The sequence below is a fragment of the Nilaparvata lugens genome, chromosome 2 (assembly GCF_014356525.2).
Source record: "Nilaparvata lugens isolate BPH chromosome 2, ASM1435652v1, whole genome shotgun sequence".
NCBI classification, from domain to species: Eukaryota; Metazoa; Arthropoda; class Insecta; order Hemiptera; family Delphacidae; genus Nilaparvata; species Nilaparvata lugens.
Window position 1 is genome coordinate 45,125,357 of NC_052505.1, and position 144,179 is coordinate 45,269,535.

Genomic DNA, 144,179 nt, shown 5'->3' on the forward strand with positions numbered 1-144,179 from the left:
TTGCCTCGTTTGCATATGGTATCACGTGGTTGTTGATTCTGACTGGTATGTAATCATGCGGTCTATTTGCGAAGGTCTATTTTTTCATTTTTACTCTTACATGAGCTGTTTGTGAGCATTATTATATTGATTTGTTTTTCATGAGTCAAAGACACTGTGTACGGTACTGTCTAGGTACTTTCACAAAAATTATCATTCGCTACGTTGAAAGCTTTTTCTATTTTACTAATTGATTATCTCAAAACAATATCACATTGACAATTATAATGTGAACTTACAAACTGTAGGCTACCATGCCTATTATAAGGAACCCAATATAGGTGAGTTTTGAAGCTGAGCAGTAGCTTGGTTTACATTATTATCACTACCTAGTTTATAGGCTTACTTACAAATTCTCCTTGATATCATGAACTCTCTATAATGAATATTAATATTGTCTTCGAAAAATACCGATCCTAGTGTCTTAGAAGACTCACTATTGCAATACACTGGTAACAGCAAGTCTTCTAAGCTTGTGCAAGCCACAGTAGTAAAGCCTAGGCCTATATCTTTTTCTCATCCAAAATTGGACTGATATGAATAATTTACTGGCCTACTCTGGTATTGGTAATTTCCACATCTAATAATAATCCATGCAGTAGTGAGTAGACTATTAATTATGATTGATAGAAACTTTTTTCTGAAGACTGCACCTTTCCAAAACTAATAATGTTGAGGCACAGAGTTGAAGGACTAGTTTTGTATGGTACCGGGTTTTGTTTAATTTCATACAAATCATTCCATTTTGTTCTGAACAATACGTTCATTTTTTTAATGTATCCATCCTTGTCAGGAAAATATTCTTATCAATTTTATAAGCCACTTCAGTCCTTCAGTGATGTCAATATAAATTCTGTCCAAAACCATACAACATAGCATATACGGATATAATTTGAATTTGGCTCCTTCTTCTGTGACTCAAAATGGCGACTGCGCGTACCTGGTATTTATAGTTTCCTAAATTGTTGTTAGCTTGGTTGTGACGTCAAGGTGGGCGGATTTGGCAGTTTGATGTTGGCTTCAGAGGCTAGGCTTCCTAGCGTGTCTATTCTATAAATGGTCTAAGGTAATAATTATTATTGATGGTAGGTCCGGATCACTTTAATGATCCGGATCAATTAATCTCATTCACTGCCACGAGCCAATCAGAAGACCAGGATTGGAACTTCCCAAGGTTACTCGACGTGTTTAGTATTGGCGTCATGTAAAAAGCATTGGTTAGATAGGCGTTTGATTACAAGTTTCCATTCTGTACCAATTCTGTGCCTCTGTACTGTACCATAACCAAAGAAAATGTACACGACAACAAGAAGAATCATGTTGATTAAATTAGTGTCAATCTAATTTATCCAACTTACATTTTCAATTCAAGTTGAAAATGTTAGAGCTAGGATTGATTTAAAAATGAAGCTGTGTATGATAATAAACATAATAATTATAGACACGTAAAAATGTATTTTCCTGTAGGATGGTCCAAAGTGCTAAATGTACCTAATCTAAATGCTTGCTCAATTCGTCAAATCCTTTGTAATAGGGATAAAATATTATTTGCTATTTTGACTGATGACACCTTATCAGTTTATTTTGGAAAGGTAAGATTTTTTTTTGTACTTTTAATTACGTAGCTTAGCTATAGGCTATGTAAACCAAAGTTTGCTTACGGTAGGTTAGAAGCTCATAACATTATTGTCTCACAGAAACAAAGTCTAGATTTTGACTTTAATAAGCAGTGAAAAGTTAATAAAATTCATTCGACATATTCTGTAACTATTGTATCACGTGTTTTTGAAGCTTTTAGCTTATATTTTTCATGTTTTGATTTCATATTTTGACGTTACACTATTTGATACAATTAACTTTTTGTACAACAATGTGTAAATAAAGAATTTGATTGATTGCTTTGATTCTGTCTCTATTGATGCTATCAAATTCTTAGTGGAAGTAGATAAAAAGCATATGCAAATCTGTAAGCCTATCATATTCGTAACATTTTTCCATGATCTGCCTTATTACAAATATTTAGTCTACTTGGTGCTTCTTCCTTGCCTAAAACCACACTGATGATCTCCTATTTTTTCTTCTGCAATAGACCCCTAATCGGTTCAACAGCAGTGATGAAAAAATCTTTTATGATGTGCAGAGTAAAGTTATGCCTGTAGAAAGTTCTGTAGTTGCTACTTACCATTTTGTCACCTTTTTTATAGATGGGACATTATTATAGCCTACCTTCAGTCTAAAGTTCAGGCATTTTTCTTGCTTCCATATCCACAAAAGTAAGGTATATACAGCTCTTCCAATTTTCATTCCTACATACTTGAGCAACTCAGCTGGTATGGTGTCTCTGACAAACTGCTTTATTATTCTTAATCTTCTTTATTATTTATTCTACTTCTTTCAATGCTGTGGGAAGGATAAGGGGATCTGCACTTGCAAAAGTGATTATTTCTTCTCCATCATCATTCTGGTCCATGATCTTTTCCTCCTCACCTAGAACTCTTCCACTCATGTCTGCATGCAATCAAATTAGGCTGGAATCCTTTTCTCACTCTCTTGACTGCTTGATATAACTTTCTATTTTTGTATTTTTTTTTCATTCAATTCCTCTGTGAGCTTCTTCATGATTTCTCTCTTTTTTCTCCTACAAAGTTTATTGGCTACTTTCCGACTATTAGAATATTTAGCACTGATCCTCCTGGTATCACTGCATCATCAGCTTTATATCCTCATTTTTCTGTCTGATGGCCTTACACTCATCATCATACCATTCTTTATTTCTTTCCCTTCTCCTCTCCCCGAGGCTTCTTTGAACAGCGTCATTTATTGTGCTCTTTATATTATCCCACATTTCTTGCACCTAATTTAAGTTCATAAGTTAACCATTCAAAATTATTATTGATATTAATTATTTTTCAACTAATCCGCTATCACTTGGGTCTCTGTTGCATATTTTGAAAAGTTGAGCTTCCAACATTTATTTATTTATAAATTGGGTTATTTATTAAATTTGTTACAGTAGCTGAAACTGATTTAATTCTTGCATTTATTCTTATAGTATATTATAACTCAATATTAATAGTCTATACAGTCCTAAAAAATCTAGGTAACGATTCCTTATTATGAGTTCAATAAATATCTTTAGTATACTTATCAACTATCTGCAACAGATAATGTGTCAGTAATAATTTAATAAAAAATATATTCAACAACTTTTTGTCTATATATATTAATCATTGTAATAGCTCTGTTCCAGAAAGACCAGCAAAATCTATGAAAAACGACAGCTATCATGGATTACGCAGGGTCTAAAAGTATCTGGAGATAGGTTGAAAACAATGAACTGTCTTCTAAAGAATCCAATCATGAGAGATTCAATAATCCATATCATTACGGAAACTGGTATTCGATATTTAAACTTTTCATCCTATTATAAATTATATAAGAGTATATACAGGAAGATTTTAAAAGCAGCTAAAAAAATATCTGCTAGTATGTTTATAAATAGTTATAATAATCAAACAAAAGCCATATGTACATTAGTCAGAAATGAACTATCTAAGAGTAAGACTTCTGAATTGAGGACTATTATAGCTACTGATACTGGGATTGTCAAAACAGGAGAAGAAGCTGCTGAACTCTTGAATAAGTATTTCATAAATACCCCATTTGCTATCCAGAAAGAGATTACACAGAAGAATAATATTCACAACTTCTGCAATTTCCCCTCGCCAAAGTAGTGAATTAAAACTGGATTTTTTTCGATTCATTAACTTTTGAAGAACTCTAGAAAATAATAAAGTCTTTAAAAAACAAAAATCCTATGACTGTTATAATATATCAAATTACTTAGTTAAACAATCAGCCTTTTCAATTTTAAAGCCATTGGTATACATTTTCAATAGTTCAATGCAGACTGGGTATCTACCTTCTAAGCTAAAGCTCTCAAAAATTGTTCCTATTTATAAAAAAGGAGTTAAAGTCCTACTAGAAAATTACCGTTCTGTATCAAATCCCCCAGTATTTTCAAAAATATTCGAATATGTAGTATTGAGGCGATTGAGAAAGTGCTGCGGAAAATGCTGCTAGCATCTTCTGTGACCTGTCAAAAGCTTTTGATTGTGTGAATCAAGAGATTCTACTGAAAAAGTTAAGCTTTTATGGAATACATGGCACCGCTCTAAAATGGTTCAGCTCATACCTTTATAATAGGCAACAATGTGTGGGAGATAAATTCTCCGCTAAATCTTCTTCATATGCTATAGTCCCAAATGGAGTCCCTCAAGGATCCGTACTAGGACCTTTGCTTTTCCTAGTATATATTAATGATCTGACAAGTGCTGCACCTGATATAAGATTAATTATGTATGCAGATGACACAACTGCTCTGGCAACAAGCCTCGATCACATCACTCTTGCAAGTAAATTGAAAAGTGCACTGTCAGCAATGTCAAAGTGGTTTAAAGCAAACGGTATATCGTTAAACTATAATAAAAGCCATCTTATTCAATTTAGCTCTGCTCGTAATCTAACAGCAGTGAACAGAGTACATCTTCCAATAATTGAAGACAGTGTTAAAGTGTCCTCTTCAACAAAATTCTTGGGACTTATAATAGATCAGAGTTTCACTTGAAAGGAGCATATTCAGGTGCTTGCAAAAATACTAAATCAAGCTTATTTTGCAATTCTCACCCTCTCTCACTCACTAGACAAAAGAACCCTATTGGCCGTCTACTACGCATATGTCTACTCATATCTGAGCTATGGAACCATTTTCTGGGGAAATTCTGTTGATAGCGGTAAAGTTTATATAATCCAGAAAAAAATAGTAAGAGTCATTTGTGGATTGAGATCAAGAGATTCTTGCAAAGCATTCTTCAAAAACCTAAACATTGTAGCCTAACGCTGCCATCTATTTTTATCTATCAATTGTTGGTTTTTGTTAAACAGAATTTAGATAAATTTCAATTCTGCACAGATAATCACGGGTATAATACACGTAATAGTAGTCTCATTGCTTTCCCAGTACATAGGCACACAGCTCTAGAAAAAACTCCATTCTACTCTGGAATAAGTTATTTTAATAAATTTCCTGCAGCCATCAGAAATCTAGATTCAATAAACAAATTCAAACTAACAGTCAGAAAAATGCTAGTAGAGAAAGCCCTATACTCTGCTGCCGAATTTTAATTTGTGAAAAGGGGCTGTAGAGTGTAACTTAACTTTTTGTGACTTTCATTTCCATGTGAATTTGATGAGATACATCATAGAGTTATTCATTTATTTCACTTTCAAGAAGTTAGAACTAAGTCTTTTAAATATGATTTTGTTCTAGTATTGACATGTCACCAGTCAAATGAGTGTTACTCAAAAATTGATGTAATGTGACGATAAATAAATGAAATGAAATGAAAAGTATTTGAACGGGGTTGGTTTGCTGTCTTCCAAGCAATATGGATTCAGGCCAGGTTTTTCTATAAATGATGCAGTTTTTTCTTTAATGAATGAAGTCCTGACTTCTGTTGATAATAGATCAAAGGTTTGTGGTGTCATAGCAGATTTATCAAAGGCTTTCGACCTAGTAAATGAGGAAATTTTATTGGTGAAGCTTAGATTCTATGGTTTTCAGGGTTCGGTGCTCAAATGGTTAAGTCATATTTTGAAGATAGATATCAGAGGGTTGTTATTGATTCTCACCCAAGTATATTTAAATCTAAATGGTTGAAAACTAGAAGTGGAGTACCTCAGGGTACCGTGTTGGGTCCTTTACTTTTTTTATTATGTATAAATGATTTACCCTCGCACCTAGAGCCAGCTCACTGTGTTTTGTACGCAGATGACGTTAGTATTTTACTGAAAAATTACAGTCAATCTAATATGGATCTACAATGCCAAGGAGCACTTCAGAAATTGGATAACTGGTTAGCTGCAAATATGTTAAGATTAAATTATTGCAAGACTAAAGAAATCCCATTCAGAACGTCAAGAGAGGTCGAGTTAAGAATTGGAAACAGCAGCATTGAGTCTGTCAAAGACATAAAAGTACTGGGTATAGTCATCGATTCAGAGATTTCATGGAAGCCACATTTGTCATATTTGGGAGGAAGACTTAGTTCTGCGATTTGACATTATTTTGAAATTTCTGCTAAAGAAAGAAACGCTCAGCCAGGTATATTTTTCAATATTTAATTCCCTCTTGACATTTGGTATTGTTTTCTGGGGGAATTCGAGTGGTGTTATGGAGTTATTCAGACTGCAAAAATGGGCATTGAGAGTAATGACAGGAGAAACAAGAAGACCCAGTTGTCGGCCAATTTTTAAAGAACTGAAAATCCTTCCGTTGCCTAGTCTTTACATTTTCGAGACACTTTGTTTTATAAAGAAACACCAACATGAGTTCAATACAGAAGAGGTATTTCACAATTACGGAACTCGGTACAGGCAAAACTTGAGAGACGAGGTTCATCGAACAACTCTTTATCAGCGGGGAGTGAAAAGCGCTGGTATAAGATTGTTCAATGCTCTACCTGCGCATCTCAAGGAGATGAACGTTAAGGGTTTGAAAACAATAATAAAAATGAATGATTGAATGTCTCCGTATATCAAATTGTGGAATTTATGGCTCATTGCGAGCAAGTAAGACTGATAAGATAAATTCTAAGACTAAGATTTTAATCGTTTAGACTGATTGACGAATCTACATAAACCCTTTTAAAGGTGGTCAATAGATGATTTAATAATAATAATAATAATAATTTATAATTTCAATTTCAATTTATAAATTATAAATAATAATAATAATAAGATATATATGGCTTGCACATGGTAAAAATATTTCCAATTATTATAACTGTGGGTGGGCTGATACCAAAAACAACAGTGGAATGCTGCAAAATGATTGACGTTTCAGACAATCTAGTAGAAAAAATGCAAAAATCAGTTCTTCTAGATACGGCACGTATAGTACGTCAAACACTGCAATGTACCTGGTAGTTAAAATGTAGGCTGATGAGAACAATCTGAATAATAGAGAAGAATTGGAGGTTGCATGTAAATACCTCTCTTATTTGTATAATCCGCAAAAGCGTGAATAATAATAATAAGACGCCGACCCCCAAAAATTTATTTATTTTTTTATAATGATTTTGTTTAGATGTTGAGTATAACTTTACAAACAGAAAATGCGAGCAAATTCCTCTATCCATTAATGGGAAACCTATTCCATTTGCTAACGAGGCCAAATACCTAGGCATGTCTGGATGCTAGGTTGCGCTGGAAAGCAAAAGAGAGAAGAACTAGGAATAAAGTATGGAAAAATCTACTGGTTGATAGGACGAAATTCTGCTCTTTCAACCTACAAGAAGATCCTCATGTACAAGCAAACCCTGAAACCCATATGGATGTGTAGAATCCAACTCTGGGGCTGTGCCAGCAAGAGCAATGTCGATGTAATTCAACGGTTCCAGAACAAAGTATTGAGCATCGTCGATGCTCCAAGATTCAGCCGGAACGCCGACGTTCACAGAGACCTGGAGGTGGAGTTTGTTGCAACAAAGAGTGGGCGCTTTGCAAGCAAGCATGCAGACAAGATCCAACGGCATGAAAATGAAGAAATCGCTCAGATACTTTTCAAAAGACACATATGCTGCGCTGATTGAAGCGGACCAAACCCTTCGAGTTGTGTAGTGCAGTGGAGTGAAAGTGTCAAAAGCAGTGTTGATAATGTGAATACGTAACATGATAATTTATTTATAGGCATATTACTATTATTTATAGATGGAAATAAATAGAGAATGCATTTATTCAAATGCTAAATAATATATAATTATTAATTAACGAAAATCCTAAATAAATGCTGTAAATCACCCCGAAGACTTCTGCTACTGCAGACATTGAAAACAGGGTTAACAGCTAGATGGAAATTCGATGAGAACTACTATCCAAAAATTAGTTGCCAGCCCGGGAATCGAACCCGGTTCCTCCCAATTGCCAGTCAGGAATGCTTACCCTTACACCAAACTGACAATCTCTGGATAGCAGCGCTCATTTTATACGAAGCCATAGCGGCCAACCAGTTTACAGATGGAAATAAATAGAGAATACATTTATGCAAATGCTAATTTGCTAATGAGCAAAAAATTGCTCATTAGTCTTTTCAGACTAGATTTCAATAGAAATTAAAAAAAAAACTTGAGTATGATAACTTCAGTACTCACAATTTCCCTTTCCATACTTACACATAGTATGGTTAATCCAGGTTGATTCATAGTATGATTTGTTCAGGTCATATTACAATTGTGGACTTGCGAGTTGATCCCTAGTTTTTCGGTGCATGGCGGGTGGAGGTTGAATTCCTCTTTAAAAATCACATCTTGCTAGGAGACTCTAGTCGAATCAAGGAGCGCTTTCTTGTTGCAGTTCCGAATGACAAACAATAAAAGAAACGGGATAGCGGGTAGCGGGCAACTACTTAGCTAACATGTTTCTGGCAACTACTTAGCTAACATGTTTCTGGCAACTACTTAGCTAACATGTTTCTGGCAACTACTTAGCTAACATGTTTCTGGCAACTACTTAGCTAACATGTTTCTGGCAACTACTTAGCTAACATGTTTCTGGCAACTACTTAGCTAACATGTTTCTAACAAATTTAACTCATGTCATCTAAACTATCAATTAATGTTTATGATTAATTCATTTCAGAACTCGGTTATAAGAATTCTAGTTTTTTCCTTAAAAACAAGTTTTGGATTGAGATGAAGGATAAAAATCAATTTTGAAATATTTCGCAACGTTTTCTGGTGAAAGTCAACAGATAGTAGCCCGATGTTTTAACTAAAACCTGTTTTAGATTGGGTCCTAATTAGGCATACCAGCCGGAACATCACATTTAATGTCCAATACCAGGTTTTGATGTCCGGCTGGAGTCTCACTCAGGAAAACGCTGGGATATCATTGATCACTGGTGGTGAGCCTAAGTGTTGAAATAAGTTATTATTTATTGAACTTGGTGGTTAAAGGTCAAAAAGTTATGGAATGGAGGTTTTCTATCCGAGACGTCGTTCCCTCATGCGTTCACCATGCTTCCATAGAGTTCTTAAATTCATCGAGTCTTCATTGAAAGCTAAGATTGGTTGACTTTTTCTATTTATTTCTCGGCCTCACCTAAATGTGACAAGCTATGAAAACACTGATTAGTTAAATTCACAAACTCATAATAAGTAGAAATAGTTCCGTTCCACTCCATAATTAAATAATCGTTAAAGTATCGTTTAGCATGTTGAAATAGTTTTGAATTGTTAAAGCATGTCGCTCTGTCTTGTTAATCCGTTGGAACGAATCCATTATTTGTTTTGAGATATGCGCATTGGATCTACATGTTCCAAACTGATCTAGTTTCTCTATTAATTTGTTTACTCTTATTCATTAGATTGCTTTATTTTTATAAAGGAGACAATAAAATAAGTCAATAAGGTATATGGTATATTATCATCATACTTTATTATAAAATCATCTAGGGCTGGTTTCCGAGCTCGGAATTTAGCTAAGTTCTAGACTTTAAACAGTTTGAGTCAGAAAATTGGCTTTCAGAAACGGGGTGTAGTCGCAGTAAAACCACTAACAATTTTTAAATCAAATTTCGAAAAACTAGAAAATTTAACACAAAATAAAATAAAGATAAAATAGTGTAAAATTTCAGCTATTTTGAATTATTTAGGAATGTTTAATTTTGTCAAGGAAAAACGTTTCCAATTATAGAAATGAGAAAATAAAGATTAACATGAAAACTGAGACTACGCCCCGTTTCGGAAAGTCAATTTTCTGACTCCAGCTGTTCAAAGTCTAGAACTTAGCCAAAAAATGCCGAGCTCGGAAACCGGCCTTTAATCAGTTAATTAGTAATTGGAATTACAATTAGTCCAGGCAATGAATGCTAAAAAAGGGGTTTGAAGTAAACGTTTGGAAGACAATTTTTGACTCCGCAGTTCTGTTTATTGTAGTAAGGAGGTAATCATATGAAACGTATTTCTGCTTGTATCTGGTTTTTATGTGAAATTGGTGTTGTACAGTTGGAAGTTATATAAATAAATGAAAAAAAGACCCCACCCCTAACTCCTTTGCCAAGGGAGTGTGGGTGGTTCAAAGGTACCATGTTTTGGTTTCTCGCATATAACTCGAAAGTTATTTCTAGAATATGCATCTTACGGACATGGTTATTCTATTCAAAATTGAAGCTTACATAATGTCCTACAATATTGATCCAACAACTTTTCCTATATATTTTTATAGTTTTCGAGATATCTGCTTTTGAAAGTGTAAAATTTTTTTAAGAGACAAGTTTGCCTCCAATTTTTTGCCCTTATAATTTTTTAAAATCGATGAAAAAGATCGATGCTAATTATGACCTTTTAGAGTATTTAATTCTCTGCAATGTAATGTATAATTTTACAAGTTTATGCACTTTCCCACGACTGTTGCAGCAGCTTCAGTGTTGAATGTGAGATATTCAGTTTTGGAACAATAGACCAACTGACAAAGAAATTTGGAAGGAATGTTTTAAACTCAATTTTTGACTTAGCAACTTTGTAGGGACCAGTTAGGAGGTGAACATATCAAGAGTCCTCATTCCTACCCCTTGTCGAGAGATGAGGGTGATTTGTATTTTTCAATTTTTTGCTTACACGCTTATATCTTGGGAAAAATGATAAAGTTTTGTGTTATTTCCAACAATTTTCGAGATATTCGCTCTTGGAAGTATAAAGTTGTTAAAATAACAGGTGTTCATCCTTATTTGCTCTTTTAGGGCTCATAACTCTCCAACAATGCATTGTAAAACTGAATGCATATCGTACGTTTGTAGAGCATTTAATTCTCCTTAATCTGATGTATTATTTCACCATCTCGTGTTTTCCTTCCATTGTTATAGCAGCTTCAATGTGAGTTTCCCACTTTTGTTCTAGAGTTCTGGAGTTTTAAAAAGTTCTCGTTTTTTGTGAAACCTTGTATATAATTGATTCTATTTTACAGACGTCTGGTGGTTATCTCATCATCTACAAATTGCACGTTGGTAATGAACAAAAAGGCCTCTACCAACTGGTCGACTCGCCTCAACCAAATCTGCGAAGGGATAGCGCCGAGCTGTTCATCAAAGAAGTCATCCCTTCGTTGCAGCTGACATTGGTAATCAATCATGTAATTTTGTTTCGATCATTCTGAAATTCATATCTCCAACTTTGTTATTACAATGCACATCAGAACCCCTTTGATAGTTATATTTAAATTGCGATTCTGAACAATGTGTTCTCTTGTGATCGATCTATAACAAATCCTCAGTTGAAGAAATTGGTAGGCGGATGAGGGTTATTCGGCGCAAAAAGTTGTGGAGGGATTACCAGGTTAATAATTACTTCAGTATTTTTCTTATTTTAAACTCACATACTTCAATTTTTATATTTAATCTTCTCACTACCTATTGTTCTTCTCACTACCTACCATAATTGTTTAGCATTTCACATAATTCAATTTACCGTATCTAAGTGGAAGCGGTCGACTCTGTGGTCACGCTGATGAGCTTTCGAGATACAAGCGCTTGCTACTCCCGTTGTAAGAGTAACTACTTGAAAATTCAAGTGTTCTAAATGAGTTTGAAAATAGCTTTCTGGTGGCCCAGAAGCCACCTAAAGCTGTAGGCCAATTCATCTTAGTATTATTATGAAAAGACAAATATGTATCTCTACTGTATCTCAATTTTTTTGGAAAAGACAAACATTTTTCAATACCTTTGGTGTCATCTCGTGTGGCAACATACTGGTGTGACAACTGGTCACACTTCTTCTGACTTCTGACACAGTTTTTGGTCAGATGTAGTGATATTTATTCAAAATGCAAACAAAACAATAAAGCTAGCTATCACAAATTGATACTGGTGGTGTGACCACTGGTACCACATCTCACCAAACACTGTATCATTATTAGGCTAGCTTCACACGCATTCGGTTTCATTCGGTTCGGTTCGTTTTCGGTTCGGTTCGTTTCCGAAAACGAATGAGGCTTTCATACATGTCAGGTTTTAATTCGTACGGTTCTAATTAGGTATTTTCTTCTCAAACACAGCTGTGTTTGGATTTTCTCAGTTCATGCTGGTATATTTGAATATAACAAACAACTGGTGTTAAATTGTAAGATGTTATTTCTTGAACAAACAAAATTTTAAAGCCAATTAAAAATTGTGAATTATTTGAATAATTTCTTATTTATTATGTTAATTTTGGATGTTCAGAGAGATTATTTTTTTAAATTAAAAATTTGTTCCTTGTTTTGACACATGGTATATAAACTTCATCTCTTCTCTCCATTGATGAAATCATGTAATATTCGTGGAAAAAAATGAAAAAATAAAAATTCTCCCTGAGTTTTAATTTATATCTTTCATATTTTTTTAGCAAACTATTCATTGAGAAAAAAATGTTCCAGTGAACTAACAGAAATAAATTGACCATATGATTTTGACTTGGAAAATTTTGAAACAGATAATCAATATATCAGGTTAAAATAAAAACAAAAAAGGCAAGCGTGTGTAAAAGACTTTGCTTTTTCCTGTTTCCCTAGCAACGAATTCGAATATGATGAAACCTATTCGTGTCGAGGGGGCGTTCGGTGCTATGCGGTTTCTATTCGGTACCGAATTCAAACCGAATCATCGTTTCACACTTATCGGAATTTGCCGAAAACGAAACGAACCGAACCGAAAGTGTGTGAAAGTAGCCTCTCGCTAGCAAAGAATTGAAACCTGATGGAATTTATTAGAGTCAAGTGGGCGTTCGGTTCTATGCGGTTTCTATTCGGTACCGAATTACCGTTTCACACATCGGAATTTGCCGAAAACGAACCGAAAACGAAACGAACCGAATGAGTGTGAAACTAGCCTTATCCTCGCCATCAAAAATGCTCAAACATGAAGCACATTTTCTTTACATCACTATCAGCAGAAAAATGTTACTGTTGCATCAACCTTTTTCATTTGAAATAGCATTTTATATAAAGTCCTCAAATTAATCTCATGCTTAATACTAAGAAAGAAAGCAATTACTGTTTATATTGCTAGAAATCGTTTACACAACTTGTAAATGGCTTGAAAGCCGAAACTAGTTGTGTCTTATATAAAAACGTTTTGAAAAAGGGATACTATGAACTTATTTGTTATTAATTAATAATTCAAGTAGCCCTATTGAAATACTTTATTAGAATCTAGATAGTTGATATTATAATCCAGATGTTTTATTACTGTCAAGTATACCCATTTATATTAATATCAAGCTGCAGCATGAAGACATCTATATCAAACCAAATACTTATGTACTTTTCTTTCCTCTTTTATACTTATTGACTAGTTCAAATCACGAGGCTATCATTCTGTAGATTAAAAGCCCACATTCTGTCTCTCCAGATAATGTGTAACACCTTCTTTATTCGCGCTAATGAATGAATTATTAGTGCTACAATTGGGCCGATTGAATAAAAACTAGAATCTAGTGACTAGCAGCTGGTCATTGGCTCTAGTCAATGTACCTAGAATACATTGTATTCTAGGTACATTGGTTTTTGCTATACGAATAAGATTATACAGCTGACTCAAATCCTAGAATTTGCTTAAAAATTACTTGGAACTAGCAATTACTAGCTTTCATTCAATGGGTATGTGTACCATGTTGTATTTTGAACTTTCTCATTTATTTGTTTATTACAGATAGTACATTGCATTTTTGCAGTAAAGAACAATAGGAATTAGCTCAAAATTGTATTTTTTTCAATTTATACAACAATAAAGTCAAAATGTGTAAAGTGATTTGTGTCAGATTTCGATAATAATAATAATAATATAGATAATTTGAATTGGATATTTGAGGAAGATGAGGTGGCGGTTGGCGGTGGCATTCTGAGTATGGTGTGCATCAGGGACGAGCTGATGCTGGCTACGACACGGGGTCACGTCGTCCGCTATCGCTGGGATGGCACCGAGAACAGGGACTACTGCCTCGATCTCCGGCGAATACCGTTTTGCATCGATCAACAGGTTGCTAAGGGTAAGATCGCCAGTGTCATTAACTCAGCTAATAACTAGAAGTATTTCATTCACAAAAATAAGGCTCATTGATCCAATCGCAGCGGCGTGAGTGGTAGAGGAAAATGTGTTCCTCTCGCCATCTGTTTCAAACTAGCTGAGAGAGCAGTCAACCATACAAACATGTACATTTCACCAAAGTGGGATTTATAACTTGAACTTTTCTGTTTCCACTGCTTTCTGTATCAGGCAGGTGTGATTCAAGTTACCCCGGTGAATCTGATCTGATATTATAATTGTTGTTAATAATAACTAATTCTATCTCAAACATATTTTATTCGCCAAGAAAAAATATTTTTTCATGATTTAATAGTAAATTTTCATAATTAAGATTAAATATTATTTTGGTTGTAAATTTCGGTTTTTGGTAGTCTGAAAACGGGATTGGAAAAGGATAGAGCAATCTGATTTGCCAAATGATAGACAAATGCTCAAATCAGCAAATCAGATGATGACTTTATAACCTGAATCTCATAATAGCTAGCCATATTCTAGCGTCTGAACCATCTAAAGTAATATATCCTACTAGCCGTAAGGCTCGCTTCGCTCGCCATATCCGTCTAGCCAGGGGGCTCCGCCCCCTGGACCCCCGACTGGATCGTCCAAGAATGAGATCAGCAGGCTCGCTTCGCTCGCATGTATTTTTCTCAGCATTTTTATCATATGTTAGGACGATCCAGTCGGGGGTTCTGACTAAACGGATATGGCGAGCGAAGCGAGGAATAGCTCTGATTGAAGTAGCAGTGCCCAATAAATTTTTCCGCGATAAATGCATTTCAATCTTCAACTTGGTGCCAACCTAACAAAGGCAACTCAACTTAATGCCAGCCTGACAAAATTATTAATTCTGTTACCAGTTAACAACTGTTTCGAAGAGGTACTCTCTCTAGATTATAGTTCTATATTAACATATGGTATGGACATTTTTCAATTATAATTAAGAGAATAAGAAGAATATACATGCTAAAAGACGAACTTTAAACCCTTAAAAACCACCCTTAGAGTTGAAATATTGCCAAAAGATTTCTTAGTGCGCCTCTAAAGGGCCAACTGAACATACCTACCAAATTTGAACGTTTTTGGTCCGGTAGATTTTTAGTTCTGCGAGTGAGTGAGTGCCATTTCGCTTTTATATATATAGATTATATTATGCGAGCAATTTCTGTATGTATTTATTTATGTATGTCCAACGGATCTTGAAACGGGGCTCTAACGGTTTTGATTAAATTTGCAATATAGGAGGTTCTTGATATGAAAATTCGATTGCATTCCTAGGAAAACTCGCTGAAGGACATAAAAAGAATAATAGACCTAGCGAAGTGAGGTCTAAGATTCAAGTAGACGGTTTGGCATTTCTCTTAATGTTTACATGTTTAAATGTTTAAATGTTTTTATGTTGCGCATTTACGGCGAAACGCGGTAATAGATTTTCATGAAATTTGACAGGTATGTTCCTTTTTAAATTGCGCTTCGACGTATATACAAGGTTTTTGGAAATTTTGCATCTCAAGGATAATATAAAAGGAAAAAGGAGCCTCCTTCATACGCCAATATTAGAGTAAGAATCAGACTATAGAATTATTCATCATAAATCAGCTGATAAGTGATTACACAGATGTGTGGAGAAGCCAGTCTATTACTATATTTGTATAAGGTCTATAGTTTCAATCAAAGACCATAAAGAGGTATGCATCTTTAAGCTGGGTTTACACCAAAGTTATTACCAAAATGTTAATAACTTAATACTTATATCTATTAGATTGAACGGAAGTTGACAAACACACATCTTCATCATGTGTATGATAAGTTATGTTCAATCTAATATAATCTATAAGGATTGAGTTATTAACATTTTGTTAATAACTTTGGTTTAATCGTAGCTTTAAGGTTTTTGGTTTCAATATTTTGTTTTGCAGTCATGGTATTATTATGCGTGCCCATCAGTATCAATATTCTCACATTCGAAAAAAAACAATTTAATAGGTGATTAAACAAATGAACTAAATAATGCTGGAGAAATTATAATATTTTTGATAGTAAAAATTATTTTTCCTCCAGCTACTGTCTAAAGTACTCACTTTACTCCCTGAAACATAATACTAAAGTGTCACTTTTTCGCTCTCGGTAGTAAAAAACTGAAAAACTCCCTAGGGAGTAAAAGTGACTCCATTTAAATAACATAGGAAGCATCTCTAATTCAAAAACTCACATTGTAATAGGTTAGAAGGTCTAAGCTCAGATGAGAAAGTGTAATAGAGGTGTCTGTCATTGAGTCAACTGAATTCAATACCACAACAAGAAATTTGAACAACTCATGAAATATATGTTTGTATGATATTATATTCTTATTTTGTAGACGATAAAAATTTAAACAATTTTAAAAATATTTTATTCTATTCAAAATACCAGCCAAGAAATATTTTTGATCTGCAATTCAAATCTGAAACGCGTGATCTGGAGTCAGCCATTTTTGGTAGCCGCTCAGCTGATATAATTGTTACAACTTTTGCCGATAGATAGCGTAATCGGCAGTGCCAATCAGCCGACCGGTTTTTAGGTTTTAGATTTTAGGTTATGTTGTTAGGAAACATTGTCACCAATACGTAAGTTTTTAAAATGATTTTATTTGCATTTTCTATAAAAAAATGTAGATGGAGGAAAAATGTTGTGTACATCACGAGCGAAAAATACTTTTTCTCCCTCAGGAAATTTGTTACCCTCGGCTTCGCCTCGGGCTTCAAACTTTTTCCCACAGGGAGAAAAAGTCGTACTTTTCACTCTTGATATACAAATAACTATTTCATCAGATAGAAAGATTATCACGGAACTGGATGAATTATATCATATGGAATACAAATTTAAACGTGGACTGAGTTTAACATTTAAAACAAGAGTGACATCAGGTACTTGTGGATGAGAATACTGCGTGAGGTCTACTGTTCACAGAACTACTAGTATTTATTCATCCTTTGAAAAACAGCTGATAGTTTTGTCGTCTGTCGATAATGGAAGATGCGAGTGCCTGTGTGGGAATACAGTCCGTATATACGAGACTGTGGAAATGTTAACGTATCAAATTTTTTCGCATATATTCAAAGTTGCGTATCTTGTGAAACACTTCAGTTAAAAAATCGAAAAAGTAGTCGAGGTTGTAGAGAATTTACTCCTCTTTTCGCTCCCATGATTCGTTTTCCTGATTTCAGTACCGTTCAAAAGTTACAGCTGATTGAAAAAATTATAATTTTCATTATCTCATGTTTTCTTCAATATTTTACTGTTATTCAAGAGTCTCTAAAACGAGTAATGTACATGATAGAAACTTGCGATTAGTCTCAAATGAAAGAGAATTACATGTTCTATAAGCTACGTTGCCTTAAACCCATCTCGCATGACTGTTTATTATCGAAAAACTGTCGAGACTGTAAAAATGAGGAAAATATCGAAAATTTCTTGATTTTTTGAATCAAACATATCTTACCTCACGATTATATTTTCACAAAATTAATTTACCTCACATGAAAGAGGAAATTCTGTTCTTTAAATCAAGACCAAGTATCATTTTTTATCATTTCGGGTTACCGAGATACGCAGTTTTGAATATAGAAATTGACAATTTTTCTGTGTATTTAAATAGGGGCTAAAATACACTAAAAGTGGATTTTTTTTTCATCAAATTCCAATTATGATTTTGAATCGCCTTGATGAGCTGAGAAGAATGAGCTGTAGTACGAGGAGATCTGATTATTCTGTCAAAAGTTATTGATCTGTTATTATTCTGTCAATAAGTGTTCAAAGTTTTGATCATTGACGTATCCTTATGACGTACCCCCCACTAGGAAATACTGAAATTAAATGTTTCTAACGGGTTATTCTCATAGAAAATAACTCGCGAGAGATGATTTTAGCCGAAATATGTATTTTTTTGTTAGGAAGGCCTTGAAAAGGTATTATAATGAAAAATTTGTATTTTGTCTGTAGGACATGATTTTTTATTTTTGGGTATATCCCCCCTCCCCGCACTTCTAAATTTGAAAATTCCTAAGTAATCCTGTTCATAATGAATTGTTCTTTCACGTGATGTGTGGTTTTTTATCTATATTAGGTAAAAAATATCCATGTTGTTTAGGGTAGAAGTGGTAGGTTTGCATAATTTTGAAAACCCCTTAAGAAATACCCCTTTTTGAAAATGTGTAGCTCCGGAACCAAGAATGGTAGAATCCTGCGCGACCACTCAATTTATTGGGAATCTTATTCAGATTCGAATTTAGCGCCCCAAAATACATATCGAACCGTCGAAAAAAATTCTTTCGGGGCTGTTTCCTGAAAAACGACCTTTTGACTGGACTATAGATCAATTTCTATTTATATGTTGAAGCATTCAAATTGAATCTATTGAAGTATTGAACATTATTTCTTATGACTTGGCATTCACAGATTTAGTTGGGTGATGTTCTTTGAAAAATGTACCTGTTTCTCAATTTTATAATTATATCACTCTAGTTCATTGTTATTGTTGAAGGGTTGAAGTGAGTTAGTTCAAGTGAATTCTAGTACAAGTATTTTGTGGTTATAATGAACTCTTCTTTATTTTCTATCGATGTTTTGCTCCAGTAGAGAAAATTGAAAATGTTGGTTTTACATTCTTTAAGCTTCAAAGGGCTATAGGCCTATGAATTTGATAAGTCCAGCATTATTAAATTAATCGATATTGTTTTTCATTGTATCGCTTTGTATCTTACATGCACTGTTTGCAATTCATCACTATTGTCTCAAGAATTAACAATCAAGTTTGTTATAAATTTCAAATTTAAATTCTATATGGATGACGTTAAAATTCTATTGGTTTTTTTTACAATAATTGTTACATTGAAAAATCAAGCAATTTCATCCATTTGAAAGTAAAAGGAAATCACAGTGAAATTTGAACAGTGGATAGTAACTTTGAAATTCAGTTGCTCAATTCACTTCGGCTTGATACTATCATTTTTAATTTGAGTTGATCAGAAATATGCATTGTATACAATTTTTATATTTCAGTTTGTCTAATCTCTTATCACAGTCTCGCTTTCATTCATTAACATGATAATCCTAGATTAGTTGATTACCTTAAGGATGTAGCTTATCTTACGTCGAACAAATTACAATACAAACAATTCTCATTAAATTACTATTATGATGATCATTGGAATTTCTGCCTGTGATAGATAAAAAGTCATTTTGAGAGCCTTGAAATTCGTACCTAGAAAAAGTTGCATTATTACTAGAAATTGTGTTATTTGTAATATTTATTATAGGTACTGTACATTCATTTTTGTGATTACAGACATTAGCTACTTTATTCTAAATCACGATAAGGATAAATAGGGAAATTGTGAGATGGGGATAATCCATAGTTAAATTTTCATAGCATCATTTTGAATGCTCTGATTGTAAACGGAACTGCAATCCTGGCTTGGTATTGCACTCTTAATGTTCAGTGAGAATAGAAAGCTTCAGAATAATTTGTTCTCACTGTATGTGATAATATTGGTAATATTTGGTAACATTTGTTAATATTTTAACTGAATGAGCAACAAATTAATCTACTTTCAGCTTGAAAATTTTCAACTTATCAGGAGTACAGTGTTATCATATAGTATCACAGGTAGGCCTACCCTTTTATTTTCTTTGTTCACATGATCTCATGATATTCATTCCATTATCAAATATTTAAATTATAAAGAGTAATCAAACAAGAAAAAACACAAATAAGCTATGAAAAGGAATGTTGAAGCTTTATTTTCACAAAATAAAGATAAGATGAAGGAGTCGGACACATCATCAAACTTCATTGGAAACCATTAATATCTGAAACACGAGTTAACAAATTGTGATTCCTCTGACTCGTATTGAGAAGGCACACTTCAAATTAATATAATAAATTCTGTGATCAGACAACGAAATCCTGATTTCTATCATCAGCGTAGTTGAATCAAGAAAATTATAATATTTTTTTAGAGTATTGAAAAGTTAAAATATAGATTCAGCGCATGTCAAAAAATAGACAAAATTAATTGTTTCGAGCGCCATAGTGTAAATGAGATGCAATGTAGAAAGCAGTACTATTCTGTTTACTATGGTGAAGGGAGTCAGCCGCGTCGGCTGTTTCCCCTTCCACAGCATCAAATTGAATCGCAAATACATAACAATATACATCAATGGATTTGAAACGAAAGTAGCTACATTAATTATTTGACTAATTTTTCTTTAAAATTACTTGCTTTGAAATTAATCGGAGAAAACAGAAAAATCAAATCGAAGAACCCCTAAATTTTTAAATATATATTATTTTATCAAGAAAACAGTTCGTTTTATTGAAAAAATGAATATAACCAATATTGTAGTCCATAGTGTAAGGAATCGAGTGACATATAATAGAACTCTTCCCGATCAATGATTATTGAGATAATTGATTTCCCGTGATTATCTGCATTCTTTGCAGATGCAGAATGCATTCTGCATTATCTGCAGGTAAGCTTTTACAGAAGACGGTTCGCCTGACAGACGAATATGTCCGGTGAGACGTGACGTTAGCGGCTGTTCTAACAAAGTTTAGACAGCGCTTGAAGCTTGTTGAGAATAATATTCCATATTTTATATATTTCACATTTGAACATTGAGTTTATTATCTAAACTAGCCTTAATTAAAATATAATATGGATTGCACAATATCTTCGTTGGCAAGAAATATTGTAAGCCTAAGGCTCATTTCACACTTACGCGACTCTAGTCGAGAGCATGTGTTTCCAAATGGTGACACTCAGACCAGTCGATTCTAGTCTCCGCGACATCACCATTTGAAAACACACGCGCTCGACTAGAGTCGAGTCTCTTCTCGACCTGAGTCGCGTATGTGTGAGTTATAATGTTAAAAAAATTCCATTACCAATAAGTCTAATTGGTACGCCAACAACACCTGTATACCTATGGGGATTCTGTAAGTTACTCCCTGAAATGAAAATTTGGCAAAAATCAGAGTTAACCGGTTTCCAGCCGGTCTCAGCGCCGACTATATTATTCCTGATTTTGTTATAGATCCTTATAGATAAGCTTACTGTATTAGCATACAAAATATTTCTCCATGACATTGAGATTCACATTGTGGTGATTTTCATTTTGCAGCTGTGCCAATCGTAGAAAATAATACTTATATAATTGATATGGAATACTCACCTCTTATTGGAGGATTCGCAATTGTGCTCAATGATGGAAGGGCTGCTTTTCTGACGTCTTCCAATCTAATGTTCGACCCGAATGTGAGTACACAGTGGATTTTGATGCCTCTTATTACTATTTATCAATTTGCTAAGTTCTATTACTTACTATCATGTGATTAGGAGTAATTGCAACAAATTAGTTTAATTTGTTTCAAAATAATTTTGATGTATTGAACATCATCTCATTTCTAAATTTCAGTACTCGATGACTTATGTATGGTTATTCAATATTTTCAACTTATCAGGAGTACAGTGTTATCATATAGTATCACAGGTAGGCCTACCCTTTTATTTTCTTTGTTCACATGATCTCATGATATTCATTCCATTATCAAATATTTAAATTATAAAGAGTAATCAAACAAGAAAAAACACAAATAAGCTATGAAAAGGAATGTTGAAGCTTTATTTTCACAAAATAAAGATAAGATGAAGGAGTCGGACACATCATCAAACTTCATTGGAAACCATTAATATCTGAAACACGAGTTAACAAATTGTGATTCCTCTGACTCGTATTGAGAAGGCACACTTCAAATTAATATAATAAATTCTGTGATCAGACAACGAAATCCTGATTTCTATCATCAGCGTAGTTGAATCAAGAAAATTATAATATTTTTTTAGAGTATTGAAAAGTTAAAATATAGATTCAGCGCATGTCAAAAAAATAGACAAAATTAATTGTTTCGAGCGCCATAGTGTAAATGAGATGCAATGTAGAAAGCAGTACTATTCTGTTTACTATGGTGAAGGGAGTCAGCCGCGTCGGCTGTTTCCCCTTCCACAGCATCAAATTGAATCGCAAATACATAACAATATACATCAATGGATTTGAAACGAAAGTAGCTACATTAATTATTTGACTAATTTTTCTTTAAAATTACTTGCTTTGAAATTAATCGGAGAAAACAGAAAAATCAAATCGAAGAACCCCTAAATTTTTAAATATATATTATTTTATCAAGAAAACAGTTCGTTTTATTGAAAAAATGAATATAACCAATATTGTAGTCCATAGTGTAAGGAATCGAGTGACATATAATAGAACTCTTCCCGATCAATGATTATTGAGATAATTGATTTCCCGTGATTATCTGCATTCTTTGCAGATGCAGAATGCATTCTGCATTATCTGCAGGTAAGCTTTTACAGAAGACGGTTCGCCTGACAGACGAATATGTCCGGTGAGACGTGACGTTAGCGGCTGTTCTAACAAAGTTTAGACAGCGCTTGAAGCTTGTTGAGAATAATATTCCATATTTTATATATTTCACATTTGAACATTGAGTTTATTATCTAAACTAGCCTTAATTAAAATATAATATGGATTGCACAATATCTTCGTTGGCAAGAAATATTGTAAGCCTAAGGCTCATTTCACACTTACGCGACTCTAGTCGAGAGCATGTGTTTCCAAATGGTGACACTCAGACCAGTCGATTCTAGTCTCCGCGACATCACCATTTGAAAACACACGCGCTCGACTAGAGTCGAGTCTCTTCTCGACCTGAGTCGCGTATGTGTGAGTTATAATGTTAAAAAAATTCCATTACCAATAAGTCTAATTGGTACGCCAACAACACCTGTATACCTATGGGGATTCTGTAAGTTACTCCCTGAAATGAAAATTTGGCAAAAATCAGAGTTAACCGGTTTCCAGCCGGTCTCAGCGCCGACTATATTATTCCTGATTTTGTTATAGATCCTTATAGATAAGCTTACTGTATTAGCATACAAAATATTTCTCCATGACATTGAGATTCACATTGTGGTGATTTTCATTTTGCAGCTGTGCCAATCGTAGAAAATAATACTTATATAATTGATATGGAATACTCACCTCTTATTGGAGGATTCGCAATTGTGCTCAATGATGGAAGGGCTGCTTTTCTGACGTCTTCCAATCTAATGTTCGACCCGAATGTGAGTACACAGTGGATTTTGATGCCTCTTATTACTATTTATCAATTTGCTAAGTTCTATTAGTTTAATTTGTTTCAAAATAATTTTGATGTATTGAACATCATCTCATTTCTAAATTTCAGTACTCGATGACTTATGTATGGTTATTCAATATTTTCAATAGTTTCTTTTTCATCTCTTCTTAGATTTTTACATGCATTTTTATGTTTCGATTGGATTTGAATACTACATTTTAGGACTGTGTTTCTGGCTCTTCGATCAATATTCTCAAAATGTTTATATGGTCCTAATGTTTATATAAATTGAATTCAATTACTATTGGGGTCACTATTTTAACTGTTATAAGTGTATCATAATTGCATTAAAACTAATATTGCTGTCTTCTGTGAATCCTATAAATAGATTTCAAATCAGTCTGTATTAAAATTTGTATGTTAGGCTAGTTACACACACATCGATTTTTGCCGTTCTTATAAATTCTATTAGATTAAACAAATGATGTTGGTCAAGTTCCGTTTAATCTGATGCAATTCTCTTGGACGGCCAAAAATCGAACGTCCAAAAACCTCTGTGCGTGTAACTGACTTTATTGATATTTGATAGAAATATGTCCTGTGTGAATATTTTGAATCGTTTGATTGGTGAAGATATGAAATTTTCATTGCACAATTGATCATAATTTATAATTCTTCTAAACTAAATGATATTAGGATTTTTTTATTATACTTGCAAGTTACAACCTGCATGGCTATGATTTTGTATTATTTCTTCTAGCAAGTACAAGGCATATGGGCGCAGAACATTGATGATGCCACATGTTGTACTGTCAATCACAAATACAGGCTCATCACATTTGGTAGGAAAAAGTGAGTACTCTACTATTTTCAAAACACTTTCTAGTATGACAGAAATACGGGGATCATTCTTTTCAACCTCCGATTACATATGATTAGACACAGACAAGCGGTAGAGGTGTGATTTGCACAGAGCTGAACAGCTTGTTATCCTCAACAAAAGCCCTGCGATCATAGCGGCTAGATCGTCGATTGTTGTCAGACCTCGAAACGTGGGTAATGGGAAATGCGTAGGTGATTTGATGAGATGATAAAACGTACATGTCTATTCGATGGGATTAGGCGGAACTCTATTATGCTTTATATTTTGTTGTTTTCTTTCCGTTCATTTGTTGTTGTCACATATATCTATGTAATTGGTTTTTTGTATGTATTGGAGATAAAATTCAATTTGATGCGAACTCACGACAAATGCTTAGAGAATTAGCATTGAATGTCAGCATTATCAGACTGAAGTGTGCAACGCACTGGTCGTCTCGGCTATCCTGGCCGGCACCATTTCCATCACTAAGAATAATCAAATTCAAATTTATCATGTCAATCAAACAATTACAATCACAAAGAAATAGTAATTTTTATCGTTATTATAATCATTGTGTTTGAATGTGAATTTTGAAGAGAGTTGAAAGGTTTCGTTGCGTTGCACAGTTCGCAGGCGGCAGTATACGAGATAGACGAGGTGTCAGGAGGGCTGGAGCTGACGCACGAGATGGTAGTTTCGGCGCAGGTGTACCCAGGACAGGTGGGTGCCGTGGCCTGCCTCAGGTGGACGCCCGACGGGTGCGCGGTCGCCATGGCCTGGACCTCGGGTGGCTTCTCGCTCTGGTCCACCTTCGGGTCGCTGCTCGTCTGCAGCCTCGCCTGGGACTACGGCCTGCATGTCGAGCTCGCCTCACACAATCCTATCAATGTCACTGCCATGGTCAGTCATCAGCCCGCCAAGTTACTGTTATAGGAAACGAACAAGCACATGGTCCCTGGTTTCATGTGGCAGTCAGGTGCAACCTCGTCTTGCGCTACTTATATTCGAGCTTAAACATATTCGCTGTGTGAAAAGTTTATAGAAAGAGGTTAGGATACGATCCCATGATGAATTGCAGCTGTTATACAATATATTGCGGACACAATATATAGCCTATTGAGTCTTGTTGGGAGGTATGTTTACTTATTATTTTAGTATACTATAGTCTGTGCAAACCTTAGTTTGCAGCATTAGTCTTATGGAGTACAGCGCTGCCAGATTTCACAGAATTCAGAGAGCTTGTGAAATAATTATTGTAATTTTTTCTTTTTGATACAATCCTTAAAAAATGGCAACCGTGTGCTCGTATTGTTCAATTGAAATAACATTGGTGGCTATAAAGCTGTGTGCTGCAAACTAAGATATTCAAGATCTCTAGAGATAAGGTTGTTCGAACTAGATTGGATATGTGCCGACGATTTGAGACTCAATATGGCCGCTCCATTAGTAACATTGGTGTACTTTCTACATACCTTGTGATGTAAGAATCTACTCATTTGTTCTTTATCGTAGATAATCATCTGAACGAATGAGGAAATCAGGTAACAGTTTAACATGTTAATTCATAATTAATTTATTTATTCAAGATACATCACTATTCATTAAAATAATTGGGGAAGGACCAACAGACAACTGTTCCTCAATTTTCATTCATATACTTGTCCAGTCAGGGTGAAGTAGATGAAACGTTTATAATTATTACAAATTTTCGTATGGCTATTTTATTGTGTGCAGTGCTTGTAGGTAGCTTCAACTTCAGTATCATAAATTACAGTAAGATCATTTTTTAAAAAGCATTTCTGTAACTTGAGAGTTATATTTGATAATGATTTTTATTCTTAAATTAAGAGCTGAGATAAAAAGCCGAAATTTCATTAACAATCATATAAATAAATGCTATTATGAATATAATGTCATAATAATACTTAAATAATCTTTAGTATAATTATTATCATCACTATAAAATTGTTTGTTCGTTTAAATTGTATTTCGGTTCTAATTAATGAGACTTGGTCTGGTTTTTGTTTCAAGGAATGGTCATCTGAAGGATATCAATTGTGGATGGTGAAGAAAGGTGGCTGTGGAGACAATTATGTACATAATAGTAACGCTAATAATAATAATAATTGCAATAGTCAAAATAATAGCAATTCTAATATTAATAGAAACTTGAACGAGGACTCTCTAATTCAGCTTGGATTTGTCAAAAGTGCCTTAACTGTTAATCCTTGTATGGTAAGTTTATAATTTAAATCTTTTTATCTTTTTTACTTGATAATTTCAATTATAACTCTATTGTAATTCTGTTCTGTAAAATTCAATAACTAGCATTGATAATAATAGAAAAATCATTTGCTGAACTATGAAGTTACTCATCTAATGGTAACACTATTCCTACTTCCCTATTTGTTTAGTTTATAAAACAATTTGTCTACATTATATCCAAAGTAATATTGTAGTATTTGCAATGTAGTATTGACATGCTGTTAATATGTTAGCTTAATTTCAAATAAGTTAACGAAAAAGAACAAAGTTAACTAATAAGTTGAATAAGTTAGGGAACTCATGATTTGAAGTCTCTGATCTCTTTTATGGAAATGAAGCTGTAAACAGCTGTCCTGTAGAAAAACGCTTCCATTATACTGTATTTGACTTTGATAATACGTGGAGCTATACCATAATATTTTATCTATTTGGTGTGTGAAATTAGTTTTTCCTATAATCCAGGCTTTCTAATTCTCTATCAGTCAGGGATTGGATTGGAGCTTTAAAAGTATACATCTATTGTTGTTAATCTATATGTCGTTAATATTACCTTCCAATAAACGATAACATTACAATGAATTATTTTATTCTTGAAATTCTGTATAATCTACCCGCAGTTGCTAGCTCCTTCTCTTTCTCTTCCATCCTACTTCTTGACTTGAGAATCAATAATTATGTTCATATTTTTTCTATTCCAGAGCCATCAAGCCCACTTGTATCTACAGGGAGAAGATAGAATATACGTGAATTTAGGAGCTGGGCTAACCAAGGTCTATCAGATCAAAGACCCGACTGATTCACCCAGTCCACAGCCTGCTGTATCAACGTCTCTTGTTGAAAGCAAAGCATGGATTGTTATTTTAATTCCTTCGACCTATTCAGCTACAAATTGGCCTATCAAAGTAAGTGCTTAACTTGATATCGATTCACTGCTGTGCTCTAGTGAAAGGTTCATAGGCGTAGTTACATAAAAAACCATGTGAATTTATGTTAAATCAGTCAATTACTGTGTCAACAACCTAGCATTAGTGTAAGGCATTTGGAAAGAAGATGTAAATGCTACTTGGTAGACTTTGAGCTCGTATTTAGGTTGTCTATTTGTACTTGGTTGACTATTTTAAAATTCCGAATAATTTTAGATATTCAAAATAATATAAGGAACTTGGTAAAAGTGTTTTTTAAAGTTATTTTATCTAATACTCGCACATAATCCTCGATATCTTGAACATGTGTAGTTCGACTATTCCTTGAAAAATCCAATTATTGTTGTTTATCGTACATTCCTTGAAAAGAGAAATAATCCAATTGTTGTTCAAAGATTGTTGTTTTAAATACATGAATATCATCAATTCTTTCTAGATGACAGTTTAAAATGTACTCACTATAGCCGTTTTCCCATTTGTTACAATATTTGCTGTAGCAGAAGTATTCAGGGTTCTTGATAGCAATTAATTAGGACTTTGATATCTCGAAACATTCGGGAGAGAAACAGTTCTGGGTTTATCCTGCTGATTCTTTCTTGAACTTGTATCCCAATAAAATCAACTAACGGCAAAAATTTCAATAACTTTCAATAATAAAATTTGAGAAATAAGAAAAATGATGATAATCATGAAAACAAAGTATTTTTAAATTCAAATAATGTGTAACTTTTTACTATTTTTACTCTATGAACAGAGATATTGTGGAATTTCTCCATATTAAGGTGATATAAAAGCGATATTGTCAGTCCCACATCATTCATTTTAGACAAACAAATGTTTCAATGCACTTATAATCAGGGCATCATAATCAGTGGTCTTCTTTGGTTAGACTTGGATTAGACAGTGATGATGCCACGACCACTGATGATTCCTTAAGTGCATTCAAACTTAGGTTTGGCTCAGATAAATGATGTGGAAATGACATTATCGCTTTTATTTCACCTTAATGTGTAGCTTATTATTAATTATTCATTCAATCATTTTACATAACATTACCTCCAGAAAAATATCACAGGCTTAAGAATTGCAACATAGAGCCAAGATGTGTGAAGTGTTCTTGGAAGCACAGCACAATCAGCTGCACAAAACCGAAGGAGTCAGAGCCAAAATGCGTCCACTGTGGAGGAAAGCACCCAAACTACAGAGGATGTACTGTAGTTGTAGAGCTACAGAAAATAAAAAATCAGAAACAACGGAAAACCAATGTTCAGAAGATTGTTGAAGAAAAGAAATTCAACAAGAAGTCTGAAAAGGAGAAGCAGAAGGGATCAAACAACCAGATTGCAAACGGAGCATCCAAGAGCAGAACCTCCTCTATCACAATTCCAAATAAGAGCTACTCTGAAGCAGTGTCTTTAAAGAAGAAGGAAACACAACAAGGAAATATGAGTGGTATCCTAAACATCATCCTGGAAAAGCTTGTAAAACAGGAGTCAATGATGACTGTATTTGAGGAAAGACTAAATCCCGAGCTCGGGATTTAGCTAAGTTCTAGACTTTAAACTCTAACTTTAACTCTAACTCTAGACTTTAACCGGCTTTAAACTCTGGAGTCAGAAAATTGGCTTTCCGAGTCAGAGCGTTAACGTAGTCGAGGACTCAAATAGACCCTGGAGTTTAGAGATCACGTTAGACCCTGGAGTTTATAATTTCGCTTTCTGAGTGAAGGGCTTATAAGTCCAGGACTTGAATTAGATTCTCGCCTCTTTCCGAGTCGAGGATTTATCAAAAATCGTCAAGTCCAGAACTTAAACCAGCGTAATTTTAAACCCTCGACTGGGGTAGGGTATAAAATTTAAGTTCTAGACTTGACTGAGCAAACACAATTCAGTTATTGTTTTGGAGTAGATGAATGGACAAATAAATGTCATGGAATACCTAAATTATTTGAATTAGTCCATCTAAATTCATAATTTATAGTTTGCAAGTTTATTTTGGTATAAAGTTCTTCATAATATTATGCGTAAAAAACTAACCTTATTTTACGACTATGATATAACCTAGAAATGTTTAAGGAAAATAATACAAGGGTTGCCTTGGAATGGCCATCATCACATCTCCCAATGTGAATACTATTAATCAATGGCATATTCAACATAACAATAATAAATTATTATTCCAGTTTTTTTTTCAAAACATACTAAAATTTTTATTCCAAAATCAATGGCAAGGATCAATGATAAATAATAGCATAACATAAAATGTTATGCTTATTTTTTTATTCATATTTCAAAAGGTTAGGTTTTGCTGTGAATTTGTAGATCTACACAATACAAAGAAATCGAAACCTATTTTCACAAAACAGTTTGGAGAGCATTTGAATTATCCGCTGCAATCAGCTGTTTTGCTAATGACAACAATACAACAGCAAAATATTGAGAATTTCCCTCATATTTACTGCCTTAAAGTCCTGGACTCTTAATTCGAGAACTCAACCCCGGAGTTTAGATCATAAACCCGTGACTCAGAAAGTTGAAAGTTTAAACCCGAGAGCTTATTTCAGTCCTGGACTCTCTAAGTCCAGAACTTATAGATCCCGAGCTCGGCAACCGGCCCTAAGAGAAATAGAAAAAAACCAAAGTCATTCAATCTCTAAGAAGAAATGAACCAGCAATTGAGAATAATGACGTGGAATGCCAATGGTCTGCAACAGAGACAAGTAGAAATGTTAGCAGTACTTCAAATTAAGAAAATAGATGTATGTTTAAGCTTTGAGACTGACTTCACAGCCCTCTCATACCTGAGATTCAGAGGTTACAAATTGTATCATACTTCTCATCCTCAAAATACAGTTAGAGATGTAAGTGCAATAATAATCAGAGAAGGTCTAAACAATTATGAAAACTTACCTATTCAAACAGAAGAAATGCACGTGACAACAGTAACAGTGGAAACTAGAAGATTTCAATTTACGGTAGCAGCCATTTACAGCCCTCCAAGACACAAAATAACCAATGAAGTTAACAAGAATTTATTCGACCACCTAGGAAACAGATTCATCATAGGTGGGGACTTCGATGCAAAATATATAAGTTGGGGCTCAAGACAGCTATTACACGCTATAAATAATAGGCAATGCTCAGTAATGTCTTCAAATAGACCCACATATTTGTCAACTGATAGCAATAAATTTCCAGATTTAATAGATTTCTTTGTAATCAGGAATGTAACAATAAACTACACGGAAATTGAAGAGTGTGAAGACCTGAGCTCTGATCATACTGCATCGATTCTCAATGTTGGTGAAACCATGGTGATGACATAATGCGATTTGAAGCTAGTGAATAGGCAAACAGACTGGACAGAATTCCAAGAATTTCTGCAATTAAAATAAGATTTTGAGCTAGAAATTACTAGCTGTGATCAGTTGGATTCTGAGGTCGAAAAGTTCACAAGGGACATCCAAGAAGCAGCCTGGGACAGCACTCCACATTCAACACAGAGAACAAGGTCTTCTGGTTCACATCACATATTGGAACTTATGGGAAGAGGGAAGGGAGGAGAAAGTGGGAGCAAACAAAAGCACTAGTGGATAAAACTCATCTGAAATTTCTTGCTAAGAAACTGAAGGAATGCATCAGTAGCTACAAGAATGATATGATCAGTGAATATCTCAGAAACCTTGCTACAGATAAGAACTCTGATTATTCTCTCTGGAAAGCTACAAAGTACTTTGAAAAGACCTCAGTTTAAGAAACATCAATTAAAAGAATTGATGTTGAGTGGGCAAGGGATAACGAACAGAAAGCTAAACGGTTTGCAGAATACCTGGAGAGTGTACTTCAACCTCATCAATTTCAAAGTGGTGTAGAAGATGATAAGATGGGAATATCACAGGATATGAGAGAGATTACAGCCTTAATAACAAATGAACTCATAAGTATCATCAACACAACCAGCTGTAAGAAAGTTCCAGGATATGATTTCATTACTGGTGAGGTCTGAAAAAACTACCAGATAGAGCTTTGAAGAAACTCACAGTTCTCATAAATGCAGCTTTGAGGATGAAATATGTGCCACTGTCATGGAAGGTAGCTGAAGTCATCATTTGGCAGAATTGCCAAAAAGAAAGAATTGGATTTTAAATACTCAAAAATGTTTCTCTTCCAGAAACCTTGAAGAGACTACATAATCATCAGAACATCCAAGCTCCACACCTCATTGACAACTCTACTACAGTCAGGAGACTAAAAAGGAAGAAGCAAACATATCTCGTTTAAATGTAGCATAGTGTTAGTGAGTGGTACTGAAAGTAACATTGCATGGGTATTGCTCAATTAGACTGTGGAGGAGTGATATACCCCTTTAGTGTCAAACTTTAAGCTAGAATTGAACTGTTCATAACCAAAGTGTTAGATTGCAGTCAAATTACAAGAAGAAAAAACAGGCTTAAGCCCAAAACGGTTCCAATTCTAATTTATCCTACAGTCCATATGTCGTATCTTATGTCGTAGGTTATGTGTTACTTCCACATTTTTGAATTACTCACTGCTATTTACAATCCAGTACCAAAAAACAGCACAGATTATCACATTATTATAATTGTGTTTTATTAATAGATTTCAAAAAATAGTAATATACAAATACTATCAATTCTAATATTGATAATAATGTTTGTTACTATCGTATTTTAATATATACGTAATAATAACGTAATATATACGTATTTTTAGTTATATTAAAATACGATAGTAATAATAATAGTGTAAACAAGATGGATAACCAACAAAAAATGATGTTTGATTTACGTTGGGTAATTATCAATACTAAAATTGATTTACTCACTGAGTTACTCAGTTACTGTTAGGCTTGAAAAGGTGCATTACCAGCACGAAACGGTCGTCGCCACACCAAAGAATGTGAGTGTTTTTTCTCTTTAAAGTTATATTAAAATACGATAGTAATAATAATAGTGAAAACAAGAAGGATAACCAACAACAAATAATGTTTGATTTACTTTGGGTAATAATGACGAATGTGTATGTGGTTGCAGTACACGGCTATCGACAGGGAAGGGTGTCGAGTGGCGGTGGCGGGGCGATCGGGTCTGGCGCATTACTCGCTGCTGACGCGCAAATGGAAGCTGTTCGGCAACGAGACGCAGGAGAAGGACATGGTGGTGACGGGTGGCCTGCTCTGGTGGCACCACCACATTGTCGCCGGCTGCTACAACCTGCCCGACAACCAGGACGAGATACGCATCTATGCCAGCGACACCCGCCTCTCCAACCAGCACATGACATCCACTCAGGTTAATAGAATAGAATAGAATATCTTTATTAGCCTCAATAGTACATCACAATTTGACATATAGGCCAGTCAACACAATACAATGCAGTACTAAAAAATCTGGTGTGGTACACTCACACTACTTTCCTTGCTCATATTTGAAACTACGATCAGACTTCTGTATATTATGTGTATCTTTAATTTATTGTTTTCAGAGTACTTTTTCCTTTGTGTAAATTGTGAAATTCGATGGATTTTTTTTAAAGTCGTCAAAACAGCAGTTCTACAGATGAAATATCTCGACTATGTGTTCTTTTAATGAACTGCGCTACCTACCTACCTCATGCATGAGAAGGAGGTTACTAAGTCCATTTCTCAAGGAGGGGGTGGACCCCCCATTAGTTTCCCTGAAAGGAGACTCATGCCAGTTGATAGAGCTGATAAATAATTATACAGGGTATGAATTTGAAAAAATCGGTCAAGTTATTTCTGAGAAAATCGTGAAAAACATGGATTTTTAGTAATTATCCGCCATTTTTCTCAAGAATATTACGGAGCTCCTGCAATTTTCTGAGAAGTGAGACTCATGTCAGTTGATAGGGCTTATAAATAGCTATCCATGGTATAAATTTGAAGAAAATCGTTACAGCCGTTTTCGAGAAAACTGTGAATAACATGATTTTTTAGTGATTATCCGCCATTTTTCTCAAGAATATTACAGAGCTCCTGCAATTTTCCCAGAAATGAGAAAACCGTGAAAAACATGGATTTTCGAGAAAAATTTTTCGACAATTTTCGAGAAAACCGTGAAAAAACATGGTTTTTTAGTAATTATCCGCCATTTTGGATTCAATTTTATTGAGTTTCTTATTGTCGGATCCTCATGGTATAAAGACCTTAAGTTGAAAATTTGAAGTCAATCGGTTGATTAGGAATGGAGTTATCGTGTTCACAGACATACACACACACACACACACCACACACACACACACACCACACACACACACACACACACACACACACCACACACACACACACACACACACCACACACACACACACACACACACACACACACACACACCACACACACACCACACCACACACACACACACCACACACACACACACACACACACACACCACCACACACACACACACACCACACACACACACACACCACACACACACACACACACACACACACACACACAACACACACACACACAACACACACACACACACACACACACACACACACACACCACACACACCACACACACACACACCACACACCACACACACACACACACACACACATACACATGCACATGCACATGCACATGCACATACACATACACACACACACACACCACACACCACACACACACCACACACACACACCACACACACACACACACACAACACACACACACACACACCACACCACACACACACACACACACACACACACACACACACACACAACACACACACACACATACACATGCACATGCACATGCACATACACATACACACACACACACACAACACACACACACACACACACACACCACACACACACACACACCACCACACACACACACACACACACACCACCACACACACACACACACACACACACACACACACACACACACACACCACACACACACACACACATACACATGCACATGCACATGCACATGCACATACACATACACACACAGACCAACACCCAAAAATCATGTTTTTGGACTCAGGGGACCTTGAAACGTATAGAAAACTTGAAATTAGGGTACCTTAATTTTTTTGAAAAGAAATACTTTCCTTACCTATGGTAGTAGGGCAAGGAAAGTAAAAACGGTCAATAAAACACTGCAATAAACAGTCCCAGTTCATTGGACTCAACTTCAAATATACATTACATACAGTTCATAATATACAATAATACACATTATTTAAAGAATATAAATTATTTTAATTTATTTCAGGATCCCATATTTATAATGGATATAATTTTTCTCCATAATTATATGAGTACAACAATAATAATTTCTATACAATTAAACTGGGACTGGACATTTAGATTATGTTATACTCTCACCTAAGATAAGAACTCTATTTGTTTTTTTTTGCATCCTTCAAGTTATGAACTCAAATATCTTGGTTTTATTTGATAGTCTAATGATTATATATTCTAATATCTATAATCATCTTAATTTCTTCAACTATATGACATTTTTTATAACAAAATAGAAGTGAATCGTCCAGTTATAAGTATAACTGAGTATAAGTATTATATATAATCGGCTACACTATAAGTACATAATATAGAAAAGCTACTTTTGAATAAAGAGAGTTGTTTCTACTTAGTTGTTGCGACTCGTAGATTGGAGAAGATACGGAACTAGACGAGGTTTCTTTTTCCGAACTTGAATTTACTAAAATATACGATGTTATGATCTTATACGGGACCTTCAATTTCCCATTGTTCGTAATACTCAAACAATACTCACACTATTCTAGGTCATAGTAATTGCATTATTGTCGATACTCCTCTATACTATCATTAAGAAGTGTAGAGCCAGCTATCTATGGCAGACAGATACAATATTTATGTCAATCTCTCATGAATAGTTTCCCACGTTCCAACAGTAGAATTACTCAAAGTAATTCTGAACCTAGTAGGCAATTTAGCTTCAATAATACAAATATAGCATATACAGCTTATATGTATATCCATATGTAGCCTACAGTTGAACGCTCTCACACTGCTGTTATATAGTCGGTGACTTGAACTTGATTATAAAACGCTTAGTTAGGATGCAAATATCAGATCATTGTGTGAATGAATAAATAGCAATCTAAGCACTTATTGGTGCTACCCAGAGAGTAGCTCTCTCTTTCTATCTTCGCTGCTACCACAGCTCAATTAAGATTACTAAGCTTACTGTGTTTCACCAATATTTTAAGGTTCAAATTCCACAAATGGATGAATTAATAACCATGAATAATATCGTTAATGCCATTAGTCTCTGATATACTTATTTTTTTCTATGCCACACATATATAATACCAAACTTGTCTTAAACTTATGCATCGTAAATTTGTTTATCTCAACATAGGACATAGCTGAAATTATGTTTATGTTGTTATGAATAGGAAAACATAGTTGAACTTAGTCTCTGTTATGCAATGCATCTTGCATTGCACCTTGAAATTGCTTCCGAGTCAAGTTTGCAATCTGGGCTTGGTCTTTATTTTATCAGACCGCTGACCTATTCAAGCCTTCACTCTATTTTGTTCGACATAATTTTCTTTTCATCTATGGGTTATTGTCATCTAAAAGAAAAACATAAAAATAGTAGTAACGCTTTTTTCCTCTCCTTCTTTAACATGTAAAAGTAGTGAAACGAAATAGTTACATTTTTACTATAATAATTACTATAAATAACGGGTGACACGTTGGGATGCTGATCATAAGGCACTAGAAGGTGGATGATAAGAGAATCGTTTGATGAACTTGATGTATCTCTAATAAGATGCACAGAGTGTGCTGATATATTTGACTTTCATGGTAAATTTAGTATTATAGATTCTATGGGAAACGGCAGTGGCATGGGCTTCTCGGTCATTCATCAGAACATACGTAGTTATAGACGTAACTTTGACGAATTTTTAACAGTATTACAGGGGTATGGCATAAGTTTAACTGCATAATATCAACTGAGGCATGGCTTAACGACGACAGCCATCCCATTAACATTTCAGGTTACCATTCTTTTAGATCATTCAATAGTCTGAACCAGAGCGATGGGTTGGTGGTCTACATCGATGAACGATGAAGGACTTGCAGTCACTTGCAATGAACTGGTACTGGGCGGTCTGGCCACCTGTCTCTCCCTCACCTTTACCTGGGCGGGGGCGGCATGCGAAATTCTGGCTGTCTACCGCAGCCCCAGCACTAATCTAACTACATTCGTAAACGCGTTAAACGTATATTGCAATGAACAATCGCCAGGATTCGTCCGAATTCTGGCAGGTGATTTCAATTGCGACACGTTGAATGTTGCCCCTGGCTCTCTTGAGGAGCTTTATATCGATATTTTGAGTGACGCAGGATTTGTGCCCTGTATTGACAAAATTACACGGCCGTCCAGCGGCACCTGTATTGACCACTTTTTTGTCAAGCTTCCGCGTTTCTTCAATGCATCTTCTGTTATTCTGCAGTCCTCGGTTACCGATCACTATGCTATTTGCTTGAATATATTATCGACAAAAACTCATAAGCCGCCTAATACAGATAAAGTCATTATTAAAACAGACTGGAAAAAGGTGAGGAACACACTTTCTAGTAACAATTGGAATAGAGTCATTGAACAAAACAACGTTGACAATGCAACAGATATTTTCATTGAATCGGTACAAAACATAATTGCCGAAAAATCACATGAAGTAAAAGTTTCATCTAGAAATACTCAACTCAAACCATGGATAACTGCTGGACTGGTAAATTCTATTCGACATCATGATAAACTCAGAAAAAAACTCAATAGACAACCATTTAACTATCTCCTTAGGAATGAGTTTACTCAATATAGAAATATGCTACATTCAGCAATCAAGCGAGCCAAGTATAACTATTACAAAAACAAAGTTGAAGAAGCGACTAGTAACCCTAGAAAATTTTGGTCGATTATAAACGAAATCTCAGGTCGTATAGATAATAGTAAATCATTCCCCGTTAGTGCATTCTCCCGCCCTGGTGAAGTCATCGACTCTCAAAAAACTAAAGAAATTGCCAACCAATTTAATCAATATTTTTCCACAGTTGGGACAAACCTAGCAAATTCTATAATAACCCAGGATGCACCAGTAGTGAGAGATGATGAACATGCTGTAGACTCTGAATTTCAGCTGCAACCGGTCTCGAGGCAGGAATTGGAGGAGGTGGTCAAGAGTTTGAAAGGGCGATCAGCTCCAGGTTGTGATGGAATCCCTACTAGAGTGATTAAAAACAATATTGACATATTGTAATTTCTCGGGTAGTTTAGATAATAATGAACTGTTTTTACCAAAGGGTAGACGTGGTTAAAGAAAGCTAATTTTTTTTACTCTATGAACGTTTGTTATAATTAAACATTTTCTCTACCATTATTTACAACAATTTTGACTCTACTCTGGCTGCCTAGCCTAATACAAAACAAAAAACATTGAAAGAGATTTGGAATGGTACAAATAAACAAGAAAAAACCTATCGTTATGCAAATAAAGTTCGATCGCCCCTTGTCATTTGAGTAGGATTAATTTCGGGACTCACCCATAATGAAGACGCTGAAGAAATCCATTAAACGATGATTTTGGTGATCCACACTCCCGAAAAGAATTGATGTCTGAGCGCGCTGTGTTCGCTTCAACGGTTAAAACAAGAGTGCACGGAAAGAATGCAATTTTTGTCTCAGGTCCGACTCTTCCTAGGCCAACACGTGGTGGAAAACTAGACTACGGCAGGGGGGAAGAAGAGCCGGAAACTGTTGATGGGACGAGTGGATGGAAACTATCTTTCCCAGGTTGCGATGCAAGCTAGGCAGTTCCCAACCCTGAGAAAGATCCTCACCTCGTCCATCGGTTGAAAAAATGCAAGCTTTCCGTTGCCTATGCTAGGCAGCCAGCAAATAAAATATTACGTTCTAAATTTTCACTAATTTCAATAACACTACTTTCAATTGCTTCCATTACAATATTAATACATCCTATCCTACATATAGTCAATTTAAGCATTCTGGTTGGACACTTTCCTTGCGCTCTCAAAACAGCCAGAGTAATACCTTTTTATAAATCAGGCCCCAAAGGCATATTCTCCAATTACAGACCTATTTCTTTGTTGGCAACATTATCTAAAATAATCGAAAAGTGTATAAAAATACAACTGACTAAGTATTTAAACGAGTACAACCTCATCTCCAATTCACAGTATGGTTTTCAAAAGTCCAAAAATACATCTGATACTCTTTTCAATATGTCTAGGGCTATCTCAAGTAGTATTAAATCAAGAAAAAAAGTGCTGATAACCTTTTTGAACTTGGCAAAAGCCTTTGATACAGTTGACAGGAGAATTCTAATAAAAAACTTGAATCATTGGGGATAAAAAATATCTCTCTCCGATGGTTTAAGAGTTACTTTCACAATCGACAGCAATCAGTTTGCATAAATGGTGAAAATAGTGATAAAGAGAATGTTGAGTATGGGGTAGTCCAGGGAAGCACCCTTGGGCCACTGCTATTCCTAATCTATATCAACAATCTGTCAAAATTAGTAGTTGAAGGTGAGTTGTATCTGTTTGCTGATGACACAGCACTAGTGTCTACTGGGAGCACTTGGGAGGAGGCCTACATGAGTGAGTGCTTCAGTTGATTTGTCAAAAATAAAGAACTGGTTTGATCACAATAGCCTTACAGTAAATGTGGAAAAAACGAAGTTTATGCCAATAGTTACAAGAAATCAAGCTGATCCAGGCTCACTAACACTAACGATGCATTCTTGTGATAATCCCAGGTCTGCTGGATGTAATTGTAGTATGATTAAGCGCGTTGATCATTACAAATACCTGGGCGTTGTCTTGGATTCCAAGATGAGTTGGGTACAACATGTCCAGTGTGCTAAGAATAGGCTCAGAAAGCTGCTTCACGCATTTTCAGAGCTTAGTAATGTTCTGAGTGTGGATCAGTGCAAAGTAGTTTACTTTGCCTATGTCCAATCTATCTTCTGAGAATTTCTGGAATCCCTGCCACTGCGGTCTTCAATAAAATATTGTTTTTTCTTCTTTATTTATTCTATTAATCAATCAATGTATTAAGTATACTTATTCCTACATGCATATTCCTACATACTCATTCTTAAATATACATCAGCACAATGTAATATCTATTTTATAATCAGAATATCAATAATACATCCATAATATAAGTGTATTCTCTATTATTTACTTCTATGAGCAGATTAAGCTTATGTATAAAGTGGAACTCCCCCCCTACACACAGATGGATAGTCTAGTAGGGGGATTCCAAAATATGTTGTATATTGTATTTCTTATTCGTGTATTATGTTTTTTTGGAAATAAACTGAATTGAATTGAATTTAATTCTTTGACAGAGTAGAAGGGATTATCTACGAGAAATACTTCTAAACCTTTTGTAATTAAGTTGTCTTATTTCAATGGGCAGTCTATTCATAATTTTGATTGCGGAATTAGTGGAGCTTTGATCTGTTTTGTGGAGCCTGCTTCTTGTTACATTCAAAGATGGGTTGGGTGAGCTTTGAGTCGAACATCGTACTCAAGAATTTGTTGAAAACCAGAATACACCCACAGCAGTGGCGGCGCTTAACCTGAACAGTTGGGTGGGCCAGTGGTTGGAATTGTTGGGGGTGGGGCTAGGAAGTGGGGTTACTTTATGAAGCATATTCAACTTTACAATTTGTTACACAGGTAGTCTGACATTATCCTATAAACTAAATTAATAAAACAATATAATAATGTAACTCACCAAAATACTTTTCACAGTTGACACTAAAATTGGATTATTGGTCAACTAATTAATCTATGCAAATATTAGCATGAAAGTAGCTAAAATTATTAAATTATTACTTTATAAAATGATAAGACAACCTATTTGACAATTCGGATGCAATTCACACATGATGGGATGTAAACAAAGCTATACTAGCGCTCAGCAGTCCAAACGAGAATAGTGTGAATCAACGTCCAATGGGCCAGCTCAAACGGGCTCACTTGCTCCGTATACCGCTGCATTGCTCCCAGCCAGTCCAGCGCCGCCGACCTGCGTTGCCTTGCCAATACGTTCTTATGACAGCTAGAAGGGCCTGAATTGTGCTACGTAATGATTCGTTGAATTCGTACGTATTCTACGATGGCCATGGATGATTTGCATGGTATTTCAACGAGAGTTTTCTCCAGTTAGCAGTTCAAATTAACTTATATAGTATTTTATTGAATAATAATCAACCACATAACCTAAAGCATTTCAAAATGTACTTTACTGTTCCATTTGGGTGGGCCCGGCCCACTTGGCCCTTATGGAAGCGCGCCACTGTCCTGGTGAGAATCACCTATCTTATTAATAAATTAATATAAAATTAATTTATATTGTATTTTATTGAATTAATTAACCACATAACCTAAAGCATTTTTAAATTTGCTTTACTTTTTCATTTGGCCCACTTGACCCTTATGGAAGCGCCGCCACTGACCCACAGTATACCTACTTGTCGTAGGAGGCGACTAAAAGAGACCCCCTTCCCAAAGCCCTTCTTCCAAAACCCTTCTTCTCCTTCTTAATATGATTTGGAACTTTTATTTCTAGAATGGCACTTTTTCCATTGACTTTCTTTGTGCCATTCTTTATCTCTTTTTCTATCTGTCGGCCTTCCTTGGCCATATTCTTACTTCTTCTTAGGCCAACCCAAGGTGCTATGTGGACCGTGCTGATAGGTGGTACTTTTATATGGTGTCTCTAACGGCGCCTGCAGGATACCAAGCGCCCTCCTGTAGTATTTAGCCTTGCCTGCACATGCGGGGCTCTGTTTGGGTTCACTCCCCTTCCCTAGCTGTTCGTGGGAACCACATGAACAAACCAATTCCCACGGCAACTCCAGAAGTTGCCTTTCCTTCAAACCCACGGGATCTGGCTGGTTCCTTAATCTGAAATGGGTGCTTCAGGAACACAGGAGGTTCCATTGCACTCTTATGTAGAGGCTTCTACTGATCACGACATGTATGATGTGAGCTCAATCACATCATCCCAACTGAGAGGAAGTATGAGCTTCTCAGACCACAGCTCAAAGAAGGACAGTAATGCTATTCACGCAAAACTTCTTGGGAGAGATGAGGCTTTAGACCCTGAAAAGTTTCGGAGGGGCAAAAAGAAAAACCCAAGAGACCAGAGGCTGGTCAGGCACAAATTCACAGGCACTGCACAATTCACAACACAAACTCCAGGCACAAATTTGGGTCAAGAGGCTGAGTCAAGGGTAGCCAGGTGCCCTAGAGGCAACTTGGCGACCCCTTCCTTAGCCGAAGGACCTTCAAAGAAGGCCAGGAGTGGAACTCACTTAGGTCACGAGGACCAATCGTATCACACTGGATTGCGACAAGCAACCAGGTGATGAACGGGATATTTTAGCATAGGGAAAAACTCCTGGTTCTTGTAAAGGATACTGGTATTGGTTTGCCTAACTAACAATTACTTGGGAACACAATAAACTTGGGTTGACGTGTGGCGTTCTGCATTGTTTGAATGGGAAGCATTTATGTCAGATATGAGGAGTGCTGTAAGTTTGCAGTGATTTTCACTGTTACACAAAAGTGCAATGTTGTTGACAGATGAAGAGTTTATTTAAAAGGTCAACATATTAATTATACAGTGAAGAGTTTATTTAAAAGGTCAAAATATTAATTCTAGTGAATACTTGGTTACAGGTGTCCTCGCAGCTGCTGCTGTTAGACTCGGTGAGGGATCGGCTGCTGGTCTTCTGCGCAGACTCCTTCATCACCATCTATGTCATGTCGCATGTCACCAATTCAGCTGCCGGTAATTACAATCATATTACTATATAGTTTGGTGCAATTGCAAATAATGACAACAGCTTCTTCTCTCACTTCAAGAGTATATTAACATAATTATTTTTATAAATTCTACCAAAAATGCAGTGGGCTGCTATACAATATCTTTTTGACAAACACGTGCAAATCTGCCTAAACTTGCAGTAATCAGTGCAGTAAATTCAGTTAGTTTTCAAGTTTTGAGTTTACTAGTAGGGACTGAAGAATTTTATATAATTTAATTTGTGGATATATAATATCCAACGCATTTTCTAATGTGGGTGGGATATTAATAAAGAACTACAGATTTGGAAACTGCAAATGACAGCTCTGATTATGCATGATTATCGAATGATTAAATTGTAATATATGTTTTTATATACCGATAATGATTAAGAAACTATTAATCATTCTAAATAACAGCAAAGTAATTGATTATTGGGTAATTAAGGCTGGGGATTATTGGGTTTAAAGCACTAATGAAATGAGATGAACTCACTAGGCACTTTCGATTAATGTTATAACTATTATAAGATTGTCATATGTAAAAATCAATTGATTTATAAAAAATAGAAAGAATAAAGACAAGAGTTTTTAACAAGTTTCTTAAAATAACACAGTAAAATTTTGTTGTCAATCCTTGTTTTTAACAAAATTTTTGTTTCCCACTCAGTATGGGAAACACTGAGAAAGTTGCCAATAAAATGTTCCCCCTCTGTAAGTCCACGCCAACTACGCTCTCTAAATCATTGGAACAAGTTTTCCACTTTGTTGCTGTACGACAGTAGATTTCAACTTGTTCTGCTTGACTTGACAGATATTAATAACTGTATTGTATAGATGGAGAAAAGCTGGTTTTGCCACGAAGTCTGGTTCTGTAATGTCAAGTGGTTTTTAACAGATATAGGTAATAACTATATCAATGTATTATTTTTTTATTATGGAGAAATATCACATCATCTCCTCCCATACAATCAAATTAATTATAAAGTATAGTTACCTCACTATAATAGTGTGTGTTTGAAAGTTCCATGTAATTATTTTTAATAGTCTCATTTTATATTAGTGTACAAATATTAGACAACATTAACTTCTTATCAAAATTTGGGAAAGAAATTGTACAGGCTCAGTCTAGATTTTCCGCCATGGTCACAAGTATATTATGATTATAGTGGTTTGTACAATAAATGAATATTGTTTTATGCACGTTGTTGGTTTGCAGAGCACAGCATAGGGCTGAGCCGGCTGCAGATAATCAACATAGGGGCGCTGCGAGTGCACCCGGCCTGTGTGGTGTCGGTGACACTGCAAACAGAACCCGGCCACCACCCCTCGCCAGCCGCCATCCACTCCAAGGACAGCTTCCTCATCAACGTCAGCGGCCGGCTCCTCTCCGTGCACCAGCACAACAACAATCAGGTACCTTTGTATACAGTCACATTCATTGTGAAACATTCTAGAAATCTGTCCCTAGCATAGAAAAACAGAGTATTCAGTATTTTACGTTAATCCGTCGGTCCGGGCTGCCTAATCGTTAGGTCATTTCTAACCCCAGACCTGAGCCTGCCAAGTTACTCGATATTATTATTGTTATTCAGTATTTGATATTTTCCTGTAAATCAATGGCGCACTATTTGATGGTCCCTGGCTGCCATTTGAAACAATGAACACCTGGCCCCATCTTTAGCAACTAATTTGGCTCCAACATTTTGAATACCCACTGCAGTACATGGCTTGTCATCATTTAATAGGTCAGTTTGTTTATTAGTGATGAATTAATATGTTCTTTTACTGTCTCTTTATAAATTCATTTGTCTCTTATTCAAGTCTCTAATAAATTCAAGTCTCTTTGAAGATTCAAAATTCATTTTACTTCTGTGGTATTTTTTACTTTTAACGCCAGATTTTTCTACTTATTTCCACTATTTACAGGTAGTAACAATAAGCTCTTAACAATAAGCTCCAACAATACAGTTTTTCCTATATTTTGAAGAGTAAAATTGGCAGTTTCACACAACACTATTTAACCACCTCTGCTATCAACTGGACTCGCTGGATTGAAGCAGCAGGTTGTTACAATATTACTGAAGACTCACTTATCACTGTTTGGAAAGAACTCGGTTGAAGACTTGATGTGTGCTTGTGACAAATATGCTAGTCATAAATGAACATTTATAAAGCTCTGCATGGTTCTTTTTGAGTTGCTTTTTTTATTTAATTCATTTATCTATTTATTTGTTGATCTATTACATTGAGTAAACTTAAATTGCGGAAAATTTATAATTTATAACTATAAATTTAATATGATTACGAGTTAATACACCAATATTCATTTAGAAACATAATATTTTATAATAAACCTTTACGGTTAAGCCTAATCGTTTTTCGCCGTGAAAAGTATTATTGTTGATGGATTTCAAGAAGACTTGATGCCCTTTCTTTTTTACCTCCTACCCTATATAGGCTGGTAGGTATTACAGCTCGTATTCTTGATAAGCTTGATATAGGGTGCTACATTATTTCAACTGTCCCTTCTATTATTACAGAGTGGGTGAAAAGTTCGAGAAAGGCGTAATATCTCATACATGAAGGTAATTTGACGGTGGTTGTAATTGTGGATCTTACCGTAATTTGACGGTGGATGTGATTGGGGATCCCACTGAAAATACTACTCTACTATGACTTCAAAAATCTGTCCACCATCTTGGATATGCCATTTTGAATTTAACTTCATATTTTCAAATAGTAAGGTGGTCATGATTTCAATACGAAATTCCAAGAAAAAAATGAATGGCGAAAACCGCATATCGATATTGTAACCGTTCTGAAGATAAAGAAAAGAAAAAAAAATGACAACAGCTTAGTATCTCATAATGAAATTAATGTGATATCAAGGTGGGTGTGATTGGGGATCCTACTGAAATTGAAAATTTCATATGACTTCAAAAATCTGGTCCGCCATCTTGGATCCGCCATTTTGAATGCGACTTTATTTTTTTAAATTGGAAGATGGTCATGCGACGCTTGATTTCAATACGGATTTTCAAGACAATGAATGGAGAAAACCGCACATCGATATCTCGAACCGTTTGGAAGATATTCACATTATAAATCAACACCATGCAAATCAGAAATGAAATAAATAAGTGGAATTGATTAATAATGTGAATATCTTCAAAAAAGGTTGAGATATCGATATGCGGTTTTCGCCATTATTTTTTTCTTGAAATTCTGTATCTAAATCATGTATCGCACGACCACCTTCCTACTAAAATAAGAATAAAGTTGCATTCAAGATGGCGGACCAGATTTTTGAAGTCATAGTAAAGTAGCGTTCTCAATTTTAGTAGGATCCCAAATCACACCACCATCAAATTACCTTTATATATGAATGAGATATTAAGCCGTTCTCGGACTTTTCACCCACTCTGTATGATTGGGGGAATGTTTCCCGAGTTTTCTTTGAGGTGGAGTAAATAGGAATATTGAGTAGTGTGCCTGTAGTGTGGCTGTTGAATGTTATTGAATGATGTGTTGCAGTCGCAGGTGTTGGCGGCTCCGACAGTGCTGGCCTCATGTGTGGAGAACGTGTGGGTGCCGAGCCAATTCAGTCGCAGCAAGCCGCATCTGACCGAGGCACTGTGGCTGTTCTGCGGCGCACACGGCATGCGAGTCTGGCTGCCTCTCTACCCGCCGCGCGAGGGCCACAAGGGCCACACGTTCATGTCCAAGCGAGTCATGCTGCCCTTCCAACTCAACATTTATCCGCTCGGTCAGTGCTGCCAAGTCATCTCAACAGCAACAGTGCGCAACCATCTCTACCCAAAACAAATTATTTAACATTCTTCCATCTCTCTTTCTCCTTACTTCTTCCTCATTCTCCTTCCTGCGTTCTTTTCCTCTTTTAGTTGAGTTACTGGGAAGGATATTTTGAATATTCTTTCCAAAGAATGGACATTGGTATGTTCAAAGTTCCGCCAATTTATGTAGATGCAAAACAATGTTATCTTATTATTGAGAGTAATGACAGGAGAAACAAGAAGAAACAGTTGTCGGCCAATTTTTAAAGAATTGAAAATCCTTCCGCTGCCTAGTATTATTTACATTTTCGAGACACTTTCTAAAGAAACACCAATATGAGTTCAATACAGGAGAGGTATTTCACAATTACGAAACTGAACAATTACGAGGTTCATCGAACAACTCCTTATCAGCGGGGAGTGAAAAGCGCTGGTATGAGCACTGGTATGCGCTCAGGTAGAGCATTGAACAATATTGTTCAATGCTCTACCTGCGCATCTCAAGGAGATGAACGGTAAAGATTTCAAAACAATAATATAAAATGAATTATTGAATGTCTCCGCATATTCAATTGCGGAATTTACGTCTCTTTGTGAGCAAGTAAGACTGAAAGCGTTTAGACTGATTGACGAATCTACATACCCCTTTTAAAGGTAGTCAACAGATGATTTTGATAATAATAATAATAATAATAACTTAGAGTAATTCTAAATTGTTTTTCTTCATATAATGTACAGTTCAATGATAAATTATCACATTATCCTGATAACATATTTACAATGCACATGAAATGTAATTGAAAATTATACTTCAAAAGCATTATAGTTCTCCGGAAATAACATTGATGATTTAAGGTCTAAGACGTAAGTGGTTATGGGATGTATCAAATGTACAGTATTCAAATGCTTTTTCATTGAATTTAGAACTTTAACACAGTTTTTGTTATAATTGGAAATGAATGTGATGTAATCCATGTTACAACTCATTCATCTTAAATATTGTATGATCACACTGATATTAATTTTTACAGCAATATTATTCGAGGATGCGATTCTACTTGGAGCCGAAAATGACACAGTTCTCTACTCTTCAGACAGCTCATCGCCATTCTCACTTCCTTTCTGCACTTTAGAAAGAACTGTAAGTTCATTTGGATACAATCAACACATTCATTTATAAGCTAAGATAATGTACAATGCTCTTATAACTTATTGAAGTATCTGTTATCATTGTAATCAAAATGTTAGCATACATAAATATCTAATGATTTACAGCAATGATATTTATTATAAATTGGTCCTGCTAACAGCGGTAGAGTTTTTGGATATTTATTCCCATATTGTTTCTTCGCACCTTCTTACATTTCTTGCTCTACCTATTCTTCAATACAGATAGTTATGTATGTGATTATATCTAACACTACAATCCTCGGTTACCGCAAATCAATATGTTACAACAATTTGAAAATACTTCAGCTTTTACTTTGTGCAATATAAAATACAATATCTATATTAAGGCATTTTCCAAAACATATTTATATCTGAAAATATTGATTTGCAAGAACAAATCATAGATTTCTTCGTTTTGTAAATCAAAAATAATAATTTAATCATAATAATATGAAATTATTGCTGAGAATAGAATCAAATTTTCATAACATGCAAAACAAGCCATAAACAGTTAATCAGATTTATTTCTTTGAAAGTTGCTTCATTTATTTTCTTGAAAAACATTTTCTTAAACTTGCGGTTGCATTGCCAATATCCTAAATAAATTAGATAAAGTATTTAAAATGTTATATTTTAACGCTTGGTCGACAAAATACACTTGCTGAAAAAACTTAACTCATTGATCTATCATATTAATTGATCAATGTTATAAAAGTTATATCATCAACAAATATAAATTGATTTTTCTCAATATAATAGCGGAAGATAATATCTATAGCGATGTTTCCATTTTTATTCGCATATACTCTTAATTTCTAGAAATTTAAATGTTATCTGTAATTGCATTGTCATTCTATTCATCATACCTACAAATGATCATTCACTCATCCACTCACAAGCAAAAAGCTCATATATATGTGCATCATCCGCAATAAAAAAGTGCTTATGAACTACTGGAATACATTTTTGTTTTTCTATTTTTGTAGAGTCAAGTGTATTTGCACCAAATACTTCGCCAGCTGATCAGAAGGAATCTGGGCTACCATGCTTGGGAGATAGCTCGCTGCTGCACTGGCCTGCCATACTTCTCGCATTCTTTAGAACTTCTACTTCATGAGGTATTACTGCCTTATATTATGTTACTAGACTTTGAGGCCGAAATTGTGGGTCATTTAAATTTCAATTATTGAAAACAAATGTTTCTATTGCTAAAAAAAATGCTCGTAATATTGGATTAATCTATCTTTAAAACACAGCCAGCGTTCCTATATTCTCATGCTTTTTTATTTTGAAAATATCGCTGATTGGGAAAAATAAATAAAAGAAGTGAATGGTGAAAACTGAAAAATCTACTTTATGAGCGTTAATAATTGTTGAATAATATTGTCAATTCCACCATTACCATTTATGTGGCTCTTCTTTCAAAGGAAGAACATTTTCAAATGTACTTTTTTCTACAACTGCACGAAAAGAAAGAATTTAAATACTCAATTCTCCTCGTAAAACAGCTTATTTCTGAGGAGAATCTACTAACTTTTTCGCTCGCTAACCATCTGCGAATGCGCAGTAGATTTTCTTTACGCTCGCAAATCATTCGCGCATGCGCAGAAGAGTTACTTTGCGCTTGGTAATCAGCTGATGATAAGCAGCTCGCCAAAAGACAAACCACTCTCGGTCAGATCTTAACCTAAAAAGTCGGTAATTGTACCGATTATACAGCCATGATGGATATCAGTGTAGACGAATTATTATAAACTTCGCCAGATATAAGTGATTTAACAGGTTTGTGCAGTTGTAGAAAACATTTTGTATGTAATTCGCGCGTAATGCTTCTTTATAGCTCTTGCAAAATTATCACGCTCCGCTTCGCGCCGCGTGATAACTGTTGCGCGAGCGATAAAGTCGCGCATTACGCTCTTAATACATAAATAGCTATTTCACAATCCACCTCACATAACTTTTTCTAGATAACATTTTTTGTATAAAATCTTTTAAGTTACCATTTTTATTATGTAAGGCATCTTACATTATTCTTGAAGAATATTCATTAAAGAATTTTACTATAAGTAGTGTCGATCAGTGCTTATGAAATTGAAATTGTTATGTACTAGAACCTGTCAACATTCCATTGGAAGCAGTATTGGGCTGTCAATACTTACTGTTTCCGTACCTGTATCCTTGTATGTTTGCTTGTAAATGAAGAGTAAAATGGAGTAATCCGTGGTCTAGTGGATATATGCTTGAGCAGCAGCCCAGAGGTCCCGAGTTCAAAACCATATTTGAACAAAAGTGTTCAGCTAGGTCACTCGTGTTTTATCGTAAGGGCCACCTCCACCTGTCGTAAGGCCCATTCACTGCTTAAATTACAGAGTGTCCTACGAAAGGTGTAACAGCCGAATACCATAGATTCTACTTGAAATTTAAAACAAAACATGTCCATTACAATTTTCTTTTATCCACTTTAGTTTTCGAGATTTATAGATTTTTCGATGTTTTTGAAAAACGTTAATAACTAGAAAACTATCAGTCAAATTCTAATATTCAAAGGATATGGTAGGAAAGAAGAAAAAAAATTCTAATAAGAATGATATAATTTGTTCTTTTGATTGACGTTTTTGAACTTTTCATGAGCGCTCAAAGTTGAAAAAAGTACATTCATCGAGTTGAAAGCCAAATTTCAGACTGTTACAAGGCTCATACAACATTCAAATACGTCAAACAAAAGAACAAATTATATGAATATACAGGGTGATTCATAATAATTATGGTAAAATAATTTAATACGTGATAGTAGAGGTAAAAATAAGAAAAAAATTCCTATAAACATATATCCATAAACGCTTCATTAGCGAGCTATACAGGGTGAAAGTTTTCGTCCGGAATTCAGTTCCTCTGGTGAAATACACCGATGCTGAATTGTTTGGGGACTAGTTTTTGAAAAACTTATGCTGGATTCATATGGAAAAATATCTGAAAAATTGAATAAAACTAGTCTGGAAGCTGTAGTGGGAGTACTTTTTGAGAAAAAAGTTGAAATATGCAAAAAATCCAACACTTTTACGTTTGATGCCCAATAACTTTCTTCAATGACCAGTAAACAAATAATTTTTCGCAATAAAAATTGTAGAGAATTTAATTCTGAAAAGAATCGTGTAAACTAATTTTTTAATAAAAGTTGAATAAAATGTATTCTTATGTAGTACATTACACCACAAAAATTTGCTGTTTTATGAGGAGAGAACTAATAACTCAAAAGTTGTAGCTGATTGCGAATAAAACATGGATTTTAATAACAGCTGTTCCAAAACAGCTGATTTATTTTGTTTTAAATAAGAAAATATTCAAAAGAAATTATCTGCTGTAAATAATTATGTTCAGAAATATTTTAGCTCACTGTTGAACAAAACAACAAACTGTAAGTTAGGCCTACTGTGACTGCGCTGTTTTGGTTTGTCTATTTTGTTTAATCTATTAATCAGTTATTTGTAACCATTTCACTTTGCTTTTGTGTAAGTGTTAACTTTTTAAAAAATGGCATGTAATTTTAGACATTATTCATACTCCGAATTAGCTGACATGCATTTAATGTATGGAATGGGACACTTCTGTAATAGCACTGAAGCAAGACGTTTGTATCAAGAGTACTTTCCTAACCGAGTATGTCCAAGTTCAAGGTATTTTGCCACTATTCATCAACGTCTGTCTGAAACAGGTTCTTTGATATCCAAAGAGCACATTTATGCAGGCAGACCCCGATCTACTATGACTGTTGAGTTAGAAGAACAAGTTCTTAATGAAATTTATGAACATCCAGAGAAGAGCACGAGAGAATTGTCAGTGCAGTTTAATGTCAATCAATCTATTATTTGGAGGATACTGAAAGAGCAACAATTACATCCATACCACATCCAGAAAGTTCATACTCTATTGCCACGAGACTGTATTCCCCGTGTTGGTATTTGCCGATGGTTTTTAGTAAAACTTGTTAACCCGAACTTTTTAACAACCGTTTTATTTACCGACGAGGCACACTTAACAAGAACAGCTATCGTTAACGTCCACAACCTACATATTTGGGCAGATGAGAATCCTCATGCCATCAATCCTAATCGTCCACAACATCAGTTTTCAGTAAACATTTGGGCAGGAATCATAGGAGATCATCTACTTCTGTTCGAGCTTCCTCCCAGGCTTAATGGCATAATCTACTTAAACTTTTTGAGAGAGGAGCTATTTATCTTACTTGAAGATGTACCTCTTCAGTTGCGCCAGAACATTTGGTTTATGCATGATGGAGCTCCAGCACACTTCAGTGTTGCTGTTCGTGAGCACCTGAATCACAGCTTTCCAAATCAATGGATAGGCCGAGGTGGGCCAGTACCATGGCCAGCTAGGTCACCAGACTTGAATCCTTTGGATTTTTTTCTTTGGGGACTCTTGAAAACCTTAGTATACAATACTCCGATTGATACCATTGAAGAACTCCGATTAAGGATTTTGAACGGAATAGAAATGATAAAGCAGACTCCTGGAATATTTGATCGGGTCCGACAATCGATGAGAAGACGTCTGAACATATGCATTCATATTCACTTAGAATTTGCCGTGCTACCAATTTCTCCTAAATAGGTTGGATAGCATTTCACACCTATTAACCTACAGGAAGTTATCGGCTCCAAAATGGTAGATTCTTGATAAACTATGAATGGATCTATCGCCTATGAATGAGAAATCCAGTTTTCAGAGCAAACCAACTTATAATCTTCAGAAGAATTTTGGCAATATACAACACAAATCCACAAAAATAATACCTTAAACACTTAAGCATCTAACATCATTACAGGCTAAATACTTATCCATTTATATAGTTGAAAAACAATGGCTATAGGCTTGTATACACACAAAACAATTTTATACAAAATTAGAACACCACAAAACTGTTCAAAACTCAATTTAAAACATTAAAAATTCACTTAAACAGAAAAATATTCAGAGAACACAATACCAGAACACATAGCCAGCCACCATTTTTTAGAGAGAGCCTAACAAGTGCAAAGCAAAGCCCCACCTCAAAATCAGTGTCGACGTCATGAACACGTCACCGATATTAAATTCCAAAAAAATTATAAATTACAAGTTTAGAATTTACATTTTACATTTGTTCTCAATAAAACTTTATTTCGAAACTGTTATTTTAAATTTATATACATCCTCTATATTTATAATGATCTATTTATCTGTTAATTCTGTTACTCAGTTTCGGTGATACCATGGAATGTGCAACACAATTATTATTTACGATAAATTATCAGTTAAAAAGTTGTCCGCATATCGATTACTCTGATATTTACTATCAAGTTTTATAGATCTCGAATTGAAGATTCGATTTTAATCGAGAAAAAATGTAATATTACAACTTAGAACATCATCTTTAGTATTTTGGTATAAGTTTAAATGTCATTTAGATATGTTACTTTCATATAAAAATAAGACTTTTCATAAAAAACCGAATATTTTATTCGCAATCAGCTACAACTTTTGAGTTATTAGTTCTCTCCTCATAAAACAGCAAATTTTTGTGGTGTAATGTACTACATAAGAATACATTTTATTCAACTTTTATTAAAAAATTAGTTTACACGATTCTTTTCAGAATTAAATTCTCTACAATTTTTATTGCGAAAAATTATTTGTTTACTGGTCATTGAAGAAAGTTATTGGGCATCAAACGTAAAAGTTAGTGTTTTTCTACTTGGATTTTTTGCATATTTCAACTTTTTTCTCAAAAAGTACTCCCACTACAGCTTCCAGACTAGTTTTATTCAATTTTTCAGATATTTTTTCATATGAATCCAGCATAAGTTTTTCAAAAACTAGTCCCCAAACAATTCAGCATCGGTGTATTTCACCAGAGGAACTGAATTCCGGACGAAAACTTTCACCCTGTATAGCTCGCTAATGAAGCGTTTATGGATATATGTTAATAAGAATTTTTTTCTTATTTTTACCTCTACTATCACGTATTAAATTATTTTACCATAATTAAGAATCACTCTGTATATCAAACATTTCTTCTTCTTTCCAATCATATTCTTAAAATTAGATTTTGACTGATAGTTTTCCAGTTATTAATGTTTAAAAAAATCTATATACTTCATCTCGAAAAATAAGGTCAATATAGGATAATTTTCCTGAACATGTTTTGTTTAAAACTTGATATAGAATCTATGATCTTCGCTTAATTCACCTTTCTTGGGATACCCTGTATATTGAGGCGAGGTGGAACTTCCGTCAGGTTCTCGCTACCAATAAAAGCCATAAGACGTGTTTTAAGTGTGCTGTTGTGTTGGTGTAAAGGTGTTGGAGGAGGAAGCGACAAGCAAAGAGCCGATCCCGGACGCGCAGCTGCCGAGCGTGGTGGAGTTCATCCAGGAGTTCCCCGTCTACCTGGAGACGGTGGTGCAGTGCGCGCGCAAGACAGAGATCGCACTCTGGCCATACCTGTTCGCGGCCGCCGGAAAACCCAAGCACCTCTTCCAGGAGTGCCTCGCTCGCAAGCAGCTCGACACGGCCGCTTCCTATCTCATCATATTGCAGGTCACACTTCCCATTCAAACTTACTTTTTCGTTATAAAATAGTAGTTTGTGTAACAGTTTCATAAGAAGGGTCTTTAAGGCACGAATTATATGTAGAATTGAGACACAAGTGAGCGAGCGTAGCGAGTGCTGAGTGCTTCAAATACCATAATATGGTATACCATACCATATATAAAACTGTTTAAAACTTTATGGTATAAATACCATAATATAGAACTGTTGCATACAATATTTTATCTGCGTCCATTCAAGCAAAGTATCACATTGCTGACTTGTAAGATTAGAAATCAACCAATAGCCTATATTAGGTTAGCACAAACAATACAATGATCGGAAAAGAAAAAACAGGCTATTGCCCAAAACTTCTTCAATTTCCTAATTTAGTATTAAATTGTCCAAATATTTTACATCACAACCTGAAAATAAAAATTAGAATAAAACAAACAGTTTTAAATTTGGTTAGATTGATTTGGATGGTGTTGTGTCTCTACAAGTCGTCTTCAAGAAAATACACTGATTTATCTATTTATACATTGATAGTTACAATATCATTCCCATTAACTGATGCCAGTTGATGAAGCTTATAAATGACTATCCAGTATAATTTGTAAAAAAATTGCTGAATTATTCCAAGAAAATCGTGATAGAAAAGTTACCTAATCCATTAAACTAAAAAATTTGGTGAAGCTTCTACTATTTTGCCAGAAACGAGACTTATTCAATATCAATATGGTATAATAGTCCAGGCAATGAATGCTCAAAAAAGGGTATAGGGGGAAAAGTTGGGAAGACAATTTTTGACCTCGCAGTTCTGTTTAGGGTAGTTAGGAGGTGAACATATCAAAAGTCTCCACCCCTACCCCCTGTGCTAAGGGGGTGGGGGTGGTTTAAAGGTACCATTTTTTGGTTTCTCGCATAAAACTCAAAATCTATATATCCTATGGACTTGACTGTCATATAACAAATTGAAGCTTACATAATTTCTCACAATATTGATTTAACAACTTTTTTATATCTCCACACTAGTTTTCGAGATATCCGCTCTTGAAGGTGTGACATTTTTTGGAAAAAAACACGTTTGCCATAGCTACAACAAGTTTTAACTCAGCGGTTCCACACCTTCAAAAGAGTGGATAAAGATGCGCACTTTTGCTATGTTCACCTACTAACTAGTCCAAATTAAGCTACAAAGTCAAAAATTGTGTCACTGACACCCCCTTCAAATGTCATGTTCAAACGATCAATTGTTGCAGCAACAATCTCACCCCCTACATTGAAGCTGCTATAACAATGAGAGGAAAACTTGGAATAGTGAAATAATACATAATTTCAAAGAGAATTCAATGCTCGACGAACCTACAATAAGCATCAATTTCTATTATGCATTGTTGGAGAGGTATAAGCCCTGAAAGAGCAAAACATTGGATAAAAACCTGTTATTTTATTTATTACACACCTTCAAGAGCAAATATCTCGGGAACTGTTGGGAATATCACAAAATTCCACTGAACAAAAAATGTAGAGAATTTATCAAGCTTCATTTTTGAATAGTTATTTCACTCGGTTGAACGCATTGTTCTCTAGATATGAGCGTGGAAGCAAAACGCTGCAAAATGCAACTTTTAAACCACCCTCATCCCCTTAGCACATGAGTTAGGAATGGGGTCTTTTGATTTGTTCTCCTCCTAACTAGTCTCAACAAAGCTGCAAAGTCAAAAATTTTGTTTAAATTTTGTCCTTTGTCAATTGGTCTATTGTTGCAAAAATTGAGATTTCACACTCAACACTAAAGCTGCTACAAAAGGTGTAGGGAAATTCATAAAAGCGTGAAATCATACATCAAATTTAAGAGAATTTAATGCCTTCTAAACTCATAATCAACATGGATTTTTCCCGTCGATTTTTAAAAAGTTATAAGAGCAAAAATAGTAAAAAATTGGTGGCAAACGTGTTTTTTCCAAAAATGTCACACCTTCAAGAGCGGATATCTTGAAAACTAGTGGAGATATAAAAAAAGTTGTGAAATGAATATTGTGGAAATTATGTAAGCTTTAATTTGTTATATGACAGTCAAGTCCTTAGGATACATAGTTTTTGAGTTATATGCGAGAAACCAAAAAATGGTACCTTTAAACCACCCCCACCCCCTTAGCACAGGGGGTAGGGGTGGGGACTTTTGATATGTTCACTACCCTAAACAGAACTGCGGGGTCAAAAATTGTCTTCCCAACTTTTCTCTCTATAATCTTTCCTTGACTGGACTATAAATATTGAAATAATTATAGGTGAAAGGCTACTCAGAGAGAGTGAATAGTAAACTTGATAAACTGAAAGAATGATGTACTGAAAACTTGATAAACTGAGATCTTGACGAATTGAAAACTTGTCAAACTGGATACTTGATTTAGTGAGAACATGACAAACTGAAACCTGTTGCCAGCATCAGAAATCGTGTTTTAATGCTCAAGTCTTTGCATAATGTTCACATTATAGTACAGCTTTGAAAATCAATATTGCGAAAAGACCCCTGTTATGGGATTAAAATTCAATTATTTATTTCACACTCATAAATACATATATACAGAAATCAAAATAGTGTCCTGTATCATGTCATATATCATGACGAATAAAATAATTCAACTAAAATTTAATAATAGATTTTAAGTCAAAAAGCCACTGGCATATGATAACTCTTGTTCGCCAGTGGGAGAACAAGTAGGAGATAAGATTATCATGTACTTAACTTGATTTAAATTGAGTTTAAATCACTGAACATAAGTAAATATATAAACAGAATAGAAAATACTAGAATGAAGAATTGAAAAAAAATTCTCGAGTATATTATACTTTATAGCTACGGTGCTTATTCATTTATATACAGCGATTCATATATGCAGTGTATATAGAAAACAAAGGTACATGTGAAATAAGTTAGGATGAAGGAAATCTAATGAACAAAAAGATAACAAAATATTCAAAATGTAATAACAATTTTTGCACATCGTAATTCTTATACGAAAAAAATCAAAAAATATTCAGATTTAAATAAAAATTCTGGCAAATCGTAATTCCTGTACGAAAAACAATTGATTGTGATGTTGTAATGTTCAAATTGTAACATGGCAAATAGATAAAAGAGAAAAGTACTTACAATAGCAGCATTCACCAGTTTCACTTATTAAGTTGACACGCCTCGTTATTTGAAGCTACAGTATAGTTCTATTCTAGCTGTCATCCTAATCACTACCACTTGGTGTAACGTCACATTAGGCCGGACACGACATAATTGGACAAAATAATGCACTGCTCTTTTACTACCATTAGTATCTTAGTTTTAATACCATTCAAATAGTATTTTGCGATATTCACCTTTGTGTAATAAAGTTATAAATAAACATGGATCCTTGCTTTTCAGAACCTCGAATCATCCTCAGTAAGTCGGCAGTTTGCAACAATGCTTCTTGATTCAACGCTTGAAAATGGAAAATGGGAACTTTCCAAAGATCTAGTGCGGTTTTTGAAAGCAATAGGTAAGATATTGAACTGATGAGTAGAATTATTTTATTTATTCATCAAGTTGAAAACATAGAATAAACTTGAAAGCCTAGAAATTTTCTAGAAGAATAATTGCAGGTCTATTAGCAGGAAATGACCGATACGTTGAGAAATTGACGTTAATTTCAAGTTTTAATAAAGGCAATACTACTGTACATTGACTTATTGTCTATATTATTACTTATTGTTGTTGTAAGTCATATATCTGTATTATACTGATTGTACTATTTTACGGTTTATACTCTATAGCCTCATGCCTGTACTTGGGCGAACTATAGACTAGGCTTACATGGGGTCAAGTATTCGATTTAAGACCATTGACAAACGTTTATCAAAGATAGCGATAACACCTGTCTATTTATAATAGACAATATACCTGTCTATTTATAACGTCTTTCTTAGTAGAAGGATCTTTTCCCCTCATTTGCACTTTCTTTTTAGGGTTCAAATTAAGTTAGGTTCATTTTATTCAGAGTAGATTTAGATTTTCTTCGTACTCCATTGGATAAGGTTTGTTTCAGTCTAGTTAGGTTAAGACCATGCTAGTTCAGGATGTAGGGTGTAGGATATAGTATGTGGACGAGAATTGTTACTGGTGCTCAGACGGCAGTCCATGCGAAGTTTCGGGCTCCTTCCGAAACGCTCTGGTACTGGTCTGGGTGCCTTTTCTGCAGACATTGTGCCTTCATTAAAGACATTCTGTGTTGGATTTGAGCTTTTTCCAAGCTTCCTGACGACTGAGGAGATACGTCCGAGCTTTGGCTTACGGGTAGGGGCAACCCTCCCAGGCGATTGTCAGTGGTGTACAAGCCCTAGAGGGATTCATGGGCTAGTTGCGTTAGCTTCAGCCCCGTCTCTAGGGTTCTGGATCCCCCTACGGCCAATGCTGTGATATGACTTTGTCAGGTGCACAGGGGCCCGAGGTGGTTGGATGGCGGCATCTTTTTATATTGTCTATTTATAATGTGGACAAAACATATTAGATAATACCTATTAAACTACCACAATAATATTTGCAGATAAAATAATAAGCAGATAATATGTTATAAGATCTTTTATAAAATATTTGACAGAGTAATGGAGTCCTAAATAGAACAAGTTACTTGAATAATCTGCTAGTGACTAACTATTTTCCCAACAAATAATATATTACTCCATCAATCGTCTACGTAAACTATAAACTGGAGATTATAATAATGACAATTATGTTTTCTTCAATGATTGATTTAAGAAGAAATCAAATTAAGATTTCATTGTGTGAATTCTATTGAACTGTGATACAATAATTGATAATTACTGTAGTTTCATTAATATGATGAGAATTATAATTTTTGCAGACCCAAATGATGTGGAATCACCAAGAACATCGTTTATAATGCCTTCGAAGTATGGCATGATGCCTCAATCTCCACCCGTGGCACCCAATGAAGAAGATCTGTCATTAGTACTAGGATCTATGCAGGTAACCAGCTATTTTCCGCATTCTCACCATTTCTTCTTATAGGCTCTATTCTAAATTACCTAATGATATGAAATAGTTCAGATGAGATAAAAATATATGAGAGTCTGTTATTTGAACATTGATTGTGTTTGATTTCTCAGTAATCCTGTGAACCTTCAATGACCACCAGTGTTACCTACAAATCATATTAGATGTCTTTCAAAAATCCGATTAGCGTACAAGTAGGGATTGGGGAGTCTATTTAAACTTTTAATTTTATTTTGACTGTGTTTCGGAATGAAAAAGGCTACTAGAAAATGTATTCAAAACATTTTGAATACATTTTATGTATTATTGTATTACTATACATTTATGTAATAAATTTTATGTATGTATTTTGAAAATATAAAATTTATTTCTCTCTTCCTCTTTCTCTTCCCTTCTTCCGTTTTTTTTCTTCTCTCTTTCTTCCATGTTGGTTTTTTCCTCTTGTTTCCTCCTCTGAATTAAAATGAATATATTATATTAAGTGATTCGGACTCTTCTTCGCACACAGGCATCATAGCCCATGTGAAGAAAATTTCCTATAATGCATTCTATATTTTTTGTAATGTGTATTTTTATAAAGAGGAATAAATTGATTTTTTTGAAATCTAAAACCTTCAAAGCAACGATTATTTATCGCACATTAATATCCAGGAGATACAGAAATCAAATTTGAACTGTTAAATTATTTAGAAGTTTCATCAAGTTCTGTTATGTTTCATCAAGTTCTAACACTTAAATGACGACCTGCAGACTAATAACCAATACAGAGTAATTTTCCAGTCCTGTTACCCAGTTTTCAATTAATTTTTTAAACGGAAATTCAGTTGTGTTGAAAATGTATAGTTGTTACAAAAAAAATATGATATTCTATTACTCATTACTTATTACTATATGGGTAGAAGTCAGCGTTGTATGGTCCGTAGTACTGGTCGTTGACAAAGGTGTAATAGTTGAATGAAATTAGAACTACTACATGGCATTTTTTTATAAAAGTCATTTAATTAAACTTGGAAACAAACTTTACAATACTATAAAATGAATATTTAATTGAAATGTATCAGTCCTTGATGAATTTTGGATTGAAAGTTCTAAGCTTTTTCACTATGATAGTTCAACAATAATTTTGAATAGTTAATTTAAATCATTACACACACGCCTTCAGGTCTACCGTATCTACAGTATTCAGGTCTACTACTCCCTTGCCTGATGATGTGAAATTGATTCGAATATTTTTTATTTTCATCAACCTTCATATAAAAATTAATGTATTTTATTTTTGATCTTAAAAGAGCCGTCCCTCCGTTTTTTATCGCTAAAGTATGCATTCATTCAATATAGTATTGCATTATCATGTCTTTAGGCTCAATAGGCTCAAACCTAATTATTAATTAAATTATTCTTGATGACATTTTTAGAATATATAATTATATTTTAAAATGTTTCGTACTTGAGAAAATTGATTATATTGTCAATCACTTTATACATTATATTTCACCCTTAAGAGGTCTTTTGGTTCATATTGAACCAACATAGGTACATTTTGTTTGTTACAAAATGAAACTATAATCCAGTAAGTAAAATGCTGAAATGCTAAATAGAGTGAATTTTAATATAATGAATTTTAAATTGGATTTGTTATAAACAATACAGTAAAATATGAACAATAGAATCAGTTTTCTCAAAATATTCGACGTCTTGAATCTCTGAATATATTACAAACTGCTATGTTTCATCAAGTTCTAACACTTAAATGACGACCTGCAGACTAATAACCAATACAGAGTAATTTTCCAGTCCTGTTACCCAGTTTTCATTTATTTTTTTAAACGGAAATTCAGTTGTGTTGAAAATGTATAGTTGTTACAAAAGAAATATAATATTCTATTACTCATTACTTAGTTGATAAAGATTATTGAAGAATATGTTCAAAATTTCAAAGTTATACACACTTTGATTCTGTTTACTATAATATTCATAATCTTTGGTAAAAGACATTCTGTTCATAATACAATATTGCAATCCACACAGAATGCTACATCGCTCAAGGATAATCATCTCGCACTGCCGATTGAGTAGGGCTATCAACTTCATGCTACAACAAAAATCTCCTTCATTAGAAATTACCAAACACTTAGAAACAGGACCAAAAATCACTCTATAGTAGACTGCAACTCGTCATTTCAGTGTTGATCATTTTTGATAATTGATTGCAGGTTTCTCGGGGCAGAAGCTTTAGCACAACTGTGAATCCCAAGATTCAGAGTGTTGATGCGCCGCAATCGGGATCTGCTACTGCGCATCACATCGACATTTCAACACAGAGGAGGAAGAAGTCTGTGCCAACTGGCAAATCAGACAATCGGTAAGTAAATGCTACCATAATATAAATGTTTGTTTTAGAAATGTATCCACTCATATCTCATTCCAATTCAACAAAATTATGCATGATGAAATTAAATAAATTCAGGAGAAAGTACAGTTAATGGGCTTCTGTCAACAAATTATAAAAATTATCACCTGGTTTGTTTTTTACTGTAAAATTCATGTCATTTCTGAGGCAAGCCCTTATACTACACTACATAGGACTACAGTTTGTGGGTTTTTATGTTGAACTGTTCAGATTCCAAACCTAGATTATTGCACTAGTTTGTTTATTTATTGCACTATAACCAGTAGATAGAATAAGTATATTTGTTTTTAATTTGTTATCCTAGTATCCTTTTTTCGGGGTTTTCAAGGCACTATTAGTTTCGGCCAAATATGTCATCAAGTATCCAATTGAATCTGTTACTATTGATTATCATTAAAATATTGATCCCATTCCCATACTATTATTATTATTAATTCTCTTTGTAAAAAATAAGTGTAGGTTGTTAGTATGGAAAAAATACACTGGAAATATATTAAAATTTCAATTTATTGCTGCATAATTTTTTACAAAGTCATTGATGTTTAAAGAATATTAAGAGTTATTTGAAAAGTTGGTTAAGTAAAAACATTTGCTCCCGTGAAAAAGTCACAGAAGCTGATTTGTTTCGAATCAAATGGTCTGTGATTGCTGGTTCTAACCTTAGTTCTGGGCGTTCTGGGTGTGCTTCTGGGCGTAGAAGGGGAAGTTCTGGCCCTGGTAGTAAGATGGGTAGTACTGGCTCTGGTAGTTGAATGGGTAGTTCTGGCCCTGGTAGTAAGATGGGTAGTACTGGCTCTGGTAGTTGAATGGGTAGTTCTGGCCCTGGTAGTAAGATGGGTAGTACTGGCTCTGGTAGTTGAATGGGTAGTTCTGGCCCTGGTTGTAAGATGGGTAGTACTGGCTCTGGTAGTTGAATGGGTAGTTCTGGCCCTGGTAGTAAGATGGGTAGTACTGGCTCTGGTAGTTGAATGGATAGTACTGCCTGTTGTAGCTGGATGGGTAGTAGTTCTGGTAGTTCTGGCTGTATGGGTAGTAGCTGTTGTACTTGTAGGATGGGTAGTAGCTCTGGCTGCTGAATGGGTAGTAGCTGCTGTACTTGTAGGATGGGTAGTAGTTCTGGCTATATGGGTAGAAGTCAGCGTTGTATGGTCCGTAGTACTGGTCGTTGGCTGGGTAGAAGTCGCGTCCGTAGCTGTATGGGTAGTAGAAAGGTCTGAAGCTGCTATAGTCCTGGCTGTAGAAGAGATCCTTGACTTGCTTATTGGGAGCCTCCTGGTCGGCGACGTTCTCTGCGGCGACGAAGCCAACCAGAGCCAACAAGATCAGACTGTAATGCATGGTGAGAGTGTTTGTTCCTTCAGATGCTGACTGTAGCAGTGAGACAAGATTGACAATTTTTATAGCACTCAACTCATCTTATATACCTTACAAATTATCATTACGATAGTCGGATTCACGTTCAACTATCATAATTTCTTATAGATAACATCAATACTTATCATTAATCCTATTCTGACATTTTCATCCCAATCATTTCAATGACGAATAATGCTATTGAAAAAAAGAATGAAGTTTGTACTTAATCTCACTATATAATTGGATAGGTCAATTTATTTAACCTTTCTTAATCTCACTATATAATTGGATAGGTCAATTTATTTAACCTTTCTTCCGTATCAGCTGAGTTATAATTGTCACTGATTTCATCCTAATCATTGGGCGCCTAACATTTTTTTTGTAACATAATTGTTCTGCTCGCACAATCTTGCGAGGGCATTACTCTGTGAAAGATAGACAAGTGCCAAGTATTGACAACAAGCAGTGTGAATGACCGGATTGAAATAATATTCAAGTTATCTCTCATGCTTCTACTATTTGCGAATCTGTTAGAAATAATATACATCTTCCTTTTTCAATTTTGATTTAAAGACTTGTTGCACGTTTAATATAGGCCTAGATTCACATTCACCTTTCCCATAGATTAATTCTTACAGTATTCAGGGTCTGCCGGTAATATTTATCTAATTGCACATTGTGGCGGATCTCACATATAAGCATGGCAGTCAGTGACCGGTCCAGTGAAAATAACTTTCCATGACTACTAATGTGACTATTAATTCTTGCTTGGCCGGACTGAGTGGAAATAGTCCCAATTAGAACTCATGGCAATAATATTTTCACTGCACCGGACACGTTCACTGTTACTTTAAGAATCCGCTTAAATCTGTTTTGAATTATATTCATCTATATGAAAACCTAATGTTTGCTAGAATTTTCTTTCAATTTGTTTTCCTCTAGGCTATCGAGTTTCTCAAAGTAGATTCATACTAAAATGCATTAATTTATCCAGATTATATACACATCATAACGTGAAAAAACTTTTAATGTCAAGTATAAGATCAAATTCGTTTATTAAATAATTATCTATATGAAAACCTAACATTTGCTAGTCTTGTGAGCTAGTATTTTCTTTCAATTTGTTTTCCTCTAGGCTATCGGGTTTTTCAAAGTAGATTCATACTAAAATGCATTAATTTATCCAGTTGATACACATATTATAACTTGAAAAAAACTTGAATTGTCAAGTATAAGATCAAATTAGTTTATTAAATAATTACCTTATCAAATATCCATATGAATTCCACACATGTACAGTTTCATAGAACTTTGATTATCACTTTGATTAGTGTCAGTGTGGTTTACCCTCTGTGAATATATGTAGTGTGTTTCTCATATATTCAGACCGATATGAATCACACAAAATTAACCTTGAGAATGACTTGAGAACATTGCATTATTCTTTTTATTCATTCTTTTTATTTATTTAAATGTTTGCAATAATTGCACAATTATTGAAGTTCTATGTAATGCAAAGATCCAAGTACCAGCTTCAATAGGTAAAAACATGAATACAACTTATTCAACTCAATCAACATGAATACAATTTATTCTAGGTACATTGGGTAGAAGGTATTTATATTGATGCAAGTGATTTTTAATATTCCAATTTGATATGTAACGTCATTCACTCAACAACCAATAATTCAGAATTAATTCTAATCATGCTATGTTTTATGTATTGTACGTCATTTCACCACACATTAACAAATAATTGTCAATTATTATTATTATTTGACGTTTGTGCAATGCTTCTTCTTAGTTGATATTTTTATTTTCCAAATTTTTGCATTCATCAAATAAAAGGGGGCTTTACTCAAAACATGGATAAATGAAACAAAATATATAGATAGTTGCAAAAGAATTTCTCAATTTAGCCTGAAAAGTTATAAGTGCGGATTACATATGGAAATACTCCTGCCAATAAAGTTCTGCTTGGTGCTACTTTGTAGAACTAGTATAGTTGAACGAAAAAAATTAAGTTTTATGCGTTGTCCGGTAGCATATGTACTAAAAAAGGCATTCCGTGGTCATTTTCGGGAATCAGCCGTGAAAGATGTCTCAATTTCTTCCTTAGGGCTGGTATAATTGAGAACGCAATGATTATGATGAGTGGAAATTACAGGCAAACACCTGGAAGACAAAATGACCACCAAAATTATCAGGGTTTTGTTACATCTCTTGTATTTTGATAACCGTTCAAGATATTTCACCTTTCTTTGTATGAAAATATTCAAAAACCTCTCCTCTACAATTTGTGTTATATAACGTTTTCCTCTTAGGGCCAGTTTCCGAGCTCAGAATCTATAAGTTCTGGACTTACAGAGTCCAGGACTAAAATAAGCACTCGGGTCTAAATCGACTTTCTTAGTCACGGTTTGTTTTCTAAACTCCAGAGTCTATTAAGTTCTCGACTTTTTTGAGTCCAGGACTTTAACGCAGTAAACATGAGGGAAATTCACAATATTATATTGTTGTTATTTTGGCAATGGGAGACAGCTGATTGAAACGGGCTTATTCAAATGAACATGCTCTCCAAACTATTTTGTAACAATTATTTTGTGAAAAAACGTTTTCTCGATTTATTTGTAGGCTTATTCAAAGCAAAACCCAACCTTTTAAAATATGAATGAATAAACATTTCATTTTATGCTATGCTATTATGGATCATTGATACTTACCAGTGATTTTGGAATGAACATTTTATAAGGCTGTAGAGTTGGAAAACATTTTTTGAAAAAAAAACTGGAATGATAATTTATCATTACTATTATTATTATTATTATTATTATTATTAATAATAATAATAATATGTTAGATATGACATTGATTAGGCCTAATAACATTCACATTGGAAGATGAAATTACAAGACAATCAATGTATAATTTTTATTGAAAATTTTTAGGTTGTCACAGTTTAAAATAAGGTTAGATTTTCGCGGATAATTCTGATAGAACTTCATTTTAATATAGACTTGCAAACTATAAATTCAACACTTTTCAACAGTTTATTCAAAAAATTGATAAACAATGAAATACATTCCAAAAAGCAAATACAATCATAAATTATGAATTTAGATTTACTAATCCAAATAATTCACGTATTTCGAGACGTTTTGGCTATTCATCTACTCCAAAACAATAACTGAGATGTGTTTGCTCAGTTTAAGTCCAGAACTTAAATTTAAAATCCTATCTCGGTCGAGGCTTTAAAATTTTCCAAGGTTTAAGGACATTTCTATAATTTGAACCCAATTAGACACTATTGTAACTTTAATGGGTTCTTAGGTAGCCTTCACTCCAACCGTCACCAGTAACTTCTTCTCTTTAGATTGAGATTTCTCACAGGTATATTTTGTATGTTTTCTGGGATCATATTCTATCAGATCATTTATTTTTTCCTGTAAATTTTAATATTCCCCAGTGGAGAAACATGATTCCTCAAGGGTCAAAATTGTAAACTCTTATAACTTTTGGAATAATAATCTAATCTTCTAATAATAGCTAATTATTTTCAACTCCTCAAGGCGTTTCAAAATCATGTAATTTGAGTTCAATGCGGTAAAATAATTGAAATTCATTCTTTGGAAATTTTTTCAACACTTTTCCAATAATATCAGTGTTTGTTCACTGTAAAGACATCCACAGGGTGAAAAATTAAAATTCTGTCCCCTGAAAATGTGCCTGCATGAGTTATACGGTTTTCTAATTGTTGAGTTTGGCATATGGTGGAAAAGCGTGCTTTCCACTGCAAACAGTACTTTTCACTCTCTCTGATTACGCTCCAGCCGTAAAATATGGACTTACAGTCTTCAATCAGATGTCATTTCTTAGCTTTGAAAATATTCTACAACACTGTGCCAATAATATAAGTGTATGTCTACTGCGAATACCTATACAGAGTGAAAGGTCAAATATTGTCCCCGAAAAATGTATGTTTCAAGTTTTTTAAGTTGAATTAATCACGAAAAAAGTAGTCCAAATGAGACGGTTCAATCGAATATTATAGATTGGTTAATCTAAAGACTTTGGTGGTAAAATCAATCCGATATCTCTCACAATAACTGAATAGCAATCGATATAAATTTGCAAGTCTCTATCTTGGAGTAGTCACGAAAAATCGATTTTATAGTTCTAGCTTGTTACCTCATGCTTATGTAATAACGCACCAGAAATCGTGCAGGGTTTTCTTTGTAGGGCGCTGGAGAACACATTTGTTGACGTACAGTGTATAAAGATATATTGTTTAAAGCTCAAGAAACTATCTAAATTTCATAGATTAAAAATTTATCTTCATTCCTTGCAAAAAAAGTTATGGAAAATTTTTGAAAAAACGTTTTTTTGGACTTTGAAGGTTATAACTTATAAACCACGCTTTTTAGAGGGTGATTTTATAGAACAAAATTTGTAGAGGAAGATTTTTAAATATTTTCATCTAAAAAACGGTTTATTATCTTGAACGGTTATTGAAATACAAGCCATATGGCAAAACCATAGAAATTTTGGCGGCCATCTTGTTTCCGGTGTGTTTCCCTGTGATTTCGACTTATCATCATCACAATCCTTATTATGCTAGACCTAACGAAGAAATTGAGATATTTTCCAAAAATGACCACGGAATCACATTTGCGCCCGGACTAAACAGTAAAATAGTTGAACCAAAAAAATTGAAAAATATATATTTTTTTTTAAACGTTTTAATAACAATTCTTTCTATAGGAGTGTTCATTGCAGGCCTCAAGAGTAGAAATTTGTCGATGTCTTTGAAGCTTGTTTTTATCTTTAGTATTCCACAAATAATACTGATTTCACATAACCATGCAAAATGAAAATAATCTCAACTTTTAGGAAAATAATTTATATGGGGGAATATGAGTTGAAATATGGTCAAAAATGAATTTTTCATCTCTTACTGTGTTTGAATTATATGATTTTGAACTGTCTTGACGAGATATGAGACGATCCCATCATTTTTCTATAAGTTATAAGCTTTTACAATTTCGAATTTCTTGACAGGTCCTTATGTACCTTTTCCAGTATGAAATGCCAATCTTAACCGGAGGAAATAGTTGATTTTCATAGAACATGATCTCAGGAGCTCATATACCTGTGTGAAATCTCAATTTTACTACCAAAAAGTTAGTGGTGATAGTTGAAGATATTATTTATTTTTTCAAAATGCTGTAAAGCCTCGCTAATCTGTGTTCTTTGTGACCGGGTGCTGGTCGGAACTCCAAAAAGGTTGGATTATTGAATGTACTTTTTTGTTCATTTGAAGATTACCACTGAAGAAGCTGGTGTAGTGGTACGAAAAATGCTAGGAAGTGAAAGAAATTATGTAGAGAGGTAAGATTGTAATCAACTAATTATAGTTGAAACAGTTCTATAATACTTCCTCGACAAGAGTCTAACTAAGCTGAATGATGCACAAGGAATGTGATTGCAATTTGATATGGTTGGACTAGGTTTTGAGGAAACTGCGCCTAGGGTTAACCAGCCCCCTGCCTTGGGGGCAATTGATCAGACGGATTGAGTGCCTGATTGATGACGTTTCACTGTGTAAGGCAATTTGTGTTCGGTGCCTAAAAACCCATTCAAGATCTTCTTCTCTAAGTACCGTCTCCATTGCGGAGGTTGGCAATAATCATGGAAATTCTTACCTTGCTCGCAAGGTCCAAGGCCTTACCTGTCATGTACTCTCGTATATATCAAACATGACAAATATTGTGGTCGAAGCCTGTTAAAATATTGTTTCTTCAACGTCATCAAATATTCTGTTTCTTCACTTATTATTCTCAATTATAACTTTTTTCCACGTATGATTTGTGGTACAGTGAATGGAGCGTGTCGAGCAGCGCCGGAGGTGCGGGAGGAGGTAGTGATTCTGCCGAGGAGTTCTTCATGGACGTGATGATCCAGCGGCATGCGAGACGCCTGCTGACAGAGCACCAGCTGAGTGACCTTGGGCGCATGAGTGCACATCTGCTGCTGCCATTGGTCGGCTGGCTGGCTCGCGAACGGCAGCGCGCTGCGCGTCTCGATGCGCGCGCATTTGTCACCGCGCTCCGTCATCTGCACGCTGACTTCGCCTGGCCATATCCGCAGCTCATCAACAACACCTCAGGTTAGCTTCAGTTCTTTAATTTTTCTTGTATTTTTCCCCTAGAAACTGTAAAAATAGAACCTATCCTTAGGTAAGGTAATCTTTTTGCTAATTCCATGAGTGATGTATTTAAAAAAATGAAACTATTGTTTCATTGCTCAAGACATCATCTTCAGTGGTTGAGTACAAACTGTGTTTTCTTACTCAAACACGGACGATTATTCCTTTACGTTAGAATCTATAATTTCAATGCTCAAGACTTCATCTTCAGTGGTTGAGTACAAATTGTGTTTCCGTACTCAAACACTGAAGATTATTCCTTCACTTTTGAAACTATAGTTTCAATGATCAAGGCATCATCTTCAGTGGTTGAGTACAAATTGTGTTTCCCTACTCAAACACTGAAGATTATTCCTTCACTTTTGAAACTATAGTTTCAATGCTCAAGGCATCATCTTCAGTGGTTGAGTACAAATTGTGTTTCCCTACTCAAACACTGAAGATTATTCCTTCACTTTTGAAACTATAGTTTCAATGATCAAGGCATCATCTTCAGTGGTTGAGTACAAATTGTGTTTCCCTACTCAAACACTGAAGATTATTCCTTCACTTTTGAAACTATAGTTTCAATGATCAAGGCATCATCTTCAGTGGCTGAGTACAAATTGTGTTTCCCTACTCAAAAACTAAAAATGTTTTCTTGACCTTTTTTGAAACTATAGTTTGATTTTTGTTAATACATCAAATGTGGATTTAACAATCTTTTTTTTTCATTAGCTATTGATAAATTAATGAATTAATTCATTTGTCAAAAAAAATACAAAAAAGATTTACAAAAAATAAATATAAAAATATAAGTATATGCTACTGCTCTTGACTAAATACATACATAACAATTAAGGAAATGTTGATTTATTTAATTAGAAATAATAGCGAAATGATATCCTTATTCATGATATTATAAATAATAGTTATTAAATGAAGATTTAATTTCTGCTCACATGCTTGATTACAGTAGTTGAGGAAAAAAAAGGCAAAAGGAAGATTCCTTGTGCGCTAGTGTGAGTCGTAAATCAACTCAATCAGAGTAATATATAAACTTGAATTCAGCGTATTTAGTATTCAAACATGTAATTTATAATAAGAAATTGATTATTATATAAAAGTCAACGATTGGAAGTAATCAAATTTCAGCCATACCTCTATGGCTCTTTTTCTGTGTTTAAAACTTATTTCAAAAATTATTAAGTGGAAATTCACTTTCTAGTATATTTATGAGTTTACTGCTAATGTAGCAAAGTTGCAGTAAAGTTGTTCTGAACAAAGCTCTGGCTAGAGCTACCAGAGGACTGTAATTTACTATTTAAATAATCAAATACAAACAAGGGGCAAAATTTAATCTTCAATTTGAGCCAGGTTATTTGTACAGTTAAACTCTGCATTAATGAACAATAAAAAAGAGCAAAAACTCACCACTCTTATTCCAATCTTGACTACTTGCCCTTCGAAGCCTTTATTAGGTGTTCTGGTCAGGTTCAGGGTGGGACGAAATCGGGGAATAGACAGGTTATTGCTTACGGGCTGCCTTCTCGTTGATTCTGTGTTCAACTTGCAGGTCATACACTGTGTTTCGAACAAAGCTCAAACTGGATTCTTTATAAAATTCAAATCCGATTCAAATTAATTCAATTCAATACTATTTACGCTGTTATATTCATAATTCACAAACACGACACTCAAACAATTTACAAGAAATTTCCGATCGAAAATTACATTACAGACAAACACAATTTTGTCTTGCAAGACAACGGGCCGACGAGGCAAGACAGACAAAACTAGGACGACTCACAAAAAACATCCAGAATGCCAAGCAAGCAGGACGTTTTGCGCCGGCGCAAACACAAGCCTGCTATTCGCAGAACTATAGTCTGGCATTCTGGCGCTACAATTCGAGTTCTCTGGCCAGAACAAAAGTTGTAGTAAAATCGATGTATTACCACAGTCGATGGATTAGAGGATCGTCAAACTCATGTATTCAATCAATTTTTAATTAATGATAGTCGCTGGAAATGTTATGTGACCTTACAAGTTGCAAATGCATATTTATACAATAACTATACAATTGAACATTCAATAATCAAAAGCTTGAAAAATGGACTAAAGTTAAAGAAACAGTTTTGGGCTGTGCCTGTTAGTCCTTCCCCAATCATTTTAAAGAATTGTGTTCTGTTTATCAAAAAATAAATAACGAGCAAAGCTTGGTGCCCCGGTATTATTACTAAAATAGAGAAAATTCCAACACCTTATTTGTTGTACAATCCATCACATTACAAGAATAATACAGACAGTAGCCTACACCATGGTGAGATAGCAAAAATGAAGTTTTTCAAATGAACTTATAGATAGGCTTCCTGAATGGATAAAGCTATGTTTAATGGAATGTATAAAACCCAAATAACTACAAAAAGCATTGAACTATTCTTTCATTTTATTATCCATGAAATTTTACAAACACTGAATCTGCGATAATATTTTAGTTACTATATTATAAATACTATATTATGATTGGTTTTTCGCAACTTTAAAACTTTGTATCTTACGGGCAACCTGCTCTATACAACATTAATGCTTACATAATGCTTACATAATATCAGATTATTATTAAACTACAACGTTTTCTGTTTTCTGTAGTTTACGTAGTCTACTTACACTTCCTCGCCGAGGCGTGCGTGTGAGGCTTGCCTCTCACGAATCTGTGTGCCCGTCAATACACGCCTTAAAGCAATCTACAAATCTACACCCAAGTTTTTTATTGATTAGATTTCATCTTGATAGACCCTATTAATCCGTTTTATTTGAATTTATTGCCAAAAATACAAACAATTACAAAATTATTAAATATTACACATATACAATTTTTTTCGATTTGATCAATTTATTATTCAATTTTGATCAAGGAATGTAGAAACTTACTTTGTATCATTAACTTCCACATCGATTCAAGTTGTACAAAAGGGTCGAATGCACAATTATTGATAGAATTCAAGGATTTGTGCTAGTAAAATTTATCATAATTACTTTATTGTTGCAACAAAATAGAATTAATGGAGGTGAATGTTGCTGCAGGTTCGTCGCTACGCTCGTCGCCAACAATGCCCATGGATGAGGTGGCGGGGAGCCGAGTGGGGGACAGTGTCTACATGAGCCAGGAGCCCCACCCACTCTTCCCCCTGCCCTTGCAGCCAGCAGTGGCGGGGAGCCGAGTGGGGGACAGTGGCTACATGAGCCAGGAGCCCCATCCACTCTTCCCCCTGCCCATGCAGCCAGCAGCCGGTGATGAGCGCAGCATCATCAGCGAGAATGAGAGCTGGTTCTGTGACAACGAAATGGATGCTGTCTCCAACGACACCTCCTGGACAGACATTCCCAGCATTCATCTCATCGAACAAGTCAACCTGCACATATCCCAGTACAACAAGGGATCACACAAGTCCGAAGTACAATTGAGGTAATTCCATTCCAATAATTGAGCACTCAAACCATTTGCAAAATGTTCCGCAGACAAAATTAACCAGAGCGGGAAGATTTGAATTTTGAATAGATTCATAAAAGATGTTGAATAGTAGAAAAATACAGATTTTCCTAAGGTTTCCATCCTTATTTGAACTATTGGTAGATGAATACACTTAATGGTTAACCTTTTCAACTTTTTTATAGTACTTTCAACTCACTTGTTGAGTCTGGATGCGATTTAGGGCGCTGAGCTCCATTTTCAGCATGCAAGGAGTTTAATACTTGTTTAGTTAAGTTTTATATAAGAAAATTTATATTGTAAAATTATAAATTTCAAATAGCAAGCGAAGCCCACCTTGTGTGGGACTGTCTATCCCTGAGTTGAGAGCACATCCATGCAGAGGGAGTTACATTGTCAAATTTAGTACTAGAATATTACAAAAGATTTGAAAATTCAATATCTTTTTATCATTATTAATAAGATAATAACCTCTACGGATACAAAATACTACCAAATCAATCAATCAATCAATAATCCTTTATTGCCATAAAACGCCAAGTGTTGTAACAAACAACAAAGAAGTAAATGAAATAAGGACAGTCAAGGAATCAATACAACAGAATAATAAAATAATAATGAATAGTAATTATCTACACGGAATCAACTTAATAATTATACTATTGGTAGGCAATCAGTTTCAAATGAGTAAGTGACAACTTGGTCATTAAACAGAAGAAAACTAGAACGTTCCGAGAAATCCAAAAGAATAAAATCATTTTTCAATAAGTAAGTATTCTTTGTGTTTTTTTTAATAGTGAGATATTCAACAGTCTTACTTCAGGGGCAAGCTCACTGAATAATTCAATAGGCATATTTTCCTCCAATTCCTGTGAGTAAAGATGATGGTTTCTCGTTTTCTCGATCCATTCCGAGCTGCGATGAAGAAGCACACTATTTTTTTCATAATTATTGTAAATAAGCAATCTAGTTTACTTACTTTGTGGAGTACTTTCGAACGGCAAGCGTCCATTTTGAACAGTGGTGGTCGGCAACGTTGTCTTGGTGGGAATGTGTTGAATAATGGTGTCAGCAATGATATAAGCAACTACAAACCCATCTCCATTTCGCCAGCTTTTTCCAAGATATTTGAAAAATTTATTTATTGCAGGATTGTGGACCATCTCGAAGAATTTTGTCCATTATCTTCCTGGCTTTGTAAAAGGGAAACGTACAGTATCGTTTATTGAAAGTGTAATTGATGAGGCTTATAAGGGAGATTACGTGATTGGGAATTTTTTGGATTTATCCAAAGCGTTCGATGGCGTTGATATGGACTCAATTATCAATCGAATCTCAAGCGTTGGGAATAGAGGTGTTGTGAGTAGACTTATTAAATCCTACATGGTCAACCGTTATCAATAGTCCGGGCGCAAATGTCATTCCGTGGTCATTTTTGAGTAACAGCCGTGGAAGATACGTCTCAATTTCTTCGTTAGGTCTAGCATAATAAGGATCGTGATGATGATAAGTCGAAATCACAGGCAAACACCTCGGAAACAAGATGGCCGCCAAAATTTACAGGGTTTTGCTATATCGCTTGTATTTCAATAACCATTCAAGATATTTAACCGTTTTTTTAGACAAAAATATTTTAAAAACCTTCCTCTACAATTTTTGTTTTATAACATTTTCCTCTGAAACGCATATTTTTTTGTTATAGCCTTAAAAAGCCCATAAAAACGTTTTTTCTAATTTTTTTCAAATTTCATTCCATTATAACTTTTTTCATAGAAGAGATACAGATACAGATACAGATTTCAAATCTATGAAATTTAGAGCTTTTTTCAACTTTGGAACGATATATCTTCATGCACTGTACGTCGAGAAATTAGTTCCCAGCACCCATTTTGGTGCATTTTTCCATGCGCATGAGGTAACAAGCTAAAACTATAAAATCGATCTTTTCATGACTACTTCAAGATAGAGACTTGCAAATGGTCTCAATCTCTTCGCTACAACAAGCCGAAGAATATTGGTGATGGAAACAACGAAAATATTCGACATCATTGAAAAATTCAAGATGGCGGTCATTATTGACAGACATTTTTATATCGCTTGCTATTTAGTTATTGTGAGAGATATCGGATTGGTTTTACCAACAGAGGGTTCAGAATCAACCAAAATATGATGTTCGAGAGAATCGACTCATTTCGACCACCCTTTTCATGATTTATTCAACTTAAAAACTTGAAACATACATTTTTCGGGGACAATATTTCACTTTCCACCCTGTACATGTATTCGCAGTGGACATACACTAGTGTTATTGATACAGTTTTCTAGTATATTCCTAAAGCTTCAAAATGACATCTGGTTGGAGGCTGTAAGTCCATATTCCACGGCTGGAGCGTCATCGGAAAAAGAGAGAAAAGTACTGTTTGCAGCGGAAAACACGCTTTTTTCATCAAATGCCAATCCCAATAATTAGAAAATCGTGTAACTCATGACTCCTTGAAGGTACAGACTTGGGAATGGTATCAATCTCTTTGTAATAATGTGTAGAAAGAGATTATCGAGGGAGGATTAGCAATCGATGCCAGAGAGGGAATATCAGCTACGAGACTGGAGTTAAAGCAGGGTTGTGAAGTTGATTTTGAGGTGACAATAATTCAACACATGAAATATGCAGTCATATGTATTTACAGACTCCAACACAACATTGTTCACAACATTTTTCCTCCACTTACATTTATAGAAACTGCAAATCAAATAATTTTAACAACTCACGTTATTGGTGACAATGTTTTCTTTTACAACATAACCCAAAAATGGCTTTTGAATGGCTGAAGTCTTTTCTTAGTGTAAGGTCTCAATTAGTTGAGATAGAAGAGAAAAATGGAGAAATGGAGAGATCATCAACTTAATATATCGGTCAGAAATCCGCCAATTTAAAAAAGGAGTGCCACAAGGAACTATACTCGCCCAATATTGTTTTAAATGTTTATCAATGTCTTGCCCGGAAATTTGCCCTCAAACGTAAACAGTGTATTATTTGCTGATGATGCTAATTTTCTACTAACAGATGATACATTTAAAGAATTAAAAATTGAAGGAGAAGTAAGTGCATGTGAAGGAGTCGTGTGAGGCTAATGAGTTAACAGTCAACGTAAAACGTGAAGAAAACATCCTATATGAGCTTTAATATGGGCCATTCAGACATTCCCATTAACTTAAATTCTGCTGTAGATTTAACAAGTATAATGCCAGTGGAAAAATGTGAATTCTTAGGAATCAATGTTGATGTAAGACTGACGTGGAAAAATCACATTGATCAGGTGGTAAAAAGGCGCTTTACAGCAGGGTTTGCAATATCAAGATCGATAAGGGGAGTGGACCAGAGAATAGTTCGAATAGCGTACTATGGATATTTTCGGGCAACTTTCACGTATGGGTTAATAATTTTCTGGGGTGAAAAAACTGTTACTGGCCTTTATTTTTGCTTCCAATATTCACGGATATTAGATGACTTTTAACTGATTGATTGAACTAAAACATATCTTAATAAGAAGTTTGTTATAAAAATGTTGAAGTTGATTTGGCTGGTCTTATAAAAAATGTTGACAGGTATTTGCTGCAAATCTTCTTGGAAGCCGGTTGTTTGGAATGGTCACTACTGATAGCCGTGCTCCTGCAAGACGCGATGGCGGTCCATCGAACAACAACTATAGCCGCTCGGAGCCCAGATCAAACTTATGAAGCAATAAATAGGCTAAAAGAAGGAATCATCGCCTTGATCCAATGGAGTGCTACTGAATGGTAATGCACATTTCATTGAGATTACTTCAATCATGTCTTAATTTATATAGACGTCTTACTATCGAGTATAAAGAGAAACCAGAACAGAATTCATCACAATAGTTTTTCTATGAAGAAATGTTTTTCATTTGAATTTATTTGAAATCCTCTTAAAGGCCTAGAAGGTCACCTTTTGTATTTTTAGAAAGTAATTCCATACTTCATAAGAAGCAGTTTGGCTTTCGTCAACCAAAGGTTTTATCAACCAAATATAGTATTTTTTTGTGCAAACGGCGGTGTTGAGGACTCTGGGTGGATATCAGAGTGCTCCTGGCTTTAATGTTGAGCCTCTGACATGGTCGACGATGATTTGTTATTGAAAAAATGGATTTCTATGGATTTACAGGAAATACAGTCAAGTTCTTCAGGTCATATCTCTGGAAAGGGCGAGGCAGTGGTATTATTTTGGAAGAGAACTGTATGTGGGGTCCCTCAGGGTCAATCCTGGGTCCCGTACCCAACATCTCACCTCATCTCACCTCATCTCATCTCATCTCATCTCATCTTAACATCTCTATCAATGATCTTTCACATAACATTGACTCAGACCTTATTCTTTATGCAGACCAGTAGCGGCTCTGACCAAAAAACTCAAGTGGGACACTACCTATTTCCAATTTGATTGAAATAGTGACCACAGAAACGCTACATAAAATAACGCTTTTTTGTGTTAACCAATCAGGTTCCAGTATTCAATATACGGTACTTACTTGAATCATGCTGTCATATACCAGAAAATGTAAATTAAAAAATAGGAAACGTTAACATAAATGCTATCTGTTCTCTATTATGAAAATGAAGCAGATCCACTATCCACTCACCATTTACAAATCAGTGCAGCTTTTTAAAGCAATACATTCACAGGAAATTACATATAGTTGAATCACTATATACATTGATGCTTACAATTGTATTGTAGTTCTGATTCTTTCATTTATTGTTTGGATGCATAATAGAAGTCCAGAACCAATTTTGACATGCAAAATTTATTTATGCTAGATACAGAGTGGCTCGAAAACCTCTTTTTTCGGTTCATTTTCCAGTTTTTAGGTATTTCCGCCAAACCCTGTAAACGGACAGAAAAAACGCTCATGCCTTTTTTTTATTATGAAATGCATAATTAAATGAGATCATTCAGACCTCTCTATCTTCAATGAGCGCTGAGTTACAATTTTTCAAAAAAGAGTGAAATTTTTAAGAAAAGCCAATTTTGATGAATTTCAGGTTTTGATGACAGCATCCTCCGATTGTTACCATTTGATTGTATAATTAATAATCCCTCTGGGCGTAATTAAGTGCTCTACAATCTGAGACCAGGTAGAGCGCTCTATCTCATAAAGATTTCCAGGTACACCTGACAACAATGCTCTTGTATTTTGAAAAACAAGTTTAAGATCAAGTTTCTGCTTCAACTTTCATAACCAACTCCATTTTCATCACATTGAGATTTCGCACAATGATATGAATTCATAAGATCATGTTCTATGAGAATCACCCCTTAGATACACTTAATTTAGTGGAGAGGTGCGCATAAGAATACAAGGATCGCGCGCAAGGATCAAAATTCCAAACACACATAGCTTTTGATACAATCATCGGATTTCATCGTACTACAGCTAATTCTTCTCGGCTCGTCAATGCGGTTCAGAATCATAAATCCTATGTCACATTCGGTCGAATAATAGAAAATTCATCCTTGAGTGTACATAACCAGTATTTCAATGCACAAGAATGACCAATTACTATATTCAAAGCTGCCTTTCTTGTGAAAAGAAAATTCATCCTTGAGTGTACTTAACTAGTATTTCAATGCACAATAATGACCAATTACTATATTCAAAGCTGCCTTTCTTGTGAAAAGAAAATTCATCCTTGAGTGTACTTAACTAGTATTTCAATGCACAAGAATGACCAATTACTATATTCAAAGCTGCCTTTCTTGTGAAAAGAAAATTCATCCTTGAGTGTACTTAACTAGTATTTCAATGCACAAGAATGACCAATTTCTATATTCAAAGCTGCCTTTCTTGTGAAAAGAAAATGCATCCTTGAGTGTACTTAACTAGTATTCAATGCACAAGAATGACCAATTACTATATTCAAAGCTGCCTTTCTTGTGAAAAGAAAATTCATCCTTGAGTGTACTTAACTAGTATTTCAATGCACAAGATGACCAATTACTATATTCAAAGCTGCCTTTCTTGTGAAAATAAAATTCATCCTTGAGTGTACTTAACTAGTATTTCAATGCACAATATGACCAATTACTATATCAAAGCTGCCTTTCTTGTGAAAAGAAAATTCATCCTGAGTGTACTTAACTAGTATTCAATGCACAATAATGACCATTACTATATTCAAAGCTGTCTTTCTTGTGAAAAGAAAATTCATCCTTGAGTGTACTTAACTAGTATTTCAATGCACAAGAATGACCAATTACCATATTCAAAGCTGCCTTTCTTGCGAAATACTTCAGATAAAATTTTAAAATCAAGTAAGTATGTGAAAAACTGTTAAAAGTACACTCAAGGATGAGTTTTCTATTTTTCAACAGAATTTGACTTATGATGCATGATTTCAAACCGCCTTGACTGTATTGACTGGACTGATAAAATGCAAGCACACCCCCTTTTTCAAGTCCATTCACTGGTCTAGCCTTAAAAAGGTTATTAAAATAAATGCATATGAATATTCACCTCCAAAAATAACATTCAAAACCATTCTCTGTAAGTCTCGAACACGGAACCGTACACTATGAATTTGCTCTGAAAATTTTAGGTCAGAATCTTAACAGTTCGCGAAAAGCCCGGCTTCCCAACGAGCAATATTTAGCTTGTAGAATATGATAGCAAAATTGTAAACACTGTTACATAGACTCAATGCTATTGGATGGGACGCACGGATTCGTGTCCACGCACTTCAGCCTGTACAAACTCGTTGTACAATGTTGCCACATGGAACCATACTATTGCTTGATTGTAACAAACATCTATCGCCCGCGGCAGCGGCAAATTTGATACCATGGTTCCTGACATTTTACTATTAAGAATAGTAATAAAATCTGAAAATATGTAACAAAATGGATTATTGAATATTTTTAATTATTATCAAATCTCTTTGAAAATGACAGGGAGGAGGAGGAGGACAGTGCGAGTGCCTCCCTGCTGTAGCCGCCTCTCACGCCCCTCAGACAATACTACCAACATGATTGTGAAGTAAAAGAGAAAGCAGTTTCCGCTCTCGACAGGATCATTCGATTTTTTTTTCAAATCAAATACTATTGTTGGAGGCGCTTGAAGTACTGGTGGCACTCTATACTCGGGAACGGGAGATGAATGTTATTTGACTGAATTCGTTGAATTTCTTGGAGTGGAGATGCAGAGGAATGTGAAGTGGAATAGTCATTTGAGAGCAAAGTCGTTTGACTTGATGTCAAACTATTCTGTGCTACCTTTGCCTTGAAACAAATAACTAGAGTAGCTAGCAAAAACATTGTTTATCATAGCTATTTTCTGTCTTATATCCGATACAGTATTTTATTCTAGGATAGCAGTGAAACTAACCTCCAGATGATTTTTCGGAAGCAAAAGAAGGCGATCAGAGGGATTCAGGGAGCTTCTCATAGGGTCTCATGTAAACCGATTCTCAGGAAACGTCAATTGGAATTGCTAGTTTCAGCCCTTCATTGCATCTTTTGTTTTAGAGTATAAATTAATTCATGGAAAATAACAATCTACACTAATACTCCACAACACAAGACCTAAAATGACTACCCTCCAGTATCCTACTTGATAGTTGCTGGAGGGGGGGGGACCACATTATATGTGACTGAAAGTTTTCAATTGCTGAAGAATATTGTTAGTCTTGTTAATTTCATTGAGACCCTGAAAGATGTCTTGGTGGAAGCAAGTCTGTACTCATTGATAGATAGTTGGATAGATAGGCTGCCTTCTATCTATTTTCATTGAGAGAGTGCTATGAGATTTCCCCGGTTCTCATTGAGTTGAACGTTTGTTGGGGCTTTGAAATTAATTATTCATTCCATATCATGTTGGGATCTACACGTTGTAGAAGAGTACCTATTCCCCTCATGGAGGTAAAACCATTTGAATGGCATACACTGTTGGAGCTCATACAATGTGGTATAATGTGAAAAAATGAATTTGACTACTGCGGGATGTGTTTCTGTTGTCTAATCAATTGCTTAATTTTTTATAAAACCTGTCATAATTATTTCAGTTTACAATTGTTTTTTGTAGCTACGGTTACAAGCCATTCATGATGGTGATCCAGAGCCAAGTGGTGATGCTGAACCGACTGCTGGCCACGAAGCAGCGCTCGACCACCCCGCCGGCCAGCGACCCCCCGCACCCGCACCCTCACCCGCCCCCTCGGTCGCGCACCTCCAGTGACGGGGGTGGTGGAGGGACTGCCAGCCACTCAGCCACGCCCACCGAGCAGCAGTCTGCCGAGTCAGCAGACGAGACACCTCCGCCGCCGCAGCCTGCTCATTCCAACCAACTAACCCAACAATCGAACTGTACCGTTTCCTAATACATTCTATTTAACTTGTTATCGTTTGTTCAAATTTATATTCTGTTGAACGTTGTTAATTACAATTTATTTTTTTATTATGTACCTATATCGAACTAGATTATTGTTTATTCTCTTGGTAAGATGAAAGTCAATTGAAAAAAGTGATTTGGAAATGTGGTAAATTTGGAAATTCCAAATGGACAACAATAAAATATTGTAAATTTTTCTATGAATACTTTGAGAGACTATCTTCTGAATAATCCACTGTATTCTTTAAAATCATTCCCAGTATATATTGTTCAGGAATAAGAATTCATTAGAGACGTGCCTAGTGATGTAGGTGGCGATTTTACTGTTGGTATAGAAAACTGACATACGCCGTTTGATTGTCAATATCAAGGTAGAAATCGTTTGTAAATGTTCAATGGTAATGAACCTAGATAATTTTCATCCAATCTAATGTTTATTTGCTTCATTGAATAGTCTAAATTTTCATTCCATTTCCATTCACATTTTACATTTTTACACTTCTACTTTCAATTGAAGTTGGTGTTAACTACTGAATCTTTTACTTTGCACTTTATGAATTGTCTGCCATTCTGCTGAGTATTTTATTTCCATAATGATTCACCTATTGTTTGAATTGAGATAAATATCTACAACATTTCTCAGCTTTGGACTTTCACAGTTTTTCAGTGTATTCGAACTACCCATGCAAAATATCCTGTTTGCTGGAATGAATAGTAAAATATAGCCATGGGAAATACTGTATAAGGGTGTTCTTGGTGACCTAATAATAAAATCTCCAATTCAATTTTCTGCTTTCATATACAAAGAAAATTTGACTTTGTGTTTTTCAAATTTATGTAAAAATCTATTCGAACTCTCAGATTAATATGATTTGTTTGGGTCGTATAGAATCTGTTACCGTTGAGTTGGTGCTACAGCAGTAATACACAAATTGTTGTAGGGATTTGTAATGTTATTCATACAACAAGTTGAATTTCCATAAATTTTGGTTTACATTTTGGTGTGTGAGTAATAAGTCTGATCCATAATCAATGTAGTCAATGTCAGTAAAATGACTAGTTCCATAATCAAATGACATTGTAGTCAGTTGAACCTGAGATAAAATCATCTTATCATATATTTTTTATAAATTGAATTGCTTGTAGATGGGCTCAAAAGATTTTTTTGAGCAGAGAATGCTACCATTGGACAGTCAGGGTTGGTTACTACATAAATATTAGTTGAAAAAAAAATTCGGTAGTTATCAATGATGAACTGAAAATAATATATACCAGTATACCAGAAGGGTTTCAAAGTAGTTTGCGAATTTGGTTTTCAATTTAAATTAGATAAATAATATGATAATAAAATGATAGAAGCCAGTTCAAAACTCAACATAATCAATGAACAGGTCAACGAGTTTTATGCTCGGTTGCTGAGTCAATACATAACTTATGTACACTCGCTATCGTAGCCATAAGTCTACTTTTCGTTATTCTGTTGCCACATAATTTGTAGGCGCTATATATTATTTATAAAATGAATAGCCCTGAATCCATACATTTTGAGAGGATATATATTATGTAAACATAAGTTATGTTGACCATAATTTGCTAAATCGATTGCTGAGTCGTCTAAAGTCTAGAGCAGCATATGTATGTCTCCCATAGCTCTTGAATCGCCCACGTATAGTCTGTTTAAAATACGTTGATACTTGGCCCTCCATCTGAAGAAATAATAGCGTTGACAATTCGTTTAAGATTGCGATTTTCTCAAATTTCTAATTCAACATAAGAATTGTATGTAGAATATCATCCCCGATGATTACAGTAGTGCTAAAAATGTTTCAGGGTTGAAGGATGAAAAGGAAATTTAACTTCTCTGAAATTGAAAACATCGCGAAAATAAATTTTTCTTTTGAATATCACTTTTCTCAAAATTATGGTTTGTAATAAGTAAGTTTGAGCTTAGTGTTCAAGTATGGGTAGTATAAGAATCATTCGAAAAACAGAGAAAGAGGAAACGAAAGAGAGAACTTAGTTACCGTAAAATGGGGTGAATAGAAACAATTCTCAACTTTGAGACCTTATTAAAAAAAAACTGCACATCTTTTCTGAGCTCAAGATGGCTTGTAATTGGGCTCTTGGCTTGTTCATTCTATATCTAGAAGGAGAACTGCTTAAACATATTATTTTCAAAACTACTTTGAAGATATAATGTGTTTCTTTTCACCATGAAACACCTTATCAAAAATCAGTTGTTTCTGGTAAACAAATTTCGACAACTTTATAACCTTTATAATACTTTGATATTATTGATGATAAAATTTCATAAATAAAAAATATAAATCATTTTATTACAACATCCAGGCACATCCACTAGTCCTCTTATCATAGTAGTTTTATTTTATCATCTCCAGATAAAATTCCTTATAGTAAGTACCTTACTCATGGTGGTTTTAAATAGAAAAACGCATTTGCCCTAGCATTCTTGAGGAACCTGACAATACTGTAGGTTTAGGTAATTTGATGACTATGTTTGATACGTCAAATATTTCAATAGCTTCTTCAACGAATTTGCTAGTATGAGTTTCTGTCGAATGGGTATATTCCAGGCTTTTTAAAGCCGTGTATGATATTTGTAGTAAAAGCTCTAGGGAAGATCAGTCCAACAACTTCAGAAATATAATATATATAGAAAGTTTTGCCAGCATTGTTACAGAGCCAAGCTTCAACTGCTTGGTTGCAATAAGTCTTCAAAGATGCATAAATGGTTGAATCCAATGTTAGGGGAAGGTTAGTATCACCACACCTGCCTCCAAAGCAAGTTCTAAAACGTCCAATGAAAGATGTGTTTCGTGGTAGTCAATTATTAGCAAAACACGTTCAGCGTTAGAGCGTTTAGTATGCTTAATGAAGTGGTTCATAAATTATTTAACTTACAGCTGTTCATTTGATCACCCGGACAAATTTGCCCAACCAATTGTCCCCGGGGGAGCCCCCTTTAGCATGAAATCTTAAAAATGCATCCTAGGAGAAATTAGTACTGTTTGTGCAAATAATCAGGAGTCAAATACTTCAACTTATTTGCTAACAGTCACGCAATAATAATAATAATAATAATAATAATAATAATAATAATAATAATACTCATACTTTCTTGTGCAAAGAAAAAACAAAATTTCAAAATTAAAATGAACAGTTTTCCACCAACAATCAACAGTCAAATAGAATTTTGAAACCACCACCCATCATATTATACAATATTCAAAATTACCATGTTATTTATAAGATTCTAAATAAAAAAATGGAGAAAAATTCTTACAAGGTTACTTTACTGAATAATGATAGTCTAAAACTCAATGTTAACACAGAGGAGAATTACAGATTAGCTACGGCAGTGCTGAACGAAGAAAATATGAATTGGTCTTCGTTTGGAAACAAACAAACTAGACCTATTAGAGTATATTGTTAAGAAATTGCATAGCACTTGCGATCCAGGTGATATAAAGGAAGAACTTCAAGAGAAAGGATTTAAAATTCTGGATGTTGTAAACATACTGCAGTGGAAGACTAAAGAACCACTTCCAATTTTTATGCTCACTTTTGATAATTCAGAGAATATTAATAAAATTTATGAAATTCATGCAATCATGGGCATGAAAATTGAGGTTGTGCCAATTAAGAAGCCGAAATTCCTACCCCAATGCAAAAATTGCCAAGCCTGGGGGCATACTAAAAAATATTGTAGGAAAGATCCCAGGTGTGTGAAATGTGCCGGTCCCCACCTTACCACTAGCTGTAAAAGAAGAAAAAGCAAAGTGCAACAATTGTGGAATGGAACATCCAGCTAATTATAAAGGGTGTCTAGTGGCACAAGAACTGCAAGCACTTCGGAATAAGTAGAAACAACCAAAAACCAACGAGGGAAATAAAACTACTGTGCCTCAAAGGGTATTAAAAGATGCTCTAGTTATTGAGAATCAGTCTTATTCGGATAGAGTAAAACAAGTCCCAGTTAACAAAATAAATGAGAAAACCCAACTTATATCCCAGAGCTTAGGTGAAGATTTAGGATTGAATATAGCCTCTCAACTCCAATTAATTCTTGAAAAGCTAGTTAGGCAGGAGCAATTCAATAAAACAATTCTTTCTAGACTAGAAAAACTAGAAAATACTACAGTGAAAGAAAGCACTTACAAGAAATATGGAAGGTAGATTTAGAATAATGACATGGAACGCCAATGGTCTATTACAGCATAAAGATGATCTATTGGCAATTCTAATTGAACAAAAAAATGATGTTTGCCTAATTTCAGAAACACATTTCACAAAGCAATCATATTTGAAAATGAGAGGTTACAAAATATATCATGCAGTACATCCCCAGAACAGTGCTCGTGGAGGAAGTGCGGTGATGGTTAAAGAAGAATTAATTCATCATTAGTATAAGAAAATAGAATTGCAAGAGTTCCAGTCGATTTCTGTAAAAGTGAAACTTACATGCCATTCGAGTGGAATGATAACGATCGCAGCTGTCTACTGCCCTCCTCGATTCAGCTTAAAGAAACCAGATTACAGTGATTTTTTAAGAAATTTCACGGGAAAATTCATCATCGGTGGAGACTTCAACTCGAAGAATACTAGATGGGGCTCGAGACTAACCACAACCAAAGGGAAGGAGTTACAACTGGCCGTCGATGAATACAACTGCGAAGTACATTCGACAAGGAAGCCAACTTACTGGCCAACAGATAGAGTTAAGATCCCAGACCTGTTAGACTTCTTCATCACAAAGTACATATCACCCAACACTATAGAGGTTGAGGAAGAATTTGATCTTAACTCCGATCATTCACCAATTGTCCTTACAATCCATAGCTCTGCTGTGAAAAAACCCGGAGCACCACAACTAATAAATAAATATACAGACATAGAATCATTAAAGCACATGATAGAAAATAAAATTGATTTAGACACATCTCTACAAACGACTGAAGAGCTGGAAAATGAAGTACAAGAGTTTGTAACGAACATTCAACAATCTGCATGGGAAAACACTCCCCCACTTCAGAGTAAAATTAAAGGTAATTGCTACCCCCAAGTAGTAAGAGAGCTGATAGCAGAAAGAAGAAGAACTAGAAGTCTTCTGTCGTCTGGCAAACGACAAGAGATCCAAGAAGTAAAATAGAACTGAATAGAATTACACAGAACTTGAGAGGAGCAATACATGAAATAAAACAGCAAGAGATTAACACTTACATGGAGGAACTAAGTAATGAGGCCAGTACCAACTACTCACTATGGAGAGCGACAAAGAATATAAAGAGACCAGTGGAACAAGTGGCACCAATAAGAAAAGAAGATGGAACATGGGCTCACAGCAGTAAGGAAAAAGTGGTTTTGTTTACTCCTCATGATGATAGAGTGCTCAATGATGGAATAAATGTAATCATACAGCCAAGACTTTTGGATAATATCCCTCCAACATCGCCAAGAGAAGTTAAAAAAGAAATAAATAATATGGCGAAGAAGAAATCACCCGGATATGACCTCATAACAGGAGAAATACTTCAACATCTTCCTAGAAAAGCAATTGTGAAATTGAGTCATATTTTCAATGCAGCTTTCCGTTTAAAGTACGTGCCAAGTTTATGGAAAGTAGCCGAAGTTATAATGCTACCTAAGCCCGGAAAGTCACTAAATGAAGTAACCTCTTATAGACCAATATCACTCTTACCGGTACTATCAAAACTTTTTGAAAGATTACTGTTGGCAAGATTAAAACCAATTCTACAGGATAAACAACTTATACCTTCTCACCAGTTTGGATTCCATAGTAAACATTCAACAATTGATCAAGTACACAGACTAACAGATGTAATAGAAAGATGCCTTGAGGAGAAAAAAGTATGTTCTACTATCTTCTTAGATATTGCCCAAGCTTTCGACAAGGTTTGGCATGAAGGCTTGTGCCATAAATTAGAACAAGTCCTACCCACAGCATATAGCCAATTATTGAAGTCTTACCTGGACGAGAGATATTTCAGAGTGAAGCTGGATAATGAATATTCTACACTAAGGCAAATTAAAGCTGGTGTACCCCAATGAATGTGCTAGGACCAGTTTTGTATACACTGTACACTAGTGACATTCCAAAGCCAGCAGGAGTCACTATAGCTACATTTGCAGATGATACTGCTATTCTCTCAGTCGCAGAAGATATTGAGGAATCTACAGAAAAGCTACAAAGAGCAGTTAATGAAGTAAACACATGGACAAATCATTGGCTAATTAAACTAAATGATACCAAGTCTGTACATGTGAATTTTACTAATAAAAGAATTCAATAAATTCCAGTTTATATAAATGAGAAAGTCATTCCACATGCTAATACTGCCAAATATTTGGGTATGACGCTGGATGTCAAGCTCAAATGGAAAGCACACGTCAAGAAGAAAAGGGAAGAACTAGGAATTAAATTCAAAAAGATGTATTGGTTGCTGGGAAGAGGATCCAGGCTGTCCATATACAACAAGATTCTACTATATAAACAGCTACTGAAACCAGTATGGACTTATGGCATTCAACTTTGGGGCTGTACTAAACCATCCAATGTACAAATTATCCAACGATTTCAAAATAAGGTACTAAGAAATATTGTTGACGCTCCTTGGTACATCAGAAATGCTGATCTTCACCGCGACCTTCAATTGGAGACAGTCACGAAAGTTATTGAGCACTTTGCGGCCAAACATGAAGAGAGACTCCACCAGCACGACAATATAGAGGCAATCCAGCTGCTTGATGTTGATAATCTGGTCAGGAGGCTCAAAAGAACAAAACCGCATGAGTTAGTGAAGTGAAATTTGTGTTGTGAATTGATGGCTTGAAGCTGGTGTTAGTGATAGTGAAATGTTCATCCCTTCAAATTATTATTGGCCTAATAACTTGATTGTATGAAACTATTTTATAGGATACAAACTAGACTAATTTATTAATTGTAGTCAAAAACTAGACAAACTGAATCATAGGATGAGGTTTGAAAAAGTCCATTTAGTAAAATTAGGATAAAATAAATAGCTTATTAGTCTCTGACTAGGTGCTAATTTTTAAATAATAAAGAAAAAAAATTAAAATGAAATTGCCTAGAAATAACTCATAATGTATTCATCAACTACTTATTTCGGTGGAAACTAACAAAACAGCTCATTTCTTGCTTTATGCAAAAGTGCAAAGTACACTTATCCCAATAAAAATGTGTCTTTCGACCACACGTTCCGTTTTTACATCTCTTTCCTTTCTTTTCTGAATCAAGAATGGCCATGTGGTCAGTCAAATCTATCCTTACTTCTGGATTGGCCTGTGCTCATCATGTTGGCGTTTTCTGAGATTTTCTTCTTCTGCATCTTTACTGGGCCTTCCTCTTTTTTTGATCTTGGCACTCTTTTCAACCTTCACCAAACTCTCAGCCAATCTCATTCTAAAATGCATCAGATCTAACATTTTATTCTTTTCCAATCCCAGAGCTTGGTAATAATTCTTGTATTCAATCCAACTATTAGGAACTGCATGGAAAATTAATCTCAGCGGCCACTTCTTTGATCTGATGTAGATTCTGTATAGCCCTATAAATTGATCAAGCAAATCTACAACGCCCATCGCATGATTGTAGCGTCTCACCATAATTGGTCGACCAACTTGTACATATCTTCTGTTGATGCGATCCCATCTTTCTACTTCAACAACAACATCAGCACCTACAAAATTTGGCAAGAGAGCAAGGCTCACTGGTCTATTATCCAACCATCTAACGGTAATGTTTTTAGAGGTATTTTTTGTTGTCTTCAAAATGCGATTTTGCTACTCTAAAAATGGATTCACCTGTAGTGTCATCTGTAGTCAAATCTCTTGTTGGACATTCCCATCATTTGGAAAACGAACGTATGCTAATAGTAGAGCTTCATTTCCGGGTAAAGTACTAATCAATTTGTAAAGAGAATTCAGTCACTTGTAAAATCTCACATGAAGCAGTTTGTAAAGAGAATTCAGTCACGTGTAAAATCTCACATGAAGCAGTTTGTAAAGAGAATTCAGTCACTTGTAAGATCTCACATGAAGCAGTTATTTGCTAATAGTCAAATAACTTAACTTCTTGGTTAAGTTATTTGACAAATAGTCAAATAACTTAACTTCTCTGTATTGACTGAATAAAAAGAATTCAGTCACTTGTAAAATCTCACATGAAGCACTTTGTAAAGAGAATTCAGTCACTTGTAAAATCTCACTTGAAGTTGTTTCAACATTATTAGCCATTTCATCATTTCGATGACGCACTGAATCATTACTCAATGGAACGTTTTTTATCACGGTTGCAGCAGAAGAATGGTGTAAAACAGTCTCCAAAATCACTTTAACAGATGACAAGATCAATTCCTCTCCAATAGTATGGCTTTTCCCAGCTTTTGCAATGATTTTTGCCAGATTATAAGATGCAATCAAGCCATCATCGCATTTTGTTGTTGTCATAGCAAATATGAAGCATAGAAACTGATGATGATTTGTGAAACTTCTCCCTAAGATTAGAAAAGAATGACTACTCCTTATTTTGCTTGTCAGGATGCATTCTCTGCAAGTGTTGTAGCAAACGAGAAGATTCCATAGGTTCTAGGTTGGCTATGTTGTAAATGGAAACATTCTATTATAATAAAATTATTGTTATTATCATTATGTTGCCAGGACAGGATGATTTTTCATAATACTGTAGTTCAACAGACAATAGTTGATTTGATATGGAAGGTTACCAATGAAGGAAGACTATTCTTTTTTAAAATATATAAGGTATTGAAGATGGCATGAGCTCTGATAAATGAAATTATTGGGGATGAATTAGGTGAACTAGATTATTATATTATTAAAAATTTTAAAGATGAGTCATCTTTTAACATTTCATCCAGTAGGTTATAATATTCCCATTTGACATACCCCCTCCCCAGGCACGGCCCTAGGGTCTTTGCCGCTCTGGGCGAGATCGGCAACCGCCGCCCCCTCTCACAAGTATCCCGTCTAATTGTTAATCTCGGGTTCCACCCCTTCCTTGAGCGATCGCCTAACTATTGTGCAAGTAAAGTTATTCAATTTACTAAAAATGACCAAAAATAACGTTTAGTTGAGTTATTTTTGGTAAATTTAATAACTTTCTCAAAAATTAATATTTTCAAAATGTTCTTGTTTTATTCAATCAACAATACCATGAAGAATTTATCCTTTAAATCGCAAGGATTTATTTCTTACCGAATTTGAAATGCTCTGTCCCAAAAATTTTAAATTAATTCATTTTCAAAAATGCATACAGGTATAGGAACAACAGGCATTATAGCCCAAAACTGTTCTCGATTCAATATCACAAAGTTCTTCATAATTAACATGAGAAAAAAGTTAATGAAAGTTGAAAGTAAGAAATAAACTAAATAAATTTTAGGTGCCCATATGTCAAAAAGTAATGATCGGAAAAAAACTAGTTTCCTAAGAAAACTTTTTCATTTTGATAGCTTGATAATATCTTCTATTCTTATTGTAGTGCGCTATCCGTCTCGGACGTTTGGCAACCAGCAGGGCAAGTCTGACTCTGTTGACAGCAATTCGGAAATAGAGAAGATGTAACACCTCAGAAGTTTAATCTTTATTGCAATGGTAATGTCATGGCTCTTGAAAACTTTGTTCATTCTATTGAATTCTATCTCCTGCTCCTCCGATCAATTCAATAAGAGCCTTTCAACTGATCAAAAACATCAACTTTGTTCATATTTTTATTATAATCTTTCAATGCTTGAGGGCTATTGATTCCAATGTTTCATCTCTGTTTCTCCTGTTGACCATAAAAACATCTTCAGGACTAAGGACTTTGGAAATTTGATGATATATGGACACATCGGTTATCACACCATTTAAAGTAGAAGAGTCCATCATTTGAAGTTTTCCGGTCGAAATCACCTCTCTTCAGCAATTTATCTGCCTTCAGTTCTGGAAGATCAGAACTGACCGAACAGTACCAGCAGCATACACACCCCTCTCTGTCAAGCATAACATAATTACAGGGCTGTTGTAGTCGTTGACAAAATAAAAGTAATAAATAAATAACATTTTATTGCCAAGGAACAATCAAGTTATAAGGAACGTCAATAGTCAATACATATCACAGAGTAGTCATAAAACATACAATAAACAAAAAACATGCTGTTACGTAAATACTGGTTCTTCAAATTTTAATATTTCAAACTACAAGTTTCAAATGCTCTGAAGTGGACTGTATAAAACGAATCAAATCTTTGTGCTGAATAATATATCCATTCAGAAAAAACCACATACATAGAACACATAGAAAATCAGAGAAGGTACTCACCAAATCCCAAATCCAACATGTTGCGAATCTAATTGCTTGCCTATTATATTTGTGGTAAAAGGTGGACAGTTGGATAGGATAGATGAGAGGAAAAGATAGGTGAAATTATGCAAATGAAAGTGCGACTATTAAAGTTGGTTCCTTGCTGTTTTTCCGTACTTAGATGAAGTTTACTGTCTGGATATATAACACTAAGGGCCAGTTTCCGAGCTCGGGATCTATAAGTTCTGGACTTACAGAGTCCAGGACTAAAATAAGCTCTCGGGTCTAAATTGACTTTCTGATTCAAGATTTTATCTTCTAAACTCCAGAGTCTATCAAGTTCTCGACTTATTTGAGTCCAGGACTTGAACGCAGTAAACGTGAGGGAAATTCACAATATTTTGCTGTTGTATTGTTGGCATTATTGTAAACAGCTGATTACAGCAGGACAATTCAAATGAGGATGCTCTCCAAACTATATTGTAAAAATACGTTTCAATTTCTTTGTAGGCCTATTCAAAGCAAAACCTTTGAAAGGTGAATGAAAAAATTCCATTTTACGTTATGCTATTATTGATCATTGATCCTACCAGTGATTTTGGAATAAAAATTTCATTAGGCTTTTTAGTTTGAAAACGTATTTGTTTTGAAAAAAACTGGAGTAATAATTTATTATTGTTATTATTATTAATATGTTGAATATGACATTGAATAATAACATTCAGATTGTAATATAAATTCCAAGGAAATCCTTGTACTAATTTGCTTGAACATGTTAAAGTCATAAAATGAGGTTAGTTTTTTACGCATATTTCTGATACAATTTTATTCCAAAATGAACTTGCAAACTATAAATTATGAATTAAGATGGACTAATCCAAATAATTTAGGTATTCCATGATATCTATTTGGCTTTTTATCTACTCCAAAACAATAACTGAATTGTGTTTACTCAGTTAAGTCTAGAAATTGAATTAAAACCCTACCCCAGTCGAGGGTTTAAAATCACGCTGTTTTAAGTCCTGGACTTAACGATTTTTGATAAATCCTTGAGTCGGAAATAGGCGAGAATCTAATTCAAGTCCTGGACTTATAAGCCCTTCACTCAGAAAGTGGAATTATTAACTCCAGGGTCTAACATGATCTCTAAACTCCAGAGTCTATTTAAGTCCTCAACTACGTTTACGCTCTGACTTGGAAAGACAATTTTCTGACTCCAGAGTTCAAAGCCAGTTAAAGTCTAGAACTTAGCTGAATCCCGAGCTCGGAAACCGGCCCTATGACTTGACTATTGATAAAAACAAAACTAAAAATTGAGTTCTGGCATTCACTTTTCACTAATACGAAACATGAGTAACTTTTCATGTAAAACAAAAATGTAATTATTTATGTACACGAATAAATGAATAGGCCGAATTTCCTATGATTTTAAACAACACGAATATTTAGGCAGATTCAGGACGAATTTCCTGAATCTTAAAGCCTCGAGAGTGAGTATATAACTGTACGAAAGCTAAATTCACACTGACTGGCAAACTATCCAGTGCCTGGAACGATAAATTGATGAGTAATAGATATAAACTTATAGAAAATCTTATGCCATCTGGCAGTAAATGAGCGAATGAATACAATTTCAAATGGCCTCAACATCCCCCCCCCCCGACTGAAAAGCAATTTCCAGACTAACTCGAAAAGCAATATATATATATATATATATATATATATATATATATATATATATATATATATATATATATATATATACAACAAAAGCCATGACAACAAATTTATTGTGTTGGCAATGGGAACAATTTTGTTACCGGCCTCTTCAAATGACTATTTTTCAACAGCACAAGTGCAACTCGCACTTGTCCATCAGCTCCAGGGAAAACCTCTTCCACAATACCAATAGGCCACTGCAACGGTGGTAAGTTAGGCTGGTCGACAATTACTACGGTACCAATGGTGAGAGGGGGCGACAACTTAGTCAATTTTTTCCGTGTTTGTAACTCATGTAAATATTCCACTCTCCACCTGTTCCAGAATGATTGCACTAACTGATCAATTAGTTCATGTCGTGTGAGACGATTTACTGGAATATCAGTTACTCATAGGGAATGCTTTCAATGGCATCAAGTTCAAAAAATGAGCAGGTGTCAGTGTGAGAGGTTCGCGCGGATCTTCACTTAATGGACACAACGGCCTGGAATTAGAGACGGCCTCAACTTGCACTAACACTGTATTCAACTCTTCATAAGTGAGTAGTTGAGTACAGATCACTCTGAACAAATGCGATTTGATGGATTTGACATTGGCTTCCCAAACTCCACCAAAATGGGGAGAGCCTGGAGGGATAAACTTCCAATCTATATGATACTCCGCCAATTCGTTCATGAGAGAGTTTTGAAATTCAGTCAAATTCAATAGCTGCAATAATTTTTGTAACTGTTCATAGGCACCGACAAAATTTGTGCCACAGTCAGAGTACATAAGCATTTGAAGCTTCAGTACATGCCAAGGATGATCCTACATATGCTGATTTTGTGTCGTTTATAGAAAAACAAATTAAATCGTTGCCTTATGAAGAATCTTCTAAGTCATGTAAGCCACCAGTGAAACAAATCGCAAAATCTAAAGTTCTAGTCGTTCAATCAAATTCGCAAGAGACCAAGGCACCTACAAAGTGGTTGGAGTGTCTAAAATGCTCATTGACAAATCACAAATTAATTGATTGTTGCCAGTTTCTTCAGTTATCACCTTGGGATCGCTTCCGTTTTGTGAAGGAGAAGGGTTGTTGCTTGAAATGTCTTTCACCAGCTCACCGTAGTAAAGCTTGTATGGGTGCTAATTGCAATCAATGTCATCAAAACCATAATTCAGTTTTACATTTTGGATCTGTTCCAAACTCGTCATCAAATTCTACGCAAAAAAAGTAGAAAATAATAATATCACCTGTTGTTCAATAGACTCGAATGTATCTCAGTATAGTGTCCTCCTATCTACCACGCAAGTTGAAGTCCCTGATAAGAAAGAATACAGTAGTACAAGTGAATTGAATATATCCTCCTCAGACCCAGGTCAAATGTTGATCAGGTATCATTTTATTTTCACACTAGTAGGGGTAAAGTGAGAGTTCTGGAGAAAAGCTGGCTCAAAGCTGGAGAAAAGCTGCCCCCAAATCTACCCCAAAGCTGATTCTTGGTTCTAACCTTGCCCAATCCAATGTAATCTGAACTAACTTAACCTAGCCATACCCATAATCTCACAATAAATCTCAAATGAAGATCCTCATTCCCACTTTTTTAGAAAAAACTAAATCCTGCTTTTTTTTATTTATGGAATAACTAAGAAACCGTTAATTTTACAAAAAAATTACAAGAATAACTTTTTCCAGTAAATCTAACTGTCCATTGAAGATTGGTAGTTTCAGGTAATTGTGGAAATTCATGCAATTCCCATGACCTGAATGGAATGGTAATTGGAATATCACTATGTGTTAAACTCAGCAGATCAAGACGAACAGAGTCAGAAGCATGTATGTAGGGTACTTTCCATGTAGTTTTGTAATATCAATTTTCACCGATTTTGCTGTCTCTGATTCAATACAATTCAAGTCTGATGATGATCTTAATAGAACAATTTCCTGACAAACATTTAATAGAACTTTTCTATAGTCTTCCATTACACCTAACCACATATCCAAAGGAATGCAAAAGCAGAATTTATCTAAACTTTTTCATCCAGTCAACTTCCATCCTGCATTCTCCATAATTTTTTCATTGAGTTTTGATTGATGTAGATAGTTTTTCATGGTTGTTGTCAATCCTACATTACGTGTGCGATCAACCTCAACCCCTCCCAATTCATATCTGATTTCATCAAATAGGTATGCAACTCCATTATTGATAAGTGAAAAGTCCTTGGTTTCAACATCATTCTTATCTTTCACTTTGATTTCGCCTTCAATTATGAGAAAACTTCTACTTGGAAGTGTATAAATATCTTCTTGTTTTAAACTAATTCGAATTTCATCATTGTAATTGAATGTCTGTTGAATATATGGTGTGTAAGTGATATACTCATATTTGGTAATACTCTCATCAAGATGTACACTCTGATCAAAAAGTAATATATCTGACTTGACTTCTTTCTTATACATTTTTATTATATATTTTTTCTTCTCAATAAGACCTGAGGTGAGTTTTCAAGTAGTTCAAACTTAGCTGGTTAAAGACAGAGGGTCACCCCCCCACATGGGGGGGGGGGTTTAGTGCTGAGGTTGGTGTTCCTTAAGAAAGGGTCTCAACATGAAAATATCATTAGAGATTCTGTGTGCTTGTTGCTCAGTTTCAGAAAAAGTTGAGTTAGTATCCCTTGACAAATGAATTTACTGAAAAAAATTATTCTTGTAGCTTTTTAATGGTTTCTTAGTTATTCAAGAAATTGGATCTACTTTTTCCATAAGATCCTTATTCTCTGTTCAATCTTGACAAATGGGGTGTCGATGGATTTGTTATTAGATTTACTGGAAAAAGTTATTCTTGTAAAATTCATGGTTTCTTAGTTATTAAAAAAGCTGGATCTACTTTTCCCATGAGATCCTTATTTTTTGTTCAATCTTGACAAATGGGGTGTCAATGGATTCGTAATTAGATTTACTGGAAAAAGTTATTCTTGTAATTTTTTTGTAAAATTAACGGTTTCTTAGTTATTCCATAAATAAAAAAAAGCAGGATCTAGTTTTTTCCAAAAAAGTGGGAATGAGGATCTTCATTTGAGATTTATTGTGAGATTAGGGGTATGGCTAGGTTAAGTTAGTTCAGATTACATTGGATTGGGCAAGGTTAGAACCAAGAATCAGCTTTGGGGTAGATTTGGGGGCAGCTTTTCTCCAGCTTTGAGCCAGCTTTTCTTCAGAACTCTCACTTTACCTCTACTTACACTATTTCAACTAAATACTATTTTAGATGATTTTTAAAAAATATCCGGGATTTTTACCAGCTCTAGTTATCAAAATAATGGATGTAGCATATAGGTGACATTGGGTATTAATGAGATAAAAACTCACGACATTTGATCACATTGAAATATATTCTAAAACTTGTAAATGCAAAAAACGGTTGATATTATTGATATGATGCTTACTATTTCTTAACTTCATGAATTAATTATTAATAACTACTATAATTATTAATAAATAACTACATAATAATGAGTAAACGTTAATGAGATAATGAGTTGTAAAAAACAGTGTTGATGTAATAAATTAATATGATACTTATTAATACTCTACAACTACATGAATTAGTGATTTATAACTAATATAATTATTGATAACTACCTACATGAGTTAATGAGTGAGCTACATCTACAATCTACATCTCATGGTAGGTTTTGAAGCAGTTTCTCTCCTTTGTAATGCAGAGATGCATTTTGCATGTGCTGCACTGGAACCTAGCTCTGTTACTTTTGCAACCAGGCATTCTGCATAGAAAGCATTTCTCTGCATCAGGTATTATTGGCAGGTGAAGAGCATTTGAGGTTCTAAGCTCTGCTGGAGGTTGAGGTATTGGGCGTCGCTTTTTTGAGATTGTGCAGTCAACTTCTTCCTCATCATCTTCCACCTGCTCATAGATTATTGCAGCTGGAGCTGCTGAAGAATAAATGAGATGCTCAGCTACCCTTCTTCGGAAATCCAGGGAATCAAGCTGATTCCGTTTAGGGGTGTGTTGTTGCCTCTGCTGTCTTCTGTAGAGAATCCATGCAGCAACTAATGCAAAGTCAATCAAATGGAACATGAGTCTGACAGTCCACTTTCGAGTTCTTGCAGAGATTCTGTAGAAGCTGATCAGTCGATCAAGCAGATCAACCCCTCCCATATTGATGTTATAGTTCTTGATTGATGATGGACGGTTCACTTCAACAAAAACTCTAGTTTTTTTGTCCCATCTGCAACAAACATCAGCTGGAGAACTGCCTTCTTGAGAAGAGATCATAATTACCGGTTTATTGTCATACCATTTTATCACAGCTATTTGACCATCATCTCGAACAACTTGATCCCATGACCCTCGACCAGCTCTCAACAATTCAAGATCTGATTTAAAATTTATTTCTTTTGGTATCCTCCTACGGTCCAAAGTACCAGTTGCTTGCATGTATCTTTCAGAATGTAATAAGTCATATAGATGAACAGAACTGAAATAGCGATCCATATACACAGTTGTCCCAGGTTTGAGAGTCTCTGCCAAACGCATCACAACCCTGCCTCCTATATTTAACCCTAAACAGACAGGATCTGTGGTTATGGTGTCTCTTGCCCCTTGATAAATGAAAAAATCTAAAGGAAGCCCATCACAGCAAGTGGAAACAATGCTGTACCTTCAAACAAAATTTTTCAATCCGCATGGGTTTGGCTTTCCTCTTACTACTTGGCGAACAGAGCATCTCCCCAAAAATGGTATCATCTGTTCATCAATAGATACGTTATTAGGTCTGGGGTTTTGAAGACAAGCTTGCCGAACACATTCTATGAGTGGCTGTACCTTCCAAAATTTATTGTCTTTTTTGTCATCATCAGAAATCTCTACATCATTCACTAGTTTCAAATTTCTCCTTAGAAGCAAATATCTCTCTCGTGGCATAGTCTCACAAATTAAAGGAACTCTTGTCGAATTTGCCCAATACATTCTGATCCGAGGAAATTTCAAGAATGACATAGCAATTGTCATGCCAAAAAGTTTCCTTATTTCCTCAGGAGTCGTCCGCAATTCAACCCCTTTTATCCTCATATAATTCTGGTTGGTTTTATCACTAATAACTTCATAGATGTACTCTGGAACATAATTTCTGAATAAATCATAGATATTACCAATAATGTCAGCATCGTCATCAGCAGCATCATCATTATCGGGGGCTGGAGGCAGAGGATCGAATATGTCAGTATGCTTCCATTTTATTCTTCGGTGTCGGTTTGGTGGATCAGGTGGTGGCTGTTGAGGCTCTTCAATGTCCTCAGACGACTCATCTCCTGAATCACCTTGCTGTCCAGTGTCCTCAGCATGGTATGTGGGGTCAGCTATGGAATCATCATCTGAATCAAACCCTTCTAGGTCAGACAAATTGCCGTCAATCAAGTCCGCAATGGCCTGGTCACTCAGTCCTGAAAATAAGCAATATAAATAAAACATTAGAAACTGTGTATTATTTTGAGAAGCAGGTGAGGGACCGATTTGCTCGGTATTTCATCGCAGAAGGTAAACTATCATGGCAGGATAAGATGGTGTAAGCAAATACTCAAAAGAACTAAAGTACTAAAGTTCCCCAAATGTGGTTTATCCTGTACATAAATGTATTATATCTGTACTTTGTATATTGATAACAAATATTGTAAATTTAATCTGAAATAAAAATATTTTTACTTACCAAGATTTTTCTTTTCTTCCTCTGACAAAATTATTATTATTATTATTATAATTATTATAAAATTATTATTATTTTCTTCCTCTTTACAAAATATTTCCACCAATTTTTGTCAAGCTGTTCTCTTCAACACCCTGTTCTTGTAATCAGGACTCGCCATATCCCATATGACACGTCGACTTTTTACTTCTTCTATAAACAATTCTGTGTCAAAATTGTTCATTTCCATGGCTGCACACTGAACAGAGTTGCTGTAAAATCACTACACAAAACAAGTGAACTAGATCAAAACTGGCGTCCGACTGCTCTCATGTGTACAGTCCAACTGACTGTAGTGTACTGGAAACTGCGCTGTCGCCGCGCGGTTCAGGTTGAAAGTCTGGGCGGCGCAGTGCGCGGAGCGTCCAGATTTGAGTGAGTGGTGCATGTGGACGCTGCCATTAGCTCCATTTTATATATCGCACCGCGCGGTCGGACGCACGTCTCAAACCGCGCGGTGCGACGCGCGTCCACAATTCTGCAGTTGTACAAATGCGAGCGTTTTATACGCAGCGTCCAACTCCAGTTTAGCAATGAAAGTTGAAGAGGTAACATGTATGTGGCTTGTGTATCGTAGATATAAAGCGAGAAAACGAAGGCAAAGAAACTTTTGGGTTCACCCTATTTTGACCGATAGATTAACGCATTGGGCTTTTGTGACACTTTACCCTAACTTGAGGAAATACGAACCCAAATTTTCTAACTATTTGCGAATGTCGATTTCATCTTTTGACGAGTTGTTGGAGATCGTAAAAGACGACTTGGCATCAAGTTCTTGTTCTGTTCTTGTAATCAGGACTCGCCATATCCCATATGACACATCGACTTTTTACTTCTTCTATAAACAATTCTGTGTCAAAATTGTTCATTTCCATGGCTGCACACTGAACAGAGTTGCTGTAAAATCACTACACAAAACAAGTGAACTAGATCAAAACTGGCGTCCGACTGCTCTCATGTGTACAGTCCAACTGACTGTAGTGTACTGGAAACTGCGCTGTCGCCGCACGGTTCAGGTTGAAAGTCTGGGCGGCGCAGTGCGCGGCGCGTCCACATTTGAGTGAGTGGTGCATGTGGTCGCTGCCATTATCTCCATTGTATATCACACCGCGCGGTCGGACGCGCGTCTCAAACCGCGCGGTGCGACGCTACCATGTGTACATAGCCTTAGAATTGAAATAATAGCTGTGGAGTTGAATAATAATAATAATAATATTCGAGTGACCTGGCTGGCTCAGGTCTGGTGTCAGAGTTTTCAGGTCGCAACTGATCAATTTCAGGGCCTCTGACATGACCAACGACTGCTTTTTAGGCAGCCGGGACCGACGGCTTAACGTGTCCATCCGAAACACGGGAGTGGCCCGAGATAAATATCTTGCCCGGGCCGGGATTTGAACCCGGGCCTCTAAATCATAAAGCCAGCATCTGATCCACTCGACTACGGCCACTCCTGTGGAGTTTAATGAGAAGCATTGTAGCTATCAGGTCTGGAAGGGTTAAAAAAAAAAGCTGATGCTATTTGTGTGATATCATATAGACTGTCAGACAGACTTTATGCACCAACACATGATTTCAGCTGAATAATACACAACATTAATTTATAAGTTCTATATTAACTCGTTTCCATTAATGTCTGTCTGCCTGTCTGTAACATAAATATAATTTATAATCAAAGACCTTAAAGATGCATAGACTCACATGCAGCGCTAGTGTCATACATGGAATTGAAATCGGCCATTGAGGGGACAACCTATAAGATTATTACATACCAATGCCTTTGTAATCTATAATATTACAACTATATAGATATAATATCTCGTCCTAAAATACCCCAATGACGGCCTTCAATTTCAAGTAAGAGCTATCATTGGGAAGGCATAGGCGTTGTGGGTTTATATCTCTTTAAGGTCTTTGTTTATAATAATACTTGTGATAGCAGTTGCTATGTCAATTTTTTTTGTTCAAAGCTTTGAATTTGTGAGTAGAAGCTACTAAATATTCACTAACACTCGATTATTCAATGTATAGGTACTCATACATTTCATTTTTGTATAATTCATTACTATCTTCAAATCATTGAAATGGTTTGAGATAGAAAGTACCATCAGCAAAAAATCTGAGAGCAATCAGCACTTCTCTCCAATTTCGAATAGTGTGATGAGCTCTTCGATCAGGAGCTCCTCCTAACCTTGGAGTTGAAAGATCTATCAGTTCCTCCACAGCATCCTTTTTGAATATGAATCTATTTTTTAACTCATTATCCCTCAAATCGTCAAAAGGGTTAAAATTTGGATACTGTACTGGCCGCACTTGAGGTATTGGTTTGTTGTAATCCAAATATTCAATATGATGCATTATTCACTTCATTCACTCACAAGATCACTTCCACAGCAAGGATCACACAAGCTGCACAATGCTCCTAAACTTAGTTCAAACATGGGTCTAACTGAAATCCACAGTAAACATGAAGATGAGATGGGGATATAGCTAAACAGAATGTTTGGTATGCTTTTTCTGAAAAGTATTTTATTGAAAATGACAAAAAATGTACACATTCAGTATTAAGTTTAAGAATGTTTGAATGGCTTCCAACCTTGGCATTGGAGGAGCATAGTTCGGGAGTTTGACACTCGTAGTGCTGAGTGTAGTGGAGCTTGCAATGCAATCTCTCTCTTCCCCCACATTACCACCAGACCACTTCCCCTCGCAAAAGAAGGTGGTCGAAATAGTAAGTCTTTTATAAAAGAACTCACCCCCAATGAAAAAATCTATTCACAGTTGCAGGCTTCTGTAACTAATTGATTGTTGTAGACTGGCCTGAAAATGTTCATGGCCCTTGAAGCCTCTTGAAGAGGCTAGCCACTTACTGTGAGAAGATTCACTTTCGACTGTCAGCAATCCTCATGAATAACATCAATGCTTCCCATTCAGTCAATGCTGACCGACTCGGGTACTCTGAAGGGTAGTTCACTTTCAACAGTCAGTATTGCTAGTGAATAGCATCAATGTTTCACCTTCAACTAATGCTGACAGTGTCTCACTGTAAAGCTGCTTGGTTGTGCGTCAGCGTACCTAATAAATAACATCGAAGCTCGTCACATTCAACTTATGCTGACATTTTAGAGTGAATCTCACTATAGAGCCTTAGCTTAGTTGAGTGTCATCATACCTCGTGAATGATATCAATGCTTTTTGTTTGGTAGGAAGTTTAGAAACACCCCCTGTGTTTAGTTCGCAGACGTTCCAATATGAATGTTCATACTGAAGCACACTGCCAATTTATGATGACAGAATGGTGTGATATTCGTAGAAAGTCACTTGTTGCAAATCTTGAGATTGACACTCAAAACTAAAACTGCTGCAACAGTCGTATGGCAATGCGTGAAATAGTCAAATTATACATGGAATGAGAGATAATTGAATGCTCTACAATCTCGTAATTAGCACATTCTTGTTTCATCAATTGTTGAAATGTTATAAGACTTGAAAGAGCGAAAAAATGGAAGAAAAACTGGTTTTTGGGAAATGCATCAATTTAGAACATAAATATCTTGAAAAGTATAGGATTTATCAAAAACCTCTATAAACAAAACTTGTAGTAAATTTATCAAGCTTCATTTTTATTAAGTTGATTATGTCAATAGAACACATTGTTTCCAAGATATAAGCATGTAAGTAATAAGTGGAAAAAATGTAAAGGACAAAACTTGTTGGTAATTTTGTAAGCTTCAATTTTTCACAAAAATACAAATGTTCATAAGATGCATGCCTGCGTGCGTGCGTTTGTCTGTGTGTGTGTGTGTGCATGTGTGTGTGTGTGTGTGTGTTGGAACAAGGTATAATACGGGGAGACAATCAAGTATACACAGCACATTAAGGGGAGGTGTGTACACTAAGGGGAGAGCCCGTAGTGTCACAGCTCAATTTTAGTAAAAATCACTTCTACATGCTTAAAACCATGTAAAAACGTAATAAAAAAAAATCTCCCCATTTTGTTAGTACTCCACCTAATTGGGATACACTCCAGTTTCCAAAATTGCCACCACGTTGTGCTACGATCGCTAATACACACTTACACAAAACTCATTTACGGATTGAGCATACAATGCGGGGTACTTGCATATCCCTGCATATCTCCATTGTCTCCTTCACTGTTCGAAGTAACTGGTTTGCTATGGGGCTTGCCGTGAATTTATGAATCAGCAACTCATCTCCTTTTTCGTTCAGACTCATTGAGTCACAGCTTAGCGAATTCATAGTTTATTTTTCTGTTCATTCACTTGAGACATGAGAAGGGAGCGAGGAAACATGCTGCCAGAATGTATTGTGGTACTGATTTTTTAGTTATTTGGTACAAATAGTCTGAAAATGATTCTTCACAAAAAAATACCCTCTGCTAACCTTACAGTGTTAAAAATACCTGTTTTTTTCTCCATATAACTCAAAAACCTTTCATAGTGAAAAAATCCAGAACTGTTTCCAAGAGAATAAAATCCTCTACAATTCAACGCCAAATTAGGTTCATCACAATCAATGGTGACTTGGTAACACAATTTCCCGAGAATTTTCCGCATTGAATTTGGGTTATTGCTAGAATGATGCGAATGGGAGGCTTGTTAAGATTCAAGAATAGCACGTCAGTAAGTTTATATTCTTGAACAGGCTTCACTGAGAATTCACTTACTGTTTTAGAGAAGCGGATGCCTCAAACTTTGCTAACCTAACATTGTATCTCAAGATCAGGATAGCCTATGATAAAATGAAATTTGTCTCTTAGTTTCTCTCCATATTGACATTTTCTTCTGTGTCTGTCAATCCTTGCAAAAACTCTCTTGTAAACCTTGGATTGAATATTTTACTTGTGTACGGCATGCTCACTTTTTGTGAAAAGACGTTGTTCCGGAGAAAAGATTTAGTAATCATACCCTGCTCAAAAAAAAAAAAAAATAGTAGTCACAACACCTTTTCCAATTTTATTTGAGAAAGTAAAAAGTTAATTTGAGAAAGTATCAATTGTATTTGAGAATAGTCACTTGTAATTGAGAGAATGTCAGATGTAGCCTAAATGAGAATAGTCAATTGTATTTAGGAAGTCATCACACATGTAATTGAGAGTAGTGAATTGTATTTGAGAAATCGTCAAATGTAAATGAGAAGATATCATATCATGAGCAGACATTTGAAAATGAGAAAATTTTCCAATTGACATGTCGTGACTCTTCTGTAGCCTACAGTACAGGTTTGATTTGAGCAGGAAAGGATACTGTACTACGTACACAGTATTCCATAGGCTTTGTATGTGTGAAATTATTATTTTCAATTGTGAAATATTATTTCCCCTGTACTGTTCACGAATGATTAATGAGAATCATTTCTATGTATGTATTGGCAACACGACTTTTGTCTCCAAACATTTGAACTTGATGAAGATCAAATTCTCTATGTTCACGGCGCAATTGAACTTTATCATCAATCAATTGAATCTCTTGATCAAGCAATTCGGTAACTCTCCAATGGATTTTGGGGCTCAAAAATATTTTTTATTTAAAAACTAAACGTTTCATTTGAATATAAAATATATTATCATATTATTTTTTATGAGTACAGTTATGGAAAATAAAAGTATTGGTTTTTTAAAATCATTCCCCAATTACAACTGACAACTTTTCGATTTCAAATCGTATGTTCTCAAATTAGGAGTTGATAGTGAGCTGTTGAACGGAGCGGTCGCAGAATTGTTTTGCTCTCTTATCTCAAGTTTCCGGACGGGTCGTGCTTAATCGGTTCATTTAGTGCATGTTTAACCTAAAACGTTCTTTCGTAATAAATTGAATTATCAATTTGTTATTTATTTGTGAAATTGTTTTCAAGTGAATCGAAATATTCAAAGTTTAAATTAATAAAAACAGTATCCACCAGACGGTAGTGCTAAAAAGAGACCTAGAGCTAAAAGTTCTTTCGTAATAAATTGAATTATCAATTTGTTTTTTATTTGTGAAATTGTTCTCAAGTGAATCGAAATATTCGAAGCTGAATGAATAAGAACAGTATCTAACAATACTTTTCACCGGACGATAGTGCTAAGAAGAGTCCTCGTGCTAAAAGTTCGCCTGAGCTCGAAGAGATGGAACAGAAAAAGCGTGCTCCAGACCCAAGTGTTAAAGCTTCCGGTAATGTGAACTCAGACTTTATTGAATCACTATTTGACCGTTTTGAAAAGCGGTTTAGTAAGGCTATGGATGAAAAACTCGCGCTGCTAGCTACAAAGGTGGATTTAAATGGTCTAATTGAAAAAGTGAATAAACTCTCTGTCGAGAATTAACAGTTAAGAAATCAAATTGTTGCTCAAAAAATTCAGAATAATCTCATAATCAGGAAGATGGAAAATTTTGAAAATAGATCGAGAAGGAACAATATAATTTTTCGCGGGCTGAAATATGAATGTGCAACAGTGGATTACGTGAGAACTGTCAAAGACTTTTGTGTGAGTCATTTGGGGGCACGAGCAGGTACCTGGGTTAATCGAGCACATGCATTGGGCAAGAAAATAGATAACGGGCCAATCATTGCGCATTTTCCGGACGATCAGGACATCCATTTCATCACGAGAAACAGTAGGAAGCTGAAGGGTACACAGTTTGTGATTCATAAAGACTTTGCTTTCGACACAAGAAAACGACGATCAAAGCTTTTCCGGGTGCTTGGCGAGTTGAAGAAACAAGTTCCGGGAGTGAGAGGAGAGTATCGGTTGAAGTGGATCGTTTAATCGTGAATAGTCGGGTTTTCACGCTGGATGAGGAGAATGGACTGGTCTCGGAGGGAGAGGATGGGCTGCAGAAGATCGGGAGCATGTTCGATGAGAGTGTGATGCGGGCCGTGAGCGGGAGCATGTGTGATGAGGAGGAGTGAGGCGGCGAGGACGAAGACCGCAACCGCTGAGATAACGCCGTCAGTCCGTGTGAGAAGGGACAGTTGAGTATAGTAGCGTACAATGTGGCTGGATTAAGTGGTAAGATTGTTCAAGTATATAATTTTATTTGTAATTATGATGTTTTTGTACTATTGGAGACGTTTGTTGAAAGAGGAAAGCAATTGTATTTTGAAAACTGTTTTCCAGATTACAATTTATACTGGGAATTCGCAGTTGGAGAATTAAACTGAGGTAGAGCAAAGGGAGGAAAGTTAATAGAAATTAGTAAAAGAATAGAGAGTTTTTGTAAGGTAATCGATGCGCTTGAGAGGAAAGTTATTCACATGAATGCAGGACAACGGGATGAATATTATATAGTTCCAATTTACCTGAGTGGTGGAGGAGACATGGAATGGGAGAGAGAATTCAATACATTATGGAAGTTTATGATAGTGCAAGAGCATAATAGAAATAATATGATTTTAATTGGAGATTTTAACGGTAGAATAGGAAATGGACAGGACATGTCGGAATTAACAGATGTAATAGAATTGGGAAATGCACTGAGTAATAAGCAAGAGTCAAAGGATGAGGTGATTAATATGAAAGGTAAGAAAATATTGGAGTTCTGTGAGGTTTTTAATTTCATCATTATGAATAGAAGGATAAGTGGAGATAGGTGGGGAGACTTTACTTTTATAGGCAGAGGGGCTTCCGTAATAGATCTATGTTGCATGGCTGTCGAATTAGCGCAAATAGTTGGAAAATTTTCTATTGTGCCAGAATTTTTATCTGATCATTTCCCAATTGAAGCTACGCTAATCACGGTTGATACTCTAGAAAGAGAGAGCACAATTTTACCACTCTTACCGAAGTTGAAATGGAAGGAAGCGAGGAAGAATGAATATATATCTAAACTCACCAATGCTTGTAGAGAAATAAATGGTCTTCCCGAGAGTAGTGAGGAGACTTATGAAGTATTAAATAATCTTGTATATAGAGCTGCAAATTATGTGCCCCAACCTGATAGAAAGAGAGAAGGATGGAGAGAAAAGTGGTTCGACAAAGAGTGTGCGGTTATGAGAAAGCGAGTGTTCAGCCTATTGAATGTGTTTAGAAAATCAAATTCGGAGCAGGTGAGAGAAAATTATATGAAAGAGTAAAAGGCAAGCGTATTACAGCGATATAAAAGAACAATTCAGAAGAGTCAAGGATTCCAGTGATTTGTGGGCTCTGATAAAGAAATTCAAGTGTAGAGAGTTCAAGATTTCGGGAACTGTGAGTGCTGAGGATTGGGTTGAACACTTCAGACGAGTGTTTGGATCAGTTTGCGGGGTAGTCACATATTATGCGGCGAGGAATGTTGAAGATCAAACTCTTGACAAAGACATAGATATGAATGAATTGGAAAGTGCCTTCAAGACAATGCGCAACAATAAGGCTCCAGGTGATAACAGAGTTCCTGCTGAGTTTTACAAGAATGCGTCAAAAAATTACAAAGAGATTATTTTGACTTTTTCCAATGCCATCGTCAGAGGTGGACAGATACCAACAGGGTTTCCACGTTCAATTATATTTCCATTGCATAAAAAAGGTGATACTAATGAAGTGAATAATTATAGAGCCATATCTTTTATAAATGCTGTCGCTAAAGTATTTTCATTTATTTTACTGAGAAGGTTGCAGTTGTGGGAGGAAAGAGAAAAGATTATTAAAGAGAATCAGTGTGGCTTTCGGAGAGGTTATTCGGCTACTGATAATATTTTTGTTCTATTCAATATAGTAATGAAAACGTTGAATAGACCTACAAAGAAGTTGTACTGTTTCTTTTTGGGCTACGATAGTGTGAACAGAGAGGCTTTATTTTTTAAACTGAGTGAATTGGGAGTGTCGACTAAATTTATTGCGATGTTGAGGAGTCTATATAGAAATACGAAGTCAAAATTAAAATGAATGATGTTTCACTTTATATTCATACTTTATCAACATGATATTAATCAGTAACTATCTATAATATATATTTTCATGTATTTTTTGCAGTCATCCATTCTTATAAATAGGCTACATTATTTTTAATTTTTATGTGAATAATATTTACAACAGTTTCGCATCACAATATTTTATTGTAATTAGTCATGTTCGTTTAATATTATGTTATCCTTTGCTATTTTTTATTTTGTTAGATTTTTCGCTCACTTCCAAACTCTTAGTGAATGGATGCACATTCGATAATTCCATTGAGTGTTTGATGTAATCTAAAGTAATAAAATCTTCAGCTTGGCATTCAAGTCTCAAAAATAGCCTAGCATAATTAATAATAGCCCACAAAAGTTTTACATCATAATAATTTAGTTATTGTAGTGAGGTCTATGTTTTAACTCGGATTTTCTTTTGTCTGTCTGTCTGTCTGTATGTATGTATGTAACGCGTTGATAGAATTCTATGAGATTTGGCAGAAATATTCCTTTTTCAACTGCGCGTCGATGTATTAATACACAAGGTTTTTTTCAAATTTTGCATTTTAAGGATAATATGAAAAGAGAAGGAATCCCTCATTACTCCGACATCACTGTATATAATTGACCGAGCGAAGTGAGGTCTAAGATTCATGTCGACGGCTGTGCATTTCTCTTTATGTTTATATGTTGCGCATTCACAGCGATATACGGCAATATATTTCCATGAAATTTAACAGGTATGTTCCTTTTTAAATTGCGCGTCGACATATATACGAAGTTTTTCAAAATGTTGCATAATATAAAAGGAAAAGGAGCCTCCCAAAGATACTCACAAAGATACAGAATATCTCTTGCAGTAACAGAAGGCTTGATGAACATGGATCTTTGAAAGTTGTTTTTTTTTTGCATGCATCCACTCTTTCAAATAGGATACATTATTCTGAATTATTCTGTGAACATAGGTGTAGACTACTTTCTAGGATCATGTAAATGTTAGGGTCAAGCTACTGAGAAGTCATGGTGGGGGGAGTGAACAAGGCCGTCGTGTTTTTCTTAGGCTAGTTTCACACGGCAGAATCCCGTCTCCTGAAGATCATATTTCAGATCATTTCATATTTCGCAGCTCGAAGGCTTTCACAAGGGGATCTCAAATTTCAGACGCGTTTGCTCAGAGTATGACTCATTACTTTTCTCAAAGTATTCGGATTTGGATTCAGCGACCCCAAATTTTTTAAAGCGTAAGTCCCATTTTCGAAAATACCCAAAAACAAGGGAGTTACAGCAGTTTTTAATATAGCTTTTACATTATCATAAAGTTATGTTTAGTAAAAATGTACCTACTAAGATAATAATACTTCTGCCTCACAGGTAAAGGTTTTTAGAAGCTTTTAAACACTCTTGAAAAGTTCAAACATGAACATTTTAAAACATTAGGGGCCGGTTTCCGAGCTCGGGATTTAGCTGAGTCCAAGACTTTAAACAGCTGGAGTCAGAAATTTGGTTTTCCAAGACGGGGCGTAGTCGCAGTCATTGTCATAGTCACGTTTGAATTAAATCTCGAAAAACTAGAAAATTGAACACAAAATAAAATAAAGAGAAAATAGTGTAAAGTTTCAGCTATTTTGAATTATTCAGGAATGTCTAATTCCGTCAAGGAAAAACGTTTCCAATTATAGAAATGAGAAAATAAAAACTAAGACTTCTATTATAAAAGCTGACCTTTTGGAAAGCCAATTTTCTGACTATTGCTGTTTAGAGTCTGGGACTTAGCTAAATCCTGAGCTCGGAAACCGGCCCTAAAAGTTCTAGTTTAAAAAAAAATTCCAGCTTTGAAAGTTTCAAACTTCAAAAGGTTGAATCCAAATATGGAATCAGAAATCATCTCCCATTATCACTCAATAAAATACGAGAAAAAGTAACCTTGTACAGTTAACTTCACTGAATTATTTACGTTGTCGGGATTTCAATTTTGTCATACAACAATCTAATTCATTAGGTTGAAATCGTTGAATATTACCATGGATTTCCTGTTGAATCATTGACTTAAAATCTTTGCAACAATCAATAAAATCTATTACACAGTATAAATATGCAGTCAGTGAGTATAGAATGTAACATTCTATACTCACTGCATACAGTAGGCTATAAACATTGTGCTGATCTGAACAGTGAGTATAGAATGTAATTACATTATATTACTCTAACAGCTAACTGGATCTGAATTGATCTATTGTAATAATGGACATAATGAAATAATGTCTTACTATTCCAAGTAAAACGAAACTAATGTTTGTGTTTGTATAAGAGCTGCTGAGTGGATACTGCATACTGAGAAATTCATAAATGATCCAGACCAGCCTGGCGACTTCGATGCTATCGACACCGGAATCTCCTTTTATTTCTATCAATGAATGAATCTGAATTAAAACCATGTATTGTATCAACTATCCTATTATCGTATTGTAATTCGTGAAGCCTGTTTAGTAAAAGCCAGTTACATACACATCGATTTTTTACCGTCCTTATAAAATTCTATTAGATCAAACAGATGATGTTTGACAAGTTGCACTTATTCGAATTCATAAGGATGGCAAAAAACAATCGTACAAAAATCAACGTGCATGTAACTGGCTTTCGAAGACCCATACGATATTGTATTCTATGATCAAATAGAATAGTAAATATCGAAATAAGTGTTGCAGCCAGAACTTGTGTTAAGAACCGGTTTTGTCCCCGCTTTGTAAGTTAAACTAAACACACAATTCCTCCCCGGAATGTGGGTTTGAAGTGTACACACCATTTCTCCCCGCTTTGTGCAGTGGAAGTGTACACACATTTCTCCTCGGTTTGTTCAGTGAAAGTGTACACACATTTCTCCCCTTTTTGTAGGTTTAATGCGTAATTTTTTTTTCAAGTTAACAGAAAAAAAAAGTTACAACTGTATTGAACACATATTAATATACTTTCTAAAACAAAAATTAAGTCTCCAACATGTGTGTAAATGTGTGTGTGTGTGTGTGTGTGTGTGTGTTGGAACAAGGTATAATACGGGGAGACAATCAAGTATACACAGCACATTAAGGGGAGGTGTGTACACTAAGGGGAGACCCCGTAGTGTCACTGCTCAATTTTAGTAAAAATCACTTCTACATGCTTAAAACCATGTAAAAACGTAATAAAAAAAAATCTCCCCATTTTGTTAGTACTCCACCTAATTGGGATACACTCCAGTTTCCAAAATTGCCACCACGTTGTGCTACGATCGCTAATACACACTTACACAAAACTCATTTACGGATTGAGCATACAATGCGGGGTACTTGCATATCCCTGCATATCTCCATTGTCTCCTTCACTGTTCGAAGTAACTGGTTTGCTATGGGGCTTGCCGTGAATTTATGAATCAGCAACTTATCTCCTTTTTCGTTCAGACTCATTGAGTCACAGCTTAGCGAATTCATAGTTTATTTTTCTGTTCATTCACTTGAGACATGAGAAGGGAGCGAGGAAACATGCTGCCAGAATGTATTGTGGTACTGATTTTTTAGTTATTTGGTACAAATAGTCTGAAAATGATTCTTCACAAAAAAATACCCTTTGCTAACCTTACAGTGTTAAAAATACCTGTTTTTTTCTCCATATAACTCAAAAACCTTTCATAGTGAAAAAATCCAGAACTGTTTCCAAGAGAATAAAATCCTCTACAATTCAACGCCAAATTAGGTTCATCACAATCAATGGTGACTTGGTAACACAATTTCCCGAGAATTTTCCGCATTGAATTTGGGTTATTGCTAGAATGATGCGAATGAGAGGCTTGTTAAGATTCAAGAATAGCACGTCAGTAAGTTTATATTCTTGAACAGGCTTCACTGAGAATTCACTTACTGTTTTAGAGAAGCGGATGCCTCAAACTTTGCTAACCTAACATTGTATCTCAAGATCAGGATAGCCTATGATAAAATGAAATTTGTCTCTTAGTTTCTCTCCATATTGACATTTTCTTCTGTGTCTGTCAATCCTTGCAAAAACTCTCTTGTAAACCTTGGATTGAATATTTTACTTGTGTACGGCATGCTCACTTTTTGTGAAAAGACGTTGTTCCGGAGAATAGATTTAGTAATCATACCCTGCTCAAAAAAAAAAAAGTAGTCACAACACCTTTTCCAATTTTATTTGAGAAAGTAAAAAGTTAATTTGAGAAAGTATCAATTGTATTTGAGAATAGTCACTTGTAATTGAGAGAATGTCAGATGTAGCCTAAATGAGAATAGTCAATTGTATTTAGGAAGTCATCACACATGTAATTGAGAGTAGTGAATTGTATTTGAGAAATCGTCAAATGTAAATGAGAAGATATCATATCATGAGCAGACATTTGAAAATGAGAAAATTTTCCAATTGACATGTCGTGACTCTTCTGTAGCCTACAGTACAGGTTTGATTTGAGCAGGAAAGGATACTGTACTACGTACACAGTATTCCATAGGCTTTGTATGTGTGAAATTATTATTTTCAATTGTGAAATTGAGGAGCTGGGTAGAAAAACGACCCGAGGCCACTCGTGTCGTTTTTCCGCAACACGCTTCATTCTATCCGCCATTGAATTCTGAACAGATTGGTACATAAAATGTTGTTGTATCTTGAAAAATGATTGAGTTGTGAAAATTTTTTGTTTGTGTGGCAAACCTGAAATTATTCAGCTGACAAGCTGTGAGCCAGCAGCCAGTGAAATCCTTATTTTGTTTTCTTACAAAAGAAGAAGCTGATTGATTGATTGATTGATTGAGTACTTTGTAGATTACTTGTACTTATGTAGATTACAGTATATACTGGCTTATACACTCATATACAATAGCTTACAATACAGCAAAATTATAGATGAATTTACATAATATAGACTAAGAAAATAATTATTGAACTGTATATGATATGGAAAAAGCAATTTGGAATAACTATACAAGATTATATTGTAATGCATCTACATAAATTGGCGGAGCTTTGGACATATCAATGTCCATTCTTCGGAAAGAATATTAAAAATATCCTCCCAACTAACTCTCTACCAAATGAATGGTATGAGAAGATCATTAATACATCCAAGGGAACCAATTATCCTCTAGATGATGAAATAATGAAGAAGACGCTCCTGAAGAAGAATCCGATGCTGAAAGCATTGGGTGTATGAATTTCCCGAAAATCAGAACAGTACCATGTAACATTCCAGAGTCTTGATTATGGGAAGAAACGTGTTCAAGAAGAAAATATCATCTTCAATTGTTCACTTCTAAATGACATTTTTTAGATCTTTATTACCTACTTATTAATTATCCAATATCATGAGCAATATATTATCATTATCACTACTCTTGATACGGGTTTTTCATCATTTTATTGAACCTCTGAACATGTAACAACCAGGGTTATGGAAAAACGACCTGAGACAACACACCTTATATCAATTATTATCAGTTAGCCTTGGATTACTGGCTAATTATGAATAATAGCATTGAAAATAGTATAAAAAGATCAATAAAGTTCAAATACTTGCAAGAATATTGCATTCTGATGAAATAATGAAGATGTGTACTAAATATTTCAAACTCAATTTACACAAAACTTGATTTTTTGACTCAGGTCGTTTTTCCACCCAACTCCTCAATTATTTCCCCTGTACTGTTCACGAATGATTAATGAGAATCATTTCTATGTATGTATTGGCAACACGACTTTTGTCTCCAAACATTTGAACTTGATGAAGATCAAATTCTCTATGTTCACGGCGCAATTGAACTTTATCATCAATCAATTGAATCTCTTGATCAAGCAATTCGGTAACTCTCCAATGGATTTTGGGGCTCAAAAATATTTTTTTATCTAAAAACTAAACGTTTCATTTGAATATAAAATATATTATCATATTATTTTTTATGAGTACAGTTATGGAAAATAAAAGTATTGGTTTTTTAAAATCATTCCCCAATTACAACTGACAACTTTTCGATTTCAAATCGTATGTTCTCAAATTAGGAGTTGATAGTGAGCTGTTGAACGGAGCGGTCGCAGAATTGTTTTGCTCTCTTATCTCAAGTTTCCGGACGGTTCGTGCTTAATCGGTTCATTTAGTGCATGTTTAACCTAAAACGTTCTTTCGTAATGAATTGAATTATCAATTTGTTATTTATTTGTGAAATTGTTTTCAAGTGAATCGAAATATTCAAAGTTTAAATTAATAAAAACAGTATCCACCAGACGGTAGTGCTAAAAAGAGACCTAGAGCTAAAAGTTCTTTCGTAATAAATTGAATTATCAATTTGTTTTTTATTTGTGAAATTGTTCTCAAGTGAATCGAAATATTCGAAGCTGAATGAATAAGAACAGTATCTAACAATACTTTTCACCGGACGATAGTGCTAAGAAGAGTCCTCGTGCTAAAAGTTCGCCTGAGCTCGAAGAGATGGAACAGAAAAAGCGTGCTCCAGACCCAAGTGTTAAAGCTTCCGGTAATGTGAACTCAGACTTTATTGAATCACTATTTGACCGTTTTGAAAAGCGGTTTAGTAAGGCTATGGATGAAAAACTCGCGCTGCTAGCTACAAAGATGGATTTAAATGGTCTAATTGAAAAAGTGAATAAACTCTCTGTCGAGAATTAACAGTTAAGAAATCAAATTGTTGCTCAAAAAATTCAGAATAATCTCATAATCAGGAAGATGGAAAATTTTGAAAATAGATCGAGAAGGAACAATATAATTTTTCGCGGGCTGAAATATGAATGTGCAACAGTGGATTACGTGAGAACTGTCAAAGACTTTTGTGTGAGTCATTTGGGGGCACGAGCAGGTACCTGGGTTAATCGAGCACATGCATTGGGCAAGAAAATAGATAACGGGCCAATCATTGCGCATTTTCCGGACGATCAGGACATCCATTTCATCACGAGAAACAGTAGGAAGCTGAAGGGTACACAGTTTGTGATTCATAAAGACTTTGCTTTCGACACAAGAAAACGACGATCAAAGCTTTTCCGGGTGCTTGGCGAGTTGAAGAAACAAGTTCCGGGAGTGAGAGGAGAGTATCGGTTGAAGTGGATCGTTTAATCATGAATAGTCGGGTTTTCACGCTGGATGAGGAGAATGGACTGGTCTCGGAGGGAGAGGATGGGCTGCAGAAGATCGGGAGCATGTTCGATGAGAGTGTGATGCGGGCCGTGAGCGGGAGCATGTGTGATGAGGAGGAGCGAGGCGGCGAGGACGAAGACCGCAACCGCTGAGATAACGCCGTCAGTCCGTGTGAGAAGGGACAGTTGAGTATAGTAGCGTACAATGTGGCTGGATTAAGTGGTAAGATTGTTCAAGTATATAATTTTATTTGTAATTATGATGTTTTTGTACTATTGGAGACGTTTGTTGAAAGAGGAAAGCAATTGTATTTTGAAAACTGTTTTCCAGATTACAATTTATACTGGGAATTCGCAGTTGGAGAATCAAACTGAGGTAGAGCAAAGGGAGGAAAGTTAATAGAAATTAGTAAAAGAATAGAGAGTTTTTGTAAGGTAATCGATGCGCTTGAGAGGAAAGTTATTCACATGAATGCAGGACAACGGGATGAATATTATATAGTTCCAATTTACCTGAGTGGTGGAGGAGACATGGAATGGGAGAGAGAATTCAATACATTATGGGAGTTTATGATAGTGCAAGAGCATAATAGAAATAATATGATTTTAATTGGAGATTTTAACGGTAGAATAGGAAATGGACAGGACATGTCGGAATTAACAGATGTAATAGAATTGGGAAATGCACTGAGTAATAAGCAAGAGTCAAAGGATGAGGTGATTAATATGAAAGGTAAGAAAATATTGGAGTTCTGTGAGGTTTTTAATTTCATCATTATGAATAGAAGGATAAGTGGAGATAGGTTGGGAGACTTTACTTTTATAGGCAGAGGGGCTTCCGTAATAGATCTATGTTGCATGGCTGTCGAATTAGCGCAAATAGTTGGAAAATTTTCTATTGTGCCAGAATTTTTATCTGATCATTTCCCAATTGAAGCTACGCTAATCACGGTTGATACTCTAGAAAGAGAGAGCACAATTTTACCACTCTTACCGAAGTTGAAATGGAAGGAAGCGAGGAAGAATGAATATATATCTAAACTCACCAATGCTTGTAGAGAAATAAATGGTCTTCCCGAGAGTAGTGAAGAGACTTATGAAGTATTAAATAATCTTGTATATAGAGCTGCAAATTATGTGCCCCAACCTGATAGAAAGAGAGAAGGATGGAGAGAAAAGTGGTTCGACAAAGAGTGTGCGGTTATGAGAAAGCGAGTGTTCAGCCTATTGAATGTGTTTAGAAAATCAAATTCGGAGCAGGTGAGAGAAAATTATATGAAGGTAGTAAAGGAATACAAACTGCTATGTAAGAGTAAAAGGCAAACGTATTACAGCGATATAAAAGAACAATTCAGAAGAGTCAAGGATTCCAGTGATTTGTGGGCTCTGATAAAGAAATTCAAGTGTAGAGAGTTCAAGATTTCGGGAACTGTGAGTGCTGAGGATTGGGTTGAACACTTCAGACGAGTGTTTGGATCAGTTTGCGGGGTAGTCACATATTATGCGGCGAGGAATGTTGAAGATCAAACTCTTGACAAAGACATAGATATGAATGAATTGGAAAGTGCCTTCAAGACAATGCGCAACAATAAGGCTCCAGGTGATAACAGAGTTCCTGCTGAGTTTTACAAGAATGCGTCAAAAAATTACAAAGAGATTATTTTGACTTTTTCCAATGCCATCGTCAGAGGTGGACAGATACCAACAGGGTTTCCACGTTCAATTATATTTCCATTGCATAAAAAAGGTGATACTAATGAAGTGAATAATTATAGAGCCATATCTTTTATAAATGCTGTCGCTAAAGTATTTTCATTTATTTTACTGAGAAGGTTGCAGTTGTGGGAGGAAAGAGAAAAGATTATTAAAGAGAATCAGTGTGGCTTTCGGAGAGGTTATTCGGCTACTGATAATATTTTTGTTCTATTCAATATAGTAATGAAAACGTTGAATAGACCTACAAAGAAGTTGTACTGTTTCTTTTTGGGCTACGATAGTGTGGACAGAGAGGCTTTATTTTTTAAACTGAGTGAATTGGGAGTGTCGACTAAATTTATTGCGATGTTGAGGAGTCTATATAGAAATACGAAGTCTCCTGTATGGCATGGCGTGGAGGGTAACTTAACAGAATACTTTGAAACCAGAAATGGATTAAAACAGGGATGCGTATTCTCCCCGTTGCTATTCACACTATTTTTGAATGATTTGAGTGATGTTATTGGTGGAGGTATATTATGTTGGGCAGAGGCTGATAAATTCGCTGTTATATTGTGATGACGTGGTATTGTTGTCTGAGAATCCTCGACATCTGCAGTCAATGATAAATAAGTTAAAGGGATATTGCATAAGGTGGAATCTCACAGTGAACATGGCTAAATCCAAGATTGTAGTTTTCAGAAGAGGAGGACGATTGGGAGAAAGAGAGAAGTGGTACTATGGAAATGAAGTTATTGAAACAGTGAATGAGTACAGATACCTGCGAGTTGTTTTTTCATCAAGACTTGCCCTAACCGCACATTTTAAATGTAAGATAACAGCTGCCAGATTTGGGATTAATAGTGTATGGCGAAGACTCATTTTGAATGATGAAGCACCTCTGTCAATGAAATGAAGAATTTTTGATTCGATAAGTAAAGCAGTTGTAACATATGCAGCACAGGTATTGGGATATGCGGAGAGAGAAGAACTAGAAAAATTTCTGAGGTTGTTTGTCAAGAAAATATTTGGACTACCGTGTAATACGCCAAATTATATAGTATACTTAGTGACAGGAAAGGAAATTTTGTGGTTGTATACTTTGAGCGTTCATATAAAATATGTATTGAATTCTTTTGAGATACCTGGCGACCGATATCGAACATTGATCGCAAGGCATTGTTTAAGATAAAAGTGTGGTTGGTATTCTGAATGGAGACGGATATTAAGTGAGTTTGATATTGAATTGCCGATAACAGCGGACAACTGGCAAGCAGCAAATTTCAGGAGGGGGTGGGAAGCAACGTGGGAGAGGGTAATGGAGAAGATAAAAGCTAAAGTTAAAAGTAAGTGGCTAGAGAGAAGAGAGCGGTCACAGTTTCACAGAATCTACGCAGATGTAAAAATTGACGATGGAACGAGAAATTACATGAATGATGAGTCCAAACGGAATGTTACCTCGATGATTTTCAAGGGCCTCCTCTGGGCTATTATCGCTCAATCACGCACCGCAAAGAGATGAGGGGATAGGTATCTGTTCTATGTGCAATAGCCGAGAAACGGAAGATGCTTATCATTTCATCGGTAAATGTTCAATTTTGGGTGAAATAAGAAAGAAATATCTGAGAGGGGCGATGCTAGAGAGAGAGACAGTAATTGAGTATCTGAATGGAAAATTTTGGACGAGTCTAGTAGGATATTGAGGGAGGCAGTGGAATACAGGCGAGAATTGATAAAGGAATTCAATTTTTAGGAGTTTATAATCGATAAGAGTCATTTCCTCTTTATTGTTATTGATATCTTGTTATGCATATTGTGAAATGTACATTTTAATGTTGAAGTGGAAAAGTCTTTTTAGGATTATTATTAGAGTTATTAGCTATAAAAGTAGTATTTTATCATAAACATGAGAAGCCGCAAGACTTTATGTATTATTAAGTAGTGCTTTGATCTATGCAGATGACTTAATTGATTGATTATTCTAAGATTTTTAAGAGGTTTTGTTTTACTTATTTATTCTTTCTCTCTTTTGTTTCTGTATATTATTTCTCTTTTTTTAGATTACTGATGAATTAATTGAAAGTTGACTGTATTTTAATTCAATTTTATTTTTGTAGAGTACAAAGTAAGAGGTGACTCTATTTAAATTTCAAAGTTTTGGTTTTTTGTTCGTGAAGTTAATAATTATGTTGTTTGTATATTTTATAAGTCCAGCCACATTGACGCATACAAGGTCCCTTAAGAGGGTGAATTTAAGAGTGTGAATTGCTTTTTAAAAGTTGAGTTACAATGTTTAGTTATGATAATTACGAGAAATTAGTTAGGTATGAGAAGAAGGAGGAATTGGATAGGAATGATAGGGAGAAATAATTATTGAGTGAATTATGTAATCACAAGAACAATAATAATTATTCAATATTGGTATAATGTATAATAAAGAAATCTATCTACTCGGCTGACGGCCTCGGCTAAGCCTAAAGAACTTTTATTTATGATGAAAAGAATGCTTGTTCAATTTATTTGTGAAATTTAGTTGAGTTTGAATTGAATTGGAGGTATTATTTTCATTTTCTGTAATGTTGAAAGAAGTGCAAATAAAGTTCTGTTCTATTCTATTCAATTATTGTTCTCAAGTTAAAATGATACTTTCTCAGATAAAATTCACTATTCTCAACTACAAGTGATGACTTCTCAAATGCAATTGACTATTCTCATTTACATCTGACGTTTTCTCAAATACTAATGACTATTCTCAATTAATACTTTCTCAAATACAGTTGGAAAAGGTGTACTTCTCAGATAGGGAGGGTTGATAGGATAGGGTATCTTGGATAAGATAAAGAATGAGGAATCAGAGTTGTGTGAGTAGTGAGTCCTTCCAGTTCATATTATTAAATAATCTAATTTGGGTAGCTGAAAGTTTCTCAACAATGCAACATAAAATGGAGTACGGTACTCTATCACTATCAGGAAGCTCATGGTATAGCAGTTCCGGAATCTCTATTTTTTTAAATAAGCACAAATAGCGAAAACGCAATGTAGACCAGGGGTTCCCAAAAAAATGTTTCTATGTACTCCCTCACCTACAAGCAATAATGTCGAGGACCACATCGGAATTTACAGTTGGGAGGCACTGTGAAACGTGTACTTTCTCGAATCCCAGTACTAATTAGCCTATATCCATACTTGGAATGTTTATTTGAATGTTAAATGATCAGTAGTAGAATTGGTAGGAAAACTGTAAGTGGAATATTGTATTATATATTAAATACCTGTCAGGCAGTTTAGGTTTATTACTTGGCATTTCAAACCCTTGATTCAATCCAGGCCAGAATAGAGTCTGTTTCTCAATTAAAGGATTGGTTCCAAGGAGAGATTGGATATGATAGACTATCATTTCCAATTATGTCATTTGAGAATCATTGATAATGCATTAATTGTCTGGAACCAGGTATAATCTAGTGCCACTTGCGGGTAGGCTGAAGAGCATACCGACGACACTAATTGAGATAAAATGAGAAAAATGCTAATGCGCTATTCATTGACCAAACGTAGTGAGGTCTATGTTTCAACTCGATTGGCTTTTGTCTGTCTGTATGTAACGCGATTACGGCCGAACGCGTTGATAGAATCATATGAGATTTGGCAGGAATACTCCTTTTTCAACTGCGCGTCGATGTATACACAAGGTTTTTTAAAATTTTGCATTTTAAGGATAATAAATGAGAAGAAAAGGAATTCCTCCATACTCTGATATCACTATATAAATCATCAACTTTGAAGATAGGATTAATCAGACTATAGAATTATTCATAATCAATCCGCTGACAAGTGGATTATTCATTGCATGCATTACACAGATGTCTAGCTGTGTATATTTCTATAAGGCAGGATTTCCATATCCTTTCATATTAAGCGAGCTATTTCTGAATATATAAATTTTGATCTGTTTATTTTCATATCTGGCTAACTGGCTATTTATAAGGTCATTCATGTTCAACGGATCTCGAAAACGGCTCTAACGATTTTCACGAAATTTGGAACATAGTAGGTTTATGATATAAAAATTCGATTGCACTAGGGCTAATCCCTGGGAAAACTCGCTGAAAGACATAAAAAGGATAATAATTATTCATTCTTGGAAAAACAGATGATAATTTCGTCGTCTGTCGAAACATAAGATGCGTGTGTGGGAGAGAAACAAAATAATTTCCAGCTGTGTAATCAATCAGCGAGAAATTTCATCTAGAAATTTTAATCAACTTGATCAAAATAATCTGATTTTATGAAATGACATGATAATCATTCTAAACTAGAGTATATCATAATTTACAAAGTTAATGATTATTTGACAATTTCAAGTTATTAGTGAGTGTTATTTTGTTAGTCAATTTGGTTTTAAAACAATCTAAATAGACTAAGAACTTTTTTGTTTTCAAATGTTTGGACTGAGAAATGAACCTGGAATCAAGTTTATGGAAAATAACCTACTCTCTGGACTATTTATAGTGTATAAATCAAAATTCGAGGAAAAAACAGTTTTGTGCTGTGCCTGTTAGTCCTTCACCAATCATTTTAAAGAATTGTGTTCTGTTCATCAATAGTTTTATGAATTAATAACGAGCGAAGCTCGGTGCCCCGATATTTTTTATGATGCGTGCCCATCAGTATCAATATTTTCACATTTGAAAAACGAATTTAACAGGTGACTGAAAATAAAATGAGAAATTATTAAATGAACTGAATAATGCTGAAGGAATTATAATATTCTTGAATGAAAAAATAATAATTTAAAAATAGTTGAGAAATATCTTTATCAAATGGAAAGATTATCACGAAACTGGATAAATCATCATATGGACTACAAATTCAAGCATGAACTGAGTTTTTTAACATAAGTGAGCTTTTGATCTTGGTAATTATGAGGAAGAAGCCTATTGATTTTTAACATTGATTAAATGTTATAACAAAATAAAACTTCTGGAGAGAAACTGAGATTGGACTACAGAGGGTGTCTCAATGGTTGAATGGAAATCTGTTCACATTAAACTATGAGAAAACCTTTTTTCTGACCTTTTCAGTGACTCAACATGGACAGCCAACAGGAGATAAGATAATAATCAGAAACCAACGGAATAACACTTCATACACAGTTCACAAGAAACAGTCACAGAAATACCTGGGAGTTACAATGGACTCTTTTCTTCCATTTTTCGCTCTTTCAAGTCTCATAACTATTGAAAAACGTTTCCAATTATAGAAATGAGAAAATAAAAACTAAGACTTCTATTATAAAAGCTGACCTTTTGGAAAGCCAATTTTCTGACTATTGCTGTTTAGAGTCTGGGACTTAGCTAAATCCTGAGCTCGGAAAACGGCCCTAAAAGTTCTAGTTTAAAAAAAAAATTCCAGCTTTGAAAGTTTCAAACTTCAAAAGGTTGAATCCAAATATGGAATCAGAAATCATCTCCCATTATCACTCAATAAAATACGAGAAAAAGTAACCTTGTACAGTTAACTTCACTGAATTATTTACGTTGTCGGGATTTCAATTTTGTCATACAACAATCTAATTCATTAGGTTGAAATCGTTGAATATTACCATGGATTTCCTGTTGAATCATTGACTTAAAATCTTTGCAACAATCAATAAAATCTATTACACAGTATAAATATGCAGTCAGTGAGTATAGAATGTAACATTCTATACTCACTGCATACAGTAGGCTATAAACATTGTGCTGATCTGAACAGTGAGTATAGAATGTAATTACATTATATTACTCTAACAGCTAACTGGATCTGAATTGATCTATTGTAATAATGGACATAATGAAATAATGTCTTACTATTCCAAGTAAAACGAAACTAATGTTTGTGTTTGTATAAGAGCTGCTGAGTGGATACTGCATACTGAGAAATTCATAAATGATCCAGACCAGCCTGGCGACTTCGATGCTATCGACACCGGAATCTCCTTTTATTTCTATCAATGAATGAATCTGAATTAAAACCATGTATTGTATCAACTATCCTATTATCGTATTGTAATTCGTGAAGCCTGTTTAGTAAAAGCCAGTTACATACACATCGATTTTTTACCGTCCTTATAAAATTCTATTAGATCAAACAGATGATGTTTGACAAGTTGCACTTATTCGAATTCATAAGGATGGCAAAAAACAATCGTACAAAAATCAACGTGCATGTAACTGGCTTTCGAAGACCCATACGATATTGTATTCTATGATCAAATAGAATAGTAAATATCGAAATAAGTGTTGCAGCCAGAACTTGTGTTAAGAACCGGTTTTGTCCCCGCTTTGTAAGTTAAACTAAACACACAATTCCTCCCCAGAATGTGGGTTTGAAGTGTACACACCATTTCTCCCCGCTTTGTGCAGTGGAAGTGTACACACATTTCTCCTCGGTTTGTTCAGTGAAAGTGTACACACATTTCTCCCCTTTTTGTAGGTTTAATGCGTAATTTTTTTTTCAAGTTAACAGAAAAAAAAGTTACAACTGTATTGAACACATATTAATATACTTTCTAAAACAAAAATTAAGTCTCCAACATGTGTGTAAATGTGTGTAAATCAGCCTCCCCGCAATGTATGTTCATTTCTCACCTCCCCGTATGCTACCTTGTTCCAGTATGTGTGTGTGTGTGTGTGTGTGTGTGTGTGTGTGTGTGTGTGTGTGTGTGTGTGTGTGTGTGTGTGTGTGTGTGTGTGTTGTGTGTGTGTGTGTGTTGTGTGTGTGTGTGTTGTGTGTGTGTGTGTTGTGTGTGTGTGTGTGTGTGGTGTGTGTGTGTGTGTTGTGTGTGTGTGTGTTGTGTGTGTGTGTGTGGTGTGTGTGTGTGTGTGTTGTGTGTGTGTGTGTTGTGTGTGTGTGTGTGGTGTGTGTGTGTGTGTTGTGTGTGTGTGTGTTGTGTGTGTGTGTGTGTGGTGTGTGTGTGTGTGTGTGTGTGTGTGGTGTGTGTGTGTGTGTTTGTATAGCAGACTTCAGTGTCTCCAGCACTATTGTCCTGTCACCAGCTGGCTCAGATCTTTGTGTTAAAAGTTCAAAGATGAAACCTAGGTCCTAATAAATAACTTGATCGGTGGTATAAATGATGAAAAAACAAATATCATTCAAATACCAAAATTATTATATTGACAAGTTAAAAAAGCGCAAATTTGTATAGAACAGTTCACACCGAGCTTACTCCAGTATTTCCTAATACCAGATTATCCTACTTTATGGAAATATGAAAATTTAAAAACTTCTGTTGAAAATAACATCAACTAATGTGATGATATAATACAATATAAATGATATAATACAATGATTTTAAATACAGAGCAAACTATACAAAAATAAACAAATAAGCATAAATATGCCTACACAATTGAACCACAAATTTATATTATTTAGAATAGAATACATTTTATTGATCAACAAATATATAACATATACATGGATCTCGTCACAACGGTCAGGTACAAAGGAAAGTGATAGACATTTACATAGATGAAGTAACTCAGATAGGCTATGGTACAATATAAAACAATTTCAGATAACATAAAACAGCATAAGATAACATGGAAAAACTTTGCCATATCAAGACTACTTTACAATTAATTCATTATGTGGTAACAAATTCGCTGCTGACGTATTCCTCTAATGTATAGAACACCCTAGTTTTTAGTAGCTCCTTCACTTTTTTCTTGAACATATCTTTTGGAAGGTTTCTGATTACTGAGGGCAGTTTATTGAACAGTACAAACTGTTGATATTAATGGCTCTTGTAGGATTTGTGCAGTCTTATGGTGGGCTTTACCAAATCGAACTTTTTCCTGGTATCATGTTCATGAAATCATTCTGATTGTTTAATAAAGTATTTTTCATTTTAGCTAGGGTCATGATGCCCAAAAGTTTAAAAGTTTCTCTGCAGGATTCGTTGAATTTCAATCTCCCTATGCATCACAGAGCTTTCTTCTGCCATAAAAACACTTTATTTGTAGTGGTGCTGTCCGCCCATAATCAAAGGCCATAATTCAAATGTGAATGAAACAGACCATAATATGTCATTAGCAGAATGTCAGTGGTAACTAAAGGTTTCAGTTTTCTTAGAAGAAATGTGACTCTAGCCAGTTTTTTACAAAGAAATTCAACGTGCTCATCCCAACACAGTTTACTGTCCAGCACTATACCAAGTAATTAAACTGGTTGTGTGTAATTTTGTAATTCAGTATTTAGACTGCTCTTTAATGAAAACAATATTTTCTCTGTTTTAGTCTCATCAAGAGATAGGCCATTAGAGGTGTACCATTCTTTTGATGCTTCAGATGATAGCTTAAGATCACGAGATAGATTCCCTAGATTGGTTCCAGAGTTCAGGATTGTTGTGTCATCGGCATAAAGTACTGAATGGCATGAGATGTTACAACTATAATCATTCACAAATACAACAAATAGAAATGGTCCCAAAACTGAGCCTTGGGGTACTCCAGTCTTTACTGTTCTTGCGGAAGATAGTTTATTATTTACTTTCACAACCTGTGCCTGATTGCACAGAAAGCTTTCAATCAAATTCAACTCTTTGTCCTCTATGCCATTGTACCTCAACTTTTTACAGAGCAGTGAGTGTGACATGGAGTTAAATGCTCGGCTCAGGTCCAAGAGACTGCCAGCAACCATACATTGTTTTTTAAAGCTTTCCAGTATGAAGTCAACAACCTTTTCCACCGCCATAGTTGTGGAATGCTTTGGTCTAAATCCAAACTGATTTGGATTCAAGAAATTGTTTTCCACAAAGTACGCATACAGTTGTTTCAGGAGACAAGCCTCGATAATTTTACCTATTATTGCAACTATTGCTATAGGCCTGTAGTTTGTTGGGAGGGCTTTCAAAAAATAAAACTATACAAAAATAAACAAATAAGCATAGATATGCCTACACAATTGAACCACAAATTCATATTATTTAGTGTATACACTACTCTGTTTCAGTTCTATTCACTGGGAGAATGTAAACATTTCCAACTATCAAAAAATTGAGTGTTCACATTCAATTAACAAAAGTAATAATAATAATAATAATAATAATAATAATAATAATATAATAATAATAATAATAATAATAATAATAATAATAATAATAATAAATCATTTTATTTGTACACGGTATAACCATACAAATGAGTTGAGTATAACAAATTCTAACAATGACTAAATTAAACAACATGAAAAAAATGTTTGGCAGCAGATCAAACTAATAACAAGATCCAATTATAAATCTGCATACAACCACGCACAATGGAAGTACCTACATTACAATCAATAAACAGTATTACTATGAATTGCTAACATTCAACAAGCTCAAATTAGAAGGTACAAGGTAATTCCTAATCAATAATATAAATAGATTCAACATATTCAAACAACTCAGTAACTTAAATACATTCATCAAGATCAGCAAATCAAAAGTAATACTATAATAAAACAATTTTAAATAAAATTTGTAATAATAAAATGATTCAACATTTTTTTGTTTTCTTCTCCTCTCTTTGTGATTGAGCATCCACTATGTATGGTGGGTCATGTACAAGAAGCTGTCTGTTTATTCTACTATCTACAATTTCTGGAAGCATGCATTCATTCTTTGTAGAACAATGTTAGTTTGGGGAGCATTGTGTTCTTCCACAAATCACGGCCCACTTTGATGCGTTCAATAAACACTTCCCTGGATCTCATGTACATAACAAAATCACACCATTTCCTGTTAGTGATGTTCAATTGTCCTTGCACTTGAAAAAAAATAGTTGTGTTTCTTTTTTAATTTCAATTTCCCCATTCCACCCGTTTCCAAGCATGTGTTTTTGTTTTCTCGCACAAACTCGTTGAGTGGTCCTTCCACTGATTGAGACACCAAGGTGATAATAAAATGATGACAAAATTTTTTTAGTTACCAGTTACCATTAATTTAGTTACCAGTTAACAACTGTTTCGAAGAGGTACTCTCTCTAGATTATAGTTCTATATTAACATATGGTATGGACATTTTTCAATTATAATTAAGAGAATAAGAAGAAGAATATACATACTAAAAGACGAACTTTAAACCCTTCAAAACCACCCTTAGAGTTAAAATATTGCCAAAAGATTCCTTATTGCGCCTCTAAAGGGCCAACTGAACATACCTACTAAATTTGAACGTTTTTGGTCCAGTAGATTTTCAGTTCTGCGAGTGAGTGAGTGAGTGAGTCAGTCAGTCAGTCAGTGAGTGCCATTTCGCTTTCAAATATATAGATGAGGGCTTCTCCATATTTCATCTTTGCAATCTCTTTAGCTAGTGAGTCATGTTTCGATTCTATCCTACTTAGTCGAGCCATCAATATATCAAATGATTTCTCAAGGTTGAATTCTGATATAGTGGAATATTGATCATACTCATGATGATCCATACACATTACTCCTTTTGAGCATATCCAATTCTTTTCAAAATTTTTACACAATTTTCTATCCATCTTTAGAGGGTCTTATTCTGTTAAGTCTTTTTATGCATTATGACATAAATTTATTCATTAGTTTATAAAAGTGTAAAACAATCAATCTAGATTCTGAACATAGTAAAATATGTCTTAATACTCGTCTACTAATTGGTTATCCTTATGACTCATAGAATGGCACCAAGATTCAGACCATCTTGTGCTACATTATTATAAACTTTCTTATTTGATACCTTCTCTTTATTGCATCTCTTAGATATTTTTATGTATAACACTAATGCTGCAATAATTATTGCTAAGATAAGAGTCAATATCATAAATATCATGGACATTAAATCAACCTTTCCTGGAGAAAGAAGATAAGCACTCTGGTAATATTCAAGACTTTATTCCCTCATCTTCTCCATTTTCACTTCTAGGTGTTTGAAAGTATCTTCTTGAAATTCTTTTCCAAGGATTGAAAAGTCAAGAACTTTTCTTCCATGGAATAGTGGTGCATTGGTAACAATGTTAATATCCTCTGTGTTCGATTTTTCCTTGTAATAGGTATGGTCTTTCTTCATAAAATATCCTGGTTGGTATTTGTAAAATCGCACATCTGTGTCATCTTGGATTACCCGGCTCTGAATTGTGGGGTGGCCTTTTATAAGTACACCAGTTTCAATTGTCTTCTTCCCGTATACTAGTATCCCAGATCTTATTGGGATAACCTGATCTATTATTTCTAGTTTTGATACTATCAATTCACATCCAATTCCCTCTGTCTGATTGTTGATTATGTTTTGCATGCATGCAGATCTATGTGAATGGATGTAGCTTCCTGTATCACATAAGTCTCAAGTTCCTACTGTTCTACACAAAATCCTGCTAGCTTCTACAGTTAACTTATTGGCTTGATCAGATATCAAAGAATACTCTTCTGGAACGGAGTACTTGTATCAAAATTTCATTATCCAACCAACCATAGTTGTACACTTTGTACATCATCGAAACATCATCTTGTTCTACCTGTGGTATGGTCAGTGTAAACTGTATCATGCTTTTTATACATCATAGTATGATATAAAAACATTCGAAAGTACATAGAATAAGTGGGGGTTTTGCCTGTATATGGTGTATCTAAGTTCAGGATTCTTGTTAACCAGATTCAACATCTCATTAATACTAATCAAATCCCTAGAAACCTGATTATTCAATGACATCACTACTAAGTCTCTCATTCTTGTGTAGTAACTCTGTAACTGGAACAAATACTCTTTCAAGGAAAATTTTAGTTGATTCTTACAAGCTTCTTCCTTGAGAGCGTCATTCATTGATACAGTGTATGCCTTTAGTTGTAGGAAAGTTGTCTGTGTGTTAATTCTCCATGCTTTATCCGCCTCGGTATTATCATTTATACTATAATTGGTAAGAGAATTGATTTTTCTTTTCAGATCCTTGGTGGAGACGAATGTGAAAAAAGCATGGCTTAGTCCCACTATTATAGTTTCTCCTAGGGATCTCTTTCCTCTTGCTCCACGGATTACCTGTTGCACACAATCTGATGGATTAGATTGGCACTTATCAGTTGTAGATATACCTGCTTCACTTGGTAATGTCTGGAGTAGCTCGGAGAAATCATTCCCTTCAGATATGATTAGTTTTACTAATTCACTGCTTGTGTTATCAAAACATGGTAATTTCTCAAAAAAAAAACTACTGTTGACGTGCATGTTCCGTATCTGGAAGTTCAAGTTGTAAAAAATGTATTTCTTTGGTGTTAGAACGATCCTATCAGTTTAGTTTATAATAGTTGTGATGTTATTTTTGGCGTCGCTTATGCCCTGCTGGCAGCAGTCAGTAGAGCAAAAGATTTTCGAATAATATTATTATTTTTACGACTCCTGAAAGAGAAATACCACAAATTTCTTACCAGCTCTCCAAGGAGCTCAAATAACTCTCTCCTGTCAATGGCTGCAAACGGTAGCTGCTTCATCAATTTACAGTTCTTATGGCTGATCTGGTCGACACCGCAATTATAGATGCAGAAGAGGTAGATAGATATAAGTGTTCTGATTTTTGTACTAGACAATATAGTATCAACACCAATTATTCCACTCGCCACTATCTGACAAAGGGGTCAGCAGTGTGAGATGATACCGAGCGGAATCAAAGGCAATACTCTATCAGAATACCTTATAAATTATATTAATTTATAGTGTCTTTTAGACCCAAGGTGCACAATTATGCCTATTACTTTGCCTATCTCCTTCAGACCTTAATTATTCTCCACAATGAAAAAAAAATATTTTCATGTCTCAATGTCATTTAATGTACCCACTTTATGGTTAAATGTGATAGAAAAATATAATTTTCCTATATTTATGTCAGTTTCAGAATGTGCATTATTATGCTCAATCTGTACCAGAGGCTTCAATGTTAATTTCATGATGTGCACTATTCTGCACAAGTCGTATTGATAGTAATCATTATATGATTATGTGAGTACAGTACATTTTTTTCAATAATACATGAATAACTATAATAATGATTATAATAATATTTATTCACCAATTACAAATTACTGTATAGTTGAAATACAATAATCATTGCAAGATAATTGCACAATATTTTACCATAAAATTGCAAGATGTCAGCTGTTACACTTTTCTGCACAAGTTGTATGGAGTGTAACGATAATAAAATAATATATGATTGTACTATACCACATATCAATGGAACCAAATAGGGCAATAATAATTATTATGATAATGATGATAATACTAATAAAACTGAACAATATTTTTACCATCAAATTGCAAAATTTCTGTACACTTTTCAGCACAAGTTGTATGGAGTGTAACAATAATATAATAAAATAATATATTATTGTACTATACCACATATCAATGAAACCAAATAGGGCAATAATAATTATTATGATAATAATGATAATACTAATAAAACTGAACAATATTTTACCATCAAATTGCAAAATTTCTGTACACTTTTCAGCACAAGTTGTATGGAGTGTAACAATAATATAATAAAATAATATATGATTGTACTATACCACATATCAATGGAACCAAATAGGGCAATAATAATTATTATGATAATGATGATAATACTAATAAAACTGAACAATATTTTTACCATCAAATTGCAAAATTTCTGTACACTTTTCAGCACAAGTTGTATGGAGTGTAACAATAATATAATAAAATAATATATGATTGTACTATTCCACATATCAATGAAACCAAATAGGGCAATAATAATTATAATAATAATGATAATGATGATAATACTAATAGTAATAATAGTAACAATAATACCTAAAGTAATTTTAGGTAAGAACTAATGTTAGGTATACATTAGTTTTTACCTAAAATCTACTTATTCCGGTGGAAACTAACAAAGCAGTTCCTCTCTTGCTTTATGCACAAGTGCACATTGCACTTGTCACAATAAAAGTGTGTCTTTCGACCACACTTTCCATTCTTGCATCTCTTCCCTTTTTTTTCTGAGTCAAGGAAAGGCATGTGGTCAGTCAAATCAGTCCTCACTTCTGGGATTGGCCTGTGCTCATCATGTGGGCGTTTTCTGGTATTTTCTGCTTCCTCTTCTTCTTCCCCTGCATCTTTACTGGGCCTTCCTCTTTTTTTATACATTCATCCTGAAATGCATGAGATCCAACATTTTATTTTTTGCCAATCCCAGATCTTGGTAATCTTTTTTGTACTCAATCCAACTATTCAAAACTGCAAAGTCCACTGCATGGGAGATCAATCTTAGCGTCCACTTCTTTGATCTGATGTAGATCCTGTACAACCCTATCAATTGGTCAAGTAAATCTACACCGCCCATTGCATGAGTGTAGCGTCTTACTACTTCTGGTCGACTAACTTTGCCGTGCTACCAATTTTTCCTTAAACGGTTGGAATAGCATTCAACACCTATCAACCTAAGGATAGTTGTCGGCTCCAATGAAATAGATTCTTGATAAACTGTGAATGGATCTATTGCCTATGAATGAGAAATCCAGTTTTCAGAGCAAATTAACTTATAATCTTCAGATGAATTTATACAAATACACAAAGAAAAATATATCTTAAGCCTAATTATTTCAGAGTTATTACGAACTAAAATACTTATCTAGTTTACAGTTGAAACACAGTGGCTATTGGCTTGAAAATACAAACAGCTATTTAATAACAAACTAGTACACAATAAACTTGTATAAAACTCAATTTAAAACATTAATAAATTCACTTAAACAGACAATAATTCAGAGCACAAAATTACACACACAACAGCCAGCCATGTTTTCAGAAGAAGAAAGAACAGGAAAAGACCTAAGTTGCAAGTCACAAAGCCAACACCTCCAACATTACAGACACGTCACCAAAATATTATAACTTACAAGTTTAGAATTCACATTCTACATCTGTTCTCAATAAAACTTTATTTTGAAAATGTTATTTTAAATTTTTATACATATTCTATTTAAATAAACTATTTATCTAGTAATTTGTTAACCCTGCCTCGGTGACACCATGGAACAATGCAACAAACATTTACGATAATAAATTCTCCATCAAAAAGTTTGTCCGTCTATTGATAACTGACATTTACTATAAAGTTCCATAGATCTCGAATTGAAGATTCGATTCAAATGTGAGAAAAAATGTAATATTACAAATACCCCCCTCTTGACATAAAAAAAATTTTACTGTTTGAAAATTTAAAGAAAAAATTTACATTGACCCTAATGAAAATTGTTGAAATTTAAATTTGAGAACAGTAACAATTTTTTCTAGAAAAACAATACATGTCACCCTATAATTGAAAATTATTATAAAAATTCATCAATAGCGTTTGTTATATGTTTCCAAACAATATCTCAAAATATAGAATATCAATATTACTTTTGATTTAGCTTTATAATTTAAAGAAAAATATCTCAACAGAAAGTTTAATATGTAAAGAATAGTTTTTTGAAATTGCACATAAATTTAATAGATAGAAAAATTTAATTTTTATTGCATAAAAAAAAATTTAGTATGTTGAATGAAAAATTTATTATTATTATTATTTTTTTTTTTATTTTTAAATGAATTGATGAATTGTTACATTTAATTTTCACATAAAATTTCAATAATTCAAAAAATGTTCATTTCTTTCACTATTGACGCGGTTGATTTTATTGATGCACATTTTGTAAAACAGTCCGTTAAGGCACTCAGTATGATTTTCAGTTAAGTGTGACTCCAATGTGATGACGTTAGTGTTGGGCTGATCTGGATGCACGTAGTGTTGGGCTGATACTTGTAGTCGACTGATGCATATCAAACTCAATACAGGTGACATCTCAGTTAGCATTGCCTCATGCTTGTAGTAGACGGCTGCATACCAAATTCAATACAGAGTCACATAAATTTTGTATCATATAATTATACAATGTACATTTCAGGCTTGAAATGACAATGTAATTCGTTTTTTGGAAAAGAGATAGACGCTGCATACAGGATTAATTTAGGTGAGGATTAATTTAGGTAAGGTTTGGTTTTTTGATATTTTCAGTTTTCAAGGTTTAGAGTTCTGCATACAGGAATAATTTAGGAGAGGATTTTTGAATCAATTCTTTCATGATACTGTGACTGTTCTTCTGAATTCAAAGTTGTGAATGTGAACATGGATGGCAATTACCTCCAGGTAATGTAGTAATGTTGAAGTTTGAGATACAAAGTCAGCAATAAGCGTTGGCATTGTTATTGGTGTATGCTTTGGTGTCGGCATTGGCGTAGATTTTGGCGGTGGCATCAGCATTGGCGCAGGCATTGGCGTAGCTATTGGCATTGGCGCAGGCATTGGCATTGGTTTTGGCATTGGCATCAGCATTGGCACAGACTTTGGCGTAGCTATTGGTGTAGATATTGGCATAGTTATTGGCGTTGGCATCAGCATTGGCGCAGATTTTGGCATCAGCATTAGCGCAGGCATTGGCTTTGGTGCAGGCATCGGCGTAGATATTGGCGTTGGAATCAGCATTGGCGCAGATTTTGGCATTGGCACAGGCATTGGTGTAGTTATTGGTGTTGACATTGGCATAGTTATTGGCGTTGGCATCAGCATTGGCGCAGATTTTGGCATCAGCATTGGCGCAGGCATTGGCTTCGGCGCAGGCATCGGCATAGATATTGGCGTTGGCATCAGCACAGGCATCGGCGTAGATTTTGGCGTAGTTATTGGTGTTGATATTGGTGTTGACATTGGCGTAGTTATTGGCGTTGACATTGGCGTAGTTATTAGTGTAGGCATCAGCGTAAATTTTGGCGTAGTTATTGGTGTAGATATTGGCGTAGATATTGGCGTAGTTATGTCACACTAGTTCGAAAATCACCCAAATGTTCTTAACACTCTTCATGGCGTTCACTTGTTGCTGATTTCGAGATTCACATGATAACTATTTCAATGTTAATGTCTGTGCTGTACCTGTTATCTTAAAATGCTTATAAACTAAAAAGAAAATCTTGATTAGGCTATCAATACAATCTAATACACATGAAAATTATTTTTAAATATATAAGAACTTGAAATTTGTTAAGATCCTATTATACAGTCAGCAATACATAAATTGTGAAATATGGACATATCAATGATAAATTTAAAAAAAAAATCATTCATTTTCATCTATTCACTGTTCAAATATCAAATTTTAATCCATTCTTCAAAATAGAAATAGAATTTCATAACACCCTGTATCATTATCAAAATTGTAAAAAAACATCAGATCATCACAACAAAAATTAATTTCAATACATATTTCAATAATTTCAGACAATTGATATTCTATTCACAATCATTTCATAATATATCTGCATTTCATTATCATTTAATATAACATTTCATTTATAGCATTTATAGCAAGTTCATTTCACATTTATGATTTATCATTCAGGGTTTCAAAATTATTTAGTTTTAATTTTGTGTTCAAAATTTGTATAAAAAGCAAATTATTTAATATTGTTAATCATCGTTTGTTGGATACTATAGTTTATTTCGACTCTTCAATGTTCTAAACACAAACTACATTTCATGACAAAACTTTACTATCAAACATTAAACAAGAAATCATTCAAAACATCAATAATATTTTGCTTCAAAGGAAAACAATATTCATAATTAATCATCATTTTGCATCTATGGCAATCAACATTATTAATCATTATTTTTGCATCTATGGCAATCAACATAAGTAATCAACACAAAAAATATTATCTCATTACTGCCTCTCTAAGTCATAACCTCTGTTATTCCTTCTTTAGGCAATAATGGGTTTCCATCTCAAAAAACAATCACATACCAGCAAAATTCTAATCAACAAACCCCACTAAAAATTCTACATACACTCCAGCATTCATTTCAAACGATAATCAATCATATCAAAATTTATAGAACAAACAAATTTAAAAATTTTGAAAAAGATATCAATCACAAAAACTTATTTTAATTAATAATATAACAAAACGTTTTAAATTGAACCATTTATTTTTTAAAATAATTTAAAATTTAAAGACTGTATAATAAGTACAAACATTTCAAGATTATAATACAAAGATGATCAAGATGAATAATGGGTAAATAAGTTCCCTAAAAAATACAAACAAGAGAAAAAGAAAACTGGGTAAATAAATTCCCTAAAACAATACAAAGAAGAGAAAGATTAATTAGAGCCTATCCTACATGTCAGTACTGAACTTTCATGAGGAAGTATATTTAATAAAATATACTACTATGGAATTTTGTAAATTCCAAGTATGACTCTAATTTGTTATAATTGTGAGCTATCACTCCCACAAAAACAACTGGTGAAGGAAAAAATATGTTGACTATTGTGACTGGGTGGAAAGTTCCTAGATGTCTGTAAGGCAATGTGATAGCAGACTCTAGTATCGGACCACAAAAACAAAAGTATGCAAAAGGTTTTACAAACATTTGTTGTTGCAGTCATAAGGTTTTTATATCGCAAACAAGTAGGTCAGATAATCGAGTCCAGCCGTATGTGGTTCACGCCCACACCTCTAAAAGAATCACACCTACTTGTCTACCAAAAATCCAAAGTATTGGACAGCAAAGAAAAAATAAAATGCAAAATGGGTTAAAAGCCCAGAAGAAAACTATAACCTAATTACATATGGCTTATGGCACAATATGCAATGAAAGATGAGAACATGGGACAAAATTGCTCTGAAAAATCTAATTACCTAATATGATACCTAAAAAAAAATAGACATGATTAAAATATGTAATACATGATGAAAAAATATACCGCAAGCAAACAATTATTTACACAACAATGGATAGATTTTTGAAAAGTTAAGTTTTATCAACAATTTAAAGATTAGGAAAATAAGCTACTATTTCAACTTCTAAAATTATTTCAGAAAAATACAAATTAAATGACTATGGACAAGAATGGTTAAGATATGCTTCATAGAAGAAATTTACTGAATATTACACAAAGACAGGAAAGAATCGAAAATTGAAAAGATTAAGGGCCAAGAAAATAGGCTACAGGAAAGAAAAAATACACAATTATGGACTCTTACCATACACTGTGTAGCGATTATGCTATTCTGAATCCCGGCATAACACAGGATTCCTAATCATTGTGTGTTGGGGAATACCCTTTCATCATGTGATTCACTGTCATAATCTTGTAAATAAGCAACTTGAAACAACCTTTGAATACTAACACATCGATGGAGACTTTGCGTTTTGTTTTCTTCAAGAGCATGATTTTATTCATGGGTTCATTTGTTTCAACAAAGCCGTTTTGCCTACAAAAGTTAGTCATGTTCACTTGAGAATGCATAGCATACACCTTTTCAATTCTCAGTTGAAAGTTGAACTCATCAACTTGACTCAAAGCAACATTCATTTTGTTTACATTTTTCCTAACCTCTACAGAAACCTGTCTCATGTAATCATTCACTTTACTTATAGTTTTCCTAACCTTCAATGTAGCAATATTACTTTCATGATAGTTGACTTTCAGTGAAGACAACTCCCTACCTACTTCTTTACTCAATTCTACTGTCTCATTAGGGTTGACTTTTTCAACAACAGTAACTAGGCCTACATTGTCAGAAACTTGAATGAGTTGATCCTGTATCTTAACACTACTATTATCATGCTTCAATTTGTTTTCATCTTTATGATTATCTTTCAATGATTCATGTGCATTTTTCAATAGAAGGTTTATACTAACCTGCTCTAGTCTAATGCTAGTACATTCTTGCTTCATATCATCAAACCTAGCATTTTGATTTTTAAACATTTGGTCTAACTTAGCATTTTGCTTATCAAATTTAGCATTTTGCTCATCAAACTTTTGTGTTAAGAATGCTATAAGATTCAGATCATTTTTAATGTTTGCCATTTTGTAATATGCACTGATTCATTAAAACTTGATCTCTCTTGAACCGACCTCCCACTCAGCAACAAACCATTCATAACCTATCAAGATATCTATCCTACCAATAATTTTTTACAACCAGGGATATATTTTGTAGTTTGAGTCCCACACCAGGGCGTACCATTTGGGACATATTTATTTTGTAATTCTGTCCCACCACAGGGGTAACATTTGCCGTGCTACCAATTTTTCCTTAAACGGTTGGAATAGCATTTAACACCTATCAACCTAAGGATAGTTGTCGGCTCCAATGAAATAAGATTCTTGATAAACTGTGAATGGATCTATTGCCTATGAATGAGAAATCCAGTTTTCAGAGCAAATTAACTTATAATCTTCAGATGAATTTATACAAATACACAAAGAAAAATATATCTTAAGCCTAATTATTTCAGAGTTATTACGAACTAAAATACTTATCTAGTTTACAGTTGAAACACAGTGGCTATTGGCTTGAAAATACAAACAGCTATTTAATAACAAACTAGTACACAATAAACTTGTATAAAACTCAATTTAAAACATTAATAAATTCACTTAAACAGACAATAATTCAGAGCACAAAATTACACACACAACAGCCAGCCATGTTTTCAGAAGAAGAAAGAACAGGAAAAGACCTAAGTTGCAAGTCACAAAGCCAACGCCTCCAACATTACAGACACGTCACCAAAATATTATAACTTACAAGTTTAGAATTCACATTCTACATCTGTTCTCAATAAAACTTTATTTTGAAAATGTTATTTTAAATTTTTATACATATTCTATTTAAATAAACTATTTATCTAGTAATTTGTTAACCCTGCCTCGGTGACACCATGGAACAATGCAACAAACATTTACGATAATAAATTCTCCGTCAAAAAGTTTGTCCGTCTATTGATAACTCTGACATTTACTATAAAGTTCCATAGATCTCGAATTGAAGATTCGATTCAAATGTGAGAAAAAATGTAATATTAAAAATTGCATATATCTTTTGTTGATGTTATCCCATCTTTTCACTTCGTCAACAACACCAGCACCTACAAAATTTGAAGCAAGGCTCACTGGTCTATTATCCAACCATCTCACCAATACAATATCTCCATCAGCAGACTGGACTTCTTCATGAAATCCTCTTTTTTCTTTCTTTAGTTCTTTCAGATTTTTCAATGGAGGGTTGGAAAATCTACATAGACGAATTGTCCCAGCAGCAAATATATGTTTCTTCTTCAATATTTGAATCAAGCTATAGCTTGAAAAGTAATTGTCATAATAGAGAAAGTGCCCACCCTTTTCTTCCAATCTTCTCACAAGATGAAGCACTACTGCAGCCCCAAAACCAAGATTTTTCAATTGCTCTTGATTTATCTCAGTTGTTGATCCTTGGTATAAAACAAAATCATAAGCCTGCCCTGACTTACCACAGAGCACACATATTTTTACCCCCCATGGTGTTGGTTTCCCTTTCATGTATTGTTTCACATTCAATTTTCCACAAAAAGGTACCATCTGCTCATCGATACAGGTGTCTCTTTCAACTGACAACTCTTTACACCGATTCAGTATACAATCATAAATTGGCCTTACTTTTACAAACCTATCTTTATTGTTTCCATCTACAGCTAAATTGTCAATCATATGAAAATTGTTTCTCAGTTGGAAAAATCTGTCCCTACTCATTGTCTCCAAGAACAGAGTGATTCCCAATGCACTGTCCCAACAGAGTCTTACACGAGGAAATTTCAATGTACCTAGAGCTATATGCAAGCCAAACAAGCTTTCAATCTCTGAAGAATTTGTTGGCTTGAAATTGCGCGCATCCATTTGTAGTGCATACATATTAGTATACTTAGCCACTAATTCCAAAAAAAAGAAGGAGGCAAGTATCTTTTCACATAGTCTATTGGATCAAGTAGTTCTATATCTTGTGGTTCTGCCTCTTCCTCTTCTCTTCCGCTTCAACCTCTGGTGGGATAAAGTCTGATTGCAGCCACTTCCTCTTCTTTTTGTTGGTGACAAAATCAAACATTGTTGTATTATCCTGATCTATTGAATCAGGATCATCATCCTGCTCACCTTCAGTCTGCTCACCTGCTCCGTCTTCTTGCCGGACTGCTGTGTCAGCTCCCACACGAGGAATTGGATTTGTAGTCTGAGGAAGGGTGGTATCCTCTTGCTCTTCCTCATCATTGCTGAGAAAATCCTCCAGCTCAGATAAATTTCCATTCTCAATGCAATATAGGATTTCTTCTGCTGTAATCTCTGCCCCAGGATCTGCACAGAAATAATAGTAAATGATTAGCTTAGTAAGAAGAACAGTAATAGGTATATTATTTCACAACTACACATACTCAAGTATCAGTAAATCATTCAAAATGTTGAAAAATTATAAAGAATTAGAATTCAAACATGCTAAAATAGCTGGAGTTCAGGTTATGTTTGTATGAAATTATGATTGTGTTCAGTACTGCTTGTGCACAATTCTGCCCATGATAATTCTCTAGCTAAAATCAGGAATAAATGGATTGACAGGAAGTCATCTACTATTGAACTATGTCAAGCAATATTTCCATCAACTATACAAACACTAACATGATCCATATATTTCATAATAAATGATTTTGAAGGAAAAAAATGAGGACTTACCAGACATGTTATGAGATAATCCTGCCATGCTTCACCAGAGCTTCAAGAACATTCCACTGTTTGCCGATAGATGGCAGCAGCTGCTATAATCAGATGACTAAATGGTGAAGAATAATGCACAATCGGTCTCAAACGCCTACATAACATGGAAAACGAAATATAAGAGCTTGAATGTGATGGACATAATTCTGCAGACTGCAGCTGAAGTCATGTAGATTTGTGGCTGAAGACATGCTGAACTATGACCCTTGTGTTCTTCCAAATCGGATGTGATAGTTCTGAATAGTTTAAATAAATGAGAACGTAATATTTGAGAACATAATATTTCTGAAGATTCAATAATCAATGCTGTATATTATCCAACTTATTTGGTGAAGAATATAGTTGGTTGATAATTTAAATATTTTGTCAATAATAGAAATAAAACAGACTAGAACAAGATTGGTCAGCATGAAGATAGGATCACACCATAGGGTAAGGGTACACCATCCAACAAATAAAATATATAATATACATGAAAATATCAACAAGCATAATAAAAAATAGAACAATAAATATGAAAATAATATGAGAAAATATATATTGTAAAAAATATCACAGGTAGCTCACAAATTATTTTACTTTGCTTATTAGCATCAAATAATATATCTTGTGCTTCTTTAATCAGCATATATTCTGTCTATTTGTATAGCTCAGTTGCTGACATGCTGTTGCTTGTCGAATAGAATTTATGAATCTTACTTCCATCAATATAAAATATAAAAATATTGAAATATCTCAGGGCTTGGGTTCGGTCTCTGGTGGAATTCAGATAAAAAAATTTATCTTGTGAACATGAGCTTCATAAAAATTCGTATAAATAACTGATAAAAAAGATTAATATGTGAGTATATTTAATAAATCAAATATTAATAAATATTTACTTTGTGCATACTTAAATATTAAATTCTCATAAATTGTTCTTATTAAGACTTTCCCTTAAGGTTTGAATATTTGCGCAAATTTCAATATTAAGTGTGATTCTTAATAAACCTTTGACGAGCTAGCTTTATTAAATTGTGATTGATTTGTAGCACTGAGGGCCCTCTTTAATAACTATTGAACTCACTTGTAGATCTTTCACAATTATTGATGGTGGCCTGGATTTGTCTTGTGTGTCCTAAGCCTTTTCTGGTGGGCTACTGTCGTCCTCTCCAGTGGGAATATTTAAATTTAACAACTCATGTCATATTGCAACATCACTGAGTTAAATGAATTTTATTTTTAATTATGTAAATCAAAACTTAAACCTTTAAAAAATTATTTTATGTACAACAAGGGATTCAGTCTAATGCTCTTATAATTGGTGGGTGTCCCTGTTGACCTCTGGCAAGCAAGTGCGGTATGGGTCTTCCCCTATTCTTTCTCAACGATACTTCTGACTTTTCAATTTGCATAAAATTTAAATATCCACTCCCATTGGCGGATTTTAAATACTCTGCAATGACATAATTTAGTACTATCAAATAGTCCATAACATAACAGCATATTACTATCCATCGATTGAATATTTTAGTCTTAAACTCTTATTTCATCTTGATTACATAATTTCGTACATTCTATAACAATTACAAATTTTTATAAAGACCACGTGGAGATTTTGAATTAAATATTTTTTAGCGCCGGTCAAATACTGCATTATGATTGGTACATCCCTAGACTGTAACATGTATAACTGCACTAAATAAAAATAAATCCAATTTCCTTTATCTTTTTGTTTTGTTTTTTATTATTTTTGTTCATGCTCAATGATATAATAAATATTTTTGTGTTTTCTTAATCGTTTTTGGTTACATTTATTTGGCATGCTTAGTTTACTAAACCCTCTGATCCAAGTCTTAGTGAATGCTGCCTAGATGCAATTAATTTGCTACAAGGTGTCTGGCTAATTTTCAAATATATGGCTCGACCGATTACTAAGGTCACCGACTAGCTAATGTCAAAGAACCTAACCTCAAACATTATTATTAAATAATTGCAACAAAACTTTTATTTTCATTTGGCTGTTAAGAATCATAGCCTTGAGAGCCGTTATTATCTTATCTCTAGACAATTGATACCATAACTGGTGATAACATTTTCCAGCTTCTAGTGCTGAGACCTAACAATTTCTTTCAATATTAGCTTTTGGTAAACACCCCAAAAATATTGTTACAAAGTGTAAATCTATTAATCTAGATTTTGAATATAGTAAAATATGTTTTAATACTAGTCTACTAATTGGTTATCCCTATGACTTATAAAATGGCACCAAGATTCAGACCATCTTGCCCTACATTATTATATCCTCTGTGTTCGATTATTCCTTGTAATAGGTATGGTCTATCTCCATAAAATATCCTGGTTGGTATTTGTAAAATCGCACATCTGTGTCATCTTGGATTACCCGGCTCTGAATTGTGGGGTGGCCTTTTATAAGTACACCAGTTTCAATTGTCTTCTTCCCGTATACTAGTATCCCAGATCTTATTGGAATAACCTGATCTATTATTTCTAGTTTTGATACTATCAATTCACATCCAATTCCCTCTGTCTGATTGTTGATTATGTTTTGCATGCATGCAGATCTATGTGAATGGATGTAGCTTCCTGTATCACATAAGTCCAAAGTTCCTACTGTTCTACACAAAGTCCTGCTAGCTTCCACAGTTAACTTATTGGCTTGATCAGATATCACAAAATACTCTTCTGGAACGGAGTACTTGTATCAAATTCCATTATCCAACCAACCATAGTTGTACACTTTGTACATCATTGAAACATCATCTTGTTCTATCTGTGGTATGGTCAGTGTGAACTGTATCATGCTTTTTGATACATCATATCTATACTTACAAAATTCTCATCTTACTGACTCACTGATCATGATTTCTGGAAAACTACAGGATGGATTGCAACAAAACTTGGAATATAGCTTCCTTATACGTCCTAGGTGCTCACCTTGGAGTATAGATCATTTTCATTTTTCATAAAACAAACTTTTATGACTGGAGTTGCTTCTATCAATTGATCCTATTCCATCAAGACTAATTTTGTTCGTATATCGTGAAAACTGCACAAACAATTTCGATGAAATTTTAATAATTACAGTATGATATTATATGGAGGGTATTTTTAAAACTTCAGAAGTGTGGAATCTATTTGCAAAGAATGAGGAAATTCGGCCAAAATTTAACTTGGGCAAAAGAAAGGGGTTATTTATTAGAACGGCCAAATAGCTGTTGTTGCTTTCCCTAATGTAAAAATATCTTCCATAGAAGTAAGGCGCTTTTCCCATGAATCAATTATTCCCAAACATTGATTGTTTGTTCTAAAAATATTAGAGAATATGCATAACAGTTCGTTTACTGGCAGTATTCCTCATTAATAGCATCAATGCTCCCCATTCAAACAATGCTGACACATTGATATTAATGTTACTATAATTTGGTTACTTTGGATCATATGAAGATAGTAATGTTGATGATCGCTACTGTTTCAATTTCAATCATGTTTGACATTTTTGCTTTTGATGCCAGCTGTTATTATTATGTGAAATAAGCTCTCATTGAATGAAATCATGATCATTGAAGTCAATATTATACTAAGAAAGCAATTTCTGTTTGAATATGTGTGTTGGTGAATATGTATGTATGTCGGATGGATCTCGAAAACGGCTCTAACGATTTTTTTAAATCAGGAATATAGTGGGTTTGCGATAAAAAACATTATTTTGGAACAGGTCTCAACTCTGGGAAGATTCGCTGAAGTTCCTTGAGAGAGGATTATTGGTCCCTCAAGTAGCAGCTGATCAGAAAAAAGTTTTTCATAGTCTGTTGAAAACGTAAGAGAGTGTGAGCAAATGAAAAAGATTATAATATTTTATAAGTTATAAGTTATTCATAAGCTATTTACTTATTAGATTACTTCCTTGATATCAATCTCGTTATATTCTGATAGGAATTTTGTTATCAATTCGAATCTTAATCTTTCTTAATTCAAAATTAATACTTACTTAATAATAATTGTTTCGAGTGTTTGTGTTTATTTGTTTCAATGTGTAAATTAGTGAAGAATTGGAAAGTCGCACCTTTATTTTTACAACCTTTATTTGGACAATTTATTTATGAAATTGGGATGAAAAGAAGTTTTGGACTGTAGTCTGTTTCTTTGTCCCTAAGTTGATTGTAAATGATAAATAAATAAATAAATCTGTAGTTGAGTTACCAAATTTGGCGACCATACTTTAAAACTTTGCAGTATTCATGGAACATCTGGAAGAATAGCTTCAGAAAGTGACCGGATGATATCAAAAGAAATTTAAAAACGATCTCTCCAAACATATTGGTAGTTGAATGTATTGTTCATTGTGAGGTGATAGAAATGCGACTAATTTCTCCAGTTTCTGTTGTATTGGTTCCACTTTTGCTCAATGTTTGTACGCAGCCATGGCCTTGAGAGCCAGTTGCACTGTCTGTTAATTAATAATCAGGACTAAATACCACGAGAACCAATAAGAGAAGCCTTCTATTGAAAATAACCCCTGCTCTGATTAATTCTCATGAGATTCAATCCTGATTGAAATTGGACAGGCTTTTGTGCTACTGGGACTGATATTTTTATGTTTCAAAATCAGCTAAAAACTGAATTGAAAAAAAAATAGAATATTCCATCAGCTGCTACTATTTCTTTTCATGATGTTATTACATGACACAAGACAAACCTATTGATATTGATAGATCACAAGTAAATACTAGAGTTGTCAATTTAGAAAGAAATTAAATTGAGTTACATGTTAGTTTACATCCAAAGAAATCATATAATGTTAGTCAATCAAAGTGATTGAATAAACTCTATTCAGATTTATGCAAATTCACATTAAAATTATTTCACTTTATTTATTATAGTAAAGTTCAGAACATGAGAGATCGGCCGTAATAATTGTTATACTAACTATCATGAATGGACTCATGGAAGAAAGAATCAGCAGATTGGCTGATTTTACACTTTTGGATAAGTGAAACGAAAAGTAAGCGACAGGATCTGCCAAAAAATCCCGAATAAGCAAGAGATCCATGGATACCAGAGTCATCAAATTCAGAATCAACTTAATTTGAAATTTAATCTTCAATTGCATCAAGCAAAAACAAAAATAACATGATCACTGCTAATTTGATAACTGTCAACGGGAAATATCAATTGCCAATGAATAAAGTCGAGGTCGACTCTTATGCCCTGCCCAATATTCTACAAAATTCGCTGCAATCAGACTACTATTCTACAGAGCACTTCCAACACA

At 34.6% G+C, this 144,179-nt stretch overlaps 2 protein-coding genes across 2 annotated transcripts in view; one reads left to right on the forward strand and one right to left on the reverse strand.

Moving 5' to 3' along the window:
* The first annotated feature begins 7,403 nt into the window (after positions 1-7,403).
* LOC111044892 (guanine nucleotide exchange factor subunit Rich) lies at positions 7,404-82,593 on the forward strand. Its single transcript, XM_039420095.1, has 22 exons — positions 7,404-7,601; positions 11,062-11,214; positions 13,940-14,117; positions 21,317-21,450; positions 24,112-24,203; positions 24,840-25,113; positions 26,245-26,448; positions 27,177-27,380; positions 32,455-32,712; positions 42,188-42,299; positions 43,533-43,729; positions 45,851-46,082; positions 47,142-47,251; positions 48,267-48,398; positions 53,638-53,877; positions 57,293-57,407; positions 58,770-58,894; positions 61,135-61,283; positions 68,564-68,853; positions 71,959-72,340; positions 75,971-76,162; positions 80,461-82,593. The coding sequence occupies exons 1-22, from the start codon at positions 7,404-7,406 to the stop codon at positions 80,753-80,755; spliced, it is 4,266 nt and encodes a 1,421-aa protein (XP_039276029.1). The 3' UTR covers positions 80,756-82,593.
* A 55,844-nt stretch (positions 82,594-138,437) lies between these two features.
* The window catches only part of LOC111044905, a 336,821-nt gene continuing 331,079 nt past the window's right edge, over positions 138,438-144,179 (reverse strand). The window contains exon 7 of the mRNA XM_039421314.1: positions 138,438-138,490. The gene's annotated coding sequence lies outside the window, so the exon portion shown is untranslated. The remainder of the gene's footprint in view (positions 138,491-144,179) is intronic.

Coding starts and splice junctions, on each gene's coding strand:
- LOC111044892 (XM_039420095.1), top strand. CDS start 7,404: ATGTACAAGCAAACCCTGAAACCCATATGGATGTGTAGAATCCAACTC. Junction 47,252..48,266: donor TCTGCACTTTAGAAAGAACT/GTAAGTTCATTT, acceptor CTATTTTTGTAG/AGTCAAGTGTATTTGCACCA. Junction 57,408..58,769: donor GCGGTTTTTGAAAGCAATAG/GTAAGATATTGA, acceptor TAATTTTTGCAG/ACCCAAATGATGTGGAATCA.